This window comes from Stylophora pistillata, chromosome 6 (assembly GCF_964205215.1).
Source record: "Stylophora pistillata chromosome 6, jaStyPist1.2, whole genome shotgun sequence".
Lineage (NCBI taxonomy): Eukaryota > Metazoa > Cnidaria > Anthozoa > Scleractinia > Pocilloporidae > Stylophora > Stylophora pistillata.
The window spans coordinates 25,326,979-25,471,157 of NC_142524.1; the positions used below are offsets into that span (position 1 = coordinate 25,326,979).

The 144,179-nt window shown below is 39.1% G+C and overlaps 9 protein-coding genes, 2 long non-coding RNA genes and 8 pseudogenes across 12 annotated transcripts; 12 read left to right on the forward strand and 7 right to left on the reverse strand.

Annotated features, from left to right (window-relative positions):
* Window positions 1–5,632: 5,632 nt before the first annotated feature.
* LOC148729047 (putative skeletal organic matrix protein 5) lies at window positions 5,633–6,902 on the forward strand (annotated as a pseudogene).
* A 2,143-nt stretch (window positions 6,903–9,045) lies between these two features.
* LOC148729048 (putative skeletal organic matrix protein 5) lies at window positions 9,046–10,206 on the reverse strand. The gene is made up of 2 exons (XM_088725425.1): window positions 10,129–10,206; window positions 9,046–9,661 (listed from the first exon to the last, which is right to left on the reverse strand). Exons 1-2 carry the CDS (start codon window positions 10,189–10,191, stop codon window positions 9,143–9,145), a joined length of 582 nt encoding a protein of 193 aa, XP_088581551.1. The 5' UTR covers window positions 10,192–10,206; the 3' UTR covers window positions 9,046–9,142.
* Window positions 10,207–23,590: 13,384 nt separating this feature from the next.
* On the reverse strand, window positions 23,591–26,891 carry LOC148729049 (uncharacterized; annotated as a pseudogene).
* A 2,908-nt stretch (window positions 26,892–29,799) lies between these two features.
* Window positions 29,800–38,859, forward strand: LOC148729050 (uncharacterized). The gene is made up of 9 exons (XM_088725515.1): window positions 29,800–29,891; window positions 31,034–31,311; window positions 31,583–31,697; window positions 35,373–35,495; window positions 35,770–35,892; window positions 36,272–36,397; window positions 37,146–37,179; window positions 37,474–37,600; window positions 37,809–38,859. Exons 1-9 carry the CDS (start codon window positions 29,819–29,821, stop codon window positions 38,325–38,327), a joined length of 1,518 nt encoding a protein of 505 aa, XP_088581641.1. The 5' UTR covers window positions 29,800–29,818; the 3' UTR covers window positions 38,328–38,859.
* A 314-nt stretch (window positions 38,860–39,173) lies between these two features.
* On the forward strand, window positions 39,174–39,955 carry LOC148729051 (uncharacterized; annotated as a pseudogene).
* Window positions 39,956–43,720: 3,765 nt separating this feature from the next.
* Window positions 43,721–46,166, forward strand: LOC148729052 (uncharacterized; annotated as a pseudogene).
* Window positions 46,167–52,761: 6,595 nt separating this feature from the next.
* Window positions 52,762–97,200, forward strand: LOC148729053 (uncharacterized; annotated as a pseudogene).
* On the forward strand, window positions 61,491–69,558 carry LOC148729054 (uncharacterized). Its single transcript, XR_015988854.1, has 2 exons — window positions 61,491–61,603; window positions 68,568–69,558. It is a non-coding gene; the product is annotated as an uncharacterized LOC148729054 (long non-coding RNA).
* LOC148729055 (uncharacterized) lies at window positions 71,223–73,505 on the reverse strand. Its single transcript, XM_088725334.1, has one exon. It carries the CDS (start codon window positions 73,124–73,126, stop codon window positions 72,056–72,058), a length of 1,071 nt encoding a protein of 356 aa, XP_088581460.1. The 5' UTR covers window positions 73,127–73,505; the 3' UTR covers window positions 71,223–72,055.
* Window positions 83,577–84,653, reverse strand: LOC148729056 (uncharacterized). The gene has a single exon (XM_088725408.1). The coding sequence runs from the start codon at window positions 84,404–84,406 to the stop codon at window positions 83,726–83,728; it is 681 nt and encodes a 226-aa protein (XP_088581534.1). The 5' UTR covers window positions 84,407–84,653; the 3' UTR covers window positions 83,577–83,725.
* Window positions 84,689–88,552, forward strand: LOC148729057 (uncharacterized). The gene is made up of 2 exons (XR_015988857.1): window positions 84,689–85,486; window positions 86,198–88,552. It is a non-coding gene; the product is annotated as an uncharacterized LOC148729057 (long non-coding RNA).
* On the forward strand, window positions 93,564–94,870 carry LOC148729058 (uncharacterized; annotated as a pseudogene).
* Window positions 97,201–104,094: 6,894 nt separating the features above from the next.
* Window positions 104,095–104,990, forward strand: LOC148729059 (uncharacterized). The gene has a single exon (XM_088725074.1). It carries the CDS (start codon window positions 104,095–104,097, stop codon window positions 104,974–104,976), a length of 882 nt encoding a protein of 293 aa, XP_088581200.1. The 3' UTR covers window positions 104,977–104,990.
* Window positions 104,991–112,116: 7,126 nt separating this feature from the next.
* LOC148729060 (putative skeletal organic matrix protein 5) lies at window positions 112,117–114,877 on the reverse strand. The gene is made up of 4 exons (XM_088725404.1): window positions 114,787–114,877; window positions 114,280–114,313; window positions 113,677–113,803; window positions 112,117–113,381 (listed from the first exon to the last, which is right to left on the reverse strand). The coding sequence occupies exons 1-4, from the start codon at window positions 114,788–114,790 to the stop codon at window positions 112,863–112,865; spliced, it is 684 nt and encodes a 227-aa protein (XP_088581530.1). The 5' UTR covers window positions 114,791–114,877; the 3' UTR covers window positions 112,117–112,862.
* A 1,175-nt stretch (window positions 114,878–116,052) lies between these two features.
* On the reverse strand, window positions 116,053–118,549 carry LOC148729061 (uncharacterized). The gene is made up of 2 exons (XM_088725491.1): window positions 118,432–118,549; window positions 116,053–116,433 (listed from the first exon to the last, which is right to left on the reverse strand). Exons 1-2 carry the CDS (start codon window positions 118,499–118,501, stop codon window positions 116,138–116,140), a joined length of 366 nt encoding a protein of 121 aa, XP_088581617.1. The 5' UTR covers window positions 118,502–118,549; the 3' UTR covers window positions 116,053–116,137.
* A 1,010-nt stretch (window positions 118,550–119,559) lies between these two features.
* Window positions 119,560–124,278, forward strand: LOC111345853 (tRNA-specific adenosine-34 deaminase regulatory subunit adat3-like). Its single transcript, XM_088725419.1, has 4 exons — window positions 119,560–119,691; window positions 120,428–121,874; window positions 122,885–123,285; window positions 123,920–124,278. The coding sequence occupies exons 2-4, from the start codon at window positions 121,836–121,838 to the stop codon at window positions 124,101–124,103; spliced, it is 624 nt and encodes a 207-aa protein (XP_088581545.1). The 5' UTR covers window positions 119,560–119,691; window positions 120,428–121,835; the 3' UTR covers window positions 124,104–124,278.
* Window positions 124,279–126,685: 2,407 nt separating this feature from the next.
* On the forward strand, window positions 126,686–131,732 carry LOC148729062 (uncharacterized; annotated as a pseudogene). Its single transcript, XR_015988717.1, has 4 exons — window positions 126,686–127,808; window positions 129,237–129,262; window positions 129,439–129,576; window positions 130,898–131,732. The product of XR_015988717.1 is annotated as an uncharacterized LOC148729062 (transcript).
* Window positions 131,733–134,996: 3,264 nt separating this feature from the next.
* LOC148729063 (uncharacterized) lies at window positions 134,997–140,636 on the reverse strand. Its single transcript, XM_088725498.1, has 5 exons — window positions 140,033–140,636; window positions 139,324–139,451; window positions 138,956–139,032; window positions 138,566–138,686; window positions 134,997–135,317 (listed from the first exon to the last, which is right to left on the reverse strand). Exons 2-5 carry the CDS (start codon window positions 139,423–139,425, stop codon window positions 135,267–135,269), a joined length of 351 nt encoding a protein of 116 aa, XP_088581624.1. The 5' UTR covers window positions 139,426–139,451; window positions 140,033–140,636; the 3' UTR covers window positions 134,997–135,266.
* A 1,776-nt stretch (window positions 140,637–142,412) lies between these two features.
* Window positions 142,413–144,179, forward strand: part of LOC111320088 (putative skeletal organic matrix protein 5) — a 4,474-nt pseudogene continuing 2,707 nt past the window's right edge.

A 144,179-nucleotide genomic window follows, 5' to 3' on the forward strand; every position in this document is an offset into this window, starting at 1 on the left:
TAATTATCATTTCATGTCTGCATCATATGACAGACTAGCATGACAAACAATTACGATAATATGAGGTTAGCGTGATCATCAAAACATTGAGCATCAATTTGTCGTTAAAGTATGTATCTATCCACTAAACGATCCGTTCTTTTTTTCTGTTCGTAAATGATTAACTATACATTCATTAAGATATTTAAGATATTGCAAATTCCGTTTGGCCAGTGAAGAATTGTGTCGTATGGTTAGTCATTCTAAGTGCAAATGTCGTTTTTTTATGTGCGTAAGATAATGAAGAGTTCGGAAACTAATGTAAAAAATTTGAAAAATCCCAAACAAACAAGACTATGTCAGAGTGGCCTCGGTGTGTAATTTCTAAGTACCGTTATCTTGCATATATTATATCCCACGGCTTTCATATTTTTGTTTTCATTATCATGGCGCGCCGTATGTGACTTCTTTGCCACGCTCCTTTAAATCGTGATGATGGCGGCTCACTACCTGATGCCTATTTACACCTTGTCAGAAAAAAGGCTGCTAATTAGCGAGCGTGTAAAAAGGACCTCTCGTTGCAACGATTAGATCACCCCTGATGAGGGCACTAGAAAGGAGTGTCGAAACGTTGGCTAGGAATTGTAAATTCTCAGTTACATTCATTCAATCTTTGAACCAGAGTAGTTTTAATTATAAACCTTGTCTGATTCTCCACCTGAATGCTTTATAAACTTTAATATATGTTAATGAAGTTACTTTAATTCGAGAGGGCCAGAGTTCATCTCAAAAAACTAAGCTTATCTAGAAAACAGATCAAGTGCTGAGCCTCTAAGACTGATATGTTTTAGCAAGAATGAAATACAACTACAAATAACAGACCTTGAAGATAGAACTGGTTAGAATTTACGTTTTCAATAAGCAATGGCCTAGATGTCTGGAGAATCCTTTAGGTAAAACTAGAATCACCATAATCATCATTAGGAGTGTGAGCCAACAAGTGATACAGGTGAATGGAGGGGGGGGGAGGGGAGGAGCAAAAATAGTCCTGACAAGAGAGCACAGGTGCTTGTTTCGTGTGAGACTCGAAAGATAGCGATCACGTTTAGCATCTAGGTATTCCAATGGCAAAGTTAACTCTGCTTGGACTGTTTAAAGGATTCCCGCGTGAGTTCATCCGAAAGGTCAGTGATCTGATGTTTTGGCAAGGCTGACTCACAATCTAAAATAGAACCCTGAGTTGTTGATTAACTGAAATTTATTTCCTATGTTCATCAAATTATAATATCACCAGTTCTGCAATCAAGTTCAAACGTTTTTTAGTAAAAAACAAAGGGGGTCAGTTTCTGGAGAAACTTCAGTGTTTCTTCGTTGGGGGATATTAGAAGATAATTCGTTTTTCTGTGGCTTACACAAAGTGTGAAGCCACATTATGGCACGATTTCATTGATTGATTTATTTATTTCTCCACGAGAATCAGCGCCTGTCACGTGGTCTAGTGTCGTACGGCGCACTAGTCTGAGTCAGCCATCTTGGTTGTAAGCGTGGTCTCCAGTAATTTTTTTTTCTGGTGATCGTATCACGAGTTAGTTCTCCTCACACAAATCGACACACCCAGACCCAGTTTGTGTTATAACTGCAGCTTGTGCAAGAGCTTTTACGTTCTTAAATGACAACATTTAAGAGCGAATGTTTGAATTGACCGAGTGAAAATCGAAAAATGTGGCACTCGTTCGAAAAATTGAAAACCTTCATATTTTGCCCAGAGATACCTTCTACTGAACTTAGAAACGTGGTGAGGTCTTTTTTTCCCCAGACTTGCTTCTTTATCCTAGAAAACTCACGAAAACCGAAACGAGCGTCGGTTGCCGTTAAACGACGGAAATCAGTGCCCCGAGCCGGTAGAGACAAATGAACTTTGTTCTTGAAAAGCCCAAAAGAAAGCAAGCTCGTATCAATTTAACAAGTTTGTATAGGAGGGACTGAGGTACGGCTTAAGTCTGAAACGGGACCATTTTATTACATTTTTAGTTCAGAGAACTCTTTTAAAAACCACCAGTATTTCAAAATCCAAATAGCGCAGTTTGTAGCAAGTTTTCAATTATCATTTTCCCCATGCGGTATAACTCAGAATCGGTTCAGGTTAAGCTTATGATAAATGGAATTAGTGTTGTTTTCGAGGAGATAAAAATTATTTTGGGCTTTTCATTTCCGCGCGGAAAAACCAGGCTGAACTTTGTAAAAATCGCAACATCTTCATTTACGTCACGAAATAATCTAATTGGGCACCCCGTGGTTAAATCCAGAATTCCAAGCGCATTTTAGAATTTAGCACCGTTTTCGAACAGGAAATCAATACAGAAAGCTAGCCTTGCAAAGCTAACCAAGGCAAATTGGTTTTTATCTTTGCTCTTGTTTCCTGAAATCCTCATCCACTTCCCGTGGCGAAATTCTTTACAATTCTTCATTCTCACGTGAAGTCACACTAATTGCGCAAACCGGTATTTGAAAGTTCTGGTGGATAAACAAAGTATCTTCTGGTAGACGAAGCAAAGCGCCGAGTCAGGGGTCTCCGATATTCTTTGTTCTTTTTGGTGCTTTTTCAACGGGTTATCTTTGTACGGTTAAGAACTGTGGTCACAATAGTATCAGGGACAAAGGAGTGTATCGACTTTTTAGATTTCCAGGCATCAAAACATCACAAGGAGAGGCCATTCGCAAACTTTGGTCAGAGTGAAGATGCTGTGGCTTGCTCGTATTTTCAGAAGCGATCTGGACGAAAAAGCCATTGAAAATACTCGCGTTTGTAGAGACTACTTTATAAAAGGTTAGTAATACAAAGGACATTAGGTTAGAATTATTTTTTTAATAACTATGATTATATTTTATTAAAAATTACGGCCGCGGAATGATCGCCATATTCCACGGCCTCCAAGTGTGTTCGCACCGTTTTTGCTTAACATGTCAAATTACATTCCTTGCCGAAGGGGGACCAGCTTTATACTTGAAATCTACCACAGATCCAGAGTGGGCACCATCGTCAAAGCTGGGACATAACAGTGTTACTGAAAAGGACATCTAAAAAGCAGTCGCACGTAATGATCGGGCAGAACATCGAGAGAAAAAGAAGAGGAAAATCCAAGAAGAAGCAGAGGCTTTGGCTGCTAGAAAAGAAGCGAAACGACTTGAAGCTGAGAGACTAGATGCTGAAAGACTTGAGGCTGAAAAGGTTCAATCAGAACAAAACATCGCCTCTGACATATTTAGTAAGTTAGGATTTTCTATTCAGCTGAGTTTGCCATGTTTTTCCGGGTCATCCTCGATGTAAAAACCTGACGAGGTTTTCTTTGTTTCATGAGGTATTTTTTCGATGTACGCTATCGTTTATAATGTTTTGTTGTCTTTGTTTTACGTCACTCGTAAACTTCACAGGTTTTTACACCGAGGATGAGCCGTTTTTCCTCTTATTTATTTACTATTAAGTTGTATTCTTAATTCAATATTTCTGATTTTTTGTCTCCGAATTATTTTTGAGTGTTGGAATTCGGAGTGCTTACACTATGCTCATGAAATAAAATCAAAATTACCAACAGCTTATATTATTATTAACTTAAACAAAAGGCAAAATAGGTGAGGGTATAATAACTTACTCTGTACTTGAGTATTTCTTGTTAAAGTCCTCATGGACATAGTGTGCGCACTCAATAGCAAGAAGTAAATAAGACATTGTAATAAATTAATTTTTATTGCTTACTAGTGGACAAGTCAGAACCTTATTTTGTGGACAAACAGTGCTAGGCAGATACAACTGGTGAATTATTGGACATGCAGAATAAGCATATGCAAGACTAACAACAACAACTTAGTAAAATGAAGGGTCAACTAATGTTTTCAAGTCAATTTAGCGAGGACAGTTTCAGGGAAGATCCTTGGTCAGTATACTATTTACTAATTCTGATATGAAGAAATCATAAGCATCCCTTGTCTTCTAAGCCTTCATTTCTTGCCCGGTTTTCCACGAGGCTTGGATGACTAGGTAGTTTTCAGATGCAAGCGGGAGAAAATCCTGCAAACATACGATCACTGCGTTAGAGTGCAAATATCATTGGGCGACTGCATGTCGAAACGTTAGCGGACAAAGATAGATTTCGGCCGAAGCGTCTAAATTTGAAGAATATATTGTCATAATACTGCAGCACTGTGTACAGAAGCCTGCTTGCAGGTGATAGTTTGTGTCTTCAAGTGCGAGATTCAGCATGGCGAATATCGATCGTCCGGCGAATGGAGGGATGGAAGATTTAGGACCAGTGACAAGGCGAATCTCGCGCCTGAAAAACAAACTACCGCCTGTAAGCAGGCTATGTGTACAGCCGCCCATTTTTAAACTCCTTTTAAACTTCGATGTCATTGCCTGTGAGACACAAACAGCGTAAGTCGGTCGTGATCGGTCAGTTTCAATCCGTCAATCCGCCGGCAGATTCTGTTCTGTAAACACCTGTTTCGGGAAAGGTTGTTGGAAGGAACTGAAAATATACACGCGACAGCCACGAAAGTTATTGTGGGCAGTTTTTATGTCGAGGTTCTTTGACCTCAGGATTTCAGGGAAATCTGAAAATGCCTCACAGTAAGCACGATCTATCGCCTGTTTGATGAATTCATTTATATGTTTGACCTATCCATTCACTTATTACCGGATACCCAAATAACCTTCGAAATTGTCGCCTGCACTTTAGACTTTCTCAAAGTCCGTTTTTGTGGGAGTCCAGTGGGGCGGAAAACGAATTCGAATCCATACAGGCGCGACAAGTCGTCTCCTCGCGATTTCGTCGCTCGTTTTTCTTAAAGACGAGCATAAAAAGACGACTTGGGGCAAGTCTATCTCCTGGAGTGTCCACCCAGTACAAGTTCTAACACATAAAGTAACTGTATTCCATATCTGCCGACGTTCTTTGTCAACAGAATGACTGATTTTATTATGCGTTGTCAGTGCAAGCAGTCAGGACAAACAAATCATCCCGCGCAAGTTTTTTTGAACACGAAAAGCTCCTGAAACTCTTATCGAGCAGTGAGAGTCATAGAGAACTGTTGAACGCTATAAAAGAGTGGCAGTTTATGTCACAGGGTCTCAATGTGGTAATGACTCGTAACAGTGGCCAATTTACATTATAACTCACAGCTGAGAAAAGAAATGAAATTGACAGTTCTTTATAAACTTATCGCAGTCCTTATTGTTTTGCTAATTTCATATCAGAATATTTGCACAAAAGACAAACCATTAAGGGTCTTGATTAGTTGTGTGGGCATGCATGCACGCATGAAAAAATGGTCAATTCGATGAAATGGAAAGATAACATTTTATTTGCTTAAATCGCAGTGTCGCGGTTCTCAAATGGCCTTTCGTTCTCTAGAAAATAGACAGCTATACTGTGAGCAGATTTTCAGACTCTATGATAATTTCTTTACATTGTACAATTCGATCGAATAAAGTTAAAAATAAACTTAACCTTGAAACTTGTCCATCTGATGTCGCTCAGTGCGAGCAAGAAAATACGAGTGTGTTTGACAATGATAACAAGGAAACAAAATCATCACAAACAGTTATTCACCGGTTAAGCAACACAGAAAACATTTTGAACATCGATCAATTATCAAGATGCGCTTGCAAATTGCAATTTATTTTATGGCAAATCTCATCGCGCTGTTCGCTGTTTTAATCCGCGCCAGACAGCAATCCTGTACCGCCAATCACTGCGGTGAGATCAGCAAAGACATTTAAGACGCTTCAAACCGAAGTGAAAAATCTTGTTGCGCTTGTTATGGACGCTTTGCCTCCAAAGCCTCCAGGTACTTTTTTTACGATGATGTATTGGGGAGCGGCATTTCATGATTTCACGCTCACATGTTAAAACCGCAGTATTTTCTTTCTCACAGCCCGTCCCTTCTCTTCTTGCATGGAGTAGTACAACAAAGGAAAGTAAGGAAACAGTAAGAAGTTTTCATTTCAATATTCCAAATCGCTCGCTTGATGTGTGCTGTCCTTTATGTAGGTATAAGGACTCTTGTCTTGCATACAGGCAGACTCAATCCGTTATAATGCTCTCCTTTTCCATAAGGTCGAGACGAAGCCAAGTGTATCCGCTGATGTTTGGTTCACAAAAGATTCCTGTTTACTGTCACATGGGAAACTTTGGATGAGGTGATGGAGGATGGACAATGGCAATGAAGATTAACGGTGCAAAAGTAAACTCCTTGTCTCCTTTAAAAAACTCTGGATATAATTATTGATTAAAAAAAAAGAGAACAAATGAGATTAAAAAACACAGACACAAAAACGAAAAAAGTTAAATATAAGTTCTTCGTTTCTCAGAGAACCTTCCATTACAACTCCCATTTCTGGAGCAACAGAAATTCCTATAACCTTGCCGGAGGCAGGACTGGGTTTGACTCACAAGAAACCAAGCTACCGACCTACTGGAACACACCCTTCTCCAAAATCTGCCTCGGTATGAAGATTGGGCACCAGCTCAGGTTCATTGTCATCAACAGGCACGCCAACTCACTGTACTCACTGATTGCTGATGGGAAATAGCGCGCTACCTCACTGGGTCGTGACAGGTGGAAGTGGTTAATTGGTTCACAGGCCTCCTTGCAGCACTACTGCAACAAGGAAGGGTTCAATGCTGTGAGAAGAAGCCTTCGTCAGTCCAAAGCAAGAACGGCATCATTTCTAACCAGGAGAATGAATGCTACTCTTGTGACTCCAGGATTGGTTTTGGTACACGAGGTCTTCATGACGACTCCAACACGTGTGGCAATGAAGCAACATACTCGCCAGACAATGGACACAAGCACATCAAAGTCATGGGCTACATCCTGTTACAGTGACAGGGAACGCCGCTAACGTTCCAAATTTCAAGCCAAGAAGCCATCATGAATTTAAAAAAAAAGTAGTATCTTCAGGCTTACCAGCTAATAAAACGACGGTTTCATAATTATTTTCTTCTCTGGTCAGATTTTTCTTAACTATAACTTTTTGAAAACCGGTTTAAGACGTATCAATTGTGCAAAGCCAATTGAAGTTTTGAGAACGAAGTAGAAATAGGCAGTGGAGATATATTCTATGTTCATAATAGGTCGACGTCACGAGCTGCACGCGAAGGGAGGTTGTGATCTGATCACGCACTAAGAGGGGTACACGAGAATAGTGACTTTTTTTTTCTTTTATCTCTTTTTTTCGCGCGATTTGCCGTTTGCGCTCGCCTTACGCATTTGTCTGCTTGGGTGAAAAACCCTAAAAGCCTCGCCTGTTCTGCAAGGTAACCAGGAGACCGGGAAATTAATTATTTGAATGGACAATAATTGACCCTGATACGATAATTAAAGGAACACAAAAAACAGTACCTTCAAAAGTATTGCCCATTTTCTCGCTCTCATTAGACCCGCCCATTTTTCTGAATCATTTGTTTGAGGCGTCTGTCACTACGCGATTTACGATTGAACATATTAACAAGATTTTTATTAGTTCTTCAACCGAACAGATTTCCTTCCGAAATATTTCCCGTAGTTTTAACAGACCTCTTCATCACTACTTCAGACAATCCCCTTTTAATTCGAAAATAAGCCTAAATGGATCAGTGAGATTTCATTTTCAAATTTTAGAGAAAAGAATTCTGTTGTTATCTCGTGTAGAACAAAAGATAGTACTGAAACCGCTTTTTACCTATCGACGAGGGCGGGGAGTTTAGGGGGATGATACAGTTCAGGAAGTTCTAGAGGACAGATCGGTCGTTACTTAGAGACCACGAAGAAAAAAAATAGAAATCTGACTGCCAATTGACTGCCAATAATGGGGGATGGGGGGATCATAAGAATATTAAAACCAAATTGACCAAACTTCCCCCTCAGCTATAACTGGTCCCTTACAACAGAAATCGGTTATTTTGCTGTACGTGATGTAGTCGGCTATTCTTTTCGAGTCGCGTAAGTCATTCCTGACTGTTTAGTTAAAATCCGTCGGTAGGGTTGAGTGGCTTTGTTAGGCTCGTTTGTTGTGAAATTGTGGCGAGGGAGTGGTTTATATAGCGCCAGCAGTTGTTGAAATCTGTTGAGAAGAGTCAGTTCTAAGATAGCGAACCAGCTATATATCATCGTTGAAAGTAGTTGCAGTAAGTGGAACTTTCTGCCAGCCCAATCTCAGGCCCGGTCAATAATGTGATTCGAGTTCATTATCGACCAGGCTTTTTCGCGGTACACCACGCACATTTGGTCCATTTGCGGCAAAACTGTTGAATCAGTTTACACTACCGAGACCTATGGCAATCGACCGACCAAATACTCTCATGAATGGTCGGTCACCCCCACCGACAACAGTCCCTCTTAAGTCAACTCTTTTCTGAACGATCAAAGTGAACCATCAAATGAACTGAAGATAGGTTGTTAATGAAGGTGTCTTTATTGTTTCTAGGAAGAATTGTTTTGCCGGTGAGGTCACAGGCTGTTCAGCTCTCTAAAACTTCAAGCAAACCGTAAGATATCAGTATAAAAAGGAAGAGATCAAATCAGGAAGTAACGGCCATTAAAAAAAAAAAGATGAGGAACAGAGCCTCTCACAAATATCTTTTCTATCGTTAATTACACGTTCGGCTGGGGGGTTTGGATTTTACGATTCTAGCAAACAAAGCCTCTCCTCTCTAATTGCTACACATTTCCTTGTAAATGATATACGCGAACTTGGTGCTATATCATGGTAATTATTAACAACTATTCACCGAAGTGAAAATGGCTGGTGGTGGATATTACTGAGCCACGAAGCGGTGAGTTAATTATCCATCACTAGCCACCGACACTTGAGGTGGATAGTTTTTTAAGCATATACTAAAACTGTGAGACATGTAACTTCCCTGCGCATACAGCTCGCGACATCGACGTTTAATGGATATCGAATATGTCTTCTTAGCAAATTCCTATAGAGTTTTAATACTTGAATTGGCTTTGTACGATTGAAGCACCTTAGACTGGATGTCAAAAAGTTATGTTTGAGACAAATCTGACCAGAGGAGAAGATAATGCTGAACCCACTGTTTTATTAGCTAGTAAGCTTCACATTTTTCTAATTAATGATGGCTTCTTGACTTGAAATTTGGGGAGTGAACTGTTTCCCCTGTCACTGCACCAGGATGTACCCTATGGCTTTGATGTGCTTGTCTCCGTTGTCTGACTTGCGTGTTGCTTCATTTCCACACGTGTTGGAGTCATCAAGATGACCTCCCGTACCAAAACCAATTCGGGAGTCACAATTGGCGCAATTATTACGCTCGTTAGCGATGATACCGATTCTTGCTTTGGAATGAAATAGGTTGTACCCCACAGCATTGAAACCTTCCCTGTTGCAGAGGGGCTGCAAAGAGGCCTCAGAACCAATCAACGCTTTCCACGTGTTACGACCCAATGAGGTGGAGCGGTGTTTTCCATCAGCGATCAGTGAGTGCACAGAGTTGGCGTGCTTGTTGATTACAATGAAGTTGGCTTGTTGGTAGATCTTTATACCGAGACAAATCTTGGAGAAGGATGTGTTCCAGTACGTCGGTAACTTGGTCTCTTGTAAGTCAAACCCAGTCTTTCCTCCAGAGGGGTTATAAGCTCTTCTGTCGCTCCAGAAATCAGAGTGGTAATGGAAGGTTCCCTGAAATTGATATTAAAATTTTTTTCTTATCTAGTATGGTATCTATTATAGACTGTTTTAGGCTCACGGTCATTAACTAATCATAAGTGACTCCTGGCGGTTGTAAGGAAGACCGTAAGCATTTCTTGCCCGTCTTGTAAAGATGAGTGAACGATGGAGCGAACGACTATTGGTAGCTTTAAAGGAAACAGCGTACACTTTCTCACAAACCCTATATCGCTTACTTGCACTGACCTGTATGGCTTGTTAGCTCAATTAGTAGAGCGCTGCACTAGTATCGCAGAGGTCAGTGGTTCGAATCCCGTACAGGCCTGATTTTTTTCAGGTCTCATTTTTTTCAGGTCTCATTTTCGCTGTTGCATAAATAGCGCTCTCTACTGCGAGGATCGTGCATCATACGTACTGACCTGTATCTCGAATGAATTTCAAATGATTTTATATTTTATTGATAGGAAATCAATTTATACCTTGTGGCCATCGATCTTCATGACAGGTGTCCACCCTCCATCTCCGCATCCAAAGTCTCCCATGTGACAGAAAACGGTAATTGGCTTTGAGTCCAAGAGCAGGACGACCTTACCACTCTTGTTCAATCTGTTGGTTAAAAATACTTTGTGAGAACTGGTAGTACATAGCGAGACGTTTGCGTATTCAGTAGGTCTTAGAACTTTTCAAGAGACAACGTACGTTTCAATTCTTTTCCAAAAAGACGTCAGCTCGGATGATTATCATAAAGGATCAAGAGCTGGATTGTTGTTGAAATAATTGCCGTTATTCCTTCTGATGGCTTATCTCGTTCTTACCTATTTCTGATATTGTCATTGAGCTATTTTACTTACATATTCCTTTCGTAAATTTCCTTGCACGTTGAGACTGAAAGAAGAGTTAGACATGAATATTATTCTTCTTGGTAGCACTGTGAGTATATTTGCATTCATGTGAGCATTAAAAGCACCAAGTTTCCTCCAAATTGTTGCAAAGTGATTAATGCAGGGAAGGTGATTAACATAAAACAAAATAACCCTCTCTGATAACACGGGACCCTTAAACAACAACAGAAAAAAGAACGTGTGGTATTTTTTAATCTGATTGAAACGAAAATTTACATTAAGAGAAAAAAATGCAAATGAATGGCGTTTACTTTGAAACAGAGCATCATAAGAAACCTCATAGAAACATCAAAAGAGATTCATTACGCATTGTGCAGATTTTTCCATCCCCAAAGTATCCAGGTTTGCATGAACACTTGTATGATCCGTCAGTATTGTTGCACACAGCATTAGCATTACAGCTATGTGCTTCTGTAGCACACTCGTCAATGTCTGAAAAGAAATTAATAATTTTTGATGGCTAGACAACTCTCCAAAGAATGATTTTCATATAAGTGTTAAAGGTAACCCATGGTTTGCTAGTTTTTTTTCCTACCCTGTGGTTCGTTCAGATACTCGAGCCATACCCTTAACGAAACGGATCAAAACCAACTGCAACGCAATTACTCGCTATTTTCCGGCCTGCAAAGCTGGTGTATATTTTGGCGCCTCACAGAAGTAAAGGAGGGCAGGGCCTCCAAAGGCAACAGCTTACCAAACGCCTCGTTTCTCTGCTACCCGTTTTTACCTTTCAAACCACACTTCATTCTCGTTAAGAAGTTTAATGTAAAAATGGAGCCCACACGAGCCTACGGCTGGTTTAACATGACAAGGTTTACCTTTTTTACAGTTCGGACCTTTGAATCCAATGGGACACAAACAGCGATGTCCTTTGTCGGTAAAACCGCTTTGACAAGTACCGTTCTTTTCGCAATTGTTATCAGTACAAGCGCTCTGAAGCCAAAAGGAGAAAAAGTATGAACAATTTTAAATCATACGTTGAAATATTAATGTTGCAGGATGGGTGATTAGTTTTTCCTAAGTCTAAGTCTCTAGCTTTTAATTTAGAGCATTTCATAAAAAAAAAGCAATTAGAAAACAAGGGGAACTTGAGGTTATCGTGCACCTTCAGGGGTGTCTCGCGTGCAAGCGATGTAGCGCGTCCGGTTTAAACTGTAGATATCTAAACCTCATATCAAAATAAAGCTTATAGGACTGGCTATCAGACTGTACCAAAAATTTTGAAAACAATTAATTGTCGAATTTTTCACGACTTCTAAATGCGAGCGCCCCGAATCACCTTTTAAACATTACATGTTAAAGCGAATTTTGTTTTTCGCTTATTTAATGTGTTCCTCCGTTTCCGGGGCCAAGGCGCTAAAAAAAAAAAGTGTCTACGATTTGCCATATTCAATTTCAGTGAAAAGTTACAGAAAATGTTTGAAATAGGATTAAAAAAGTCTGGAGTGATCGTTTAAAAATCGCTCTTGAAAAAAAAAAATTATTTAGAAATAAATTCGGAGACACTTTTTTGTTGTTTATATTTAAAACAAGCTACTGTCAAAATCTGAGAGCAATCGAAAAAATTCCCTTTGACTTGTACCTCTTAAAAGGTGATTCGAGCGCTCGCATTTAGAAGTCGGGAGAAATTGGACAATTAATTTTTTTCAAAAATTTTGGTATAGTCTGAAAGCCAGTCTTATAAGCTTTAATTTGATATAGGGGTTAGATATCTATAGTTTAAACCGGACGCGCTACATCGCTTGCACGCGAGACACCCCTGAAGGTGCACGGTAACCTTAAATACAAAAAAGTGCTGATGATAAAATAAATGTCAGTGACAGCAAAATTAAAGCAATCATCTCAACACTTAAGATTATGAAAGTGGTATTCCGCAGAAACTGACAATCAGCTAATAAAGTAACACCTACCTCAGATGCATGATAAAATTCCTTTTCATCCTCCCTCAGGTCGAGTTTCTGTCCTTCGTGAGTAACGTTACTAAATTCATAATTGTACCCACGGTGTAGAATAACTCGTTTATCGAGGTTAACACTGACACTGTCAGGTTCCATGTGACACATTGACACATTATTGTTATGAACTCAAGGATGCGAATTTGCACGTTTTTCAAGATTATTGCCACCGCGGTTGGCTCATATTTACTACAGTTTCAGAGTTGATGATAAAAATAGCTTCTAACCTCAAAGTAATAGTGATCCGAGTTCTTGTTTTCTTTGTATTCGTTGGGACTGCTGTACTTATCAGTTGATAGTAACTCACACCACAGTTGCCCTTCAGCGGCCAGGTTCACGGAGACACACAGAGGATGGTGAAGGCATTTAAAGGTGCATTCAAAGTCGTCGTATACCATAATCTCTTCAATTTTAGGTACATTGAGATGGTGGAACTTGTCTAGGGAGAGTAGACTTTGCCTGGATATCGGTGATGAAGTTTCTGGTATATCGTCGGGTTCTACAATGACTGCTTCTATTGGTTAAGATTGAGAGTGCTTTTGGAAAAAATAGGCTCCTAGCAAAATTTCACTTAGTAGGAACAAAGAATTGGAAATGCGTGGTGTTTTTAAACTTTCATGGAGAATTTTTTCTACTTGCAGTTATTGTGACCGACATATGGATATAGGCGGCCACTTATTTTGCCAAACAATGAGCTTTTAGAATAGAAACCAGTAGAAATGAAAAGGACCAAGCTAGAGTGGTAACAGAAACTTAAGAGCGTTTCAGAGGAGAGCTCCTTTTGGACTATTCGGATATTAAGGTGCCTTTTGGCATGACAACCGAATAGATTGCTCCAAAACTGAACATGAATCGTAAATTTGGACATTTTCTCGCGAACTCTTGAAATTCTTGACAATTTGTCACAAAGGCAAAAAAAATTGACAGCGACATGCACACAAATCTACAAAAGTACTCAATCTCGATAACTCAATAGAAATAAATTAAAGCGAAGAGAAAGAAAATCAAAAAACAACGCAGTTGCGCTACATTAAATGACACACAAACAAAGCATCTTTACAAAGTTGAAGTGGTGAAGTTGTTTAAAGTAGTTTAAAAAAGTGCTACACTAATTTAAAATGAATTCCTATGTAAAGAAAGAAAGAATGTTTTTCCAATTTCCTAAAAATTTAATGTCTAATTTAAAAAATAAATATTTATCATCTTCTGAAATAAATTTTGATATATTCTTTACTTCATGATCAAGAGATATAAAGCAAAAATTAATTTGAGAGTAGAACGAAAGGCGAGGTTGCCGACCAAGGCTGTAGCCAGACTTCAGGACAAGACGAGGCAATTTTCGAGCGCCGAAGGCGCGAGCCGGGAGGGGGGTCTGGGGGCTTTCCCCCCAGAAAATTTTGAAATCTAGATGTTCAGAAATACTCTTTTAAGGAGTTTCCGTGGCATTTTTCTTCATAAAAGTCAATCTTCAAGAAAAAAATTTCAAAAACGGCCAAAATCAAGTCGAGGCAATTGGCTCGTCTTGCCTTATGCTAGCTACGGCCCTGTTGCCGACACTTCATGTCAACTTGTTCTCGTTATCTAATTAACGATTTCACAACCAGTCGTGATTTTTACTGTACATTGTACAGTTTTGAACAGTTTTAAAATTACTCATTCGTTTTCAAATATACTTCTATTAGTTCTTTCCGAAAACTAGATATATAGAGAGATTGTCTTTGTAATTCAAGTGCTGTTTTCAAGGTGGCTCGTACCGGTTTTCATCTTTTTGATGTTTTGTAACTTTGAAATAAAACAACAGAAAGACTTACCAAGGCCAGTTGAACACTTTTACGGGGTTGAATTATATAATCATTGGTTATCCAAAAATAAGTGTCATTTCGTCAGTAGCAGTTTCCATGGCAACGCTTTCATAGGCCTATTCAGACGCATTTTTTAGCTTGTGGCTTAAATAATTCGAAAACTAACCCGGTGACCCCGTGATTTATTTTCAGTGATTGCTTTTGACACTTGAAAAGAAAAATGCACAAAGATTTTTAAAAAATTCTAAAGAGCGGAATTTCAGAAAATCTAGAAAAAGGCAACTTTCACACATCGGAAATTTCCTTCCGTAGAATTTTCTAGTTTTTTTTTCTGATGATTCCTTTCGACGTTATTATCATATTGGAACAATAAAAAGAAGGGGTCACCGAACTTTTTTTCATGCAATAGCTTTCGCGAATTTGGCAATTTCCACGCGCTTTCTCGCGCATTTAAAAATCTGGATTCTATAAGATCGACATTTGTTCATGATCTGTTATAGCTACCACTGATTATTGCGTGTGCTCGCGCGAGCGCCTACGGTCTGATGTTTACAGACGTTTACTGCTAAGAAAATCATTAAACAGCCGTCAAAGACAGCCTCCCGGGCTCATCTTAAAAATCCTACACACGACTTCTGGCTATATCATATTATTTTCCTTTAACTTTCAAAGTCTTCTTCCACCTCAGGTAGATTATCCTTCACTTGAGTTCTTCTTCTTTCGCCGTCGCAAGATTTCATATCGGTTATTATTTCTTTTAGATGTGAAGTAAAGCAACCTTTACTTCTCCGAAAATCGTCTTTTTATCTTAGTTTCTATCTCCTGCATTCACAATGGTCGCTCAACACATCAAATACACACTCTTAGGTAAACTTCTCACAAAAGTAGAAAAACATCCTCGCGCCGCCATCTTTGTTTTAAATTTTCGTCTTTTAATCTCGCTCTTCTTTCGCACGTTTCTGTCGCGCGTGACTAAGAGTTATCTGTTCCCCGCGCGAGGAAACTAGTACGAGCCACCTTAATTAAGAAAGATCTCAAAACTTCGCTATCGAACGAATGGTTTTGGAGGATTAAGATATTAATTAAATGAATGAGAGTCTCACTGATCAGTGAAGGTTTTCACTGCAAGGACCTTTCGTTTTATCTTTCTGAGTTACGTTTGGTGAAAGATTATAAAATTACAAATTTTTTTAGGCCGCTTATCAATCTTTTTGAAAACAAAATAATTTGGGTATATCGACAAACTTGAAATGGTAAATTGGCCACCGTAACGATTACAAAAGCTGACGTTTCGAACGTTAGCCCTTTGTCGGAGCGAGTAGAGGAATTGTGGGTTGTGTGTGCTTTTAAAGGCAGAAAATGGAGCTAACGTAGCCCAGTCAAACTTTTTAGTTTTAATGAGTGTAGTGGGCTGAATCGTTGAGGAAATCCATAAATGATCCACATCAAGAAAAAAATAACTTTTGCAAAGAGCTTGCATTACAGGAGAGCTTAATTGTATGACATTATGTTCTTCAGCCGATTAAATTATTACCCAAAAGCTACAGATCTATCACGACAGGTAAATTTGTTGATATTCTCTAATTATTTTTTTGAGAAAAATTTGACCGGCAGGCAACCAACAATAAACTCTTCCATTTAGAGGACAACATCCACAAATGTAAACTTTTCACACATAACAATCCAAAGGATAAAAATATGAATAGATAGATAAAGAGGGGAATAGATAAGTGGAAAATATTATAAAATAACTTCTGAATGACGAGCTCGATTATAACGAACCGGTCTACATAAAAAAAAAAAATCTTTCGCAATTCACTGCAAAAGAAATGCACGAAAACTTATACACATCATCCATTCACCGGGAGTTTCTTGGCTCAGCAGTTGAAAAAGGTGTTTAGCTATCTTTAAAAGAGTTGCTATTGGGCGGATAAATAACAAAACCCTCTTCAAACAGGTAGCAGGTGTTAAATGGTAACTACTATTTAGGAGTCATTTAAATATATCAACAAAGTTGAAATGGTAAATTGGTCACCGTTACGATTATAAAAGCTGACGTTTCGAGCGTTAGTCCTTCGTCGGTTCGACGAAGGGCTAACGCTCGAAACGTCAGCTTTTATAATCTTAACGGTGGCCAATTTACCATTTCAACTTTGTTGATATATTCAAATTATTTCGCTACCTCCACCGACGCAGCCCCAAACAGTTTCTTTAGAAACTATCAGCCTTTACTATTTAGAAGGACTACTTTCCCTTCACTATCCCCTATCAAAAATGTATAATGGTAGACCTAACCTTGTAATGAGACAGAAGCAGATATCATAAAATACCAAAGTAACAGAACAAACATAAAATGCGAATTCTTTATATCACAGACCGCTTTTTGAGACGGACTTCACGAAGTATGTGCAAATGAATGTAAAAAGTTATTATTTTCCTTATGGTAAAAACTTCCTGACTTTCTTTTGACCAATCAGAACTAGATATTACCTTATAGTTCTTTGTTTCAACATGATATCGTAAGTCACTTTGCCAGCCGGTATTTAATTCTTTGGGAGAAAATAGATAATTTATCTCACTTACTAAGTTTCTCGATGGTTAATCGTACAGACACAACAGCAGTTATAGTTTGAAAATCGATATCCGTACGCTAAACAAGAAACGAAACGGAAAAAATAAATGCTACCGCCGCTGCACCTGATTTTAATTTATTAAAATATGCTAAAACTATTTAGCGCTTTAGGCCCAAAATTGTCTTCCGCCTTGAAGCACTTTTACGACAGCTCGTAGAAAATTGGAAGGGCTGCAAGTGAGTTTATGTTCTAAACTGTGGTTAAGTTTTCTATTCATTGAATATTAATTAAAAAGAAGGCTAATAATACCATTTCAGAAAGGATATATATATCTTATTAGACGTTTTGTTATGTAGTATCGCTGAGTATTTTTACGAGTTGTGCCGTATTTTGACGAACCCGTAGGGATAATAATTTACCTGGTTAAGAAGTTTTAAGAATTTACGGTTAAGGTATTGTTTAACAGCTATATGTTGTGGAGAATAAAACAAGACCTTTAAACAAATAGCAGGTGCTAAAAAGTACCTATGATTCAGAAGAATTACTGTCCCTTCTCTATTTCCGCTCACAAAATTGTCATGATACAGCTTACCTTGCGGTGAGACAGAAACAAATATCACGAAGCACCAAACAAAGACAAAATTCGACTTCTTCATCGCGCAGATCGCCAGGCTTCTGCGACTGACTTTACGAAATGTGCAAATTGATGCGAGTAATCTTACTTAGAACTTCCCTCTTACGGTACAAACCTCCCTCATTTTCTCTAAACCACTGAGAGTTGGGTGTTACCTTATTGTTCTTTGTTTTAATTTAATATCTCTAACTCTCGTACCAGGACGAAAAAAATTCATTGGATGAAAACTAATTGATTACCTTTACTAAGCTTCTCGACGAGTGGATTAAAAATTAGTCGCGCTGACATAGCAGAAGTCAAACGGGATCTTAGAGAGAAACTACATAGAAAATTTAAGGGCTTCTTCTGCTCTACTTGGCTTTTATTACTAGAGTAAGGAGAGAGTGATTTTGCCCCTATTGGGCCCAAAATCGTCCTCTGCTCTAAAATAAATTGCTAAAAACTAGACTACCTGCCTCATTTACGATAACTAATTATGAATATTTTAGAAAATTTAATTATCATTTCATGTCTGCATCCTATGACAGACTAGCATGACAAACAATTACGATAATATGAGGTTAGCGTGATCATCAAAACATTGAGCATCAATTTGTCGTTAAAATATGTATCTATCCACTAAACGATGCGTTCTTTTTTTCTGTTTGTAAATGATTAACTATACATTCATTAACTAAAATTTAAGATATTGCAAATTCCGTTTGGCCAGTGAACAATTGCGTCGTATGGTTAGTCATTCTAAGTGCAAATGTCGTTTTTTTATGTGCGTAAGATAATGAAGAGTTCGGAAACTGTAATGTAAAAAAATTGAAAAATCTCAAACAAACAAGACTATGTCAGAGTGGCCTCGGTGCGTAATTTCTAAGTACCGTTATCTTGCATATATTATATCCCACGGCTTTCATATGTTTGTTTTCATTATCATGGCGCGCCGTTTGTGACTTCTTTGACGCTATTGTTTATAATGTTTTGTTGTCTTTGTTTTACGTCACTCGTAAACTTCACAGGTTTTTACACCGAGGATGAGCCGTTTTTCCTCTTATTTATTTACTATTAAGTTGTATTCTTAATTCAATATTTCTGAGTTTTTGTCTCCGAATTATTTTTGAGTGTTGGAATTCGGAGTGCTTACACTATGCTCATGAAATAAAATCAAAATTACCAACAGCTTATATTATTATTAACTTAAACAAAAGGCAAAATAGGTGAGAGTATAATAACTTACTCTGTACTTGAGTATTTCTTGTTAAAGTCCTCATGGACATAGTGTGCGCACTCAATAGCAAGAAATAAATAAGACATTGTAATAAATCAATTTTTATTGCTTACTAGTGGACAAGTCAGAACCTCATTTTGTGGACAAACAGTGCTAGGCAGATACAACTGGTGAATTATTGGACATGCAGAATAAGTATATGCAAGACTAACAACAACAACTTAGTAAAATGAAGGGTCAACTAATGTTTTCAAGTCAATTTAGCGAGGACAGTTTCAGGGAAGATCCTTGGTCAGTATACTATTTACTAATTCCGATATGAAGAAATCATAAGCATTCCTTGTCTTCTAAGCCTTCATTTCTTGCCCGGTTTTCCACGAGGCTTGGATGACTAGGTAGTTTTCAGATGCAAGCGGAAGAAAATCCTGCAAACATACGATCACTACGTTACAGTGCAAATAGAGAGCTTAAGCACCAGACGTTCTTGACAACACGAACGGCAGAGAAGCCGTGTAAGACTGGATCGAGGCCTTCGTTCTTGGCGCGAAATAGGAAGGTTAAGCAGTGGACGTTTTTCAGACACGGACTTCTACCCGTGTTAACATGTCTTTGCTAAAAGATGCTAGAGATGTGACCTTAATGAGCAAGGGAATAAGTTTCTTTACCCCACTCTCTTGACAGAATGAATAATTCGTCAATTTATTAAGCGACGCGAAATTTGCCACTTCATACTTCTGTAAACAATGCGAACAAACGAGCGAGCATGAAGTTCTGAGTGCATGATCTGGATGCCTAGAGGACCATTTCTCTTTTTCTAAATTCGTTAATCACAGCGAGATTTGTTATTCTTATGTTTGTAGTAGGTTGCTCAAAACCTAGCATAGATACATACGATATACAATGTGCAGTTACAAAATACAACCGACGCAGAAAGACAATCATCTATCTCATTTTGCACTTTGTTATTGTATCTAAATGTCGCTTAAGTGTCTTAATTCTAAATTATCGCTCAGAGTAATTTGTGATAAGCTTAAATCCGGTTTAAAAAAATCTTAGTTCTGCATTTGATGATTCAAATGGACATGAAATCAAATGACTTAACTCACCCAGACTTGGCGAGAAAATTGTCTGCCATTGTCGAATCCCGTTTAATCTATCGATTAAGCAAAAACCACTTTACGCGTTACGAAAACGTTTTTTAATCACTTAATGAAAATCAGAAGAGCTTTTTATGGTTTTGAGTCAATAATTTATCTCCTATAAACAAAATAACAGCATATTTTTATGGCGTCCTACCTTCAACCTGCAAAGTGGCGTTCTGGCGTTTGCGACGTGACCACGCGAACGTCAGGACATGCGTGGTATGTACATAGTTCCTCTAATGACTTCCGGTAGGCGTTCGTGACCTCAGGAACGTCTGGTGCTTAAGCTCTCTAATATCATTGGGTGACTGCGTGTCGAAACGTTAGCGGACAAAGAAAGATTTCAACCGAAGCGTCTAAATTTGAAGAATATATTGTCATAATACTGCAGCACTGTGTACAGAAGCCTGCTTGCAGGTTATAGTTTGTGTCTTCAAGTGCGAGATTCAGCATGGCGAATATCGATCGTCCGGCGAATGGAGGGATGGAAGATTTAGGACCAGTGACAAGGCGAATCTCGCGCCTGAAAAACAAACTACCGCCTGTAAGCAGGCTATGTGTACAGCCGCCCATTTTTAAACTCCTTTTAAACTTCGATGTCATTGCCTGTGAGACACAAACAGCGTAAGTCGGTCGTGATTGGTCAGTTTCAATCCGTCAATCCGCCGGCAGATTCTGTTCTGTAAACACCTGTTTCGGGAAAGGTTGTTGGAAGAGACTGAAAATATGCACGCGACAGCCCCGAAAGTTATTGTGAGCAGTTTTTATGTCGCGGTTCTTTGACCTCAGGATTTCAGGGAAATCTGAAAATGCCTCACAGTAAGCACGATCTATCGCCTGTTTGATGAATTCATTTATATGTTTGACCTATCAATTCACTTATTACCGGATACCCAAATAACCTTTGAAATTGTCGCCTGCACTTTAGACTTTCTCAAAGTCCGTTTTTGTGGGAGTCCAGTGGGGCGGAAAACGAATTCGAATCCATACAGGCGCGACAAGTCGTCTCCTCGCGATTTCGTCGCTCGTTTTTCTCAAAGAAGAGCATAAAAAGACGACTTGGGGCAAGTCTATCTCCTGGAGTGTCCACCCAGTACAAGTTCTAACTCATAAAATAACTGTATTCCATGTCTGCCGACGTTCTTTGTCAACAGAATTACTGATTTTATTATGCTTTGTCAGTGCAAGCAGTCACGACAAACAAATCATCCCGCGCAAGGTTTTTTTGAACACGAAAAGCTACTGAAACTCTTATCGAGCAGTGAGAGTCATAGAGAACTGTTGAACGCCATAAAAGAATGGTAGTTTATGTCACAGGGTCTCAATGTAGTAATGACTCGTAACAGTGGCCAATTTACATTATAACATACAGCTGAGAAAAAAAATGAAATTGACAGTTCTTTATAAACTGATCGCAGTCCTTATTGTTTTGCTAATTTCATATCAGAATATTTGCACAAAAGACAAACCATTAAGGGTTTTGATTAGTTGTGTGGGCATGCATGCACGCATGCAAAAATGGTCAATTCGATGAAATGGAAAGATAAAATTTGATTTGCTTAAATCGCAGTGTTGCCGTTCTCAAATGGCCTTTCGTTCTCTAGAAAATAGACAGCTATACTGTGAGCAGATTTTCAGACTCTATGATAATTTCTTTACATTGTACAATTCGATCGAATAAAGTTAAAAATAAACTTAACCTTGAAACTTGTCCATCTGATGTCGCTCAGTGCGAGCAAGAAAATACGAGTTGTGTTTAACAATGATAACAAGGAAGCAAAATCATCACAAACAGTTATTCACTGGTTAAGCAACACAGAAATCATTTCGAACATCGATCAATTATCAAGATGCGCTTGCAAAGTGCAATTTATTTTATGGCAAATCTCATCGCGCTGTTCGCTGTTTTAATCCGCGCCAGACAGCAATCCTGTACCGCCAATCACTGCGGTGAGATCAGCAAAGACATTAAGACGCTTCAAACCGAAGTAAAAAATTTGTTGCGCTTGTTATGGACGCTTTGCCTCCAAAGCCTCCAGGTACTTTTTTTTACAATAATGTATTGGGGAGGGGCATTTCATGATTTGACGCTCACATGTTAAACCTCAGTATTTTCTTTCTCACAGCCCGTCCCCTCTCTTCTTTCATGGAGCAGTACAACAAAGGAAAGTAAGGGAACAGTAAGAAGTTTTCATTTCAATATTCCAAATCGCTCGCTTGATGTGTGCTGTCCATTATGGTAGGTATAAGGACTCTTGTCTTGCATACAGGCTGACTCAATCCGTTTTAATGCTCTCCTTTTCCATGAGGTCGAGACGAAGCCAAGTGTATCCGCTGATGTTTGGTTCACAAAAGATTCCTTTTTACCTTTACTTTTTACCCCACCATCCCCCAATAATGGGGGATGGTGGGGTCATAAGAATATTAAAACCAAAATTGACCGGACTTCCCCCTCAGCTATAACTGGTCCCTTACAACAGAAATCGGTTATTTTGCTGTACGTGATGTAGTCGGTTATTCTTTTCGAGTCACGTAAGTCATTCCTGACTGTTTAGTTAAAATCCGTCGGTAGGGTTGAGTGGCTTTGTTTGGCTCGTTTGTTGAGAATTTGTGGTGAGGGAGTGGTTTATATAGCGCCAGCAATTGTAGAAATCTGTGTAGAAGAGTCAGTTCTAAGATAGCGAACCAGCTATATATCATCGTTGAAAGTAGTTGTTGCAGTAAGTGGAACTTTCTGTCTGCCCAATCTCAGGCCCGGTCAACAATGTGATTCGAATTCATTATCGACCAGGCTTTTTCGCAGTGCACCATGCACATTTGCGGCAAAACTGTTGAATCAGTTTACACTACCGAGACCTATGGCAATCGACCGACCTAATGCTCTTATTTTGAGTGAGATGATGACGAGTGGTCAATCACCCCCACCGACAACACTCCCTCTAAAGTCAACTCTTTCCTGAACGATCAAAGTGAACCATCAACTGAACTGAGGATAGGTTGTTAATGACGGTGTCTTTATTGTCTCTAGGAAGAATTGTTTTGCTGAAGACGTCACAGGCTGTTCAGCTCTGTAAAACTTCAAGCAAACCGTAAGATATCAGTGTAAAAAGGAAGAGATCAAATCAGGAAGTAACGGCCATTAAAAAAAAAAGATGAGGAACAGAGCCTCTCACAAATATCTTTTCTATCGTCAATTACACGTTCAGCTGGGGGGTTTGGATTTTACGATTCTAGCAAACAATGCCTCTCCCCACTAATTGCTACACATTTCCTTGCAAATGATATACGCGAACTTGGTGTTATATCATGGTAATTATTAACAACTACTCACCGAAGTGAAAATGGCTGGTGGTGGATATTACTGAGCCACGAAGCGGCGAGTTAATTATCCATCACTAGCCACCGACACTTACGGTGAATAGATTTTTAAGCATATACTAAAACGGTGACACATGTAACTTCCCTGCGCATACAGCTCGCGACATCGACGTTTAATGGATATCGAACATGTCTTCTTAGCAAATTTCTATAGGGTTTTAATACTTGAATTGGCTTTGTACGATTGAAGCATCTTAGACTGGATGTCAAAAAGTTATGTTTGAGTCAAATCTGACCAGCGGAGAAGATAATGCTGAACCCACTGTTTTATTAGCTAGTAAGCTTTACATTTTTCTAATTCAGGATGGCTTCTTGACTTGAAATTTGGGGAGTGAACTGTCACTGTACAAGGATGTACCCCATGGCTTTGATGTGCTTGTCTCCGTTGTCTGACTTGTGTGTTGCTTCATTTCCACACGTGTTGGAGTCATCATGATGACCTCCCGTACCAAAACCAATTCGGGAGTCACAATAGGCGCAATCATTATACTCGTTAGCGATGATACCGATTCTTCCTTTGGAATGAGGTGAGTCGTCCCCCACAGCATTGAAACCTTCTCTGTTGCAGTGGGGCTGCAAAGAGGCCTCAGTACTAATCAACTCCTTCCACGTGTTACGACCCAATGAGGTGGAGTGGTATTTTCCATCAGCGATCAGTGAGTGCAGAGAATTGGCGTACTTGTTGATAACAGTGAAGTTGGCCTGTTGGCAGATCTTTAGACCGAGACAGATCTTGGAGAAGGATGTGTTCCAGTACGTCGGTAACTTGGTCTCTTGTAAGTCAAACCCAGAGTTCCCTCCAGAGGGGTTATAGGCTTTTCTGTCGCTCCAGAAATCAGAGTTGTAATGGAAGGTTTTCTGAAATTGATAATAAATGATTTTTTTCTTATTTAGTATGATGTCCATTATAGACTATTTTAATCTCACGGTCATTAACTAATCATAAGCGACTCCTGGTGGTTGTAAGGAAGACCGTAGCCATTTCTTGCCCTTCTTGTAAAGATGAGTAAACGATCGAGCGAACCACTTTTGGTAGCTGTAAAGGAAACAGCATACACTTTCTCACAAACCCTATTTCGCTTACTTACACTGACTTGTACCTCGAATGAATTTCACATGATTTTATACTTTATTGATAGCAAATCAATTTATACCTTGCTGCCATCAATTTTCATGACAGGTGTCCATCCTCCATCTCCGCATCCAAAGTCTCCCATGTGACAGAAAACGGAAATTGGCTATGAGTCCAAGAGCAGGACAACCTTACCACTCTTGTTCAATCTGTTGGATAAAATACTTTGTGAGAACTGGTAGTACATAGCGAGACTTTGGCATATTTAGTAGGTCTTATAACTTTTCAAGAGACACAACGTACGTCTCAATTCTTTTCCAAAAAGAAGTCGGCTCGGATGATTATCATAAAGGATCAGGAGCTGGATTGTTGTTAAAATAATTGCTTTTATCATATAAGGAGCAAAATTACTGAATTGTGATTGGTCAAGGAAGAGGGCATTTTTTTCTTAATTTTTGTAATTGTCCCGGGCAAAATTACTTGAAAATGATTGGCTGAAAATCGCTTAGCAACGGCTGCCAAGGTAAAGAAATTTCTGTTTGTTTTGGCGTCCCGTTTTACGCGAGATCAGTAAGAAAACATTTTGCCCCTTATATTATAAACAAGTAATCACATGGTTCCTCGTAAAATTAAGAGGCAGCTTACCAAACGCCTCGCTTCTCTGCTACACATTTTTACCTCTTAAACCGCACTCAAAACTGCAAGCTACGCAGAATCGCGTTTTCTCACCCTCAGGCTTGCTGGCTTGTTTTTTCTTTGACTTCTCATTAATTTCTGCTGGAGTTTTTCTTTTTTTTCTGATTGGCTGCCAGGATTACTAAGCGTCTCGCTATTCGACATTCGGTTAAAAGGAATAATAAGTTTTTGCGATGATCCAAATACAGCCTAGTGTAAAAAGTAATTCAGATAAAGAACGAGATCGGTTCGTTCTTGGCAAATGGACTTTGAAATAATTTTTTCTCTGGTAATGAACATGCGGGTGGCTCTGAATGATGCCCCGAAACCACGGTGGATGAGTAATTAAAGCATCAATTTCGAAGTAAGCCTTGTTCGATCTCCTCTTTTTCATGAAGAAGAATTGACAGGTAAAGAAGAAGATCTAAATTCCTTTGATAATCACCGCAGGTATATCTCCTTTAACAGCTTTTCTCGTCACGCTTGCTAAATAGTTTTGGACGTACTCACTTATTTAAAAAACTAGTTCTGTTTACTTTGGCCGCAGTCTTCTCCTTTGAATCTAGCAGAACACAAACAGCGATAGCCTTTGTCAGTAAAACCACTTTGACAAGTGCCTTCATTCTTACAGCGGTTTGTAACACATGCGCTCTAAAGCCAAAGAGATAAATTAATAATCAAGTACACTTCCCTTCAAACTGATGATAATTTGACTTAGTCATCACAATTGCATCTTGGGCCTTGTCATTCTCTTGAGACTGAGCCGATAAATGTAATTTGCGGCCAGGTTTCGTTCAATCTCAACCTCTTTACTAAAACTCAAAGAGGATCGTTAGATTAAAGAAGAATATGTAAAATTATTCGAAGGCTTACAACAAACTTAGTTGCATTATTGAAATATTTTTCGTTACTTTTTGGACCATTTAATAGGTAGATCAACACAGAATACTTGCATCAGCAGAATGATGAAAATAATCTTTGTTCTCCTCCAGCTCATGTTCGTGTCCTTCGTGAGTGACATTATTCAGTTCGCATAGATACTTTCCACGTTCCTCTGCTCTTTTATCGAGATTGATACTGAAACAGTCGGGTTCCATGTAGCACACGCTGTTACAAAACCCTGCGATCATAATTTCCACCACGCGAATCAAGTGGTTTACCAGGCGTTTGCCATCAAAGGCTTTTTCAGGTCCAAACTCCAAAGTGCGGCATTCGTCTGCGTCACTGAAGTCTGGAATTAAACAAAAACCTAGAATGAGCGTAGTAGTAGTAGTAGTAGTAGTAGTAGTAGTGGTAGTTCTTTATTTAATGTGGCACCACGCTTAGCTACTAGCTACTTACCAGGAAGCCCACAACAAAATATACAATAAAAATTACAACCTACATCAAGAAATTATGTACATTAAGTAAAATGTTTTTACAAAAAGGATATTTCAAAATTTAAATATATATTTGTATACACGTGTAGTAAAACAGAGATAAAAAACTGCAAAGTTAAAATTTTAGGCGACGGATATCGTGAAGAAACGTTCGTGTGCCAGCCTTTGCGCGTATAGCATCTGGTATCGCGTTCCAAGTCTTAGCAGCAAAATAACGAAATGACTTAAGACCATGCTTGGTACTGTTAACCTTAGGTAAGGAAAGCATGTTAGTGCCTCTTAAAATCTAATCAGTCCTCCTTGATTTAACTAAGTCAGTAATAGGTCTGGGAGCCTTATATACATAGCAGTTATTGACCGTCTTGAATCCTACGACTCTTCGATGTCGTATGCAAGCCGATACAATCGTGCAAGTCTTCTTATAAAATACCGTTATCTTCGTATACACGATCTAAGCGCACGTTGATTTACCCTTTCCATTTTCTTTGTATTCCTTTCCCCACAGTGGTGCCATATCTGGCTACAATAATCAAAGTGAGGTAAAATAAATAAGAGGCAGGATATTTTTAAGCCTATTTAAAGCATTAACCTGACCCGACACCTTTCGACAGATCGATGCAACATGAGTATCAAATTTGAGCTTGTCATCCAATGTTAGAGCTAATAATTTTATTTCACTGGAAGTAGGTATTGGCCTCCCTGCACATTCTAAATGGAAATCACAATCATTGTTTCCTAAAACCAAACCCTGATATTTGTCTGGATTTGCTAACATCCCATTCTGTCGAAACCATTGTGTTGAACTGGCTAAGTCTCGGTTTATACCTTCCTCCAATGCTCGGGGATCATGGTGTCATAAATAGAGTTTAGTGTCGTCTGCATAAAAAAATTAACTGTTGACTATTAAGCCCTTCAATATCAGTCGCGCCGAGTGGCGAGATTAATAATTTAACACTTCAATGATATTTTAAAAAAATAGATCACAAAAAAATACATTTCATAAGTCACAAAGGGTATTATAGAAATCTTCTAGATCTGCTTCTGAGAAGTTTGAAATATCATATGGTCAAAGCCTCCATCATAATTTTTTCAGACTACTTATCTCACCGCGCGAGTTATTACAAAATATAAAGCTCTGCACTAAGTTAAGTGGGCTGAATATTTTAAAGGAACCTCTTATTAATAAGTGGTCAGTTTCAGTTGTCACGGTGGTACAACTCCATTCAACCGCCGCGAGTTCTTATGTGATAAGCTTTTTAATTCCATCCTGTCTAATCCCTCGCACAAGCTCTATAGCTTACTACCTCCCAAGAATGAGTGCGAAGTCAATTTAAGGAGTCAGCACTCTTTTACTACACGGCGCCTCCACACCATTCGTACTCGAAATAGTTTTATCCATCACTATGTCCATAAAGCAATGATGTAATATTGTTTTTTCTCTTAATTATATATTTTTGTCTTTTTAATTAGTTCTTCTTAGCCATGTATTTTTTGTAGTATATATTTTATTGTAAATCAAACGTAATTCAGCCTGTGGCTGCAAGGTTTTTGATAATAATAAACTATCAATCAATCAATCAATCTATTTCCAAGTAGCTTTCATCTTTGATAATTTTAAGCCGAGATGAAAGAGAAAAGAGAATGAGATTTTCCTTGCTCCATTCGCTTTGCAACGAATTCTCAGTGCTCATGCAGATTTGTCAGTTTGCTCTGGAATGATCTTAGCACCACTGGCTTTCAAACATGCGCTGCCACGTGAGATACCTACATAATACTGCACATGACAAATGTCAGACAGGAATGGATTTCCTGAATTATTGAGAAAAATGACGGTGATTCTCCATTTAAAATTAAAGATCCTTTCGAACCATGTTCGCAAAAAACTTCAAAATAGCTATCAGTAATTGTCTGCTTTGTCTCTATTTTGTCCATAGAACAGATGCAAGCCATAACTTCTATAAGCCCATCAAGATCTACCAAAAAATAATTTATTTAGTCATGAAAAGCTTCAAAACTTTAATTTGTAAAAAGCTGATCTACCACAAAAACAAGAGGAAAAACGCCATCGTTGGTAACTAAACAAAGATGCTTTAAAACAATAGCAACTCGATCTTAAACAGTTTAAAAGTTTACTTTTACCATTTTTTTTTCCGCTAATGATAGCTTTAAGTAAAACTAACCTTGTGTTGCAGGCATCATATTGCACAATGGCAAAACAAGACAGATATAGATCAAATACATGTACATCATCGAGAAGAACTCATTCAGAAAGTTTTCCGAGAGAAGTGTAAATTCATGTCCAACCCTACATGCAGGTAAAGCGATCTAAAAACTATTTTTTCTTGGGCATAACCTTCTAATCTATTTTCAGCCAATAGAAACTCAGCTGTTGCGTGAAGTATAGTTATTCAAATACTTCATTTCGTGTCAGGACGATGGAATAATTAATAATTTACTTGTTTTTTTTGTTTTTTTGTTTTTTTTGTTTAAGAGATTCAGTCTTTGGCTATTGTTTAGTAAATTTTGCTGAACCGGCCTTAAATTCTTCTGTTCCTTTGATTATCTAAAGAGGTCTTCATGTTCCTGTTTTTGTCAGTATATTGATCAGGTTGTTGGGTAAACTGATTCGACAGAGAATCGCAGGTGGATTTAAACACTTTGAAAGCATTCCTATCTAACTGCTGGATCATAAACTCCCCTGAAGTGAAAAGTAGCTTTTATGGGTTTATTGTAATGTATATTAGTCAGCGTTCAAAAAAGAAAACAACTGCGTAGGTCTTACAATTGTGTGGCCTACTTTGCAGTATGACCCTTTGAGGAAAAGCAGTATTTACCGTTAGCCATCAGTGAGTAGAGAGAGAGAGAGAGAGAGTTGGCATGCTTTTCTAGAAAGATAAGCTATTTCTGATGGCCAACTTACTTACCGAGGCATATCTTACTCCCGACCAATAGGTCGGTAAATGAATAAAGGGAATAAGTTTATAAAGAAATTGTGGTGCTGCGTCAATGGGGGTAACAAGTTAATTTGGGTTTATTAGCTAAGTAGAAATTGTGAATTGGCCACCGCAAAGAGTTAAAAAGCTGACGTTTCGAGCGTTACCCCGTCGTCATTCGCTCTGACGAAGGGCCAACGCTCGAAATGTCAGCTTTTTAACTCTTTGCGGTAGCCAATTTCAAATTTCAATTCAATTTATAAAACCAAACAGTTGTTAATTAGGTCATTGGGAAGCTTGGTAAAGTAAAATGAATAATTTATTTTCTCACAATGAATTGAATACCTGCTGGAAGAATGAATAAAGATAACATGACATCCAGGTCTTATTGGTCAAAAAAAAAAAAAAAACGAGGAAGTTGTTACCACAAGGAAAACAAATTGAATGAGATATTTTGCAATCATTTGCATACTTTTTGTGAAGTCGGTTTCAGAAAGCGATCTGTGATATGAAGAATTCGATTTTTATCTTTGTTCTGTTAGTTTGGTATTTCATGATACCTGCTTCTGTCTCATCGAAAGGTCAGTTTTACCATTACTCATTTCTGAGTGGGGAAAGTGAAGAGAAAACAGTCCTTCTTTATAATATTTACCGGTTCACACCCGTACCTGTTATTTGTTTAAATGGGTTTTTGTTATTTATTTCCGAAAAAAAATGAAACGCTTAAAGATCACTAAACACTTTTAAATTCCTTTAAACTCCTCAAGGTTAGTTTTACTTAAATCTATCATTAGCGGAAAAAAAATTATGGTAAAAATTAACTTTTAAACTGTTTATTTGTTGGGGAAAAAGCTGACTAAAACTGAACAAATATCATACTTTATTAGCGCAATAACCACAGAAGCGGATACAAACAAGAAGTGTGGAGTCAAAAAAGTAAAGTAAAAAGACTCCTTCATTGCGACAATACAAGAAATAAACAGATATATATAGAGAGGTGGATACATAAGTATGGGGGAAAGTTTCTATAGAAACTGTTTTGCTGCGTCGGTGGGGGTAACAAGGTAATTTGGTTTAGTTTCTCAACTATGTTCAAATTTTAAATTGGCCATCGTTAAGGGTTTCAAAGCTGACGCTTCGAGCGTTAGCCGAAGGGTTAACGATCGAAACGTCAGCTTTTTTAAAACTCTTTACGGTGGCCAATTTACATTATAACATAACCAAAATAAAGCGCGCGCTCTGATTGGTTAATTTAGCGTCCCTCATTTGCCCATGGGTGTACGCTGCTGACGTGAGCAAAGACTAGTTTTCCGCGCGCGCTTGTTTTTTTCTGGTCGCGTTAGATTTGTTAAATAAAAGAGAACTCTTTAGCTACAATGTATCAATGTTATGTTCTAAAACAAATGGTAAACACCACAGCGTACACTATTGAGTTATGGATGCACTCTGGAGGTTTGCTAAGCACTCAAGAAGCTAGAGTCGCTCTCGGCTATCGTCTCGAGTGACTCTTACGCTTCTTTCGTGCTTAGCAACCTCCCGCGTGCATCCATAACTCAATAGTGTACGCTGTGGTGTTTACCTTTTGTTAAATTTCAACTTAGTTGATAAAACCAAATTGCCATACTATAATCATAATATTATTGTTCCCATAATTATCAATTCTTATATGTTTATGTCTACTAACATTGTTTTCCTTTTCTTATATTTCTTCTAAATTGTTAAGAATTTTGCGATGAAGACCAATGCCGGCATTTTGAGTTTACACCTACAAAAGCACTAGACGGCAAGCGTCTCGTAAACCACGTGATTCGCATCGTTGAAGTCATGACAATGAATTTTTGTGAGATCATGTGTTACATGGAGCCTGACTGTGTCAGCATTAATCTTGATAAACGAGTGGGTAGGCAACGAGGGTACAAATGTGAGTTGAATAATGTTACTCACGAAGGACACAAAAGCGAGCTGAAGAAAGAAGAAAATTATTTTTATCGTGCAGCCGAGGTAGGTGTTGGATCATCAGCAAATACTTATTTTCAGCGACGAAGATCTACTTTCTCAGCCATAGGTGTTCAAATGATAGCTATAATTCTAATATTACTTCAGATATTTTTAACTCTAGCACTATCATTACGCCCCTCGTTTTCTATCTTATTTTCTTTGCCTGCTCTAAATTTAAAATTTGAAGATGATTGATTACCCATGCAACCTGCGACATCAATATTTCAACGTATGATACTAAGGTTGTTAATACATTTTCTCCTTTTGGCTTCAGAGCGCTTGTGTTGATAACCCTTGCGATAACAATGCAACTTGTCAAAGCGGTTTTACCGACAAAGGATATCGCTGTTTGTGCACCACTGGATTCAAAGGTCCAAACTGTAAAAAAGGTAAATCTTGCCATGTCAACCCGCGGTCGTAGACTTGTTTGGGCTCAGAGTTTTATACACAACTTCTAAAAGTATCTGTAAAAGTTTAGGTCCGATTTTCGCAAATTATAACAATCTTTCAACTGGCTTGAGCAGAGCCAATTCTGTCCAATGTGAATGCGTGCCGAAATCTCGATAGTGACCTTCAAGTTAATTTCTTGGTCCTGTTTGGTAGCTACGCTCGCCTAGTTCTCCTACAGGGAGCTGCAAGCTGACATGTTCAGCTTTGACAGAGTTGGAATGGCTTTTCAAGGCGCCACAACTACTTATCTTGAATACGCTCCTGCATGTTTGCAATTCAAAAGACGCCATGTTAATTTCTTGAAGAGAAGCGGGTACAGTCGCGCTGTGGCAATATACTATGGCAATCACCGTTCGGCATTTAATATCGAACTCATTGCTCTGCATGGTGATATTTCTTCAAACCTCGGCCCACTAGCGAGAAATGACACCACAGTTGGAAATTTTACGATCTCGAACTCGAACATCCCACCTTCCCGATAAAATCAGATGTGAGATCTTTTTCTCGCCATCTTGAAGAGGTAAAGACTCCGATGAAACTTAATGATTTTGATGTATTTGCAATGAGTGAAACCTGGTTAAATTTCACTCGGAGCGACTGCATGATTGCTTCGAAGAATTATCAGATCCACCACTGTGATCGGAGCGACTCAAAGAGAGGTGGTGGGGTTACCGCTTATGTTAACAATTCTCTCCTTTGTCGTCGAGTTCGATTGTTGGATTCATCCATTGAGCTCGAACATCTCTGCCTGGAAATGAAACAACATCGATCAGGCCCAAAGATTTTATTCATTGTTATTTACCGCCCACCAAACCGGCTCAAATCCTGATTTCTACAAATTTCTTGACCAATTAATCGGCATTTCTATGAGCAGGTATAACGAAGTTATTGCGGTTGGTGACTTTAACATCGACTTGCTAGCAGTAAATGGGTCTTGTAGGTTATTTATAATGTTCCGGGACGCAAGAATGAAACAGATCGTCTCTTCTTCAACTCCTACAAGGGTTGCTCGATGTTCGGCCGCGTTGCTAGATCATATTTATGTTTCGCATCCAGAGCGGATCATCGAAACCGTAGTCCCAATATATGGACTGAGTGATCACTATCCAGTCTGCTTGTACACAAGTTTCGCGACCTTGAATCCCCCAAACTGCATCATGATACCATCAAATATCGAAGCTTTAATAATTCTGACAAAAACAGTTTTATTTACGATCTAGATACCGCTCCATGGTCAGTGTTTGATGTTAACGACAAGTTGGAAACCTGGAAGCTGATTTTTAATAGTGTAATCAACCAGCACGCACCCATTGTCGAGAAAAGTGTAAAGCGGAAAAAGCTGCCACCTTGGATAAATAGCTGTATCACTGATTGTATCCGAACCAGAAATAAGATCAAGAAACGTGCGAAAACTAATGTCCTAGCGAACACCATGTATAAGAAGCTAAGGAATCAAGTTGTCAAAATGATCGCTAACGCAAAATCGGCCTACATGAGAAATGAAATCACTGAAAATATGGGCAACCCCGAAAACTCTGGAAAACACTTAAACATGCACTACCAACACATCCGATTCCTTTAACACCCTCTTTCATTGAAATGGATGGCTAAGAAATAACAGACCCACTTTCCATGGCTGATGCTTTTAACTATCGATCATTTCCGGGACTAACATACAGCGGGCTGCAAACGTGGCTTAGGTCACAGTCAACGAACAGGTACTTGCTAACATAGAGGCTAGCATTTCACACTTTATTAATGCTCGCATAGATGTCTCTACGCAGTTTGATATCCCCATCATGACCACTCAAGAAGTTGAAGAATATACAAAGCGCATAGGAGGAACAAAGCCACAGGCCTGGATGGGATAGGAATTAAAATTCTAAAACTAGCACTACCGGCGATATCTAATTGTTTGACCAACATCTACAATTCTCGCATCAGTAAAGCCATTTTTCCGGATAAATTGAAAACAGCAAGCTAACTCCTGTCTACAAGAAAGACTCACCTCATGACAGAAACAACTATGGGCCTATCTCAATCCTGCCAGTTATCTCTAAACCTCTTGAAAGAGATATTGCTTCATGCTACTTAAAATACCTATACGACAATAACCTTCTATACGGCAAACAGTCTGCCTATCGCCCACATCATTCATGCGAAACTGCCCTGTTGAACCTCACAGACAACTGGCTGAAGGCTATCGATAAAATTTTTTGGGTCGATATTCTTGAGTCTGAGCAAAGCCTTGGACTTAGTGAGTCACGACATTCTATTATCTAAAATCGCTAAATACCACGCTAGTGAACCAACCGTGAGATGGTTCAAATCGTATTTATGCGATCGAACTTAAACATGCGCTATTTCTGGATCACTATCTAACCCTCTCACGTTGCCACAAGGCGTTCGAGGAGGATCAATTTTGGGTCCCGTCCTCTTTTCTCTTTATATTAACGACTTACCTCTTTGCCTATCAAGTTCTGACCCCGAAATATATGCTGCTGATACAATGCTATGGACCTCCGATCACTCCATTGATCATATCCAACAGAATTTGCAAGTCAGCCTAAACAATGCTAGCAATTGGTTTAAGTTAAAAAAATGGTACCTAACACAAAGAAGACGAAACACCTACTCATAGCTACACGACAGATATTGAAATACGCTAACAACCCAACCTTAGATCTTTACTTAAATGGCAACAGACGAAGCCAAAGATGAAAAACTCTCAGGCGATAAGATCGACAAGCACATTAGCTGGCACAACCACATCGAATAATTAATTTGGAAGCTGAACTCTATAATTTATCTGCTAAAAAGAGCGAATGGCTACCTTGACCTCCACTGCAGAAAATTGTTATTGTATGCGCTTATTAAGCCTGTCTTTGAAAATTGCTGCTCGGTTTGGGGTAACGCCTCTAACGATCAACTGCTGAGATTACTTAGAGTGCAGAAACGTTGTAGTAGGTTAATTTTAGATGCTAGTTTCCACGATAACTCAGTTCAAATGTTCAAGAAACTACGGTGGATGCCAAATGATGATGTATTGCGCATGAAGAAATTGTGCATGATATTGAAAATTGTAAGCGGAGAGTGTCCTCATTATCCGCATTATTACAAGCTATAGAACTTATGTAAAAAACACCCATTCTTATAATACGCGAGTTTCTTTTCATGATCATCTGGCCGCTCCGAAATGTCGCTCCAACGGAGGCCTTAGAACATTTCATGCGAGTGCCACTTATGAAACCGTCTGGACGACAAATTTAAAATTATTAGAGATGAAAGCAACTTTAAGAATCAGGTAGTGAACAGTTTTTCACAAAGTAATTCAGATGGTGAACATTTTACTATCTCTAGAACGTTTTGAATATATTTGTGTGCATGCTGTTCTTGATAATCTAGTTTTTATAATTCTTTTTACTACAGCCCACAATGTAAACTACTGGGTTACCAGTAATTGTGTTAGCTATTAAAGTTCATTTATTTATTTATCTCTTGGTTAGAGAAATGCTCCAATATTGTAAGACTATCATGTCAGATCCCACGCAAGTGTCAATTTGTTTCTTTCCACTTTATTTTTACATTCGCAATGATGACGATCTAATTTGCAGATGTCGATGAGTGTGCTGCAAGAACACAAGAATGCAGTAAACATTCTGTTTGCAACAACACCGAAGGTTCTTACAACTGTTCGTGTAAATCGGGATATTCTGGAGATGGAAGGACATGCAAAGGTGAACTAGACCAAAACCTAATTATCTTGACGAACAAAGGAATAAAAATTAATGAAAAAAACATGTTCAACCCTACAAATGATGAAATTAGTCACGTACTTAGGGGTTTTCCTTGTTAAGTCAGTTGCCTTGAATTTTACAGGTATAAACGAGTGTGCCGACGGAACAGCCAACTGAATTTCTGAAGAAACTAAAGAAAAAACATATTCAACCCTATAAAGTAGTAACGCGCCTAAGGGTTTTCCTCACTAAATCAGTTGCTTTGAGTTAACAGATATAAATGAGTGTGCCATGAGAAAATCCAACTGTAGTGTTGATGCTCTGTGCAGCAATACCAAGGGATCGTATCGCTGCAAATGCAAACCAGGATTTACTGGAGATGGAAGGACTTGCAAAGGTAATTAAAACGCAGCTTAGTTTCAGAGTCTAATCTTAATCAATTAAATAGGGTCTGGTGACTAATGTCTAATTCTCATCAAATAAATACATCAAGTCGTACAATAGTCAATCCCCGTAACTGGCTTGATGGCCCTATTGGTTAGAGAGCTGCTGAAAAATTTGCAAGATTACCTGTCGGATTCCTCTTTGGGTTCAATTCGTTTTACACACTTTATTTTCACATCTGCAATGATGACGTTTAATGAGAGGAGAGTATTTTCATATTTCAATAGCCAGCGTGGGTCTCCATTCGTTGTTCATACTCTGCTTTTAAATCTGCGTTCATTTCTAAAGTTAACTGCAGTGATGAGATTCTTGTTAATGAAGAGCTCTTTCAGATATGAACGAGTGTGCTTCAGGAACACAAAACTGCAGTGCTGATGCAGTGTGCAACAATACCAAGGGATCGTACAACTGTACATGCAAACCAGGATACTACGGAGATGGAAATATCTGCCGTTCGGGTAATATTTTTCCTGCGGTATTTCTTAGTTTCTTGAAATGCCTCTGTTTAGACATCAGTTTTGAGACGTTCTTTTGTGTAAACTGGTAAACAATAAACAAACAAACCAACAAAAACAAAACAAAACAATAACAAAAAAAGAAAAACAAAAAATATGGAAAAATTCGATAAAAGCCTTGCTAGGAACTATTGAGAAAATAAATGAAAAAGACACTCGAAGGGTTTATAAACGCTACCCTGCGTAAATAGCGGCCTTCTGGTGTACATTTGAAACTTCAAGTGGTGTGAGAACGAACGGCGAAGCTATCAGTGGTTTGGACGCATCTTAAATTCTCGGCTCCGTTGCTTCCAGTTTCATCGTGCGCATTAGACACCCACCGACAGCACGAAAACACGAGGAACCAAGTCGCAATAGCTTTGATCTGCTTTGCATGGTGAGTATCTGGAATATTCGCAAAGCTTACTTAAGTGAAACCAATACAACTGTGGGTTACTTCTGACCCTCAATTGGAATCGCTCCATGGATAATATCAAAGCTATCACAGATGAATGATCTTGATAACTTTCGTACTAAGGGACTATTCTTCCCTATAATCGGCAACCAGTCACACTTTTTAACTTGGATTTGAATGTTATATATTTCTCTTCCACATATAAACGTTTCCCTAAAAAAAAAATGCTTTTACATCACCCCGTTCTTTTTTCCTCTTAAAGACTATTTTGCCGTTGATATACCTTTTTTTTTCCAGCTTTGACATGTAAGGAAATTTTCGACCGCAATGTGTAAGTCAATAATTAATTAATTAATTTAAAGACAAAAACAAAGCCGAAGAGAACTATAGAGGAAAAACATGAAAATAATAGGACTAATAATTCGAAAAGGAAGAAGGACAAGGAAAGCTCTGAAAATGAGGATACTGAGAATGATAATCTTTACAATAGAATAATCTTCCACACTTGAATCTTGTTTGAGAGGAATTAAAAGTACTTTGTATCATTTACTGAATATGTAGAAGCCATGGCCTTCATCAAATTTCAGCTGTATCTCTCCTAATAAAGAGATACTTTATTCAATAGAACCAAAAAGAGTGGCGAGGTCACCCTGCTCCTAGACTCAAAGCCAATTTCTGTTTTCTGTCACCTGGGAGACTTTGGATGCGGAGATGGGGGATGGACGCCGGTCATGAAGATCAATGGTAATAAGGTATGAATTTATTTGCTAAGAAATTTATTGTGGATAAAGGTCAATGCAAAGATGCGAGAAAGGGGATGGGCAAAATGGCAGCTGTTTTCCTGAAAAAGGTCAAGCTTTGCTTGCTTGTCTTCACTGAATAGGAGCCTGAAACAGGCTATTACTGTTATTTCATTAATTAAGAATTAACAAAAAATTAATCATTTGCTATAAATTTCAGAGTACCTTCCATTACGATTCCCAATTTTGGAGGAACAGAAGTTCTTACAACCTTCTAGGAGGGAAGACTGGCTTTGACTTTCAAGAGACAAAGTTACCAACCTACTGGGACACATCCTTCTCCAACATCTGTCTCGGCATGAAGATCGGCAATCAGCTCAGATTCATTGTCATCAAGAAGCATGCGGACTCTCTCCACTCACTCATCGCTGATGGAGAATACCGCGCCACCTTACTTGGTCGTAAAAATTGGGAGATATTGATTGGCTCACAGGCATCGTTGCAGCCCCACTGCAACAAGGAAGGATTCAATGCAGTGGGAGACCAACTTCGTCAATCCAAAGCAAGAATCGGCATCACTGCTAACCAGCAGAATGACTGCTCTTCTTGTGACTCCAGGATTGGTTTTGGCACAGGAGGTCTGCATGATGACTCCAATACTTGTGGAAACGAGGCAACACACCAGCCTGATAATGGAGAAAAGCACATCAAAGCCATGGGGTACATCCTGGTTCAGTGACGGGGGACACAGCTAGATTCCTAACTCTTAAGTTCAAAAACACGAAGAAGGGCAATGTATTGTTAAGGCTTACCAGTTAATTAAACTATAGATTTCCATAATCAAATAGTTAATCTTCAGTTGAGTAATAGTAAATTTTTTGTATTGGTAATACTCCAAGAGAATAAAATCATAGTGCAACAGTAAACATCAGACAATATGAAATTTCAAAAGCACCGGGATAGGAATGACATTTTTAAGGAAAATTCTTGTCGAAAAGAGGTTTATGAAGGTTTTGCCTCATTGCAAGTTCCCTCCATACCACCTTTTCCAGATTGAAGGGTAAATACGTTAAGCTTAATCACTATACTGTTTTGAAACCGATTTTTTTTGTCAACGTAACTATTTCATTAACCTTTGTCAGTGGCATGGAGGCAGTCGCGAGAAACAAATGATCTTGCACAAGATGATTTGAACATGGAAAGCTACTGGTACGCTTATAACATAGCTCTGCAAAAGCGCGCGCTCTGATTGGCCTATATTCTCGATCCATTTGCCCGTGGGTTGTACGCTGACGTCAGTTTCTTTTGCTTGAGGTGAGTAATAAATAGCAGCAGTTTTAGAGAGCGTGTTTCAGCGATTTAGCGATAATAAAATTCTGTACAAGCGTTCATTGTAAAGTTTTTCCGGCGTGGGAAGCTGTTTAAATACTTCCGGCAAACTGTACTTGTGAGTTATACAAAATGTCTTTCCTATAATCCTCAGTCGTCTGTTCTTTTACTATACTAAATAACAGAGATCAATTCTTTTGAGCCATTCACGCGTTCAATCTCAGCCTGGTGCTCAGAGAAAACACCGCTCGAAGACATGACGATTGGTCAGCTGGACCACAACCTAAGGCGATTTTATGCCGAAGCACGAACTCAGAAAGGGGAGTTATATAGTAAATCCACCTTGCTTGAATTTAGACACGGAATTGAAAGGTATCTCAACTCGTCTCCCTACAACAAAGGGCTCCAACTAGCAAGTGAGCCGAGATTTTTGCGGTTAAACCAAATATTAGACGCGCAACTTGTCAATTTAAAACGAAGCGGAAAGGAAAACGTAACTCACAAACCTGCAATTGAAGAAGAGCATTTCAAACAGCTATAAACTAGTGGTGTTTTTTCGCTTTCCTCCTCGCTCTCGCCTTTGAGAAATGTCTGGTTTCATATAGTTCTTTTCTTTTTCCGGAGAGGCCGTGGGGGACAGAGAGATCTAACAACCAAAAGCTTCAATTTTGGCGTCGATGCAGCCGGGCGAAAATTCGCAGCCATTGCCCATGATAAAGCTTCGTAGAATCATCCCGGTAAAAGGGAGCTAGAATGTACGAAACTGTAGACCAATACGACAGCTACAAGGCTCTAAAGCTCTACCTTGAAAAGATAAACCCGAAATGCAATGCGTTTTTCCGGTAACCGAAGGCAAATTTCAGCCCTGAAGAAGACGTGTAGTTCGAGCAACGGCCATTAGGCGTCTAAACGTTGGCAAAAATGATGAAAAAAATCAGCAAAGCGGTTGGGCTGTTCAATAAAACACACCATCAGAGCGATGGCCATAACTCTGTTGTCCAATGTTGGAGTCCCAAATCGACATATCATGTCTACTGATTTCTGGCCATCGAAACGAGCAGTCTCTTGCTCACTACAACGGCTGAAAAATTGGTGTTCGACAAAACCTACAAAAAGATTGGCAGAGCCAGGTCCCTTTTTGGCACCCATGGTTACGCCATAGGTTTGTTTCCAAAAGGTTTCCCCGAATGAAAAAAAAATCGAGTGTGAGCACTGGTGCAGTTGAGTGAAGTAGTGTTTCAGATTTAGGTTCCTTAAAAGTGTGTAGATTAAAAAAAAAAAAAAAAAATTGAGGGCCAGAACACCTTTGCAACTAGGAATGACAGTATAGAGAGATGCAATGTCCATAGTGAAAAGAAGCTTGTCTTGTGCAAGGAAATTAACGTCGCGAAAAATTTGAGCCAACACGCTCGATAGTTTAGAGCATAAGCTCACTTGCAGCACTTCCTGTTTTCTAGTTTAACAATCTCGATCCTAACTCATGACGAAATATATTAAGAATCCGTTAACGGAAACGTGAGATAAATTTGTGAAACCGTTGTGGAAACACGATGGTTAACATGTGTTTCCGCTGCCGGTTTGGTAACGTTTACTCGTGTTTCCGTTGCTGCCGTAACAACGGATCTGAACCACGTTTTTTACATGTTTTCGGCAGGTTTCTGTTGAAGGAAACAAATGTTTCCGCATATGTAACTTCATGTTTACATGTGCGGAAACACGAGGTAACGCTCCGGAAACACGAATTATTTATATTTCCTTAAGACCGAAACGCTCACGGAAATACAAGGTTACGTTTCGGAAACACGTTTTCCTCTTCTTTCCGTTGACGTAACAAGGCAGAATGTCGACGGAAATACGAGGTTACTTGTAGGAAACATATTTTCGTTATGTTTCTGCTGATGTATTCAGACTTAGAGGGGACGGAAGTACGAGGTTTTGTTTCAGAAACACTTTATTTTTCTTGTTTCAGCATGCGCAGTAGTGGTTTTTTTCTCTCCCTTTTTCATACCAGACTCTTACCGTTCGTCTGCGAAATCTGTGCTTCACTATGTAAAATCACACAGATACAAGAGCTATATTTTCTTTACAGCCACTGTCAATTTTTATTTTTCATTTCTTTCATCGATCGACCGGTGACGCTCAATTGATTTTTGTTATTTAAAGACCCATTTTCAACCGAGATGCCTTGCGCGCCCAGATCATTTTTCATATATGAAAAGTACGCTATTTTCCTCGAAGTTGCGGAATCACTTTGATGTCTTCTTCCATCTTATTAATTAGGGCTTTCAAAGTTCCATCTTGAATCATGTGCGAACAACAAACTGTCGTAGTATCCATATCAGCAAATAGTTTTTAATTCTTACTTGTATGACGGTGAAAAACGTCATTTGAAAAGTTCATGCCGCCGAAGAAGCGGTCTAGAGGAAGGCCGGGTCTGCCCGGCTCGGCAAAGGTTATTCGACTTCGAGAGTCTGAGTATGATTTATGGAGGGCAACAATGCCCAGCGATGGGTTTCGGTTACACTACAGACAGTGCTTTTGCAGAAATGTTATTGCATTGTTCCTACGATGGAACTAGAGACTCTGGGGAGATTTTTTCGAGGTGAAAATAATTATTTGACTGATTTTTACTTGAGATCCTGAGATATGTATGTAAGCGATCTCATTTGTACAAGTCATTATTCTATAATTGAAATGCGTAAAGTAAATCAGTTTTGGCCAATATTGGTTATTTGTTTATATTTTATTTAGTGTTGAAGCCGAACAATTTCCTTGAACATCAAGTAAGCTTTGTGCAAGTGTTATACACAGACTCGATTTATGATTTTTCAGTCTCAAATATTTAGCTGCAAATTTGTTTACTGTGTTCTTCACCAAATATTTGTTTTTCTTTTTAATAGTGTATGTGAATGACTATCAGAGTTCGCCATTTAACAATAACGCGATTCCAAAATAAAAACAAAGGACTGCAAAGGATCTCGGATGAAAATGGGCCTTTAAGTGACAGCTTGTTCATCTGGCAAGTTAGCAAAGAAAATTTTAACTGCTGGCCTGACCGAAAAATCTACTTGCTTTGTTAAGTCCTGTAATTTTCAGCATCCTCTCGAAAGTGAAGATTGTCTTCACCATTATTTGACACTAATTTTCCTGCTTACTTGCCCTCGAGGCAACAATGTCTCCAGTTTTACTTGCTGAGTGTATTATTTGGCTGCCCAAAAAAAACCACCAGCTCACTTTGCGTGATGTTTCATTGAATTTTCAAAACTTGTACTTGTTTTTCATTCTCCTTCTATGTTCCCATAACTAAAATTTCAAAAAAGGGTTCAGGGGATTTTGCTGCAGCTGTTAGATTTTACTCTTGTCCCAGCAGCTCGAGTGTTATCCTTAACCACTTGCCCAAACGGGTAGCCTGTGCAGCTTACACACTTGCACAAGGTAAAATTTAACTTGCCCCAGGCAAGTGGGCAAGAGTTAGTGTTGAACACTGTTTCACTTTATTCATTTAGTTCCTATGTCAAACCAGTTTAAAATTATTTCATACTCACAGGATAAAAAAATACAATTGTTTTCAACTGCTTTTTCTTTACATTTTATTTTTGTTTTCTACACATTTCATTGGTGTTCTTTTGGGTTAGAAACTAACCTTTTTCTTACCTTTTTCCTTTCTCAACCTCACAGATGACTGCAGTCGATCTGACTCTCACAATGGTGGTCAATAGGTACGGTTTACTTGATTACGTGCACAGTGTATATGTGTCATTTCTGTATCTTAACCATGGAGTGAGCCAGTATATCATGGGAGGCTCAATCCCTTTTTGATTTACATGTATGGTACACAATTCCAGCGGATTGAACCCTTGTCAAACAAACAGGGCCTTGAAGTGAGGAAATTCAACCCACATTGGGCATGTAGAAAAATAATTTTTTCATATGTCTGCCTGTTTGGGGAGTTTTCCTGCAAAGTTGAGAATTTCGTAAAGAGTGCAGTTCTGTTTACACAGCACTGAGTATGTGCCCAACAAGAACATCAAATGAGAACCCCCCCAAGAGTTCTGTAATAAGTTAAACCTGCTGTACATTTAAAATGAATGTCCTTTTAAGTGTCATACAGTGTACTATTTCTGTTATGATGTATTCCTATTGTATATGTGTTTGTGAAAGGTTCCTGGGGAATCTTTTTGAGTTTATATTACTTTTATCTTCACCAAGTGGAAACCTCCCATCTTTTCTTAAAGGGGCAAGATGAGTCTGACAGCCTCTCTGATGAGCCAAGCAGCTGCCTTGACGATGGTGGAACAGATTACACGGACTCAGAACAAAGTGGTGATACTAAGGAATTTCTTCATTCTGAGGAGGTAGAACTACCACAGCCTTTACCACCAAGAACATGTTAGCAGCACACAGGGATCATTTTGACATGACTTGTTTATTTTCTATTAGTTTGGCAATACAAGAAATATGTGAGTGACAATGCCATCAAGCAAGTTCTGAAATTTTTACAACAATTATTTTTTTGCATTGGTCACTTGATCAAGGATCATAAAGACTTGTGTTTAGTTCTTGCAGCAAATCTGCCAACCACCCTCTACTCAGCACGAAAGATGTTGAGAGTTGATCGGAACAACTTTATACAGTATGCTATGCTGTGTGTCCAAAATGCACAAAGCTTTATCTCATGCATGACATTGTAGTGAATGATGGTCGCCAAATGTTTGCAAGGACGTGAGAACATGTTGCTTTTCCACGATCAAGACAACCGAGAATTTGTGTTTCCCAGCTTGCGCGGAAAGTTGTGGTGAGAAATGGTGGTGTCAAGTTTTATGCTCTAAAGACATATTGCTATAAGAGCATCACTGATTCTCTGGAGTCATTACTTAAACGCCCAGGAATGGAGGAGGATTGTGAAAAATGGCGTACAAGAAAAATCAGGGAAGACCTGTATGCAGATGTTTATGGTGGAAAAATTGGCAGCATTGTTGTGTTTTGCATCCCACACTCCAGCAGCACGGAAACTTTGTGGATTTCTTTGGACACAGTGCAGAGAGAGGCTGCTCTCATTGCTACAAGATCTTTCCAGTTGGTTTTGGAGAACAGAGGAACTACAGAGGCTTTGACGACCGAAATCAGTGGCCAAAAAGATCTTCTGAACAGCACAGGAGAGATGCAAACAGAGTTAAGAACTGTAAATCTCGGTATGCTTCTGATAAGTTAGCAAGTGAACTTGGATGCAGATACACTAATCTGTTAGAACTTCCTTATTATGCAAGTATAGAGATGTGTATAATTGACCCTAGGCACAACTTGTTTCTTGGAACAGCTAAAAGGGTCTCCAATAAATGGATTGAAGACACCATAATCACTAAAGAAGTACTTCAGACCACTGAAGCAAGGATAGAAGAAGTTTCATCTTTATCAGACATTGGTAGGCTACCTGGAAACATCAAATCTAATTATGGAGGCTACACTGCTGCCCAATGGAAAAACTTTGTTGTTCTATTTTCAATGTATGCTCTGAAAGATGTGCTTCCTGAACAACACCTTCATTATTGGCAATCCTTTGTATTAGCATGCCGCCTGCTCTGCAGACCCTGTATAAATAGGACACACTTGATGGTTGCAGATTGTAAACTGTTACATTTTCTCAAGGATTACGAGAAAATTAATGGAGAACTGTACATAACATCCAATATGCATCTCCACCTTCACCTCAGAGAATGTGGAAAATTATGGCAGTATTTATGGATTCTGGCTGTTTAGCTTCGAAAGATACAATGGCATTTTAGAATCTTACCACACAAACAACGAGACTGTAGAAATACAAATCATGCGGAAGTTTGTGACTTCTGGAACGCTGGCGAACATGCAATATAGTTTACCAACATAGTACAGTGATCTCTTCCTGCCCTACTGCAAAGCACAGCTTGAATCCAAAGAGAGACATGAAGAAACCAGTCTATTTCCACAACTAATGCTAGCATCTTCTGGTCCTTTACTTGGCGAGGAATCTGTGTGGGCAGATTTGACATCAATCTCTTTTGAGAGCACATACAAGCTGGCAAGTCTTGACTAATCAGAATTGAGTACATTGCTTAAAGTTTACCTCACCTTATATCTGAAAGAGACAGAAGCCTCACTGAAAGTGTCTGTGCTTTACAAGAAGTATAAGTCTTTAACAATCGGTGGTGAGAGGTATGTTTCAACAGCGGGTTCCAGGCTTTGCCCTTATGCTGGAATAATTTCATTATGGTGTGACAACAATGGAATTATTAGGAATGATAAGGCCTGGAATAACTCGCTGTTTCATTATTCACAGTTTGGAGATCAAGGGACAGCGAAACATTCATGCATTTGCTGTTGTGGACTGGTTGAAGTCACTTAAGCAAGACTTTGGTTATGGTAAGCCCCTGTCTGTTTGGTTTGGAAAAGAATCTGAGAATGCTGGATCAGCAGTTTACTTGCCTGTCCAGAGAATCCACTCAAAGTTTTTGTATGCCGATCAACTTTATTGTGGACAAAAGTACATTGTAATGTCTCCCATTTGCAGGAGAATCTTGCTTTAATGTCTTATTGAGAATGCTGGGAATACTTAGGAAAGTTAATATGGTCACACTTTGAGGCTGCTTTCTGTCAGTGCAAAAATTTCTCATTTCTTATTTGAAGTTGTTGGCTTTTCAACTTTTGTACATTCAAGTACAATGTACATGTTCAGTGGCATTTTACTTGTTTGATGTTGTAATGTTACAGGGTGTCTTGTACCTGTTCTCAATTTTTATTGTTATGACTTTAATTTCAAGATGGAAACTGTCATGGACATTACTTCTGAAGTTTAAGAGCCTAAAGGTTTGTTTAAACCAATGGAAAGTTATAGAATGGAATTCAGTTTTGTTAACATTTCTCTGCAAAAGTACTAAAGCCACTAGAGAATTCATATCATGATAACATCAGGAGCTTTTAAGATCTTATATTTAGAAAGTCAGGCACAGTTTTCCAATTTCTGTCCTAAGAGCTTGAACAGAGTAGCTAAAGTCTGATAAAGGTTCTCCCACTCCTGAAACATAAACTATTTACTTGATATCTCCCTTCTTGTTTTAGGCACTTTTTGCAAAAGTACTCCTATCCAAGTTCAATAAATATCCATGTGACAGCAAAAAAGTAAAAGATATGCTATAAAATTGTGATGTACAGAGTCAAATGAAATTACATTGGTAAAAAATGTAACAATCCTATTTTGTTGTGAGTATTTTTTGAAAAATCGGCAGCTGTGTAATACTCAGGTGGATGGGGTTACTGAAATGTAACATCGTCCCAGTGTATTCAAATTTCTTATAGCTGCTAACTTACCACAAAATGACCCACCCATACAAATGGCCTGACTGCCTCAAATAAACCAATCTGTTCCAATAATGACTCTGGCACCCAAATGACATGACTGTCTCAAAAGAACCAAATACAATTTGTTTCAATGACCTAATTATCTCTACTGACCCCATTATCTCTAATGACCCAATCCTCACAAATGACCCAACTGTCTCAAATGAATCAATCTGTTCCAATGATGCAATTATCTCTAGTGATCCCACCATCTCTAATGAACCAATCCAGGCAAAAGACCAGACTGTCTCAAATGAACCAATCTGTTCCAATGACCCAATTATCTCTAGTGACCCACCATCTCTTGTGAACTAATCCAGGCAAAAGACCAGAGTGTCTCAAATGAAGCAATGTGTTCCAATGATCTATTTATCTCTAGTGACCCCACCATCTCTAATGAACCAATCCAGGCAAAAGACCAGAGTGTCTCAAATGAAGCAATCTGTTCCAATGATCCATTTATCTCTAGTGACCCACCATCTCTAATGAACTAATCCAGGCAAAAGACCAGAGTTTCTCAAATGAAGCAATCTGTTGCAATGACCCAATTATCTCTAGTGACCCCACCATCTCTAATGAACCAATACAGGCAAAAGACCAGAGTGTCTCAAATGAAGCAATCTGTTCCAATGATCCATTTATCTCTAGTGACCCACCATCTCTAATGAACCAATCCAGGCAAAAGACCAGAGTGTCTCAAATGAACCAATCTGTTCCAATGATCCAATTATCTCTAGTGACCCACCATCTCTAATGAACCAATCCACAAAAATGACCCAACTGTCTCAAATGAACCAATCTGTTCCAATGGCCCAATTATCTCTAGTGACCCCACCATCTCTAATGAGCCAATCCAGGCAAAAGCCTTGACTTTCTCAAATGAACCAATCTGTTCTGATGACCCGATTATCTCTAGTGAACCCATCATCTATAATGAACCAATCCACACAAATTACCCAACTGTCTCAAATGAACCAATCTGTTCCAATGACCCAATTATCTCTAGTGACCCCACCATCTGTAATGAACCAATCCACGCAAATGACCGGACTGTCTCATATGAACCGGTCTGTTCCAATGACCCAATTATCTCTAGTGACCCACCATCTCTAATTAACCAATCCAAGTTAATTACTGGACTACCTTAAATGAACAAATCTGTTCCAATGACTCAATTATCTCTAGTGAACCCATCATCTATAATGAACCAATCCACACAAATGACCCAACTGTCTCAAATGGACCAATCTGTTCCAATGACCCAATTATCTCTAGTGACCCCACCATCTGTAATGAACCAATCCACGCAAATGACCGGACTGTCTCATATGAATCAGTCTGTTCCAATGACCCCATTATCTCTAGTGACCCACCATCTCTAATTAACCAATCCAAGTTAATTACTGGACTACCTCAAATGAACAAATCTGTTCCAATGACTCAATTATTTCTTGTGACCCCAACATTTCTAACGAATCAATCCGCACAAATGACCCAGTGCCACAAAGGAACCAATCTGACTCAATGACTCAATTTTCTCTAGTGACCCCACCATCTCTAATGACCCAATCCACGCAAATGACCGGACTGTCTTAAATGAAGCAGTCTGCTTCAATGACTCAATTATCTCTAGTGACCCCACCATCTCTAATGAAGCAATCCATGCAAATGACCCGACTGCCTCAAATGAACCAATCTGGTCCAGACTCAATTATCTGGCTAGTGACCCCACCATCAAATGACCCAATCAATGAAACCATAGTTCCCTAGAATTTTTGTTTATCTTTTGTTTTTGTGAAAACATGCTTAAAACTGGGAGCACTCAAGTTTGAGTTTTTGTTTTAAAAACAAGAAAATCTCTGCATTCTGGGTCGAGACTGATCTGTACAGCTTATTCTGTGTGTATGGGGAGAAGAAGACCACAAAGGAGAAACCCGCATGGAGATCTCCTCATAACTCATCAAAAAGGCAATTTCCACTTGATGAATTGTCAAGAGAAAAAGCCAAGCATTATATTGTGGTTTTCCTAAGTCTGAAAGCAATGAAAAGTGCTACAATTGTGGTCATCCATTCATGGCTGAATTGTCAAAGTCAGTTAAGGAGAGAAAGCCCACAAATGACTGCCTGAAATATTTGTCATGAGGTACATGGAGAAACCTTGGGTTACAATGTTCACAGTTTCAGATAATTGTTATATTTTCCTCAGCTCTATAGATGCTAAAGAGAAATGTAAAGCATAACATAAATATCAGTGATTTTACACATGCTCGTATTTATTTTGTCTCACAACTGGGCCAGTGTTCATTTCTGTTGCTCATAGCCATAGAGTTCAGTTTCAGTGCTTTCAATAGTGGTTTGCTTAGTTTTTTTCCAAAAACGGCGAACTTAACAATGCTGAGGCACAATATCCAGAGGCTATATGTAATATGAACGTTAAATCACTATGAATTGCTTGATGGAATAACAATATTTGATATCTATTTTACAAATGTGGTGTCTAAAACTTGGGTAAGACTGATGTGTCGAGCCATTTATTTACTTTGTGTTTGTAGAGGTAACATCATTTCCATCTAACAGTAACAATTTCAGGTTTGGCCAGGGGAGAGTGGGATTCTGTATTTTGATTAAAGTATATATATTGGTATCTCGGGATAAAAGTGGGAGATATTGATACCAAAATAAAAACAATTTAAATACATTCTGAATATAAAACAAAATCCTCCAATTACCTTTGTAAACAAGAAAAAAATGTAACAACAGAGCTCACCATCATCCAAATCCCCTGGGCCTGAATTTTTTTGTTTAAAATAAATTCAACAAGCATGCATGTCACTGAAGATGCATACTTTATTCCTTACATTATCAGCAGTTTTGTACATGTTGTAATTGTGATGATCATTTCAATTGCATAAACTAAAAACATCAGTTAAACAGTTTCAATAGTTACTGTCGAAATAAACAAGTGACTTTCTGTATTTAGTGCTGGCTAATTCCAAACGAATTCCAATAGCCATAGTTGTCAATTTCACTTGTAAACACTCTGCAGCTTTTTCATTGAAGGTCATCACTCCTTTTTTGTCTTCGCTAACAATTAGCTTTGCTTGTTCCTTTCCTTCACCAAGCTGCTTGATAAATCCATCACTCTTACAGCCTTCAAATCAGTCAAATAAAAGGTAGAACTTTATCAGACTCAAAAAGGTAATTCTCACAGAATGTGGTTTAATTTCTCTACTTCCAAACCATACCTTGTTCGTCCAAGAATCTCTTTGAGCAAAAGTTTAAAAACCTCTCGTGTCATAGGGAGATCGAAGACGACCATCCACGAGTGCAATTGCTCATTCAAGGAGAAAGCCAGTGATCAATTGCACATTTCGCTGGAATCATCCAACGCTGTACCATTGGATATAGTTAACCAATTTAATACTTCGGTCTCTATCGAATCCCTCCGACGTTTTCCTTCCTAACTGGCTCAGCAACATGGTTAAGTCCATTAAACGTGATACCTAGATCCCTAAATCTATTCCCATTCACAATTCTCTGTTGCAATGCCGATTTGTTATTCTTAAGTGCTTTTTTTTCCTGAGAATATTAGTTCTTCATCGGTGGGCTCAGAGAAATCCGCCATCTTGGAATTAGGTAAAGTTTTCCCCACGTTACGCGCGGCCAATGACTCAAAATAACCCAACCAGCGCAAACAACCCAACAAGTTCCTGTTATCCAGTCCCCTTAAGACACCCATGGCCAACCGCCTCAAATGACTCAGTTGGCCAAGTTCTCCAAGCTATCTCAAATTATTCTACCAGGTCATGCGTATCAGAAGCCGAAGTTACTTAACAATTGGTTCATGCTTTAGCGTGCACTATCGAGTTATGGAGCACGCGGGAAGTTTAGAGAGCACGAAAGAAGCGTAAGAGTTGCCCGAGGCAATAGCCGAGGGCAACTCTAGCTTCTTGAGTGCTCTACAAACTTCCCACGTGCTCCATAACTCGATAGTGCACAGCTGAAGGCATGAACCAATTGTTTTAGAACATAGCCGGTGGAATTGTGCATCAAATCCCACGCGAAAAATAGACAACAATATCAGTTGAAGCGAATCGTGACGGCGCTGATGCCGAGTCTCCTTTACCTTTGTTTTTCTCTTTTTCTGCCCCATTTAAGAACTCTAACCCAAGGGAAAAGGTCGAAACATTGTCTTCGTTTTCGGACTAGTAGGCCGAGTTTCTGTTTGTACCCATTATTGTTGCGAAGTATATTATTTTTCCCCGCGCTAACAATGGCCGCTCGCGCGAAAAGAAAATTTTCTGGCGAGGTCGGATTTGCTGACGCTATATATCAGCGTGCACTATCGGGATTTTGAGCACGCTCACGTATAATGAATTTTATTGCGCGACTCTGCTATGATCTAATAATTCATATGCAAACTTTCTCACAATAGTTGTCGCGAAAAACCCTTATTTATTCAATTTCATCGATATCTAAGTTGAGTTTCTTGCCTTCTAAACTTTGTCAAAATAGTAAAATCATGCCCAAAATCATGATCGGTTTGTTTTCCATCATTACAAAGATTCAACAAGGATATTAAGTATCCGTTAGCAGAAATATAACAGAAACAAACAGCAGCGGAAACGTCCTGGCTTAAATATGACGGAAACATGACGGAAACTTGATAGAATCGTCAAGCTTGGTACAACATGTCTCCGCAAGACGTAAATGTTGCGGAAATATGAAGCTCTATGTTTCCGTCACATTTACGAAATGCGGAAACGTGGGATTTCGTCCTGTGTACTTAACCTAAGATTACCGTAATTTTCACCATGCCAGTTTGTCATATGATGTAAACCTCTAGACTGACAATACAAGGTTTTGAAATATTCCTAGCGAGCCGTCGTAAAAGGTACTACAAGGCGGAGGAAAATTTTGGGCCCAATAAGCGGTAAAATAGGTATAGCATACTTCAATACATTAAAGTCAGGTGCAGTGGCAGTAACATTTATATTTTCCGTTTAGTTCCCTGCTAAGCATATGGGAATCGATTTTCAAACTTAAACTGTTGTTACCTCAATACGATTAACCATCGAGAAACTTAATAAGTAAGATAAATAATCCATTTTTTACCAAAGAATTGAATACCTGCTGGGAAAGTGACTTAAGATATTATGTTCAAACAAAGAACGACAAGGTAACCTCCAGGTCTCATTGGTCAAAAGAAAGTCAGGAGGTTTTTACCATAAGGAAAAAAAAATTACTTTTTGCATCCATTTGCACATATTTCGTGAAGTCGGTATCAGAAAGCGGTCTGAGATATGAAGAATTCGATTTCTATCATTGTTCTGTTTCTGTGGTATTTCATGATATCTGCTTCTGTCTCATCGCAAGGTCAGTTTTAGCACTACTCATTTCTGATGGGGGATGTTGAAGGGAAAGTAGTCCTTCTAAATAAGAGTTACTGTTTAACACCTGCTATCTGATTGAAAGAGATTTGTTATTCACCCACACAAAAAATATTCTTTTAAAGATACCTTAACACTTTTTAAACTTTTTAAAACTGCTTAACCAAGAAACTCTGGGTGAATGGATGATGAATGGGCACATGGTTGGGTAAGTGTTTGGGCATTTTTTTCGCAGTGAATCGCGAAATTTTTTTTTTTTTTTTTTTTTATTATTTTTTTTTTTTTTAGTCTGGTTCTTTATTACCGAGCTCGTCATTCAGGCGTTTCTTTTGCAATATTTTCTACCTATCTATCCAGCTCTTTATCCATCTCTTCATTTATGTATTTGGTCAGATATAAATTATATTACTATTACTACTACTACTATTCTTATGTGTGAAAAGTTTACATTTGTAAATATCGTCGTCTAAATGGAAGATTTAATTGTTGGCTGTCCGCTGGAGTGCTTATTGTGCTTAGTAAAGCCAGATATTTGCTCAGTTTTGATCAAAATTTTATCAAAAAAATAACTAGAGAATGTCAACAAAATTACGTCTCATGGCAGATGTGTACCTTTTGGGTAATAATTTAAATGGCTGAAGAACCGTAATATCCTACAAAAAAGCTCTCCTGTAATATAAATTATTTGCAAAAGTTACTTCTGTCTTGATCCGGATAATTCGTGGATTTCTTCAACAATTCAGCTTACTCCACTCATTAAAACTAAGAAGTTGCATTTTGATTGGGAAGTTTCATTTCTCTTAATTTTTTTGGGAATTTCGAAGTAAATATCTTACTTAAAAATTTGCATTTTCTGTGGAAATTCATTGCAACTTGCAAGTTTCTTGCAGATGGCAGAAGAACGGTTACTTGTTACCGAGAAATTAAAATGGAAGGTGAATGTTTATCTATATTACCATTGTTTTCCTTTTCTCATATTTACTCTCAATCTCTAAGACTTTCTGACGAATGTCGAAAGTTAGAGTTTATAATTGAAAAAGCATTGTGCTTTTACCAATTTGATGTCTCATGACAGATCAATAATCAGCGCAGGTGAAAGCTGCCGGTTGAAACTATTTAGAGAAGATGAATAATAGTATTGTTGATCGCATGATAGAGTTAAAAAGTCGAGAAAACTACCTTGATCTAAATTGTAGTCAATGGATAGCAAGAAAAACATGGAAACTTCGACTTTTATCTGTTTTTTGTTACTGGTAAGCGTTATCATGTCTATCTTTGTCACATCACAAGGTTTGTTTCAACATCACTCGTTCGCTCCATAATCACACCAAGCCTGTACCTATTGTAATTGTTTAGGGACACGTCTTAGTTTTTCATCCTCAGCATGATAAAAAAAATTATTTTTGGCTGTGGCTTAGCATATAAACCGTCATTTTGATAAGCCGGTTCTCTCAATCCCTTAACTAAGAAAATTGCATGGGGATGTATGGCTGGGTTTGCAGTTTACATTAGTAAATTTATAAGTAATGCCAGTTTATGTGGAGGAATTGAAAATGTTCTCGATAATGTCGAGTTCCCTTGATATATTCGACTTTTCCATCTACCCTTTATCCGTTCATAGGGTTGTGTTTTGTATAACAAGAGGGTTCATATCTGTTATATTTTTGTTTTCATAATTCGTCAGCAGGTGGTATTCTTTAAATCTTGCGATCTGATTGTTTCCGAGAGCGGGCAGTAATATCCCATCCGGACCGCTCTCAGTGGGCCATATCCGTTTAGTGTTGAGTCGCTTTGCACAGCATCTCTTGCTTGATCCAAATCTTTCATAAATATATATTGTTTTACCGGCTGGGCAGCTAAATTAAGAAAAGACTGCGGTCGAGACGTTTAGCCGATAAACAACATTAATCCTCTCTCTTCTCTCTCTCTCTCTCAAATCGCTTTGGTTTTTCCGCTACAATTGATTTCGAAATAAATTTTTTGCTACTAAATTTTGTTTTCAAAAAGAATGATACTCGGCCTAAAAACATTTGTAATTTTATAATCTTCCTCCAAACGTAACTCAGGAAGATAAAACGAGAGGTCCTTCCAGTTAACAATTTCATTGATAGGTGAGACTCTCATTCATTTGTGTAGGTAATCGCATGGGGCCGAGTAAAATTAAGGATTAAAATCACTTGTGTTTTCAGAAGTTGCTGAAATTGCCGGAGTCGCGCAGCGACGAGGGCAATTTCTGCAACTTCCGAAAACACAAGTGATATTAATCCTTCATTTTATGAGGAACCATGTGATTACTTGTTTATAATACAAGGGGAAAAATGTTTTCTTACTGATCTCGAGCAAAACGGGACGCCATTGTTACAAAATAAACAGAAATTTCTTTATCTTGGCAGCCGTTGCTAAGCGATTTTCAGCCAATAATTTTCAAGTAATTTTGCCCGGGGCAATTACAAAAATTAAGAAAAAAAATGCCCTCTGTCTTGACCAATCACAATTCAGTAATTTTGCCCCTTATATGATAAAATTAATATGCAAATCCTCCAAAACCATTCGTTCGTTGGCGAGGTTTTGAGATCTTCCTTAATCAAGGTATCACAGAAGGAAAATTAGCGTTTTCATCAAACTGAAAATCATTCGCGCTATACCTATAAAAGCATAGTTTTTCTTGAAGCTTAACAAACACTGATTAAATTAGAGGAGGAAAGAGGTCAGGCAGAGGAAGGGGAGCTACACTGTAAACGCAAACGCAAGTGCAATGCTACGCGAATGATGATTATGGACGGTCGGCAATATTATTCGCGAACTAACTCCCACGACAGCTTCGATAGATGTAGACCCTGGCCATTGAATCTCTCTGAGTCTAGTAGGAGCCCCTATCACTATCGGTCAACAATATTTCCAATTCGATGCAAACTGCGATAAAATTTTCCTTTTACCAGAGCAGCAAAAGGGACTCGTCGCTTTTGGAAGTCATAACAACTTTAAAAACAACACTTGAATTACAAAGACACTCTCTCTATACAGGCTCTCTATATACCTAGTTTTCGGAAGAACTAATGTAAGCGTATTTGAAAACGAATGAGCGATTTTAGAACTGTTCAAAACTGTACAATGTACATTGAAAATCAAGACTGGTTGTGAAATCGTTAACTAGATGATCGCGCGCCTTTCGTTTTACTCTCAAATTAATTTTTGCTTTATATCTTCTGAAGTAAAGAATACATCAAAATAAAATTTCAGAAGATGATAGATGGTTTTTTTTTTTTTTTTTTATATTAGGCATTAAATTTTCAAGAAGTTGAAACAAAAATTTTTTTCCCTCCGCTATACCTTAAATACAATTCTGCTTATTCATTGAAAATCCCTTGAATTAGGACATTTCTAATATAAATTTCACCGATGCATCAAATACCCTTTTGTCTAGCTAGAAAAAGCCTCTCAGATGACATCAAATTTTCGGCGAAAGAAAGATCAAGATTTACACTCGCCTCTGCAGAAAACAAACAAGCAGACTCTCATAACTCCAAACAAACATTTCAATTCACCAACCATTTCTAGCAATTTGTACCACAGGGTGCCCATACAATCTGTTTGTGTAGCCGACCGTTGTTTTATAGTAAATGTACCAGATTTACCGTTTGCCTCACCTAGAGTGATATATTGCTGACTATGTACATTAATGTCATGCATTAAAGAAAGACAAGGGTGGAAGCCTTGTTTTGAAAGGGTTCAAGCGCCCGAGCCATTTTCACCCCGAAAATCGCATTGCTCCGCTTTCAAACTTCGCAGCATTAAGGTCAAAAGATGCACGATTCTCCTTGTACTTTCCAATCGAAAATCCATCCAGACGGACCGGAGTTAGCCCTCGAAGAAAATCAAAATCCCACAGTATTTTAGCGTCTGGAATGCGTAGCAAGTTTCTTATGTGCCATCAAGAAACCGTCACGTTGATTGCCCTTTTCTGATTGGACGACGTTAAACGATGACCAATTCAAAATATCTAACGAGGGTGGGGAACCATTGGCGTTTAGTGACCCTCCAACTGTTTACCCACCAGACTCGGGTCGTGTGTCTTAACGCTCTCCGGAAGGAACTTACATTTTCGCGCATTGTCCGCATCTCCTTCATGAATTGTGTCAAAAGTAAACAGGTCACCCGGCAACATAAACAGCACCTGTGAATTAAAAGATTGTACTGGTAAGCGCCGGAAGAAAATATGAGTCGCTGTTTCTCTCATTTCATCTGAGAGAGGCCGAGCCACGCTTTTGATGAAAGCATAGGAAATATCGCTGCACTTTTCCATGCATACTTCTCGCAGACAGGCGACCACGAATAGGCAGGCCTTGTCACGGTTTACAGCGCCATCTTTACGGGTAGGCAAAGCGGTCAGAAATTGCAGTGTTTGTATGGGAATCCCATGGCAAATAACTTTTCCCAAAATCGAATTTTACGCAATTTATGAATCGCAACGTTAAAACAGTGAGCAGAAGATTGTATTCACCAAGTTTGAACAATGTAGGTTGGATGTAAGACGCTCAAATAATTTTTCTAATTTTCCATTCATTTGTCTGTAAATTTTATCCGTGCCGCCCCTTCTACCTTGCGAAAATTTCGGTCTGTGCATTCGAAGTCTTTTAACCGGGAATGGAATATTTGAATACTAAACAATCTGTTTCTCTGTTCATTCATTGGCGGATGCTAACAATAGGCGAAAATATAAGTTGCTTCCGATGAGCGTTAAGACACACGACCCGAGTCTGGTGGGTAAACATTTGAAGGGTCACTAAACGCCAATGGTTCCCCACCCTCGTTAGATATTTTGAATTGGTCATCGTTTAACTTCGTCCAATCAGAAAAGGGTAATCAACGCGACCGTTTCTGGCTAGCACATGAGAATCTTGCTACGCATTCCAGACGCTAAAATACTGTGGGATTTTGATTTTCTTCGAGGGCTAACTCCGGTCCGTCTGGATGGATTTTCGATTGGAAAGTACGAGGAGAATCGTGCATCTTTTGACCTTAATGCTGCGAAGTTTGAAAGCGGAACGATGCGATTTTTGGGGTCAAAATCGCTCGGGTGCTTGAACCCTTTCAAAACAAGGCTTCCACCCTTGTCTTTCCTTAATGCATTACATTAACGAAGAAATCAGACTTATTCAAAATCGCCAAAAAAAAAAACATTTTTGAGGCAAAAGGACGACTATGCACCACAGGTAAAGTAATTCAACGTTTATTTATCCAATGATTTATGTACATAGTCAGCAATATATCGCTCCACAGGTGGCCCAAGCTCTGTCACATGCTCTTTCACAGTAAATAATTAAAGAGTTTGTATAGTGGTTTAGTTGGACTTGCCTTTGAGCTCCGTAAATGTAAAGTTGTGTGAAATAATCAAAGAAATAAAGTCTTACCTTCATAGAGAGTAGTCTTTGTTGTTCTCCTCGCGATTTGAGGCCGCTTTGATGTGATTTAGCTCGACGCCCTAAATTACCGTACATAAAATACGGGAAGGTCGGAAACTTCTTTTGACGCATGCTCGCCAAAATTGCTCGAAAACAACACTTAAATACTTTCCCTCGAATCAAAACTCGGCAGCACGAAAGGCAAATAGTTGCCCTTTAAGTTCACCGAAAAAAATTCCACAAAAGATGGTTTGTCGAGCAACCAATCCAGCGAGAATTTCAAATTAACGGCCGTTCTGAATTCCTCTAATACGTGGAACATCTTGTGCAGCAGAGAGACCGTTAATACGCGGTCGACCTGGACTCTAGTCAAATCTCTCTCAACAGCGCATTAACGGTCTCTCAGCTGCGCAAGATGTTAATTCCACGAATTAGAAGAATTCAGAACCGCCGCTAATTTGAAATTCTCGCTGGATTGGTTGCTCGTCAAACCATCTTTTGTGGGATTCTTTTTCGGTGAACTTAAAGGGCAACTATTTGGCTTTCGTGCAGCCGAGTTTTGATTCGAGGAGAAGTATTTAAGTGTTGTTTTCGAGCGATTTAGGTGAGCATGTGTCAAAAGAGGTTTCCGACCTTCCCGTATTTTATGCACGGTAATTTAGGGCGTCAAGCTAAAACACATCAAAACGGCCTCAAATCGCGAGGAGAACAACAAAGACTACTCTCCATGAAGGTAAGACTTTATTTATTTGATTATGAGATACAATGAATATATGAGGTTCATATATTTTGAACTGCGGTATTAGATACGTATGATGCACGATCCTCGCAGTAGATAGCGCTATTTATGCAATAGCGAAAATCAGACCTGAAAAAAATCAGGCCTGTACGGGACTCGAACTACGGACCTCTGCGATACTAGTGCAGCGCTCTACCAATTGAGCTAACAAGCCAACTGGGAGCAGGCCGTTAAGTTGATTCGTAATAAACCCGTGAAAGTGATAAATGAGATAAAATGAATATATGAGGTTCATATATTTTGAACTGCGGTATTAGATACGTATGATGCACGATCCTCGCAGTAGATAGCGCTAGTTATGCAATAGCGAAAACTGAATCAGACCTGAAAAAAAAAAAAAAAAAAAAAAAAATCAGGCCTGTACGGGACTCGAACCACGGACCTCTGCGATACTAGTGCAGCGCTCTACCATTTGAGCTAACAAGCCAACTGGAAGCAGGCCGTTAAGTTGATTCGTAATAAACTCGTGAAAGAAAACTCGTGAGATACAATGAATATATGAGGTTCATATATTTTGAACTGCGTTGTTAGATACGTATGATGCACGATCCTCGCAGTAGATAGCGCTATTTATGGTTCGAGTCCCGTACAGGACTGATTTTTTTCAGGTCTGATTTTCGCTATTGCATAAATAGCGCTATCTACTGCGAGGATCGTGCATCATACGTTTCTTTGATTATTTCACACAACTTTACATTTACGGAGCTCAAAAGCAAGTCCAACTAAACCACTATACAAACTATTTAATTATTCACTGTGAAAGAGCCTGTGACACAGCTTGGGCTACCTGTGATCAATCTAGGTGAGGCAAACAGTAAATCTGGTACATTCACTATAAAACAACGGTCGGCTACACAAACAGATTGTATGGGCCCCCTATGTTTGCACATATTTCGAAAACTTGGTTTCAGAAAGCAATCTGCGCCATGATGAATTCGCAGGATGTCTGCGTCTGTCTTATCGCAAGGTTGACTTCATCATCACTCATTTCTGAGCGGGGACAGTGAGGGGAATGTAGTCATTCTTTCATAATCAAGGTTGCCTGTTTAACACCTGAACGTTTTTAAAAGATGTTTTCTTTTTATCTTTTGCATAGGAATTCGTTTTAAATTAGTGTAGCACTTTTTAAAACTACTTTAAACAGCTTCACCTCTTAAACTTTGTAAAGATGGCCGCCTTGAACTATATGTCGGTCACAATAACTGCAAGTAGAGACAGATCTCCATGAAAGTTTAGAAACACCACGCATTTCCAATTCTTTGTTCCTAATAAGTGAAATTTTGCTAGGAGCCTATTTTTTCCAAAAGTACCCTCAATCTTAACCAATAGAAGCAGTCATTATAGAACCCGACGATATACCAGAAACTTCATCACAGATATCCAGGCAAAGTCTACTCTCCCTCGACAAGTTCCACTATCTCAATGTACCTAAACTTGAAGAAATTATGGTTTAGGACGACTTTGAATGCACCTTTAAATGCACTCACCACCCTCTGTGTGTCTCCGTGAACCTGGCCACTGAAGGGCAACTGTGGTGTGAGTTACTGTCAACTGATAAATACAGCAATCCTAACGAATACAAAGACAATAAGAATTCGTATCACTATTACTTTGAGGTAAGAAGCTATTTTTCTCATCAACTCTGAGACTCTTTACTACATATGAGCCAACTGTGGGGGGCAATAATCTCGAAAAACGGCCAAATACGCTTCGTTGAGGTCATAACAATTATTTTTTGTGGAACAGTCGAGTTCCATACACATATGATATGTGTATGGAACTCGACTGTGTCAGCGTTAGCCTTGATAAACGATTTAATCAACACCGTGGGTACAATTGTGAATTCAGTAACGTTACTCACGAAGGACAGAAACTCGATCTGAAAGAGGATGAAAAGGAATCTTATCATGCATCTGTGGTAGGTGTTACTTCATTAGCAGACGACTAGCCTCGGTGAAATACCACTTTCATAATCTTCAGTGATGAGATGATTGCTTTAATTTTGTTATCACTGACATTTATTTTTTGATCACCATCACTTTTTTTGTTTAAGTGCCCCATGTTTTCTAATTCCTTTTTTTTTTATTTGAATTGCTCTGATTAAAAGTTAGAGACTTAAATTTAGAAAAAAAATGAACACCCATCCTGCAACATTGATATTTCAACGTATGATTTTAAGATTGTTAATATTTTTTCTCCTTTTGGCTTCAGAACGGTTGTGCTGCTAACCCTTGCAACAACAATGGTACTTGTCAAAGCGGTTTTACCGACAAAAGATATCGCTGTTTGTGTACCACTGGATTGGAAGGTCCGAATTGTGAAATAGGTAAACCTTGTCATGTGAAACCAGACGTAGGCTTTTGTGGGCTCCATTTTTACATACAACTTCTTAAAGTGATAATAAAAGTTTAGGTTCGGCATATTATAAAATCTCACCATAACCATCTCACAACTGGCTTGATGGCCCTCTTGCTTAGAGAGCTGCTCCAAAATTGCAAAATATTTTTCCACAGGCGTCCCAAGCTCACGTATCGAGGAAAAGTGAAGGATCATTTAATGAAAACGTCACGCGTCGTGTGACGCGGTGTTAAGTTACGCTAGCAACCGTTGAGTTGTGATTTGAGCACTCTCGCATGGCAACATGTCTGCACTTGGTCCCACAAGTGTAGCGCCCAGGCAATGGTTTATTCCAGAGCTTGGCCCAGTGTCTGCACTGCACTGATGAGACCCACATAGGTCGAAACAGTGTGCACTGTCTGCAGTTATATATATATATATATATATATATATATATATATATATATATATATATATTGCTATGCCTGAAGAGCCGCAGCAGCGGTGAAACGCATAGCGCAAAAGCAAAGAGAAAGAGAAAGAAAAAGAGGACTTTCGTTTTTCATTTATTTCAGTATATATATATAGTAGCAATATAGATATATATTCCCTGATGAGTGAGCAACCACGAAACAGGTCTGTAGGGATTCATATGCAGTTTTTTTTTTCCGACTACCACACATTATATATATATATATATATATATATATATATATATATATATATATAATGTGTGGTAGTCGGAATATATATATATATATATACATACATACATACATACATATATATATATATAACTTTTAAACAGCCTAATTCTTCATGGAGTTTCTGGAAAACTGGGGCCAAGAAAGAAATTCAACCAGAGATACAGTTTTAAACAGTTTGGGACGGATCACTTCACAAGTGGATGAATTAAATAGCCAAATTATAGACCTCCCAAATGTTACTCTGCTGAATGACACTAACACAATCTGGATTAAGAATGAGGCCTTTAGAATCCGGACGAGCATGAACAAGATATGGCGTAAGAATATAGGAGAAACGGGTGATGTCCTGAGAAATAGAGTGACAGTCCATAGACAACAAATTAGAGGACCCGCACACATGTATGCTGGGAGTCAGCAAACATATTGATGAATGTGCTGCGGGATTGACCGCTCAGTTCACTATCTTTCCGTTTTACTAGATTCTCGACCCTTGCTCGCGCGTGCTTCGAATTACAATAACCACTGTAATTATAATTAGATCTATGACGTAATAAGTCAGTAAACACATTTTGCTATGCCTGAAGAGCCGCAGCAGCGGTGAAACGCATAGCGCAAAAGCAAAGAGAAAGAGAAAGAAAAAGAGGACTTTCGTTTTTCATTTATTTCAGTATATATATATAGTAGCAAATGGACTACTCAAGTTATGCACATATGGATTTTAAATGCTGCCTGTTTCGTAGACCAACAAAAATTGATCCACTCATCAGTCAAACTCCATACACACTGAGGCATCGTAACGGTTAACTCTAACTCAGCAACGTGATCACATGACATTGTTTAAAAAATTCAAATCTTGAAAACCGTGCGCGCGCCGATAATAGCATTAAGAATACTTGAGAGTATATTTTCGCCGATGTCTACAATTGGATATTATTTCACTTCGCTTGTTTAAAGAGGCTTCATGTGGATAAGACAAGATAAAAAATTTCTCATTGAGGCATAAATTGCAACGTTTTGTGGTATTGGAATATGCTCTAGCCCTAGCAATAATTTTCCATGAAATCGAATAGTCTTCTCTCTTTTCCTTGAGTTTCCACAGGTACTTGCTCATCTCTGTGTCATTTCGCCGTCTCTCGTGGTTGAACGACATTCGGTGGTTGCGCCATCTAGTCTTAAAATCTGTCGCTGTGAGGCCAACGTACGTTTCAGTTTCTTCCCTGGTAGCGACTGTGGCTTGGTAGACAACCTCGCTTTGCAAACATTCGCCTCCTAAAGGGCACTCGTTTTCGTTTCTGCAGTTGCACAATCTTTGGGGGCGGCTTTCTTCGGACATTTTTGCGTTCCTGATTGTGGCTTTGTTATGCCCGTCTCTACACCCTATGCCTAACGAGAAGAGACTGGGAGCGATAAACGTGAAAACGAGGCTATTTGGGCCTTGTTAGCTCGTGTTAAAAATATGGCCGCTTATGACTCTGTAAGTAGCCGTCTTTCTCAGATTCTTACGAAGGAAGATATCCCAGGAGCATCGCTTCAAGATAGAAATCCGACTGCTCTAAAATCAGATGAACTTCGTTTTTGGTTAAAATGTCGTGGCGATCCAGCAAAGGGGTTAAAAACAAAGGCACAATTGGCGCAAAGGCAAGTACAGTATTTGTCAGTCGTGCGTGATACTTCTTAGAATTAAACAGATTTTAATATCGTACAAGAAGATCAAAGGGTTTTTAGGAATTACTTTTCTAAATGAAATCTTGATGAAATGATTAATAGTTTTTCAACTTTTCATTTTAAAGAGTTCTTGAAAATGTTGCGTCTGGTCGTGATAAAGATGTTGTGGATCCCGATAAAAATCTGATATACAAGCGTCGAAGGAGAGACAAGAACCAAGAACAACTCGCTCAAAGTGATGCGATGCCTGAGGAAAGAACTGTTAAATTACCATCAGCTGGATGGTCTACAAATTTGCAACGCATGCCATTATTCACAAGGGCAGAGATGGATTTACATATTTCTGAATCTGGAAAAAACTTGGACAAAAATAAACAGAACCATGCGGTTCCAACAAGCATGAAAAAGGCAAAAGCATTTCTTGTTGAAGAATATCTGAAGGACTTAACTTGCACAAGTGACGACCATTATTTCATTTTGAAATGCTTGTGTTACCATAGTTTCAAAAAAATTGAGCCACCCCATAAATTACAAGTTGCACTTTGTTTAGTAACTGGAACTGTTAAATATGCCTCATGTACATGTGTAGCAGGAACTGTTGGTTTTTGCAATCATGTGCTGGCTGTTATGATGAAACTCTGTAAGTTCAGCTTGTATTGTTGTCAAGATATCAAGGACTTGGAAAATGACTCTGATCCTGACACGAGCTGAGGCATGCACTTCAAGTTTACAACTATGGCACAGGCCTGTAAGAGGGGATAAAATCAAGCCCCAACTTGTCATGGAACTTTAGGTAAAAAAGGTGAATTTACACGCAGAATATAACCCTGATAGTGGAGTAAAGTGCTTGTTGTATGAAGCTAGGAAAAATTTGGGTACACAGGCATCTGATGAGGCTTTGTTAAAAGACAAACTTCAAAAGATCAACCCTAAGTTTTCCCTGTCTCAAATTATGTCTACTGGTTGTACCAACTTACAGGAAACAAAATTTGGAAAATGTCCAAGTGGCTCCTATGCAAGTTACCAGTTACAGTTCACAGAGTCTAATTAACAAGTTTTCTGTAATATTGACTCAATGCCAAGAGTGGACTGTAATAATGAACAAAATGCTATCTCTGTATATCCTCCATTTCCTTTACAACAATCTGAGCCATATGAAAAGCCAGATGATTTAAGAAGCAGCCTGGAAGCACTCCTGGAACATTTAATTGTTGATGAGGTAAAGCTTAATACCATCGAGAAGAAAACAATTGAACAAGTAGCATCAGAAGAATGGCAGGCAGAAAGAAAATTTCGGTATACAGCATCTAATTTCCACACAATTGTAAAAAGGCAAAAAAAAATCATAACACTTTAGTAAACAATTTGCTTCATCCCAAACCATTTACTGCCAAACAAACTGCACATGGGAAAACCTACGAGCATGTAGCCTTAAAGGAGTATAAAAAAATATATGTTTTCCACAAGGATTCCAGTTTCAGGGTTCAAAAGTGGTCTTGTTGTCAGTATGGCCTCTCTCTTTTTAGCAGCGTCACCAGATGGCAAGGTCATTGACCAAGGCTGTAGCAAGTCTATTGGGTTGGTAGAGGTTAAATATCTTACACAAAGTTTCATGTTAGTCCCTTAGAAGCATGTGCAGATGAAAGTTTCTGCGCAGAAAATGTAAATGGAAAGCCAAGGCTGGAAAGGGGGCATCAGTACTACCAGATACAGAGTCAACTAGGTATTACAGGAGCAAGTTGGTGTGACTTTGTTATCTATACTAACAAAAGCATAAGTATAGAGAGGATCATAATTGATCCTCAATTCTGGGAAGTATTGAATGAAGACCTAAAGAACAGCTATTTTGAACATTTCATAGCACCAGCCTCTGTAGAGTTCAGTAACCATTAGAAGGGTTAACTACCACAATCTAATCTTGTCATGAGTAAAGAGAATTGTGTCTCATACCTAACTGGATATGTTTAAACCAACATGGTCTGCATAATAAGATAGCTTTGAGGATAAAGCTTTTGTAAGTTTAGTACCTCTTTATTATTTGATTTTAAGATCTTTGGAACTACATATAAACCTTACATCTTAAAGTGTTTGGGACTAAAAGCAAGCGACTCACATCCTTAGTTTTAGTTGGCTTAGAAAATAGTTAACCTGAGAGATATCATAAAATTCTCGAAAATATTAACCAGAAACTTGTATATGCAACAGGGGTTAATCAATGGAAGAACACATCCTCTGTGTTGCAGTGGTTCAAAAACCTACCTAATAAATGCGAATCTGCTTTCATCAGCTTCGATGTTGTAGAATTCTACCCCTCAATAAGGAAAGATCTACTCGGACGTGCCCTCGACTTCGAGTCTAACTACACGAACATCTCCCTAGATGATCGCCTACTTGCTAAGGAATCACTACTATTTAGCAATGAGACCTCTTGGCAGAAGACCACTTAATATTAAACTTAGTGTCCTTATCATTAAGACTCCATATATATTTGCTAAGTTCAGTAGCATGCCTGTAACGTTCGTTTCGTAATGAACACAAGTGGTTCCTGTAAGGCATTTTAAAAGCGGTGTCACAGTGACCAATGTACGTTTCCTTTGCGGTTTCTGTGGTGACCTCTGCCTGGTAAATTATGCTTTCCATGTTACAGCTAAGTTTGATATTAAGTGGCGCAAGGTGAAACAAGCTAGTTCGTATTCCAATGTAGCTAAAAGATGAAATTTATGTTTGTGGGAAAAATATTTTATTATTTGTAAACCGCAAATGGCAAGTTTAAACAAAAGAAATGAGCTGACATCAGGTTGCAGACATGTCAGGTTGCAGACATGTCAGGAAATTCCTGTTAAAGAACGTAACGTTGCGTTAGCGCGTGCAGTATGTTGCGCGCGCATGTACACATTGTTCTGTCTTTTAAATTTCGGTGGATTGTAACCGTTATTTCTGGCAGTTGCTTGACGATTGCTTCGCAAGAGGCATGAAACTCAGAGTTGCAGTAAAAGTTCAAGTAACCTAAATCTTGAAGTATAATTATATATATATATAGTAGCAAATGGACTACTGAAGTGACGCACATATGGATTTTAATACAGCATGTTTCGTAGACCAACAAAAGTTGATCCACTCATCAGTTAAACTCCATACACACTGAGGCATCGTGGCGGTTAACTCTAACTCAGCAACGTGATCACATGACATTGTTTAAAAATTCAAATCTTGAAAACCGTGCGCGCGCCGATAATAGCGTTAAGAATACCTGAGAATATATTTTCGCCGATGTCTACAATTGGATATTATTTCACTTCGCTTGTTTAAAGAGGCTTCATGTGGATAAGACAAGATAAAAAATTTCTCATTGAGGCATAAATTGCAACGTTTTGTGGCATTGGAATATGATCTAGCCCTAGCAATAATTTTCCATGAAATCGAATAGTCTTCCCTCTTCTCCTTTAGTTTCCACAGGTACTTGCTCAGCTCTGTGTCATTTCGCCGTCTCTCGTGGTTGAACGACATTTGGTGGTTGCGCCATCTAGTCTTAAAATCTGTCGCTGTGAGGCCAACGTAAGTTTCAGTTTCTTCCCTGGTAGCGACTGTGGCTTGGTATACGACCTCGCTTTGCAAACATTCCCCTCCTAAAGGGCATTCGTGTTCGTTCCTGCAGTTGCACAATCTTTGGGGGGCGGCTATCTTCGGACATTTTTGCGTTCCTGATTGTGGCTTTGTTATGCCCGTCTATGATCTGTTTCATATTTGGTGTGCATGAGTAGCTCAGTTTAATGGTGTTTCTATTGAAAATTTTCCTCAGTTTGTGGGTGACTGGAAAGCACTTGTCAATAAGGTTAATGAACGCTCTGCCAATGTTGGTCTGTACGTTTCTGTTAAATGGTGGGTTAAACCAAATTATGTTTCTTCGCCTTTTGGTTTGGTATTGCGGTCGGTGCGGTTCCGGCTCTGTGAAGTGCAGCTTGTATGTGTAGCCACTCTTGTGTAACGCGTCCTGGTAGGGAGGTGCGGCTTTGTTAAACATGTCTTCGTCAGAAGAGATTTCAGAAAGTCTTTTATTAACTGCTTCGGGGATGTTTCGTAGTATGCAAGGTGGGTGGTTAGACTTGCTGTGTACGTATAGATGGGTAGTTGCTGGTTTGGCATAGGGTCCGAATCTGCCGGTTATCAGGTCAAGCGTTACATCGAGAAAGTTGATGATTTTCTTGTTTGCCTCGATGGTAATTCTAAGGTTGTTTTGGGCAAATATCGTGCATATCTGTTTCTTAATTCTCTCCACTTTTTGGGGTGTTTGGTTTATAACTGCAAGGCCGTCGTCACGGTAAAGCCCGATGCTAATTTCTGGTATAGTCGCAAGCTGTGATAGGAGGTAGCAGCCGGATAACCGGCAACATGATAGCAACCTGATAACCGGCAGATTCGGACCCTATTCCAAACCAGCAACTACCCATCTATACGTACACAGCAAGTCTAACCACCCACCTTGCATACTACGAAACATCCCCGAAGCAGTTAATAAAAGACTTTCTGAAATCTCTTCTGACGAAGACATGTTTAACAAAGCCGCACCTCCCTACCAGGACGCGTTACACAAGAGTGGCTACACATACAAGCTGCACTTCACAGAGCCGGAACCGCACCGACCGCAATACCAAACCAAAAGGCGAAGAAACATAATTTGGTTTAACCCACCATTTAACAGAAACGTACAGACCAACATTGGCAGAGCGTTCATTAACCTTATTGACAAGTGCTTTCCAGTCACCCACAAACTGAGGAAAATTTTCAATAGAAACACCATTAAACTGAGCTACTCATGCACACCAAATATGAAACAGATCATAGACGGGCAAAACAAAGCCACAATCAGGAACGCAAAAATGTCCGAAGATAGCCGCCCCCAAAGATTGTGCAACTGCAGGAACGAACACGAATGCCCTTTAGGAGGGGAATGTTTGCAAAGCGAGGTCGTATACCAAGCCACAGTCGCTACCAGGGAAGAAACTGAAACTTACGTTGGCTTCACAGCGACAGATTTTAAGACTAGATGGCGCAACCACCAAATGTCGTTCAACCACGAGAGACGGCGAAATGACACAGAGCTGAGCAAGTACCTGTGGAAACTAAAGGAGAAGAGGGAAGACTATTCGATTTCATGGAAAATTATTGCTAGGGCTAGATCATATTCCAATGCCACAAAACGTTGCAATTTATGCCTCACTGAGAAATTTTTTTATCTTGTCTTATCCACATGAAGCCTCTTTAAACAAGCGAAGTGAAATAATATCCAATTGTAGACATCGGCGAAAATATATTCTCAGGTATTCTTAACGCTATTATCGGCACGCGCACGGTTTTCAAGATTTGAATTTTTAAACAATGTCATGTGATCACGTTGCTGAGTTAGAGTTAACCGCCACGATGCCTCAGTGTGTATGGAGTTTAACTGATGAGTGGATCAACTTTTGTTGGTCGACGAAACAGGCTGTATTAAAATCCATATGTGCGTCACTTCAGTAGTCCATTTGCTACTGTAATCGCTCCTTCATTGTCGAGCACTGTCATGGATCCTACGTTGCCTATTTCGCTTATATATATATATATATATATATAATGTCTGCACTTGGTCCCACAAGTGTAGCGCCCAGGCAATGGTTTATTCCAGAGCTTGGCCCAGTGTCTGCACTGCACTGATGAGACCCACATAGGTCGAAACAGTGTGCACTGTCTGCAGTTATATATATATATATATATATATATATATATATATATATAATAGTTATATATATATATATATATATAATAGTTATATATATATATATATATATATATATATATAACTATTGTGGGAGGAAAAAGACAAGTAAACTACAAGTTCATCCCTACAAGCCTGTTTCGTGGTCGCCCACTCATATATATATGTATATAAAGTGTGACTTGATTTTCGTAGAACAGTGCTCAATACATAGAAGTAGAGCGAAGTATATATTGTGGGAGGAAAAAGACAAGTAAACTACAAGTTCATCCCTACAAGCCTGTTTCGTGGTCGCCCACTCATCAGGGGATTTAATGAGAATAAACTTTACCATTGCTTATATACAATATAATTTGCATGATCTAATTAGTCTAATTTATGCAGCGCGAAATTGACAGTTTAGTTGTTGCGTAGGAGGGCTTTGCTTCTGTGGCGGCATGAAGACACGAGTTCATTACGTTTGTTTAGTGTTGATAGTTCGGGCCGGCAGATGATTAGGAATTTTTCTTTGAGGCAGAGGTTGCATCTTTTAGTTGAGCTGTTATACGGTGAGTGCGATGAGAGAATGCGCCAGGAAATAAAGTGATCGATGTTGTTGTCTTTGAGGGTCCAGATGTGCTTGCTGAGTTCGGTAGAGTTTCTGTGTTTAGCGTGGCGGAATGATGCGGTGTGGTTTCTGTATCTTGTTTTGAAGTCATTCTCTGTGAGTCCGATGTACGTTTCTGTCGTGTTGTTGTCTTTGCGTGTAACGGAGGCTTGGTAGATTACTGATGGTTGCAGGCAGTTTCCGTCGAGCGGGCATGTGTTCTTTTGTTGGCAGTTGCATGTCTTGTTGTTATCAATGGTAGTGGCGGTGGCGGTGGCGGCGGTGTCATCAGACTGTATACATGCTGTTAGGATGCGTTTGTTATGGTTGTCGATTATCTGTTTCGTGTTGTTCATGCAGCTGTAGCTGATTTTGATGGTGTTTCGGTTAAAGATTTTTCTAATCATCTGCCGGCCCGAACTATCAACACTAAACAAACGTAATGAACTCGTGTCTTCATGCCGCCACAGAAGCAAAGCCCTTCTACGCAACAACTAAACTGTCAATTTCGCGCTGCATAAATTAGACTAATTAGATCATGCAAATTATATTGTATATAAGCAATGGTAAAGTTTATTCTCATTAAATCCCCTGATGAGTGGGCGACCACGAAACAGGCTTGTAGGGATGAACTTGTAGTTTACTTGTCTTTTTCCTCCCACAATATATATATGTATATATATAACTAACTGCAGACAGTACTGTTTCGGCCCTCTGGGCCTCATCAGTGCAGTGCTGATGCTAGGATGGGTGACAATCGAGACGGTCACCCCAATATATATAACCAAAATAGCTGAATGAGATCATCATCTACTAAGAAAGTGCTCAATAGCAGGGCTAGAGCTATGGATAATTATACTTCAAGATTTAGGTGACTTGAACTTTTACTGCAACTCTGAGTTTCATGTCTCTTGCGAAGCAATCGACAGGCAACTGAAAATTTCAAAGTCCAACCGAAAATGTCAAAGTCCAACCGAACTTCCCACTCTGATAAACTGGATGAAATCCGCGAGCAACTAAAGATGACTTTCGTTTTTCATTTATTTCAGTATCTTTATTCGACACAGAAGTTTACAGTTTGTTTACATTCCATCTTAACCTTGTGTCAAGGAGAAATGTCAAAGTCTAACCGAACTTCCCAGTGTGATAAACTGGATGAAATCCGCGAGCGACTAAAGAGGACTTTCGTCTTTCATTTTTTTCAGCATATATATATATATATATATATATATATATATATATATAACAAGTTAAAAGGCATCGAGCCAACAGTGACGCCGCGCCAGAAGGATCCAAAAGGATTCAAAGTCCAAACCTCGATAAATAATAGGAATAATATTGTTTAATTGGGAATTTTAGTACAATTCTCGCCTTTCAAGTCAACGCTGGTTTTTTAACATTTTCAGTGGATTCGACAATTTTTCCATTTCTTTTTATTGTGATAATTGTTCGCGTAGTAATTACTGTGTTTGTTTATATATGTCATCACGCCCTATGTAAATCTATTTAAGGATTTTGTAAGTCATTGTATTACAACTGATGAAGGTCTCGAACCGAAACGTCTTTATTAAACTTTCTTAGACTTTTTATTTGAGTATATGTCTTTCTTGGCTCGAAGTTGTCCGTCCTCGTGTACTATATATATAACTAACTGCAGACAGTACTGTTTCGGCCTTCTGGGCCTCATCAGTGCAGTGCTAATGCTAGGATGGAGGAGAACCAATATGGTCACATATGGTCACCATATGGTCATATATATATATATATATAACTAACTGCAGACAGTACTGTTTCGGCCTTCTGGGCCTCATCAGTGCAGTGCTAATGCTAGGATGGAGGAGAACCAATATGGTCACCCCAAACGATCCAACCTTTGTGGTATCGTCTAAGCCATGCCAGAGTGCTCAAACTAGAGTACACTAGCGAGCATGCGCAATTGCAGAGCAATGACTCATCCTAGTTAGAGTGCTCAATTTGGACATGAAAGCAAAGCTTTGTATGCCAAAGAGCTATATCTAACTGCAGACAGTACTGTTTCGGCCTTCTGGGCCTCATCATTCCGCTATTTTGGTTATATATATATATATATATATATATATATATATATATATATATATATATATATATATATAACCAAAATAGCGGAATGAGATCATCATCTACTAAAAAGTGCTCAATAGCAGGGCTAGAGTTATGGATAATTATACCTCAAGAATTAGGTTACTTGAACTTTTACTGCAACTCTGAGTTTCATGCCTCTTGCGAAGTTATATATATATATATATATATATATATATATATATATATATATATATATATATAACTAACTGCAGACAGTACTGTTTCGGCCTTCTGGGCCTCATCAGTGCAGTGCTAATGCTAGGATGGGGGAGAACCGAGACGGTCACCCCAAACGACCCAACCTTTGTGGTATCGTCTAAGCCATGCCAGAGTGCTCAAACTAGAGTAAACCAGCGAGCATGCGCAATTGCAACGGCAATGACTCATCCTAGATAGAGTGCTCAATTTGGACATGAAAGCAAAGCTTTGTATGCCAAAGAGCTATATCTAACTGCAGACAGTACTGTTTCGGCCTTCTGGGCCTCATCAGTGCAGTTTTTTTTTAATTTATGTTTAAGGCGGACGGCCAGGCTCCCGTGAGGGCGGTGCAATGCCTGCCGACCTAAATGTCTAATCCAAACCCGCCGCCAGAGTGCAAGGGCTTGAGGGTTGGGACCGCCATAAACGGAGGGCCCACCAGGACGCCAAACTCGCTGGGGGATCGAACCCCACCTCCCAGGTTAATCACACACTTTCAAAGATTAAACTCCCATGCTCAGATTAGTGATAATGGTTAGTCAAAGCACCAAAATACCACACTCACGCATACCCGCTGACACACTTACCTACCACCGTAGGGACAAAAGCAAACAAAAACATGGACAAAACATGAATAGAACAGAACCACTGTGCAGTACACCAATGAAGGAGATCCAGCACAAGTGGCTACATGACAGACACAACAGGACTGAAACGGAACAAAACCCCTGTGCAGTACACCAATGAAGGAGACCCAGCACAAAAGGCAACATGACGGACACAGGAACACACGGGGGAGAAGGGGGAGAACTAAAGATTGAAGACCAGAGAGTTGCCTGAGACAGAAGCAATAACGCCACGAGCGCACCACTGTCTGTGGAAGAAGCGACGACGTCTGCTAGATTTGCACCGCCTGAAGGCTAGAGGTAGGTAAAACTTCAAGCGGGCTTTAATGGACGCAATCACCGCAACGGCACCAGGACGAACATTACGGAACCGGTAATCGTTCCTACACAACCAAATACAGTACTTAGAAACATTAAGAAGGTAGACGAAACCCCAAGGGACAGAAATCAATTCACTCGTCTTAAACCCGAAAAGAACATGACGTAAAAGAATGACAGGACTCATAGGGGAGAAAACGAACAACAAAGACTGGACCCAGGAGAGAACACTCTGAGCAAGCGGACAATAGTAAAACAGATGCTCAAGTGACTCAACCTGGGGACCGCAAAAACAGAACGGAGAAACCGACAAACCAAAAAGAGAGAGGCGCCGAGCGGTGTACAGAACGCCATGCGCAATCTTCCAGTTAAGGTCGGTGACACGACGATCCAGGTCGAACATAGACAGGGTACGCCACGTGGCAGGCCAATCAAGATTAGGGAATTGAAGTTCATACTTGTACACACAACGGGGCTGGACCATGTTCTCAGAAAGGAGATACAAATAGCATGACTTAGAAGACATGCTGACAACAGGGGAACAGACCAAAGGAGACGAAGAAGCATAAACAAGGCAATCCCTGGACGTGGCAAAAGACCCATCAAGTTTCCGCCACGCTAGGATCAGAGACTGGTAGAATGGTGGCAAGGCTCTAGAGTCAACAGAAAAAGGGCGGGAAAACGCAACGAGAGGAGAGACACCAAGGACAGACTGAAACCAAAACGACATCAGTGAGACCCAACTGGAGGGAGAGGAGGCAAACCTCCTCACCCATTGACCCAGAAGAGCCCACACCTTGAAGCGAACACTGACCACTGAGAAACCACCAAAAAGAGCTGGCTGCACTACTGCAGCGCGGGCGACGAGCTCCCGCTTGCCAGACCAAAAGAATGAAAACACAAGTCGAGTAAGCTCCGTCTCCACCCAAGCCGGCATGTGGATGAGTGACGCCACATACCAGACCCGGGAGAGGGCGAGAGCATTAATAACGAGAGCCTTGCCGCGAAAGGTCAGAACACGTGAACGCCAGGATTTGAGAACATGGTCCACCGCAGAAATGCGCGGGCGCCAATTATCCTCTTCTAGGTTACCAGGACCGATAAACACTCCAAGGACCTTGAGTTTCGAAGGTGTCCAATCGAAAGGGACGGGGGAGTCCGTACGGCCCCGCCAGTCGCCCAACCAAAGGCCCTTGGAATTTCCGAAATTGATCTTTGACCCGGACGCCCGCTCATACTGATGATAAACTTCCAGAGCAGCTTTGATCCCATCGTCGGATGTTAAAATTAACGACGTGTCGTCAGCATACTGAGATATGGGGGAAAGTGGGGGACACCCCGGGAGGGAAAGGCCAACGATACAGGGGTTGGAGCGAATACTACAGGCAAGGACCTCCGAAACCAAAACGTACAACAGAGGAGACATGGGACACCCCTGCCGGACACCTCGCGAGAGACCGAAAAACGGTGTCAGATGACCATTTACATTAATGGCACTTTGGACCTGCCTGTAGAACAAGTCTACCCAAGCAATGAATTGGGGGCCGAAACCCATGGTGACAAGGGTAGATCGCAGAAAGCCCCAATCCACCCGGTCGAAGGCCTTTTCTTGGTCGAGGGATAAGATTGCAACCGCGGTGCCCGTAGACTCCGCATAACTCACAACATCACGGAGAAAGGTGACATTCTCCCCTATGAACCGACCCGGCACTCCACACGTCTGGTCCCGGTGCACGACCAGGTGAATGACACGGAGGAGCCGGCCAGCAATGGTTCGTGATGCCAGTTTATAGTCGACATTCAACAGCGAAATGGGACGCCAGTTCTTTGGATCAAGACGATCCCCCTTTTTAAAAGACAACGAGATCACACCTCTACGCTGAGAGAGAGACAAAGAACCGGAGGAAAAACAGTCGTTAAGAACAGCTACGAGATCAGCACCGACTACGTCCCAGAAACGAAGATAGAACTCCGCTGGAAGGCCATCCAGTCCAGGAGCCTTGTTCCGCTTCATGCCCTTGAGAGCCTCATAGACCTCGAGGGGGGTGAGGAGGCCCTCACAATTATCAGCCCGATCTCGCGGAAGGACAGAAGACAGATTACCCAAAAGAGAAGATTGGATCAAAGTGTCAGTAGGAGAAGCCGTATATAAGTCGGAATAGAAAGAGCCGAGAGTGGCACACAAAGCAACAGAAGAAGAAACAATAGAGCCACCGGGCTCTCTCAGCGCAGAGATGCGGCGGTCGGCAGACCGCTTCTTTTCCAGGCGGAAGAAATAGGCCGAGGAGGACTCACCCTCCTCAACCCACTTAACTCTTGATCGCACTTGAGCACCCTTGGCAACGTAGGTGTCCATAGCTGGCAGATCCGCCAGCGCAGATCGGTAAGGGCCCGCGCAGGAGGTCATGCCAGCATCCAGCTTGGCCCGAAGATGATCGATCAAGGGAACGAGGGCAGCCCTCGATGCAGATGTTTGAGATGACTTTTTGCGACAGTACCTGATGGTAAGGCCTTTTATCCGTCCTTTCCCGCGGTCCCACCATTTGGCGAGAGAGGGGAAGCCAGGAAGGGTACGACGCCACGAAATCCACTCTTCCCTAACGAGCTGGCAATATTCCGGGTCATCTAACATGGATATGTTCAGTTTCCAGTAGCCTGGCCCAGGTGGGACGACGTCGGGAACAGAGACAGACAGCACTACGGCACTGTGGTCCGAAAAGGGGCAGCAGTACATAGCGCAAGAGGACACCGATGGGAGCCAGGCAAATGGCACCCCAAACAGATCAATGCGCGACGCCAAACTGCCATCCCACCTGGTCCAGGTGAAACCCGAGGAGGAGGGATGGTGGTAACGCCACACATCCATAACACAACATGCCTCGAAAAGCTGGGCCAGCGAATAGGAACTGTCTCTGTATGAACTTGCAGGTTCAGAACCACGCCGGTCAAGGGCTCGGTCAAAGACGGCGTTGAAATCCCCAGTAAGCACAGTAGGGACAGATGGATCGACTTTTGAATGGAGGTCATCAAGGAATTTATTCCGCGCAGGGTTGCAGTTAGGGGCATAGACACAGACCACACGGAAGACTTTGCCAAAGAGAGAGAATTCACATTGCAGATAACGACCATCGGCAGACCAGCAGTTTAGAAGAGATAAAGAAGAACGATAGAGAATAACACAACCACACGAGTGAACAGAGCCAGGAGCCAACACAGACGAAAAGCCGGACGATGAAAACCACAAAGAACACTCAGCAAGAGTGACACAATGAGTTTCTTGCAGGCAGACAACATCAACCTTCACGGGGAGGGAACGCAACCACTGCAGAAAGCCAAACCTTTTAGACTGGTCCCGCAGACCATTACAGTTTAAGGTAAGGATGGAAAGAGCCATCACTGCGCACAAAAGGGAAGCCATCATGCTTAGGTCTTCTTCTTACCGCCCGAGGACCTCTTGCCAGCCTTACCCAATGCTGCTGCAGATGGTTTTGCAAGCTTCTTACGCCGGGACAAAGCCGACGTAGCCGGAGGTTCTGGATCCGGGTCTTGGGGGGTTGACTCAGAACCAGCGTCCGATGCAGGCCTCTTACGAGTAGCCATGGCCGGAGCTGTATCCATTTCGGAAAGCTCGTCGGCCAGGGCCAAAGAGCTAACATTATTCTTACTGGTACCTTTACCACTAGTAGAGCCTTTTTTGGCATTCTTATCCTCTTTACTATTTACTTTAGCAGGGACCACACTTGCAGTTTCCCCTTTACTAGATAAATTATCAGTAGCGCTACCGTGATTAACGTTAACTACACTAATTGAATTAGGGGCACTGTCAGTACCACCATTTACTTCATTACTAGACACTAGTTCACTATCATTATTTTCAGTTGACCCAGAAGGGGTCTTACCCGAGGCGTCTGCCCCTCTAGTTTGCTCATCATTCGGAGCCTCACTATTTCCATTACAATTACTGACATTACTCTCTGACCCAGTCCGAGGAGAAAGATCAGTATTAGCGCTGGCATTGGTTAGATACTCAGCGAACTCAACCTCTTGTGGGGCACTATCAGCAAGTTGTCTAACAAAACTATTAGCTGCAACAGACAGCATTTGGACTGCCTGGGTAGCATAAGCCTCATCCTCAAAGAGAGGAGCACCCGACACCGAGGCCTGGGTACTAGCCGCTATCCCATCGGCCACAGGGTCACCACTGGCCGGGGGGACGACAGGAATCTGTGCCTGTACCAGTTGGCCGCTGGAGTCCAAAACAGGGGTGCCCAATTCCATGCCTGACACCTGGGAGGCCGCTTCACCCACCAAGGGTTCGGCTTCACTATCACCATCGACAGCGTCTTCGCACTCGATATCACCAGCCGCCTCAGCAGCATCGCCCTCATCAATGTCACCCCCATCATCGCCAGCCTCTTCCTCCCCACCAGCGCTACCAACTGGGGCCCCAGGGGCCACCGGGGGGGCCTGGGGAAGGATCCATGCAGATGTACACTCCCTAGCAAAATGCCCCGCCTTGTGGCAGCGGCGGCACTTACCCTTATCAGGGCACTGTTTTGCCGCGTGTCCAACTTGTCTACAAATATCGCATCGCAAAGGCTGGTCACGGTACCACACCTTGCAGCGAATACCCCCGATGGAAATGAAACGAGGAATTTCCTTTTTGACAACCATTTTGACAAGACGGCAGCCAGTAGAGACTGACGGCTTGCCAGGCCACATTTGATGGCGGACAGACTTGATCTCACCATAGCTTGAAAGCGCGTTCTTAACTGATTCCACTGGGCCCTCATAAGGAAACCAGTGGACGACGACCATACTAACTTGAGGGGGTGGTGGGGGGGGGAGAAATGACCTCACATTCGACCCCATTAAGAACCACCGACCCACATTCCTGATAGTGGAACATAGCTAACGCACCCTTTTCATCATCAAAAGTCACCCTGGCAATAAAACCGGGGCACTGCTGGATAGACACAACTTTAGCAACATGCCCAGTTTTCTCTTGGAAGTGGGCATCTATATAATTAATTATTTGTGTGGAACTTGTCCCATTAGGGAACAAATTACAACGTATGTCAATGGTTCTTTGGAAACCAACCATAATTAAGATTTTGTAGTGCCCAGAACTCAACAAGAAACGTGAGTTCGGCCCCACGCAACACAGCCCAAAACTGGATGGGCGACCGAAAAAATTTTTTTCGCCGAAAACACACCGGAAAAATCGGAAAACGCCGAACACCCGGAAACCACGGTCGAAAAAGGCCGAAGAAAGGACCGAAAAAACCCTCCGAAATCGGCACGAAGCCGGAAATCGGCAGGGTTGCCGAAGAAGTCCGAAAAACGCCGAAAGATAAAAGGCGAAAGAGGACTAAAATCGACCAAAAGACAAATACTCACAAGAGTCCGTGCCCCAAGAGTGATCGTGCGCAGAATCCCAAAGCAGAGTGAATACTGTGGAGGTGAAGGAGTAAATCCTGGGCCTCATCAGTGCAGTGCTAATGCTAGGATGGGGGAGAACCGAGACGGTCACCCCAAACGACCCAACCTTTGTGGTATCGTCTAAGCCATGCCAGAGTGCTCAAACTAGTTGCACCTGATGAGAGAGGAGTTTTAACCCTTTCGAAACAGATCTGTAGTGCGAAGTTTTAGTGCGAAGTTTTAATTTTTATTTTCCTATATAACTTTTTTACAAAGCTCCATGATTGTAGAGCACTCTCCGATTCAAGGATAAGGTTTTTTCCCATATAATTGCAGTATGTATATATATATATATATATATATATATATATATATATATATATATATAACTGCAGACAGTACGTTTTCGGCCTTCTGGGCCTCATCAGTGTAGTGCTGATTCTAGGATGGGGTTAACCCAAATAATTCCACATTTGTGATACCATTTAAGCCATGCCAGAGTGCTCAAACTAGAAACTAGTGAGCTACGCACAACTGCATGACATAACTCATCCTAGTAGAGTGCTCAATTTTGGACTTAAAAGCAAGCTTTGTAATGCTAAAGAGCTATATCTAACTGCAGACAGTTTTTAAGTTTTGAACAGCATTTATTTTCGACAAGGTCACTAATTACAAAATAAAAGTGAAGAAATCACATGGGCTTGGCCCTAACTAAATACTAGTAAGCAAAATAAAGTATTCAAAGTCCAAAAGAAGGTCCTGAGGAGATATTTTTTACATATCTAAAGGAAGTCGTAATTTAAACTAGGATAATTTTACGCTACAAGTAAAGTCTAAGTTGAATTTAAGCTAATCACAAAAAGAGTAAATAGTTAAGAACAATGATATAACTAAGGATAATCTTAATTTAACATTAATATAACAGCAAAGCTAATAGGTAATTTACAAGAATCATCTTAAATGACCTCCTAAGATAGTTTTAAGTTAAAATTGAAGATAATTATAATGAGCCGACATTGGTGTAACCTTTAACTAAGGAAAGACATAAAGTATAATTTAGAGAAAAGAACCTAAAATAAACTAACCTACTGTGAAAAATTTAAACTATTTATTAAATTAGTTAGTAAATCAACTAGTTACGGGAAAATTTTGATAGTAGTGTTATTCAATTGACACAGTGCTGGAGCATCCCATAAATTATTAAAGTCAGATAAACAGATCAAATGAAAGTAGTCACAGAGAATTCTCCTCTCGATATCATTGAGGATATAACGGATGATACCTTCATGACTTTCATTTCCATTGCGAAAAGTAGTATGGTTATTGCAAAACTTCCAAATACCATACAAGATCGTTTTGATCAGAAAACGGGCCAGTCGTGCATTTTTGGGCTGACTAGAGCCCACTGAAAAAAGAAAACATAAATGCAAGACGAGAAGAAATTACCAAGAAGGGAGAAGATCACAGGAGAAAAATAAGACAACACTTTTTTAGCACGGGAACAATTAAGAAAACAATGATCATTTGCTTTTTTTCGAGAGCAGTAGGCACATTTATCAGAATCAATATAGCCCCAATGTTTTAGGAAATCGCGGACTTTAACGGCCCGAAGGACAATTTACCATAACACATCATTCTTATAGTTTTTGGAAAAGTCATCTCGAACCAATTTCCAAAGATTGTCAAGTTTGTAATCAATAGGGAGAAAGGGGGACCAAAAATGGTGAAGAATCTGGGAAGCAGAATTATCTCTTAGCAGGGCCTGATAGCATTTCTTAGAGGTGAAATCAAATTCTTGCCACTCTTTGCCGGATCGATAAATTCCTGAGAAGAGTGGTAAGCGCCGAAAAACATTTCTCGTAATATGGTCTGATTTTCAATAGTGTAATCAACCAGCACGCATCCATTGTCGAGAAAAGAGTAAAGCGGAAAAAGCTACCTTCTTGGATGAATACAGTCAACTCTCTCTAAGACGGACACCATCGAGACCGGCCTCAGCTGTCCGGCTTATAGAGATTTGACGTAACATGACCCCAGGAATTTGCAGATAATACCACTCTGAACCCGTGCACAGCGAATACGCGTCTGTTTAAACTTTGTTTTAAGTTACTTACTTGAACGAAACCCACAAAGTGGAACAAAAATATATTTGTAAAATTGAATCTCTTGTCGTATTACAATCAATAGTTAATGGGTTAACTAGAGTGCAAACAGTGAAAAGTACATTCTGCACTGTCTTTCGTAGCCTGTTCCAGGCTCCGAGATGTATTGGTGAAAGCCATGGCTTCGGTCGGGGCATGGACTTAGAAGAAAAGAAATCTGTGGTCGTGGATTGTTTCAGGTGCAAGAGTTGAAAATCATCAAAGCGCTGACCAAAGCTGCTTAATTTTGATACGAGGATTTAATCTTGCAGCGTTGTTGAAGCGAATTCCTTTGTCATCTCCAAGTTATTTTTTCGATGAGACAATGACTGATTTAATTTTAACTTGTACTGTATGTATTCCGCCAACAAGATAAGAGCTGTCAATTAAACGTCTGGTGTTAAAAGGAATCTCGGGTACTTGGTAACTTAAGAAGTTTTCTTCCCTACATCGTAATTTGTGGTCTCAATCAGCACCTCACAAGTGTCCGTTGAAGATTTCAAAGCGTCCATTGTCCGACTTATAGAGGTGTCCGTCTTACAGAGAGTTTGTTTATAGTAAAATGACTAAGAAACGGCCGGGACCAACACCAGCTGTCCGTCTTATAGAGGTTTCCGTTAAGAGAGAGTTCACTGTAGCTCTATCATTGATTGTATCCTAACCAGAGCTAAGTTCAAGAAACGTGCAAAAACTAATGTCCTAGCGAACACCATGTATAAGAAGCTAAGCAATCAAGTTGTCAAAATGATCGCTAACACAAAATCGGCCCATATGAGAAATGAAATCACTGAAAATATGGGCAACCCCAAAAAACTCTGGAAAGCTCTTAAACATGCAGTACCAACACATCCGATTCCATCAACACCCTCTTTCATTGAAATGGGTGGCTAAGAAATAACAGACCCACTTTCCACGGCTGATGCTTTTAATGATAATTTCACTAACATAGAGCGGGCTGTAACCTCGGCTCAGGTCACAGTCAACGAACAGGTACTTGCTAACATAGAGGCTAGCATTTTACACTTTATTAATGCTCGCATAGATGTTTCCACGTAGTTTGATATCCCCCTCATGACCACTGGACAAGTTGAAGAATATACAAAGCGCATAGGAGGAAACAAAACCACAGGCCTGGATGGGATTGGAATAAAAATTCTAAAACTAGCACTACCGGCGATGTCTAATAGTTTGACTAATATCTACAATTCTAGCGTCAGTAAAACCGTTTTTCCGGATAAATTAAAAAAAGCAAGGCTAACTCCTGTCTATAAGACTCACCTCATAACAGAAACAACTATAGGCCTATCTCAATCCTGCCAGCTCTCTCCAAACCTCTTGAAAGATAGATTGCGTCATGCTACTTAAAGTACCTGTGCGACAATAACCTTCTATACAGAAAACAGTCTGTCTATCCCCCAAATCATTCCGGCGAAACTTCCCTGTTGAACCTCACAGACAACTGGCTGAAGGCTATGGATAAAGGCAAGTTTGTTGGGTCGATATTCTTGTATCTTAGCAAAGCCTTCGACTTAGTGAGTCACGACATTCTACTATCTAAAATCGCTAAATACCACGCTAGCGAACCAACCTTGAGATATTTGAAATCGTATTTATGCGATCGAACTCAAACATGCACTATTTCTGGATCACTATCTAACCCTCTCACGTTGCCAAAAGGCGTTCCACAACGACCAATTTCGGGTCCCGTCCTCTTTTCACTTTACATCAACGACTTACCTCTTTGCCTACCAACTTCTGACGCCGAAATATATGCTGATGATACAACGCTATGGAGCTCCGATCACTCCATTGATCATATCCAACAGAATTTGCAAGTCAGCCTAAACAATGCTAGCAATTGGTTTAAGTTAAACAAAATGGTACGTAACACAAAGAAGACGAAACCCCTACTCATAGCTACACGACAAAAATTGAAATACGCTAACAACCCAACCTTAGGATCTTTACTTAAATGGCAAGCGCATAGGAGAAGCCAAGGATGAAAAAATCTCAGGCGTCAAGATCGACAAACACCTTAGCTAGCACAACCACATCGAATATTTAATTGGGAAGCTGAATCGAACTCTAGAATTAATCTGCTAAAAAGAGCGAATGGCTACCTTGACCTCCACTGAAGAAAATTGTTATTTAATGCGCTTATTAAGCCTGTCTTTGAAAATTGCTGTTCGGTTTGGGGTAACACCCCTAACGATCAACTGCTGAGAATACTTAGAGTGCAGAAACGTTGTATTAGGTTAATATTAGATGCTAGTTTCCACGATAACTCGATTCAAATGTTCAAGAAACTACAGTGAATGCCAATTGATGACGTAATACGCATGGAGAAATTATGCATGATGTTCAAAATTGTGAACGGAGAGTGTCCGCATTACGCATTATTTTACAAGCTATTGAGCTTATTTAAAAAACACCCATTCTTATAATACGCGAGTTTCTTTTCATGATCATCTGGCCGTGCCGAAATGTCGCTCCAACGCAGGCCTTCGAACATTTCATGCGAGTGCCACTTATGGAACCGTCTGGACGACAAATTTAAAACTATTACAGATGAAAGCAGCTTTAAGAATCGATTAGTGTACAATTTTTCACAAAGTAATTCGGATCGTGAACATTTTACTATCTCTAGAACGTTTTGAATATATCTGCGTGCACGCTGTTCTTGATAATCCAGTTTTTATAATTTTTTTTAATACAGACCACAATGTAAATTACTGGGTTACCAGTAATTGTGTTAGCTATTAAAGCTTATTTATTTATTTATTTATTTATTTATTTATCTCTTGGTTAGAGAGCTGCTCCAATATTGTAAGACTATCATGTCGGATCCCACGCAAGTGTCAATTTGTTTTCTGCACTTTATTTTTACATTCGCAATGATAACGATCTAATTTGCAGATGTCGATGAGTGTGCTGCAGGAACACAAGAATGCAGTAAACATGCTGTTTACAACAATACTGAAGGTTCCTACAACTGTTCGTGTAAATCGGGATATTCTGGAGATGGAAGGACATGCATAGGTGAACTAGACCAAAACCCTTATTATCTTGACGAACAAAGGAATAAAAATTAAAGAAAAAAACATGTCAGTCAACCCTATATTAGTCACGTGCCTAGAGGTTTTCTTTGCTAAGTCAGTTGCCTTGAATTTTACAGATATCAACTAGTTTGCCGACGGAACAGCCAACTAAAGTGCTGAAGAAACTAAAGGAAAAACATATTCAACCCTATAATGTAGTAATGTGCCTAGGAAGTTCTCCTTACTAAATCGGTTGCTTTGAGTTTACAGATATAATTGAGTGTGCCATTAGAAAATCCAACTATAGTATTGATGCTCTGTGCAACAATACCAAGGAATCGTAACGCTGCAAATGCAAACCAGGATTTACTGGAGATGAAAGGACTTGCAAAGGTAATTAAAACGCAGCTTAGTTTCAGAGTCTAATCTTAATCAATTAAATAGGGTCTGGTGACTAATGTCTACATCTCATCAACTAAATACATCAAATCGTACAATAGTCAATCCCCATAACTGGCTTGATGGCCCTATTGGTTAGAGAGCTGCTGAAAATTTTGCAAGATTACCTGTCGGATTCCTCTTTGGACTCAACTCGTTTTACACACTTTATTTTCACATCTGCAATGATGACGTTTTAAAAAAAGAAGAGTATTTTCATATCTCAATAGCCAACGTGGGTCTTTATTCGTTGTTCATACTCTGCTTTTAAATCTGCGTTAATTTCTAAAGTTAACTGCAGTGATGAGATTCTTGTTAACGAAGAGCTCTTTCAGATATGAACGAGTGATGATGATGACAATCTTTAATGAGGAAACTTTTTCACTAAAAAGTGGTTTACAAAAAGGACCTCGAAAATTAAAAATTAAAAATTTACAATGAATAAAAATGCTAAAAGATGCTACTAAAAACTAATGTATCTTATGTGTAATACAAAACTTAAATCAATGAATTAAAAATCTTACGCTTCAAAATATTTACATTATCAGCGGCTCGTATAGTTTTGTCCAGCGAGTTAAAATCACTTACAGCATGATAGCCAGTTCTTTGTTTGCCCCAGTTTCTTTTAACGGATGGAATTTTGAGGTTTGCTTTATTTCTTGTGTTGTAACTATGCTGTTCTTGCTGAGTGACTAATGTTAGTTCGTGATGCGTGAGACTATTAAGACATTTATATACATGTACGCATCGGCGCTGGAAGCGCCTTTTTTCTAGTGTTAACCACTTCAGTGTAGTTAACGCATCAGACGCAGAGGAATACAGTGGTCGATCTAATATTATTTTAGCCGCCTTATTTTGAAGCACTTGCAAACTAGACATTAAAGTTACATTATGTTTGTCTCCCCAAACTAAATCAGCATACTCGAATAAGGGCATAACAAGGCTTTTATAAAAAAGGATGCGCGCCTTAAACGGTAACAAATGCTTAATGCGTCTAAGTAGGCCAAGCCTTTGATTAACTTTCCCTGCCATGTATTCGACATGATTTGTCCACGAAAAATCAGACGATATTAAGATTCCAAGATATTTAAAACAAGTAACATTGTTTATACAATGATCAAAAATTGAAACAGTTAGAGCTATTTTCCTCTGTAACTTCTTGTTACTGCCTATGAGCATGCATTTGGTTTTGTCCAGATTCAGTGTTAACTTATGTTCATTCAGCCATTTCGCCACAGCCAGGAGGTCTTGGTTGAGCTTTTCAGTCAGCTCCTGAGAGGAAGACCCATAGCAGTAGATCACCGTGTCATCTGCATAAAGTGATGCTTGACAGGCATCTAGAACGCTTGGCAAATCGTTAATGTAGATGACAAATAGCAGAGGACCCAGAATACTTCCCTGAGGGACCCCATGGGTAACTGGCAATTCATCCATGACGAGGTTTGCTCAAGAAAAAAATTCTCAGCAGGCATCGTAAACTGATGCCGAGGTTTGGGGAAGAAGGCGTTGGGTGGATGTCATCACATTAATTACACCACAATGTAATTATACAGATTAGCGCCCACGAATCCACGAGAGATACGCGATTGCGTGCGAGTTAACGCGGGGTCATCTGTTGGCGATGAAAATCAAAATCATGAAATGAAATTAAGTTTGTTGTGCGCGTAATGGTCATAAAATACTGCGTTTTCTCTGTTTCTGCCTGTTTCCTTATAACGACATTTTTAATCACGTAGTCTTTCAAAGATCCTTCCTTTTCACAGAAGAGGCAATACCGGCGAGGCGCCGTATTCGAAAAGCCTCTCTTTCGATTATTTAGGTATGATTCTTTCGCTTGGTTTGCCATAAAACAGTAACAAAAGATATCGCAATTTTCATGTGCAGTACGACCTGAATAACAACCGTATCGAATTTCCAGTATTGCGTCACTTGGTGGATCGATCAGTGTTCACGCTTTGCGATCGTAGTACACGATGTTATTGTTTTGGTACAAAACCTGTGGTGGTCGCACGACTTGGCCTCGTATCCTGGTTAAATTCTTACCAATATTATAATATTAAACCTCGACGAGATTTTTCATGTCGAAATGTCGAAAAGCATCATGTTTTCGATTTCGAAACCATTCGAAATGAAGTCATAGAGGCAGTCGGATTTTCGACGTTCGGCTTTCCACCGGCTAACTTAACCACGCAGAGTCTTTGCAGGATTACAAGTGCCACACTTGACCCTTGCAAGCATTGGTATCTACTTTTGAAAGAGGTATGTGACGTTCCTTTGCGTAAATATTTCATATGCGATGTATTTAAGATATTTCCCGACGAAATCCAAAGTGTGGCGACACGGGAACTTCAGCCGGCCAACTCATCGTTCGGACTATTGGGGTTAGCCAGGATTCCCGACCTCGTTCACGTTGTGTTCACGTTCTGTCTAATAGCTGGTCTATCTTCTTCGTAATAAACAATCCCCGACGAACTTATTAAATCTGCGGGATTTATGACTATCGTAAATCTGGTGAACTCCGCCACGCTAGACTTTGAGCCCGAAGGCGCGAAAAATTTATCTTTTGGCGCCAAACTCAGTCACGACTCCGAAGAGCTCGCTTCCTAACTTACCGAAAGATCAGCTGGAGTAAATTCCCTTGGAGTGGAACTGAAGAAGCTTCGAACACAGATTTCTCATCTCGAATCAGCATGGAGTCAATTTTACAGACCCTTTTTTCCACCTCAATGTTCGTACCTTGTCGTGGTGAGGTGGCTTGAGTGCCTCAATGACCAATTGCAATACAATGCCTTTAAAGAATTCAACTTCAGTTGGTGGGCTGTATTTTCTGCAAGGTAGAGGCCAGACTAACACGGACTTTGTCATTGTAGTTATTGTTATGATTATTATAATTATCATTATTATTAATGATTTTGTTATTGTTATCATTATCTTTATGATTGTGATTGAATCATTTTCAAAATGAAATAGGCTGCTCAATGAGGATGGCATGCTGAGGCAAGTAGATTTTCATTTATTTACCCCCCTCCCCCCAAGTAGAAATTCAAGTGTTTCTGATAGTTTTTCTCTTCAATAGATTGTAAGAATGCAGAAGATTTTCTAAGACACACTGTTCAGAGGGCTTGTCTTAAGTAGTTGTTTTCTGATTCAAAACCACCTGCCTAGTTCTGTTTCTCTTGGGTAGTTAGTCCATGGACTGTTGTTATCTGATGGCAGAACTAACAGGTGGATCTGTTTCTCTTGGGTAGTCAGTCCATTATGGTCTGTTGTTATCTGATGGCAGAACCACCAATCTGTTCTGTTTCTCTTGGGTAGTCAGTCTATGGACTGTTGTTATCTGATGGCAGAACCAGTCCCTATTTTTTTTTCAGCTCTATGCTGTCAGTCTTTTATGGACAGTTATTTTTATCTGATGGCAGTTTTAGCTTGCTCTTTTTGTTTTGAAAAATGTGTTGCTTATGCTGTTTGTCACGTATCATCTGTTATTAGTCGGAGGCACTTTGGTCAATCAATGCTATGATTGTCTTCATTATTATTATAATTGTTAATTCAGCTGCTACTCTTCTCTCTTTGCCACAGGGCCCACTACAGACAGCACTAGCTTAATGAAGTCCCAAAACCTTTCACAATGAGCCAACTCAAGAATTGCAGTCCTGAACAGTTTTTGGGGTTTTCCTGGCTTTTCTTGAGATTATTTTGTCTCAGTTTCAATTACTTGGATACTCATTCAGCTAGACTAACAATAACACCATTTTGTTCATAGATAAACATTGAAATAATCATAATAGTAATATAAATGATAATAATAATGATTGGTTATTGTTATCATTATCATTATCTTTATGATTGTGATCATCATTTTCAAATTGAAATAGGCTGCTCAGTGATGATGGCATGCTGAGGCAAGTAGATTTTCATTTAATTCCTCCCCCCTCCCCCCAAATAGAAATTCAAGTGTTTCTGATAGTTTGTCTCTTCAATAGATTGTTAGAATGCCGAAGATTTTCAAAGACACATTGTACAGAGGTCTTAAATAGTTGTTTTCTGATTCAAAACCACCTGCCTAGTTCTGTTTCTCTTGGGTAGTTAGTCCATGGACTGTTGTTATCTGATGGCAGAACTAACAGGTGGATCTGTTTCTCTTGGGTAGTCAGTCCATTATGGGCTGTTGTTATCTGATGGCGGAACCACCGATCTGTTCTGTTTCTCTTGGGTGGTCAGTCTATGGATTGTTGTTATCTGATGGCAGAACCAGTCCCTATTTTTTTTCAGCTCTATGCTGTCAGTCTTTTATGGACAGTTATTTTTATCTGATGGCAGTTTTAGCTTGCTCTTTTTGTTTTGAAAAGTGTGTTGCTTATGCTGTTTGTCACGTATCATCTGTTATTAGTCATAGGGTGACTTTGGTCAATCAATGCTATCATTGTCCTTAGTATTATTATTATTAATTCAGCTGCTACTCTTCTCTCTTTGACACAGGGCCCACTACAGACAGCACTAGCTTAATGAAGTCCCAAAACCTTTCACAATGAGCCAACTCAAGAATTGCAGTCCTGAACAGTTTTTGGGGTTATTCTGTCTTTTCTTAATTTGTTTTTGCCCCAGTTTCAATCACTTGGATACTCATTCAGCTAGACTAACAATAACACTATTTTGTTCATAGATAAACATTGAAATAATCATCATAGTAATATGAATGATAATAATATTGATTAGATTAATGGAAATAATCATAGGAATTATAACCATCAGGATAATGAACATTATTTCTCTAACTATTGTAAATATTTTTATCATTATTATTATTATTATCATTATTGTTATCATTGTTATTATTATTATTATCATTATTATCATTATTATCATTATTATTGTTATCAATGCTATTATTATTTCCATCATGAATTATTAGAGATGCTTGGAAAAAAATGATCTATAGATCCCTCCAACTCATTATTCTTTCAGTTAAGTGAATTAAGACTTTGTGAACAGTTACTGCTTTATTCTGTCATTCCTGATGACCATAGAAATGGTGAAAGTCCACAGATATTATCCCTTTAAGAGTTTCTCCAGGTGTTTTTTTTTCCTCTGAATTTGGTTACAACAGAATGAAGGGCATCAGAGTATAGTGCGCCCAGCTAGACATGAATTGCATTAATATTACAGGGTCATTTTGCTGTATTCAGGGTTTAATCTTAGCCTTCTACAGACAAGTTTGTTCCTCTAAATGCAAAACACATTTTATCGTTTTTTAAAACAAACTTACAAAAACTGCCAAGAAACAGCTACTAAATTTATGGAAACATGACGAACAAGTCAACTAGACTGTGTACTACACATCATTGAAATCAAAGTATCACTTTAGGAACATAAAATCGCAAGATCAGTTTCCCATTTTTAGTGCCTGAGAAAAGATCAGGCCACCAGATTACTTCAAATTCTCTGGTTGCTCGTCCATCTCAATTTCCAACAACCATTTTAGTTTACTAGGTGAGAATCGTGCTTGATTTCTTGCCCCATGCTCTTTAATTGGCCGCCTGTAAAGCTTGTTGAGAGTTTAACAGCTACTACTTGCAGCAACCTTCATATTCCCCCGATAGCTTTTCTTAACTCTAATGGTACAGAACTTTGATGACTCAGACCAGAAATAACATCATTCACTCTACCAACCCTGTAATAAAAAACTTTGGATTTTTCTCTCCATACAGGGGGCCGCAAATGTATTTTTACCCTCGCACGTTTATAAAAGCATTCGGCATGCCTGCTAACAAAGCTTGGATGTGTGTTTCAGGAACTTAGTATCTTTCAACTCGACACCATTTGCCTGAAACCAAAATAATAATTACGAAAGTTAAGAGATTATTTACTTCTGGAGTGAAATGTACTTAACTGATTTGCCCTTTCAAACATAAACCTGAGTTATCAGGTTTTGTCAATCACAAAATTACACGCCGGGTTATTAGTGTTCCTTGGGGACCTTCTATATTATCATAAATATCTGAGACAAGCAGGTCATTTAGCTAGGTAATCTATGTTAAAAACCGCGCTGTACAGCACTTAGAATTATTTTCCTCACTCATTTTTCTCACACTGCAACTTTGCGTACTACGCAATTATTACTACGCAGTCATATCTGGTGTCCAATTGGGAGAAGAGCTTATTATTTTTGTTTTAGAGGTGAATTGCGATTTCTTGTATGTCCCCTATTTCGTCGAAGAAAAGCTCGAACAAATACTGAAAGTAATAAGTAAGTCACTATGAACAACTGGTGCAAAGTGACAGCACTATCGAGCCAAACTGAGAACTGTTCTTTAATGATTTTTAACATGAACCACCAATTCTTACTATTTTTAATTTCTGCGTTTTAATAGACTTTGACATGTTCTTGAGAAGATATTAAATCGGTTAGCGCTGTTGTTCCCTTCTAAATTATTTTGGTGGAAGCGCCTCAGAAGACACTGGTTTAACTAAAACCATGTTGGGCGACGTTACATTTTGACTGCACAACCCGCAATTAAATTTAATTTTAACAGCTATTCGAGGGTGTGAAGAACGGAAAAGAGCAAAATTACATACCATCGGCCTTTCGATGCACGGACGAATTAAAACTTTTTACAATTCCACTTATCCACTGCTTGTAACTGATAGACCTTGTCCTTATTCTTGCGGGAGGCCGTACGATTTGTTGTCCATTGTAGAACTTGGCAAACTTAGCGCACTCTGCCTAGAGCGCAACAATGTGATCTCTCGATTCTCTATCTCACTAGCGGAGTTGTTGTGTTGAACATGGACGAATAATACATCGCAGCGTGTCTTGTAGATAGCTAGAGATGCCATGCATGTTTAGGATAAGCGCTGAATATGGACGAGCGTTAAGGCCGCCACTGAAAAAGCACAATCGACCGTTTTTCATTGTAAGGATCAGGTCTTTCACACAGCTGTCAGAATTAAAGAGAGGAAGAACGTCGATCTCGCTCACCTAAGTAGCGAAGTGCACCACGAGCGGCGACGATGATCAAACACCTGGAAGATCACCGTGGTGTCCCTCTACTCTTTGGTATCATAACCAAGAGCGAGCCCTTTCGACTTGTCACTAAGTTTTACGGTTTATAAAACAAAGGCCCCGCTCTACACAAAGCCTTAAAGAATGAAACACTAGCAAAGCTTACTTAGCTTGGAATTATAAAAATTTCCTTTCTTAAAAATCGAAGATTTTCATGGTTTCCGTAACTTCGTATTTTTCCAAATTTCCTCTTTTACATGTTATGCTGTTTTGCATTTTCTTCAACGTATAATTTAGTTCAGCGTCGATCATTTATCATCCTTAGAAGAAAATATTCTGATCTTTACGTTTAACTATAAAATTGCTTTGGCTTACATTGTGCGCATAAAAGGAGCGTTAAATTAAACATGAGTTGATTCCACGCGAGGGTTTTACCTGGAAAAATGCCTGCACACGAGAGACACCGACATTACCGCGTGTCCCTTTCTGGAAAACATTCGTGTTATGACAAGAAAGGTCAGCTTAAGGGTTTTGAGTTACCCAAACTATGCAATTTTGACGCCGAAAAGTGCCAAAAAGTAATTACAGAAACTTCATCCGCAACACCTTGAACGTGCTGTGGGCGCGAACTGAGATCTTCTCTTACAGTTAATAATTGCCAGGCGGAACTCAGATCCGGCTTAGCCTAATTTGCATAAATTTTTTTGGTGGGCAAAGCTCGTCATGGACAACTCATTCCCACAACATGTACGCTGTTTCCTGTCAGTAATGTAAGAGCGGAACCACTGAAGCGAGTTCTCACATAAACCAATTTTGGAGAGCTTGCGTAACAAAATCCGATGGTCCACAGTGTCGAAAGCCTTGGTTAAATCCAAAAACACGGCCCCACACAGTTTACCTTGTTCCATGTTCAATAAGACTTCATCAGCAAATGATGTCAAAGCAGATTCAGTAGAGAGCCCCTTCCTGAATCCAAACTGTTTCCTTGTGAGAAGGTTGTTAATTACCAAGTGCTGGTACAGCTGGGAATGCACGGCTTTCTCGAGAATTTTACTGAGTGTCGGTAAAATAGAGATAGGTCGATAGTTCGATGCATTTGACCGGTCGCCTGATTTAAACAAGGCTGTAATTTTTGAGCATTTCCACAATTTAGGAAATTTACCAGTAAGAATCGATCGATTCAACAGCTTAGTGATGGAGGGAGTGATTGTATTAGCAGAGCTCTTGAGTAGTCTAGCACTAATTTTGTCCAAACCAATTGCTTTATTTGTCTTCAAAGAGGTAAGCTGCTGAAACACAAACGATTCCTCTAGTTCAGTTAACTGGAACTGAGACAACGGTTGTTCTAAAACCAAGTTGCAATTCGACCAGGTAGTCGTTATTTTGTCAGCTAGGCGCTTGCCTATGGATGCAAAGAAGCGAGTGTGCTTCAGGAACACAAAACTGCAGTGCTGATGCAGTGTGCAACAATACCAAGGGATCGTACAACTGTACATACAAACCAGGACCCTACGAAGATGGAAATATCTGCCGTTCGGGTAATATTTTTCATGCGGTATTTGTTAGTTTCTTGAAATGCTTCTGTTTATACATCAGTTATGATACGTTCTTTTCTGTAAACTGGTAAAAAATAAACAAACAAACCAACAAAAACAAAACAAAACAATAACAAAAAAAGAAAAATAAAAAATATGGAGAAATTCGATGAAAGCCTTGTTAGGAACTATTGAGAAAAAAAATTAAAAAGACGCTCGACGGGTTTATAAACGCTACCCTGCGTAAATAGCGGCCTTTTGGTGTACATGTGAAACTTCAAGTGGTGTGAGAACGAACGGCGAAGCTGTGAGTGGTTTGGACGCATCTTAAATTCTCGGCTCCGTTGCTTGCAGTTTCATCGTGCGCATTAGACACCCACCGACACCACGAAAACACGAGGAACCAAGTCGCAATAGCTTTTATCTGCTTTGCATGGTGAGTATCTGGAACATTCACAAAGCTTGCTTAAGTGAAACCAATACAACTGTGGGTTACTTCTGACCCTCAATTGGAATCGCTCCATGGATAATTTCAAAGCTATCACAGATGAATGAAGTCGATAACTTTCGTACTAAAGAACTATTCTTCCCTCTAATCGGCGACCAGTCACACTTTTTAACTTGGATTTGAATGTTATATATTTCTCTTCTACATATAAACGTTCCCCTTAAAAAAATGATTTTTCATCACCCCGTTCTTTTTTCCTCCTAAAGGCTTTTTTGTTGTTGATATACCTTTTTTTTTTCCAGCTTTGGCATGTAAGGAAATGTTCGATCGCAATGTGTAAGTCAATAATTAGTTAATTTAAAGACAAAAACAAAGCCGAAGAGAACTATAGAGGGAAAACATGAAAATAATAGGACTAATAATTCGAAAATGAAGAAGGACAAGGAAAGCTCTGAATATGAGGATACTGAGAATAATAATCTTCATAATAGAATAATCTTCCACACTTGAATCTCGTTTGAGAGGAATTAAAAGTACTTTGTATCATTTACTGAATATGTAGAAGCCATGGCCTTCATCAAATTTTAGCTGTATCTCTCCTAATAAAGAAATACTTTATTCAATAGATCCAAAATGAGTGGCGAGGTCACCCTGCTCCTAGACTCAAAGCCAATTTCTGTTTTCTGTCACTAGGGAGACTTTGGATGCGGAGATGGGGGATGGACGCCAGTCATGAAGATCAATGGTAATAAGGTATGAATTTATCTGGAAAGAAAAGTATTGTGGATACAGGTCAATGCAAAGATGCGAGAAAGGGGATGGGCAAAATGGCAGCTGTTTTCCTGAAAAAGGTCAGGCTTCGCTCGCTTATCTTCACTGAATAGGAGCCTGAAACAGGCTATTACTGTTATTTCATTAATTAAAAATTAAGAAAACATTAATTATTTGTTTTAAATTTCAGAGTACCTTCCATTACGATTCCCAAACTATTAATTAAACTATGGATTAAACTATGGATTCAGCAAAATTTCCACAATCAAATAGTTTAATCTTCAGTTGAGTAATAGTAAATTAGTTGTATTAGTGCAGTCGCAAGTAATATTCGAAGAAACAAAGAAATTCAACGGTAATAATAAAATTACAATACAACAATAAACATCAGAGAATATGAAACTTTAAAAGCACCGGGACAGGAATGACATTTTTAGTGGTTATGAAGGTTTCGCCCCATACACCCTTCTCACGCAGCGTCATCTTGGATTCCATGCCGTAACAAATCGAGGCTGAACGGACATAAACTTAAGGGGTGTGTTACACTAGTGTTACAGTAGGGATATATGACAAGTAAGCATGGCCCACGATCATTGCTCTCTTAACCTCTGTACGAACGACAAGAGAAATCAGAGTGGCAAGAATTTATATTTTCTTAACTTTCCTTCAAATTCTTTATTGAGATCGAAATGGATTGTCGCTATAAAGTGAGATGAAGGGCTAGATTTTGGGGTAAGAATCAAGCCGTGACCGGCGAGTTGTCAGACGCACGTGCTACTAACGAACGAATTTTTGCTTTCGATTGAAAACACAGACTCTACACGTTTTGTAAAATGCCTAATTTTGTCTTATCCAGAACACTAGCGTCCTTTAAGGAATTTACTCGTCGTTTACTTTTTTATTTTTCATTTTACTTTTAGCTCAAGCAGTCAAACGCACATGGCAATGTTTTGTTTGTTTTTATTAACTCGGATTTTGTACAATGTATTAAATGAGATTCTCCGGCCCTCGTTTATTCCCGTTGTAATTTGCGGTCTTAAACTAATTTCCCAGATCAAGAAAGGTTATACTCTTGTGTGCTCGGCTCACTTCAAGCCAGACGATATGTATAGGACTATAACTGGGCTTACACGCCTAAAACGTGAAGCTGTGCCAACGCAGTTTGCATGGACCAAGGAGGGTAAGGAGCGCCGACCAAACAAATTGCAAGAGTCCAAAATTATTGTCGAACAGCAAGCACAGGAGCAGCGACGTCAACTCTTTGTCGATTCAATCCAGCAAGATGTCGAGATGGAGGAAGAGGATACTGCGTCAGCAGGACTGGAAACCAACGCAAGTGCTGAGCCAATGCAAGTGACATCTGTGGACCGACCGGAAAACGAAAACAGTCAGCCTGACGAACTGAGCCCTGAGGAACAAATTGAAATATTTAAACCCAGAATCAAAGATCTAGAGCAAAAAGTCAAAGATCTTCAAGAGTCCAAGTTTGGAGGGGAAAAAAGTTCGAAGGGTCCTGATTTGCTGACATTTTACACAGGCTTTACATCGAAAGAACGATTTGATAGCTTTTACAAATGGGTTGAGCCGTATGCAAAAACCATGATAAAATGGTCCCAGACTCAACGAGGCAGAGGTAAAGAAAACTGCCAGCGAAGGCGCAGCAGTGGCAATTTTGCATTGTCACTCTACGAAAAGCTGTTTTTATTTTTGATCAGAATGAGATTAGGTTTGCTCGAGACAAACCTAGGAGTGAGATTCAATATTAGCAAAAGTACTGTCGGTAGAGTTATTATAACTTGGGCAAAGTTTCTGTACACAATGCTTGGCCAAGTGCCAATTTGGCCCACAAGTGCTCAGATCGAAAGCAGTATGCCTCAATGCTTTAAAACTACATACCCTAAAATAAGGATAGTCCTTGACTGCACTGAAATTAAAGTCAAAAGGCCTAGCTCCAAGGTCTTAAACTCAGAAACTTATTCTACCTACAAGTCATTCACAACATTTAAATGCTTAGTTGGTACAGCTCCACATGGTGCAGTACCATTTGTAAGTTCCCTATATCAAGGAAGTATATCCGACAAAGAAATAACAAGGCGCAGTGGATTTCTGCCGCTTGTTGAAAAAGGAGACCAGGTAATGGCAGACAAGGGCTTCCTAATACAGGATTTTTTGGAAACTAAAAAAGCTAAGTTGACAATCCCACCATTCTTGTCAAGAACAAAGTCCTTACAATTCACTGCTAAAGAAGTGACAGATACCCAGCAGATTGCCCGCCTCCGTATCCATGTTGAGAGGGCAATCAGACGAATAAGAGAGTACCAAATTTTTGTAAGAGTTTTACCTATCTCAGTAAACCAAATTTTTACCTATCTCAGTAAACCAAATTTGGAATATATGCTGCCTTCTGACAAATTTTAGAGGGCCACTATATCGAAACTTCGATTTCCCCCTGGTTTTGTTTATCAAGCTGATGGATCGTACACTCTTCGATCTGAAGAGGAAGCCATTGTCAGTGTCTTGCATATCCTCAAATTGTTCAAATATGTATTTCATGGAATTTATAATTTGGAGGTCTCCAAATTTATCTGGTATGGGGTTATAAAGAGTAGACCGTACTCCATCTACCCTCCGATTTTTTTTTCTTCTCTGTTCTATCTTCCCTGGTGGTTTCACCTGCTGTACCAGCACCTCCTGCACCTCTCGAGGATTTATTCCTGCTGTTCTTTGTGGCACATGCCATGTCTGTGGAAAACTTGTCTTGGACATCGCAGGAGGTACACTTGTCAGGCCCAATTTTTGATAGTGCTCAAGGAGGTACACTAGCCCAATTGCATGGTTGCACAGCCCTGCTCCCACCTCACAGTTGCAAGAGGTACTTGATATTCTGACTTTAGGAGTCCTTGAGATCTCAACCTACTGAAAAATTTTAAAAAAGAGCTAAAGCTCTGCTTCACAATGTGCATTTTCAACATCAAACACTATTTATTAAGCTTTGGTCAGCATTTCAATAAAATACAAGAGCTTGATTGAAACTCCGAAAATAAAACTTGACACCAATCCTGTACCGCCAATCACTGCGGTGAGATCAGTAAAGACGTTAAGACGCTTCAAACAGAAGTGAAAAATCTTGTTTCGCTTGTGAAGGACGCTCTGACTCCAAAACCTCCAGGTACTTTTTTTACGATGATGTATTGGGGAGCGGCATCTCATGATTTCACGCTCACATGTTAAAACTGCAGTATTTTCTTTCTCACAGCCCGTCCCTTCTCTTCTTGCAAGGAGCAGTACGACAAAGGAAAGTAAGGAAACAGTAAGAAGTTTTCATTTCAATATTCCAAATCACTCGCTTGATGTGTGCTGTCCATTATGGTAGGTATAAGGACTCTTGTCTTGCATACAGGCTGACTCAATCCGTTTTAATGCTCTCCTTTTCCATAAGGTCGAGACGAAGCCAAGTGTATCTGCTGATGTTTGGTTCACAAAAGATTCCTGTTTACTGTCACATGGGAAACTTTGGATGTGGTGATGGAGGATGGACAATGGCCATGAAGATTAACGGTGCAAAGGTAAACTCCCTGTCTCCTTTAAAAAACTCTGGATATAATTATTGATTAAAAAAAATAAAAAGAGAAGAAATGAAATTAAAAAAACACACACAAAAACGAAAAAAAATAAATAATAGTTCTTCGTTTCTCAGAGAACCTTCCATTACAGCTCCCATTTCTGGAGCAACAGAAATTCCTATAACCTTGCTGGAGGCAGGACTGGGTTTGACTCACAAGAAACCAAGCTACAGACCTACTGGAACACACCCTCCTCCAAAATCTGCCTCGGTATAAAGATTGGGCATCAGCTCAGGTTCATTGTCATCAACAGGCACGCCAACTCACTGTACTCACTGATTGCTGATGGAAAATAGCGCGCTACCTCACTGGGTCGTGACAGGTGGAAGTGTTTAATTGGTTCACAGGCCTCCTTGCAGCACTACTGCAACAAGGAAGGGTTCAATACTGTGGGAAGAAGCCTTCGTCAGTCCAAAGCAAGAATCGGCATCATTTCTAACCAGGAGAATGAATGCTACTCTTGTGACTCCAGGATTGGTTTTGGTACAGGAGGCCTTCACGACGACTCCAACACGTGTGGCAATGAAGCAACATACTCGCCAGACAATGGACACAAGCACATCAAAGTCATGGGCTACATCCTGTTACAGTGACAGGGAACACCGCGAACGTTCCAAATTTCAAGCCAAGAAGCCATCATGAATTTAAAAAAAGGTAGTATACTCTGGCTTACCAGCTAATAAGACAATGGTTTCAAAATTATTTTCTTCTCTGGTCAGATTTGTCTTACCTATAACTTTTTGAAAACCGGTCTAAGACGTATCAATTGTGCAAAGCCAATTCAAGTCTTGAGAACGAAGTAGAAATAGTCAATGGAGATATATTCTATGTTCATAATAGGTCGACGTCACGAGCTGCACGCGAAGGGAGGTTGTGATCTGATCACGCACTAAGAGGGGTACACGAGAATAGTGCCTTTTTTTCGCGCGATTTCCCGTTTGCGCTCACCTTACCCATTTGTCTGCTTGGGTGAAAAACCCGAAAAGCCTCGCCTGTTCTGCAAGGTAACCAGGAGACCAGGAAATTCATTATTTGAATGGACAATAATTGGCCCTGATACGATAACTAAAGGAACACAAAAAACAGTACCTTCAAAAGTATTGCCCATTTTCTCGCTCTCATTTGACCCGCCCACTTTTCTGAATCATTTGTTTGAGGCGTCAGTCTCTACGCGAAATACGAATGAACACATTAACAAGACTTTTATTAGTTCTTCAACCGAACAGATTTCCTTCCGAAATATTTCCCGTAGTTTTAACAGACCTCTTCAACACTTCTTCAGATAATCCCCTTATAATTCAAAAATAAGCCTAAATGGATCAGTGAGATTTCATTTTGAAATTTAGAGAAAAGAATTCTGTTGTTATCTCGTGTAGAACAAAAGATAGTACTGAAACCGCTTTTTACCTATCGACGAGGGCGGGGAGTTTAGGGGGATGATATAGTTCAGGACGTTCTAGAGGACAGATCGGTCGTTGCTTAGAGACCACGAAGAAAAAACATAGAAATCTGACTGCCAATTGACTGCCAATAATGGGGGATGGGGGGGGGGGGGGTCAAAAGAATATTAAAACCAAAATTGACCGGACTTCCCCCTCAGCTATAACTGATTCCTTACAACAGAAATCGGTTATTTTGCTGTAGGTAAAGTAGTCGGCTATTCTTTTCGAGTCGCGTAAGTCATCCGGACTGTTTAGTTAAAATCCGTCGGTAGGGTTGAGTGGCTTTGTTAGGCTCGTTTGTTGTGAAATTGTGGCGAGGGAGTGGTTTATATAGCGCCAGCACTTCTTGAAATCTGTTGAGAAGAGTCTGTTCGAAGAAAGCGAACGAGCTATATATCATAGTTGAAAGTAGTTGTTGCAGTAAGTGTAACTTTCTGCCATCCCAATCTCAGGCCCGGTCAATAATGTAATTCGAATTCATTATCGACCAGGCTTTTTTGCGGTGTACCATGCACATTTGGTCCATTTGCGGCAAAACTGTTGAATCAGTTTACACTACCGAGACCAATGGCAATCGACCGACCAAATACTCTTATTTTGAGTGAGATGATGACGAGTGGTCAATCACCCCCACCGACAACAGTCCCTCTTAAGTCAACTCTTTCCTGAACGATCAAAGTGAACCATCAACTGAACTAAGGATAGGTTGTTAATGACGGTGTCTTTATTGTTTCTAGGAAGAATTGTTTTGCCGGTGAGGTCACAGGCTGTTCAGCTCTGTAAAACTTCAAGCAAACCGTAAGATATCAGTATAAAAAGGAAGAGATCAAATCAGGAAGTAACGGCCATTAAATAAAAAAAGATGAGGAACAGAGCCTCTCACAAATATCTTTTCTATCGTTAATTACACGTTCAGCTGGGGGGTTTGGATTTTACGATTCTAGCAAACAAAGCCTCTCCCACTAATTGCTACACATTTCCTTGTAAATGATATACGCGAACTTGGTGTTATATCATGGTAATTATTAACAACTATTCACCGAAGTTAAAATGGCTGGTGGTGGATATTACTGAGCCACGAAGCGGCGAGTTAATTATCCATTACTAGCCACCTACACTTACGGTGAATAGTTTTTTAAGCATATACTAAAACGGTGACACATGTAACTTCCCTGCGCATAAAGCTCGCGACATCGACGTTTAATGGATATCGACTATGTCTTCTTAGCAAATTTCTATAGAGTTTTAATACTTGAATTCGCTTTGTACGATTGAAGCATCTTAAACTGGATGTCAAAAAGTTATGTTTGAGACAAATCTGACCAGAGGAGAAGATAATGCTGAACCTACTCTTTTATTAGCTAGTAAGCTTTACATTTTTCTATTTCATGATGGCTTCTTGACTTGAAATTTGGGGAGTGAACTGTCACTGCACCAGGATGTACCATATGGCTTTGATGTGCTTGTCTCCGTTGTCTGACTTGTGTGTTGCTTCATTTCCACACGTGTTGGAGTCATCATGATGACCTCCCGTACCAAAACCAATTCGAGAGTCACGATAGGCGCAATCATTATACTCGTTAGCGATGATACCGATTCTTGCTTTGGAATGAGGTGAGTCGTCCCCCACAGCATTGAAACCTTCCCTGTGGCAGTGGGGCTGCAAATAGGCCTTAGTACCAATCAACTCCTTCCACGTGTTACGACCCAATGAGGTGGAGTGGTATTTTCCATCAGCGATCAGTGAGTGCAGAGAATTGGCGTACTTGTTGATAACAGTGAAGTTGGCCTGTTGGTAGATCTTTAGACCGAGACAGATCTTTGAGAAGGATGTGTTCCAGTACGTCGGTAACTTGGTCTCTTGTAAGTCAAACCCAGTCTTCCCTCCAGAGGGGTTATAAGCTTTTCTGTCGCTCCAGAAATCAGAGTGGTAATGGTAGGTTCTCTGAAACTGATAATAAATGATTTTTTTCTTATTTAGTGTGATAGCCATTATAGACTGTTTTAGGCTCACGGTCATTAACTAATCATAAGCCACTCCTGGTGGTTGTAAGGAAGACCGTAGCCATAACTTGCCCGTCTTGTAAAGATGAGTGAACGGTCGAGCGAACGACTTTTGGTAGCTGTAAAGGAAACAGCATACACTTTCTCACAAACACTATTTCGCTAACTTACACTGACCTGTATCTCGAATGAATTTCAAATGATTTTATACTTTATTGATAGCAAATCAATTTATACCTTGTTGCCATCAATTTTCATGACAGGTGTCCATCCTCCATCTCCGCATCCAAAGTCTCCCATGTGACAGAAAACGAAAATTGGCTTTGAGTCCAAGAGCAGGACAACCTTACCACTCTTGTCCAATCTGTTGGATAAAATAGTTTGTGAGAATTGGTAGTACGTAGCGAGACTTTGGCATATTTAGTAGGTCTTATAACTTTTCAAGAGACACAACGTACGTCTCAATTCTTTTCCAAAAAGAAGTCGGCTCGGATGATTATCATAAAGGATCAGGAGCTGGATTGTTGTTAAAATAATTGCTTTTATCATATAAGGGGCAAAATTACTGAATTGTGATTGGCTGAAAATCGCTTAGCAACGGCTGCCAAGGTAAATAAAATTATCTTTGTTTTGGCGTCCCGTCTTATGCGAGATCAGTAAGAAAACATTTTGCCCCTTATATTATAAACAAGTAATCACATGGTTCCTCGTAAAATTAAGGATTAATTTCACTTGTGTTTTCGGAAGTTGCAGAAATTTCCCTAGTCGCTGCGCGACTCGGACAATTTCAGCAACTTCCTAAAACACGCGTGATATTAATCCATGATTTTTACTCGGCCCCATGCGATTACCTACACTTATTCCTTCTCATGGCATATCTTGTTCTTAACTATTTCTGATATTGTCATTGAGCTATTTTACTTAAATATTCCTTTCGTAAATTTCCTTGCATGTTGAGACTGAAAGAAGAGTAACATATGAATATTAATCTTCTCGGTAGAATTGTGAGTAGTTTTGCATTCATGTGATCATTAAAAGCATCAAGTTTCCTCCAAATTTTTGTAACCTGATCAATACAAGGCAGGTGATTAACATAAACAAAATCACCCTCTCTGATAACTTAACAACGAACCCTTAAACAACAACAGAAAAAAGAACGTGTGGTATTTTATAAAGTCTGATTGAAACGAATATTTACATTTAAAGAGAAAAAACGCAAATGAAAGGCGTTTACTTTGAAACGGAGCATCACAAGAAACCTCATGGAAACATCAAAAGAGATTCATTACTCATTGTGCAGATTTTTCCATCCCCAAAGTATCCAGGTTTGCATGAACACTTGTATGATCCTTCAGTATTGTTGCACACAGCATTGGCATTACAGCTATGTGTTTCTGTAGCACACTCTTCAGTGTCTGAGAAGAAATTAATAACTTTTGATGGCGGGACAATTCTCCAAAGAATGATTTTCATTTGAGCGTTAAAGGTAACCAATGGTCTGCTGGTTTTTGTCCTGCCCTGTGATTGGTTCAAATACTCGAGCCATACCCTTAATAAAACGTATCAAAACCAACTGCAACTCAATCACTCGTCATTTCCCGGCCTGCAAAGCTGGCGTATTTTAGCCCCTTACAGAGGTAAAGAGGGGCAGAGCCGCCAAAAGGAGCAGCTTACCAAACGCCTCGCTTCTCTGCTACTCATTTTTACCTCTCAAACCGCACTCAAAACTGCAAGTTACGCAGAATCGTGTTTTCTCACCCTCAGGCTTGCTGGCTTGTTTTTTCTTTGACTTCTCATTAATTTCTGCTGGATTTTTTCCTTTTTTTCTGATTGGCTGCCATGATTACTAAGGGTCTCGCTTTTCGACATTCGGTTAAAAGGAGTAATAAGTTTTTGCGATGATCCAAATACAGCCTAGTGTAAAAAGTAATTCAGATAAAGAACGAGATCGGTTCGTTCTTGGCAAATGGACTTTGAAATATTTTTTTTCTGGTAATGAACAGGCGGGTGGCTCTTAATGATGCCCCGACACCACGGTGGATGAGTAGTTAAAGCATAAATTTCGAAGTAAGCCTTGTTCGATCTCCTCTTTTTCATGAAGAAGAATTGACAGGTAAAGAAGAAGATCTACATTCCTTTGATAATCACCGCAGGTATATCTCCTTTAACAGTTTTTCTCGTCCAGCTTGCTAGATAGTTTTGGACGTCCTCACTTTTTAAAAAAACAAGTTCTGTTTACCTTGGCAGCAGTCTTCTCCTTTGAATCCAGCAGAACACAAACAGCGATAGCCTTTGTCAGTAAAACCACTTTGACAAGTGCCTTCATTCTTACAGCGGTTTGTAACACATGCGCTCTAAAGCCAAAGAGATAAATTAGTAATCAAGTACACTTCCCTTCAAACTGATGATAATTAGACTTAGTCATCACAATTGCATCTTAAGCCTTGTCATTGTCTTGAGACTGAGCCGATAAATGTTCATCGCGTTCGCTTTAGCCGCCTTTCAGTTTTATATTTCTGCATTTTGTAAACTTGTATTTTTGTTGGTTCTTTATTAGTTCAAACCTCTTCCTCTATCGAGCGTTTGAAATCATTGCTGTAGGTGGCCACGAAAGAACACGCCTTTTGGCATTTACACCTACAACAAACTTAGTTGCATTATTGAAATATTTTTCGTTACTTTTTGGACCAATTAATAGATAGATTAACAAAGAATACTTGCATCAGCAGAATGATGAAAATAATCTATGTTCTCCTCCAGCTCATGTTCGTGTCCTTCGTGAGTGACATCATTCAGTTCGCATAGATACTTTCCACGTTCCTCTGCTCTTTTATCGAGATTAATACTGACACAGTCGGGTTCCATGTAGCACACGTTCTTACAAAACCCTGCGATCATGATTTCCACCACGCGAATCAAGTGGTTCACCAGGCGTTTGCCATCAAAGGCTTTTTCAGGTCCAAACTCCAAAGTACGGCATTCATCTGTGTCACTGAAGTCTGGAATTAAACAAAAACCTAGAATGAGCGTAGTAGTAGTAGTAGTAGTAGTAGTAGTAGTAGTAGTAGTAGTAGTAGTGGTAGTAGTAGTTGTAGTAGTAGTAGTAGTAGTAGTAGTAGTAGTTCTTTATTTAATGTGGCACCACACTTAGCTACAAGCTACCTACCAGGAATCCCACAACAAAATATACAATAAAAATTATAACCTACATCAAGAAATTATGTACATTTTTTTTTTTTTTTTTTTTAATACAGCATTGTTTATTACACTTACACATGTACTTACACTATAATTACTTTTTACACCATGTTTAAATTACTTTAACTTACACTACTTACAATACATCTATAACAATACAGTTACACTAGTCAAATTTAATTACAGTTGATCTATTTACCACATTATTGTTTGCATGTTAATTGTCGAGTAACTACAGAAAAAATTTCCATTTGTTCCTGAACTCCTTCTCGTTATTACAAGTGACAGCAATATATTTTTCTAGATAAATTTTGTCGCGCACAAGTGAGACGAAATCATCGAAACGGCAATTTATGGTATTTAAAGCGTTAACATATAAAAAAATATTTGCCTAGAATAATGAGATGGTTGAGGGCTAAACAGTAGGTGTGACAGCGAATAATTCCGAACATAATCTCCAGTTCTGACAGTGACAGTTTCATATTACTAGAGGTTGAGTACCACTCCTGGAATCTATTCCAAAAAGAACTTGCTTGCTTACAGTTTATAAACAAATGCCAGACGGTCTGGTGCTCAGATGGACAAAAGGGACAGGAGGGCGATGCAACTTTTTTCATTTTATGTAACAAGCTATTCGTTGGTAAAATTCGATGATTAATTTTGTATTGAAACATTGTCAATTTAATTTCTCTCGTGGCTTTGAATGGTAGGAGGTAGATGAAAGAATGGCGGTCATGGTAGGAGGTAGACGAAAGATGGCGGTCACGCCGAAAATGTGCTCGTAGTATCTTTACAGTTTCGCAGCCCTAGTGGTGGTTAAAATATATTTAATAACCATTCGCAATGCCTGACGAATCATCGAACAAGAAAGGAGCCGTGGATAAAGGCAGAAAACGAACATGGGAGGGCAGCTCTCAAACAGACGAGGAAGACGAGTTCGATCAACATCACAAACATGAATGCAAAAAGTGCCTCAAAACAACAAACTCGAGGCTCTCCGGTATTGAAGAGAAACTCAACATGCTATTAACTGTACTTCCCGAGTTGGAAACTTATAAAAAGAGGATTACTCTTCTTGAAGAAGAAAACAAAACCCTGCAAACGAGCTTAGAGAACTCGCAAGCAGAGATAGAAGACCTAAAAGCCATTGTTCATGATGTTAATTTAAAGCAAGGAGCAGCAGACACCGCCAGTGAACGCATCAAGAGCGATCTCAAAGAGCTACATCGCCGACATGTTAAACTCGAATGTCACAGCCGTAGAGGAAATATGAAATTCTTTGGAATAACGGAACGTGAAAACGAAACAAACAATGACACCGAACTCGCCCTAAGAGAATTCATGCGTACGAAGCTAAAGATCCTTCCAGTCGACGAAGAAAACATTCATTTTGACAGAGTCCACAGAATTACTTCACGCCGTTCACAATCAAATCGAAGTCTTCAACCGCGACCTATTATAGTTAGGCTGACGGATTTTCAAGATAAATTTTTCATCAAATCCTATATCAAAAATCTTCCAAGGGGTACCGGATTTGGAGTATCCGACGATTTTCCCAAAGAAGTTGACGAGGTAAGGAAGGTGTTATATCCGATCCTAAAGGCGGCCAAGCGCGATAAGAAGATTGCATACTTCAATGTCGAAAAGCTGATCATCAATGGTGCTCTTTACCGTGACGAAGAAACATCCCAATTTCCTTTCTATGGGCGTTTAATGGACAACTAAGCTGAAATGAACGCTAAAACCGTAGTTAAGTTGAGTTTGTTTTTCTTTTTTTTTTTTTGTACGGAACCACCTACTTGAGAGCTGCGGCTTTTCACTTCGATATCCAGTCAAAATGCCGCACAAAGGTTTAGGTAAGTCTTTAATAGTTATGTGTTCCTGTATATGTTTCCGTAAGTGTTTTCCTTTTAGCTTTATCTTCTGTTATGTTGATCAATTTTGTTTCGATGTCAGCGAAGTAATCAGAATCAAGCCTTTTCATAAATATCAACCGTACTGTGAGCCGCATAGTTCTAAGACAGCTACTTTCCTTATTTCTTGGATGCCTTGTCTATCTTTTCATCAGAAGCTAAATGTATAAGCTGCTATCACTAAACGTTAGAGGGCTAAACAGTTCGAGAAAGCGAAGACAAGTTTTTCGTTGGTTGCATCAACAACAATCGGATATAATTTTCTTGCAAGAAACTTATTCCTCGCCGGAATCTATCAAAAGATGGGAAACAGAATGGGGAGGTAAAATCGCGTCCAGCCACGGCTCCTCCCATAGTAGAGGAGTTATGATTTTATTCAAACCCCATCTTGACGTTGACTTGGAAAAAATCACTACAGATAATATTGGCAGATGTATTTTAGCCGAGACTATTATTGATGGTACCAGAATAGTTCTGGTCAATATTTACGCACCGAATGATGCAACCCAACAAGTTGTTTTCCTCAGGGACGTGTCAAAAGAATTTCTAATTCCTTACGCCAACGACAACCTGGTGCTGGGAGGTGATTTTAACTGCACAATTAGCACTTTAGACAAAAAAGGCGGTAGACCGGTTGATAGTAAAAAAGCTTCCATCAACGAGCTTCAGTCGTTAATCAAAACACACAGTTTACTTGATTCCTGGCGTTTCAAGAATCCAGATCAACCAGGCTTTACATGGGCTAACCCGTCAATGAAAATACAGTGTAGACTTGACTACTTCTTTATTTCAAAACAGTTAAAAGATCGCGTAAAAGAGTGCAAAATAGTTCCAAACATTTATTCAGATCACTCCGCCGTCGATCTTTCCGTGTCTTTTAGTGAAAGTGAGCTCCCTCGAGGACCAGGGTTCTGGAAGTTTAACAACTCTTTGCTGTCAGATACTAATTACGTGGAACTGTTGACATTTAAAATTCCCATGTTTGCAAAAAAGCATGAACAAGTCAACGACAAAGGGTTGTATTGGGATGTGATTAAAATGGAAATTCGTGCCTTTACAATAGCTTTTTCAAAGAAGAAAGCTAAACGAAAACGTGACGAAAAATCAATTCTTTTGTCGGAAATGATAAAATTGCAGACCAAACTCCAGACGTCATACAGTGATTCCCTTAAGGCCGAGCTGGAGAGAATAAAATTCAAGGTGTCTAAAATTGTGGGTATCAAGACACGAGGAACAATCGTGCGCAGTAGAGCGCGTTGGTATGAGTATGGTGAGAGAAATAGTAAATATTTCTATAACTTAGCTAAAAGGAACCAAAAAAAGAAGCATATAACGTCCTTAGTTAACAACGCTGGTGACAAAATCACAAACCCGAAGGACATCCTGGAGGAAGAAGAACGTTTCTTTAAGGAGGTTTATACATCAAGAAATATGGACCCCAACTGTCCAACTTTTAATGAGTTCTTTGAAACAGAAAATGCATTATCAGAAGAAATCGCGAAAACGTGCGAAGGTGTCATGTCTATCAATGAGTGTGAAATTGCGTTCAAAACTATGGAAAACAACAAAACTCCCGGCACGGATGGGCTAACGCCTGAATTCTACCGCTATTTTTGGAACTTGCTCGGTTCATTTATGGTAAATAGTTTTAATTACGCTTTTCGAAACGGTACTCTCTCCATCTCTCAGCGCCAAGGAATTATTTCCTTAATTCCGAAGAAGAAAAAGAATACCGAATACTTAAAAAATTGGCGACCTGTATCTTTATTGAATGTAGACTATAAAATCGCAACGAAGACCATCGCTCTGCGTTTGGAGAAAATCTTGCCGATTTTAATTCATCCTTGCCAATCTGGGTACGTTAAAGGAAGGTTCATTGGGGAAAGTATCAGGTTAATAGCAGATACAATGCATTTCACAAAAGAGAAGAATATTCCAGGGGTAGCCGTATTTTTAGATTTCGAGAAAGCGTTTGATTCGATTGAGTGGAATTTTATTCATAAATGTCTCGAAACGTTTAATTTCGGTCTTGATCTCCCACAGTGGATAAAAGTGTTCTATACAGATATCTCTAGTTGTGTTTTGAATAACGGGTACGCCTCAAAAAATTTTCATCTAGAACGCGGAGTGCGTCAAGGTTGCCCACTTTCCGGCACATTATTCATTATTGCTATTGAGCTACTCGCGCAAAGTATTAGATGCTCAAAAGAAATAAAAGGTATCACAATAGATGAACATAAAGAGGTCAAACTTTCGCAATATGCAGACGACACAACTGTACTTCTGTCTGATGTTCAATCAGTGTCAAAGTTATTTGATTTATTATCACTTTTCGAAAGGTGCTCTGGTCTAAAACTAAATCAAACAAAATCTGAAATGCTATGGCTTGGCTCTGTAAGCCACAGAAAAGATTCTATACTTGATCTTCAAATGAGCGGTGAGCCAGTTTACGCGCTTGGAGTGCATTTTACATATGACCTAGAAATGTCTGAAAAGAAAAATTTTTTGGACAAATTAGATTCTTTAAAGAAAACATTGAACATGTGGTCCCAAAGAGACCTCTCCATCGTTGGTAGGATAAATATAATTAAAACATTGGCACTTTCAAAACTTGTCTTTATCTGCAGCGTCATGTGTACCCCTAAAGACTTCAGTAAAGAAGTAAACAGGATCGTGTTCGACTTTATTTGGAATCACAAACCCGCCAAAATAAAAAAGACTACCCTTTTCAAGCAAAAAACAGCTGGTGGCTTGGACATGAGGGATTTTTCTCTCTTTGATAAAGCACTAAAGTTAAACTGGGTAAAACGGTTATGCTCTAACTCGGATGCTCCATGGCAGTACATACCAAAATCCCTCCTAGCCGATGTTGGCGGTACAGAACTGTTTAAATGCAACTATGATTATAATCTCCTTGACCTAGACAACCATCTTCCTCCTTTCTACAGAGAAATCATTTTTTACTGGCAGGACATTGCAATGACCACACCCAAAAATAAAACAGAGGTTCTCTCACAGCCAATCTGAAATAATCGATTTTTAACTGTGAATAAGAAAACGGTATTCTTTCCTCATTGGCATCAACATGGAATAAAACAAATCTCGGACCTTTTTGACTCCTGTGAGGGTCAATTCCTTTCATTTAATTCTTTTCGCAATAAATTCAATGTAAAATGTAACTTTTTGCAATATTATAGCATTCTTTCTTCTATTCCACAAAATTGGAAAAAACTATTGCAAGAAATTATGTACATTAAGTAAAATGTTTTTACAAAAAGGATATTACAAAATTTAAATATATATTTGTATAAACGTGTAGTAAAACAGAGATCAAAAACTAAAATATTAAAATTTTAGGCGACGGATATCGTGAAGAAACGTTCTTGTGCCAGCCTTTGCGCGTATAGCATCTGCTATTGCGTTCCAAGTCTTAGCAGCAAAATAACGAAATGACTTAAGACCATGCTTGGTACTGTTAACCTTAGGTAAGGAAAGCATGTTAGTGCCTCTTAAATTATAAACAGTCCTCCTTAGTTTAACTAAGTCAGTAATAGGTCTGGGAGCCTTATATAGATAGCAGTTATAGACCGTTAGCAACATGCCTTGAATCCTACGACTCTTCCATGTCGTATGCAAGCCTATACAATCGAGCAAGTCTTCTTATAAAATACCGTTATCTTCGTATACATGATCTAAGCGTACGTTGATTTACCCTTTCCATTTTCTTTGTATTCCTTTCCCCACAGTGGTGCCATATCTGGCTACAATAATCAAAGTGAGGTAAAATAAATAAGAGACAGGATATTTTTAAGCCTATTCAAAACATTAACCTGACCCGACACCTTTTGACAGATCGATGCAACATGGGTATCATATTTGAGCTTGTCATCCAATGTTACAGCTAATAATTTTATTTCACTGGAAGTAGGTATTGGCCTCCCTGCACATTCTAACTGGAAATCACAATCAGTGTTTCCTAAAACCAAACCCTGATATTTGTCTGGATTTGCTAACATCCCATTATGTCGAAACCATTGTGTTGAACTGGCTAAGTCTCGGTTTATACCTTCCTCCAATGCTCGGGAATCATGGTGTGATAAAAAGAGTTTAGTGTCGTCTGCATAAAAAAAATTACTGCTGACTATAAAGCCCTCCAATATCAGTCGCGCCGAGTGGCGAGATTAATAATTTAACACTTCAATGGTATTTTAAAAAAATTGATCACAAAAAAATACATTTCATAAGTCACAAAGGGTATTATAGAAATCTTCTAAATCTGCTTCTGAGATGTTTGAAATATCATATGATCAAAGCCTCCATCATAATTTTTTCAGACTACTTATCTTACCGCGCGAGTTTTTACAAAATATAAAGCTCTGCGCTAAGTTAGGTGGGCTGAATATTTTAAAGGAACCTCTTATTAATAAGTAGTCAGTTTCAGTTGTTACGGTGGTACAACTCCATGGCAACAAACATTATATTTCCAAGTAGCTTTCATCTTCGATAATTTTAAGCCGAGATGAAAGAGAAAAGAGAATGAGATTTTCCTTGCTCCATTCGCTTTGCAACGAATTCTCGGTGCTCATGCAGATTTGTCAACTTGCTCTAGAATGATCTTAGCACCACTGGCTTTCAAACTTGCGCTGCCACCTGAGATACCTACATAATACTGCACATGACAAATGTCAGAAGGGAATGGATTTCCTGAATTATAGAGAAAAATGACGGTGATTCTCCATTTAGAATTAAAGATCCTTTCGAACCATGTTCACAAAAAACTTCAAAATAACTATAAGTAATTGTCTCTGCTTTGTCTCTATTTCGTCCATAGAACAGATGCAAGCCATAACTTCTATAACCCCATCAAGACCTACCAAAAAATAATTTATTTAGTCATGAAAAGCTTCAAAAATTTAATTTATGAAAAACTGATCTACCACAAAAACAAGAGGAAAAACGCAATCGTTGGAAACTATACAAAGATGCTTTAAAACAATGGCATTTTTTAAACAGTTTAAAAGTTTATTTTTACTATAATTTTTTTCCGCTAATGATAGGTTTAAGTAAAACTAACCTTGTGTTGCAGACATCATACTACACAATGCCAAAAAAAGACAGATATAGATCAAATACATGTACATCATCGAGAAGAACTCATTCAGAATGTTTTCCGAGAGAAGTGTAATATCATGTCCAACCCTACATGCAGGTGAAGCGATCTAAAAACTGTTTTTTCTTGGGCATAACCTTCTAATCTATTTTCAGCCAATAGAAACTCAGCTGTTGCGTGAAGTATAGTTATTCAAATACTTCATTTCGTGTCAGGACGATGGAATAATTAATAATTTACTTGTTTTTGCTTTTTTTTGTCTAAGAGATTCAGTCTTTGGCTATTGTTTCGTAAATTTTACTGAACCGGCCTTAAATCCTTCTGTTACTTAGTTATCTAAAGAGGTCTTCATGTTCTTGTTTTTGTCAGTATATTGATCAGGTTGTTGGGTAAACTGATTCGACAAACAATCGCATGTGGATTTAAACACTTTGAAAGCATTCCTATCTTATTGCTGGATCATAAACTCCCTTAAAGGGAAAAGAAGCTTTTATGGGTTTATTGTAATGTATATTAGTCAGCTTTAATAAAAAAAACAACTGCGTAGGTCTTATAATTATGTGGCCTGCTTTGCAGTATGACCCTTTGAGCAAAAGCAGTATTTACCGTTAGCCATCAGTGAGTAGAGAGAGAGTTGGCATGCTTTTCTATAAAGATAAGCTATTTTTGATGGCCAATTCACATACCGAGGGATATCTTACTCCCGACCAATAGGTCGGTAAATGAATAAAGGGAATAAGTTTATAAAGAAATTGTGGTGCTGCGTCAATGGGGGTAAAAAGTTAATTTGGGTTTATTCGCTAAGTTGAAATCGTAAATTGGCCACCGCAAAGAGTTAAAAAGCTGACGTTTTGAATATAGTTTATATCTGACCACTTGCAGCCCAGAGGCTGCATTACGGGTGCAGTGTAAGGTTGAGAACAGACGTCAGCATATCAGGCGCCTCTGGCAGCCGCTTCAGTCTATCGATCTCACCTTCCCACCCATCCCACCCCAGGGGAGGACATCCATCACACAGTAGTCTCGTGTGTGGGAAATTAACGTCCCCTACCCCAACCTTGCAGGAGACGGGACCTCCATTTATTCGTCCCTATCCGAGAAGACATGAATATCTAACCATTTCTTGATGTTATAGAAAGGTAGCAAATTCTTCTCAATTGATTTAAGACCTTGAGTGTTGGTCCGGCCGGGGCTCGAACCCTCGACCTCCCGCACAACAGTTCAGCGCTTTATCCATTGAGCTAACCGGGAGGCGGTTTCGAGCGTTAGCCCGTCGTCATTCGCTCTGACGAAGGGCCAACGCTCGAATTGCCAGCTTTTTAACTCTTTACGGCGGCCAATTTCCAATTTCAATTCATTTTATAAAATCAAATAGTTGGTAATTAGGTCATTGGGAAGCTTGGTAAAGTAAAATGATTAATTTATTTTCTCCCAATGAATTGAATACCTGCTGGAAGAATGAATAAAGATAACGTGACCTCCAGGTCTTATTGGTCAAAAGAAAATCAGGAAGTTGTTATCACAAGGAAAGCAAATTGAAGGAGATATTTTGCATTAATTTGCATACTTTTCGTAAAGTGGGTTTCAGAAAGCGATCTGTGATATGAAGAATTCGATTTTTATCTTTGTTCTGTCACTTTGGTATTTCATGGTACCTGCTTCTGTCTCATCGAAAGGTCAGTTTTACCATTACTCATTTCTGAGTGGGGATAGTGAAGGGAAAGTAGTCCTTCTTAATAATATTTACCGTTTCACACCCTTACCTGCTATTTTTTTAAAAGGGTTTTTGTTATTTATTTCCGAAAAAAAAAAAAAAAAAAACCTTTAAAGATTGCTAAACACTTTTAAATTCCTTTAAACTCCCCAACGAAGAACCTCTGGGGTGAATGGATGATGAGTGGGCCGATGGTTTGTTTGAGTAAGTTTTTGTGCATTTCTTACGCAGCGAATTGCGAAAGATCTTCTGTCTTTTTTTTATGTTGTTGTAATATTTTCTACTTATGTATCCACTTCTTTATTTATTTGTTCATTTTTTGTATTGTCGCAATGAAGGAGTTTACTCTTTTTTGATTCCACACTTCTTGTTTGTATCCGCTGCTGTGGTTATTGTGCTGATAAAGTAAGATATTACTTCAGTTTTAGTCAACTTTTTCCCCAACAAACAACTGCCTCAGTCTGGGTGTATCGACAAATTTACCTTTCATGGCAATTACGTAGCTTTTGAGTAAATATAATCGGTTAAAAAAAATATGTCACACAGCAACGCTTTTCTGCAATACAAGTTCTTTGCAGAAGTGACTTGTTACTTGATCTGCATCATTCTAGGATTTATCCAACGATTCAGTTCGCTTTACTAATTCAGACTAAGAACTTGCGTATTGACTGTGAAACTTTACTTCTCTTCTCTTTATTTTTGGGAATTTTCGAATTTAAACTTCTTGCATATGGCAGATGCAATACGGATAATTGCTACCGAGAAATTAAAATGGAAGGCAAATGCCTAAGGGAGTTTAAACAGTCCGAATAGGCATTTTCTACTTGATGATGGCTTCTTGGCTTAGAATTTGGGAAGCTAACTGTGTCCCCAGTCACTGCACCAGAATGTACCCCATTGCTTTGATATGCTTGTTTCCATTGTCTGGCGAGTGTGTTGCTTGATTGCCACATGTGTTAGAGTCATCATGTAGACCTCCTGTACCAAAACCAATTCGGGAGTCACAAGAAGAGCAGTCATTCTGCTGGTTGGCGGTGATGCCGACTCTTGCTTTGGATTGCCGAGGGTTGTCTCCCACCGCATTGAAACCTTCTTTGTTGCAGTGGGGCTGCAAGGAGGCCTGTGAGCCAATCAGCCACTTCCACGTGTTACGACCCAATGAGGTGGCGCGGTATTTCCCGTCAGCGATCAATGAATAGAGTGAGTTGGCGTGCCTGTTGATCACAATGAACCTGAGCTGATGACCAATCTTTATACCGAGGCAGATCTTGGAGAAGGGTGTGTTCCAGTAGGTCGGTAACTTTTTCTGTTGTAAGTCAAACTCAGTCTCTCCTCCAGAAAGGTTATAAGCTTTTCTGTCGCTCCAGAAATGAGAGTCGTAATGGAAGGTTCTCTGAAATCGATGATAAAGGAGTTTTTCTTATTTAGTTTGATACCCGTTATAGACTGTTTTAGGCTCACGGTCATTAACTAATCGTAAGCGACCCTTGGTGTTTGTTGGAAAGACAGTTGCAATTTTTTTCCCGCCTCGTAAAGATGAGTGAACGGTCGAGCGAACGACTTTTGGTAGTTGTAAAGGAAACGGCATACATTTTCTCATAGACCCTATTTCGCTTACTTACACTGACCTGTATCTGCAATGAATTTTAAATTATTTTATACTTTATTGATAGCAAATCAATTTAGACCTTGCTGCCATCAATTTTCATGACTGGTGTCCATCCTCCATCTCCGCATCCAAAGTCTCCCATGTGACAGAAAACGGAAATTGGCTTTGAGTCCAAGAGCAGGACAACCTTACCACTCTTGTTTAATCTGTTGGATAAAATACTTTGTGAGAACTGGTAGTACATAGCGAGACTTTTGCATATTCAGTAGGTCTTATACCTTTTCAAGAGACACAACGTACGTTTCAATTCTTTTCCGAAAAGAAGCTAGTCGGCTCGGATGATTATCATAAAGGATCAGGGGCTGGATGGATTGTTGTTAAAATAACTACTTTTATTCCTTCTGGGCCCAGTTGTTCAAAGGCCGATTAGCTCTAACCCAGGGTTAAATTTTAATCCAGGTTTCTAAATTTCTCTAATCAAAAGCCATTTTGGGATAATTTTCCTAGTTCTTTTTAGGACATTCAATCATCAAATTGTGAATTTTCTTTCAGAGCTTTCAGATCTAAAATCAAATCTCACACTAACCCTGGGTTATCTTAACACAGCTTTGAACAACCCGGCTCTGATGGGTTATCTCGTTCTTGCCTATTTCTGATATTGTCACTGAGCTATTTTACTTACATATTCCTTTCGTAAATTTCTTTGCATGTTGAGACTGAAAGAAGAGTAACATATGAATATTAATCTTCTCGGTAGCATTGTGAGTAGTTTTGCATTCATGTGATCATTAAAAGCATCAAGTTTCCTCCAAATTTTTGCAAACTGATCAATACAAGGCAGGTGATTAACATAAACAAAATCACCCTCTTCTCTGATGACATAACAACGGGCCCTTAAACAACAACAGAAAAAAGAACGTGTGGTATTTTAAAATCTGATTGAAATGAAAATTTACATTTAAAGAGAAAAAAACGCAAATGAGAGGCGTTTACTTTGAAACAGAGCATCACAAGAAACCTCATGGTTCTGTCCTCGTGTACCGGTTCACAAGAGCCAATACAAAGACCAAAAAATACACAATAGCTAACCGATGACTCCTAAACAAAGAAAGAACAATGATAATTCCCTTGTGAACCGGTACACCAGGACAGAACCAACGTCATGGAAACATCAAAAGAGATTCATTACTCATTGTGCAGATTTTTCCATCCCCAAAGTATCCAGGTTTGCATGAACACTTGTATGATCCTTCAGTATTGTTGCACACAGCATTGGCATTACAGCTATGTGTTTCTGTAGCACACTCGTCAATGTCTGAGAAGAAATTGATAATTTTTGATTGCGCGACAATTCTCCAAAGAATGATTTTCATTTGAGCGTTAAAGGTAACCCATAATCTGCTGGTTTTTGTCCTGCCATGTGATTGGTTCAAATACTCGAGCCATACCCTTAATGAAACGTATCAAAGCCAACTGCAACTTAATCACTCGCCATTTCCCGGCCTGCAAAGCTGGCGTATGTTAGGCCCTTACAGAGGTAAAGAGGGGCAGAGCCGCCAATAGGAGTAGCTTACCAAACGCCTCGCTTCTCTGCTACTCATTTTTACCTCTCAAACCGCACTCAAAACTGCAAGCTACGCAGAATCGCGTTTTCTCGCCCTTAGACTTGCTGGCTTGTTTTTTCTTTGATTTCTCATTAATTTCTGCTGGATTTTTTTCTTTTTCTCTGATTAGCTGTCATGATTACTAAGGGTTTCGCTTTTCGACATTCGGTTAAAAGGAATGATAAGTTTTTGCGTTAACCCGAATAAAGCCTAGTGTAAAAAGTAATTCAGATAAAGAACGAGATCGGTTCGTTCTTGGCAAATGGACTTTGAATTAATTTTTTTTTCTAGTAATGAACAGGCGGGTGGGTCCGAATGATGCCTCAAAACCACGGTGGATGAGTAATTAAAGCATAAATTTCGAAGTAATCCTTGTTCGATCTCCTCTTTTTCATGAAGAAGAATGGACAGGTAAAGAAGAAGATCTAAATTCCTTTGATAATAACCGCAGGTAATTCTCCTTTAACAGCTTTTCTCGTTCCGCTTGCTAAATAGTTTTGGACGTCCTCACTTATTTAAAAAACAATTTCTGTTTACCTTGGCCGCAGTCTTCTCCGTTGAATCCAGCAGAACACAAACAGCGATAGCCTTTGTCAGAAAAACCACTTTGACAAGTGCCTTTATTCTTACAGTGGTTTGTGACACATGCGCTCTAAAGCCAAAGAGATAAATTTGTAATCAAGTATACGTCTCTTCAAACTGATGATAATTTGACTTAGTCATCGCAATTGTATCTTAGGCCTTGTCATTCTCTTGAGACTGAGCCGATAAATGCAATTTGCGGCCCAGGTTTCGTTTAATCTCAACCTCTTTACTAAAACTCAAAGAGGATCGTTAGGTTAAAGAAGAAAAGTAAAATTATTCGAAGGCTTTCAACAAACTTAGTTGCATTATTGAAATATTTTTCGTTACTTTTTGGACCAATTAATAGGTAGATCAACACAGAATACTTGCATCAGCAGAATGATGAAAATAATCTTTGTTCTCCTCCAGCTCATGTTCGTGTCCTTCTTGAGTGACATTATTCAGTTCGCATAGATACTTTCCACGTTCCTGTGCTGTTTTATCGAGATTAATACTGAGACAGTCGGGTTCCATGTAGCACACGTTCTTACAAAACCCTGCGATCATGATTTCCACCACGCGAATCATGTGGTTTGCCAGGCGTTTGCCATCAAAGGCTTTTTCAGGTCGAAACTCCAAAGTGCGGCATTCGTCTGCGTCACTGAAGTCTGGAATTAAACAAAAACCTAGAATGAGCGTAATAGTAGTAGTAGTAGTAGTAGTAGTAGTAGTAGTAGTAGTAGTAGTAGTAGTTCTTTATTTAATGTGGCACCACACTTAGCTACTAGCTACTTACCAGGAAGCCCACAACAAAATATACAATAAAAATTACAACCTACATCAAGAAATTATGTACATTAAGTAAAATATTATTACAAAAAAGGGATATTTCAAAATTAAAATATATATTTGTATACATGTGTAGTAAACAGAGATCAAAAACTAAAAACTTAAAATTTTAGGCGACGGATATCGTGAAGAAACGTTCTTGCGCCAGCCTTTGCGCGTATAGCATCTGGTATCGCGTTCCAAGTCTTAGCAGCAAAATAACAAAATGACTTGAGACCATGCTTGGTACTGTTAACCTTAGGTAAGGAAAGCATGTTAGTGCCTCTTAAATTGTAATCAGTCCTCCTTGGTTTAACTAAGTCAGCAATAGGTCGGGGACCTTATATAGATAGCAGTTATTGACTGTTAGCAACATGTATTGAATCCTACGACTCTTTCATGTTGTATGCAATCCGATACAATCGAGCAAGTCTTCATATAAAATACCCTTATCTTTGTATACATGATCTAGGCGCACGTTGATTTACCCTTTCCATTTTATTTGTATTCCTTTCCCCACAGTGGTGCCATATCTGGCTACAATTTTCAAAGTGAGGTAAAATAAATAAGAGGCAGGATATTTTTAAGCCTATTTAAAGCATTAACCTCACCCGCCACCTTTCGACAGATCGATGCAACATGAGTATCGAATTTCAGCTTGTCATCTAATTTTACACCTAATAATTTTATTTCACTGGAGGTAGGTATTGGCCTCCCTGCACATTCTAACTGGAAATCACAATCAGTGTTTCCTAAAACCAAACCCTGATATTTGTCTGGATTTGCTAACATCCCATTCTGTCGAAACCATTGTGTTGAACTGGCTAAGTCTCAGTTTATACCTCCCTCCAATGCTCGGGGATCATGGTGTGATAAATAGAGTTTAGTGTCGTCTGCATAACAAATTTACTGTTGACTACTAAGCCCTTCAATATCAGTCGCACCGATTGGCGATATTAATAATTTAATACTTCAATGATATTTTAAAAAAATAGATCGCAAAAAAATATATTTCATAAGTCCCAAAGGGTATTATAGAAATCTTCTAGATCTGCTTCTGAGAAGTTAGAAATTTCGTATGGTCAAAGCCTCCATCATAATTTTTTCAGACTACTTATCTCACCGCGCGAGTTTTTACAAAATATAATGCTCTGCGCTAAGTTAAGTGGACTGAATATTTTAAAGGAACCTCTTATTAATAAGTAGTCCGTTTCAATTGTCACGGTGGTACAAATCCATGGAAACAACCATTGTATTTCCAAGTGGCTTTCATGTTTGATAATTTTAAGCCGAGATGAAAGAGAAAAGAGAATGATATTATCTTTGCTCCATTCGCTTTCCAACGAATTCTCGGTGCTCATGCAGATTTGTCAACTTGCTCTAGAATGATCTTAGCACCACTGGCTTTCAAACTTGCACTGCCACCTGAGATACCTACATAATACTGCACATGACAAATGTCAGACAGAAATGGATTTCCTGAATTATTGAGAAAATGACGGTGATTCTCCATCTAAAATTAAAGATCCTTTCGAACCATGTTCGCAAAAAACTTCAAAATAACTGTCAGTAATTGTCTGCTTTGTCTCCATTTCGTCCATAGAACAGATGCAAGCCATAACTTCTATAAGCCCATCAAGATCTACTAAAAAATAATTTATTTATTCATGAAAAGCTTCAAAAGTTTAATTTGTAAATAGCTGATCTACCACAAAAACAAGAGGAAAAACGCCATCGCTGGTAACTAAACAAAGATGCTTTAAAACAATAGCAACTCGATCTTAAACAGTTTAAAAGTTTATTTTTACCATATTTTTTCCGCTAATGATTTAACTAACCTTGTGTTGCAGACATCATACTACACAATGGCAAAACAAGACAGACATATATCAAATACAAGTACATCATCGAGAAGAACTCTCGAAAAACTTTCGAGAGAAGTGTAAATTCATGTCCAACCCTACATGCAGGTGAAGCGATCTAAAAACTATTTTTTCTTGGGCATAACCTTCAAATCTATTTTCAGCCAATAGAAACTCAGCTGTTGCGTGGAGTATAGTTATTCAAATATTTCATTTCGTGTCAGGACGATGGAATAATTAATAATCTACTTGTTTTTGCTTTTTTTGTCTAAGATATTCAGTGTTTGGCTATTGTTTAGTAAATTTTACTGAACCGGCTTTAAATCCTTCTGTTACTTTGTTATATAAAGAGGTCTTCATGTTATCTAAAGAGTATGGCATGTGGATTTAAACACTTTGAAAGCATTCCTATCTTATTGCTGGATCATAAACTCCCCTGAAGCGAAAAGGAGCTTTTATGGGTTTATTGTAATGTATATTAGTCAGCTTTAAAAGAAAAACAACTGCGTAGGTCTTATAATTGTGTGGCCTACTTTGCAGTATAACCCTTTGAGGAAAAGCAGTATTTACCGTTAGCCATCAGTGAGTAGAGAGAGAGAGTTGGCATGCTTTCTATAAAGATAAGCTATTTTTGATGGCCAATTTACATACCGAGGCATATCTTACTACCGACCAATAGGTCGGTAAATGAATAAAGGGAATAAGTTTATAAAGAAATTGTGGTGCTGCGTCAATGGGGGTAACAAGTTAATTTGGGTTTATTAGCTAAGTAGAAATTGTAAATTGGCCACCGCAAAGAGTTAAAAAGATGACGTTTCGAGCGTTACCCCGTCGTCATTCGCTCTGACGAAAGGCCAACGCTTGAAATGTCAGCTTTTTAATTCTTTACCGTAGCCAATTTCAAATTTCAATTCAGTTTATAAAACCAAACAGTTGTTAATTAGGTCATTGGGAAGCTTGGTAAAGTAAAATGAATAATTCATTTTACTCCCAATGAATTGAATACCTGCTGGACGAATGAATAAAGATAACGTGACATCCAGGTCTTATTGGTCGAAAAAAAAATTAGGAAGTTGTTACCACAAGGAAAACAAATTGAATGAGATATTTTGCAACCATTTGCATACTTTTTGTGAAGTCGGTTTCAGAAAGCGATCTGTGATATGAAGAATTCCTTTTTTATCTTAGTTCTGTTACTTTGGTATTTCATGATACCTGCTTCTGTCTCATCGAAAGGTCAGTTTTACCATTACTCATTTCTGAGTGGGGATAGTGAAGGGAAAGTAGTCCTTCTTAATAATATTTACCGTTTCACACCCGTACCTGTTATTTGTTTAAATGGGTTTTTGTTACTTATTTCCGAAAAAGAAAAAACGTGTAAAGATCACTAAACACTCTTAAATCCCTTTAAACTACCAACTAAGAACCTATGGGTGAATGGATGATGAGTGGGTGGATGGTTTGTTCAGTGAGTACGTTTTTGTGCATTTCTTACGCAGCGAATTTCGAAAGATCTTCTGTCTTTTTTGTTGTTGTTTTGGTAATATTTTCTACTTATGTATCCACCTCTTTATGTATCTGTTCATTTTTTGGTTTGTCGCAATGAAGGAGTTTACTCTTTTTTGATTCCACACTTCTTGTTTGTATCGGCTGCTGTGGTTATTGGGCTAATAAAGTAATAAATATTTGTTCAGTTTTAGTCAGCTTTTTCCCCAACAAACAACTGCCTCAGTCTGGGTATATGGACAAATTTACTTTTCATGGCAATGACGTAGCTTTTGAGTAAATATAATGGGTTGAAGATCAGGATGTCACACAGCAACGCTTTTCCGCAATACAGGTTCTTTGCAGAAGTGACTTGTTAGTTGATCTGGATCATTCTCGGATTTCTTCAACGATTCAGTTCACTTTACTAATTTAAACTAAGAACTTGCGTATTGACTGAGAAACTTTCCTTCTCTTTATTTTTTAGGAATTTTCGAATTTAAACCTCTTGCATATGGCAGTTGGCAGTACGGATAATTGCTACCGAGAAATTAAAATCATGATGGAAGGCAAATGCCTAAGGGAGTTGAAACAGTCCGAATAGGAACGCGAATGGATGGACAAATGGATAAAACCATTTAGGATGATTAAAGATTTATGCGAATAATCTGCCGATAATTATTCAAACTTAGTAATAAACCCAACTATCGTCATAGTTACATGTATTATTAATTGCTATCTGCAAGTTTCCTGCAGATGGCAGTACAAAATATTACTGCCGAGAAATTGAATGGAACACAAATCCCTGAGGAAGTTTAAGCAGTGCGAATAGGATCGCAAGTGAATGGACGAATTGAAAAATTTAGGATACTTAAGGTAGCTGAACACAGTTTTTGATACCTTTGTTTCTTTCACCATTTTCTCTAAACCCTTGCATGATCTCTTGGTCACCAAAACTAGCAGCAAGCAAGTTGACAACACAAATTTTTTCTTTTTTTGATAGTTAAGCTGACGTATCTGCCGTTGCCGTGGCGACTTGAATAGATATAAACAGGCAATTCAAATCGGTTTTGTTAATTTGTAGAAAATCTAGTCATTAGATGTTGTTTATAACTTGCATGCAACAAGGTTGTAACGATACTCACAAGTTAACACCATTTTGCTAACAATTTAACAGAGAGATCTTCAATTCATAGACAGGTAAAAACAAGCGATATAATATACCGAGGTTTCGGCGACTTCATGACACTATTATCAAGGGTACAATTATCCCTTGTTGAAGGTTCACTCGATTTTCTAGAATTTCCTTTGTTTAAAATCAATTTTTTTTCAATACTCCAGTTACTTATTTCCTAAAGTATTTTTGTGCCAAATTTCGTGAAATTCTAAAGAGTGGTTCTCAAGAAATAGGCATATTTCCGAGAAAGCAATTTTCCATTCAGTCGCAATTTTTGGACTTACTACGCATGCGCTGCATTTAACTGGGTTCTTTCAGTAACAACGAAAAAGCTGAGAATTGCTGGGTTCTTTGCACCGTTAACTTTTCTAACATATCTTTGTAATAAAAGAATAAAGCCCTCAATACACTGCGCCAACTATAGAGAAAAATCGCACAGATAGTGCGGGTACTTGTCGAATAATTAAGATGACCACTCTTTTGACAGCATGTTTGTGTTTTTTTAAAATCCTTGTGGACGCGCTGAGTTGCATCAGCAAAAGCGCGCGTGAAAACTCTTAGTGTATAGCTTTGGGTTAGGAAAATACCTCCATATAAACTGCATGGAGCACTGTAATCTCTTCATGCAACTAGAAAATTTTTTTGTAGTGTTTCAAGGGTATTAAGAGGGGAGCTATTTGACAAAGATGAAGTGTCGTTGATTGAAAAGTTCATTAGAATGGCAATAGCAGAAGCAAAGAATATGAGATCTAGAAAGGTAAGATGATGAAAGTAAAGATTCACTTACATTACATTTAATCCCGTCATGGAAACTGCGCAATTAAATTCAAAATTTTATTTTTTTTAATTTCTATAGGTAAGCATAGAGTCGATGGATTTAATAATAATAATGATAATAATAATAATAATAACAATAATAATAATAATAATAATAATAATAATAATAATAATATAGTTTATTTCGGACGACTTGCAGCCTAAGGCTGAATTACTGGTACAGTTTTAAAAATATACACACTGGAAACCTAAATAAATAAATACACACAATACTTTATGTTGATTGGCTATCTCATATGGTTGTCAGAATTAGCATAAATTATCTTATGTAACGAGAGACCACGAGGTGAAACAAACATGGCAGTTGTGTTCTAGAATCCTAGTGCTCTTTGCTCGCCGCTTACTACTCTTTCTCTTTAGTGAACTCTACAAATCAACACTTTACACAGGTTGATACTTAACGGTAACGAAATTTTTAAAACGCTCAGTTCTGACAAGTGTGCCGTGAGAAGATCTGCCTGATCGCAAACACATTTCAGTTGTGCTGTGAAGTACCCGCTCATGAATATTGGGGTATAAGGGATGGCCCGGGCGAATTTTACAAATAAACCGCTCGCATGCAACTGCGCGACTTGTTCACCTACCACAGGGGTGTAGCCAGCTTATAGTCCTGTTGGCACAGGAGTACAATTTTTTCCTGCCTACTCAACTTTTATAATATAACTTACAAATTCTGAAACAAAAATTGAACTGTCTTAGGGTACTGTGAGGCCTATAACAATCAAAAGGCTGGCTTCTCCCCAGCCTTCCCATCTTACATTCAGTTTCCTGTTCACATACTCACTCATTCTACAAATTATATTTTTTGTGCTCATGGGGTTTGTGAATTTCAGAGAAACTCAGATACATTGACTAGTATTAGAGTGGAAATGTGTAAGCTTTCCATTTTATTTTCTCCTAAAAAAAAACTGTGCATCTTTTTATTTGCAGTTTCCCATTGGAGCTGTGATTGTTGATCCCCAAAAGAACCACCCCATAGCTGCGTGTCATGACTTAAGATGTGCAGGACACCCACTCCAACATGCTGTCATGGTGTGCCTGGATCTAGTAGCACATAGTCAATCATCAGGTGCTTGGAAGCTTGACTGCCAAGAGGTGAATGGAGCATGGGCATTGAAAGACAAAGGTTCACAGTCACAGCAAAGAGCTTGTTGTTGTGGCAGAATTTATTCCAAAGACTGCAGCTCAGTGGAGAAAGAGTCATTCGATGAAAGATTTACTCATTGTAGGGAGCCATGCAATTTGCTAAAAGATACTGACAACAAATGCAAGTCAATGCCTTATCTTTGCACTGGATATGATCTCTATGTCACAAGGGAACCTTGTTCTATGTAAGTATCTTTAACACTTTTAAGTAATATTTATTTCGTAGAAAGTCAAATACAAATCATAGTAGAGGACTCGAAGTTTATCTTTGTATCTCTCCTTTGTAAAGTACATTACCGTAGAATGAATATCATACACCTTATTCCAAAATGGCTGCCACCTGGTAAAAAATGGGGTGAGCTGCGAGTTGATGGTGAATTTTTTTTTAATGAAAAGCCAAAAAAAATACATTGTTTAATATTATATTGTATAAAACAACCTCTCTCGGGTATACTTGTACTTAAATCACACCTTGTTGCATGAACGTCTTGGGAATTTCGTGAAAATTTAGTGGCATAGAATTGCAAGTTATTTGACTCTGACTGTCATGAGTGATCAACAGAGAATTTCTCCTTACAATATCAATACAATATCAAGCAGACAAGTGATGAGATTAAAGAAAAATATCAATTAGGGAATTATTAGTTGATCCAATACTAAATTCTCTGACCAAAATTTAAAAGAATTGTATGGCAGAGACTATGGAAAATTTCCAGTGGGATCGTGGGAGTTAGTCGGTTAAGCTTATATTGTTTCTGTTTCTATTTTGTTATTCAAGCCACAATTTCTTAGAATTATTATTTTTTATTTCCCTCTAAGGTGTGCAATGGCTTTGGTGCACTCAAGAATCAGACGAGTTTTCTATGGCTGTAGTGACAATATAACTGGTGCTTTAGGCAGTAGATATAAGATTCATACTCAAACTGGACTTAACCATCATTATGAGGTGTTCTGTGGTGTGCTGGAAGATGACTGTAGAACTTTGTTTGAGAGAACTCCTTAGGAGGAAATTAGTCACGTGCAAGTGACAGAAGCTCTAATCCTGCAACTCCTAAAGAAATAAAGGTAAAAATTGCCTTAACATTTTCTGCTCTATGAATAAAGGGGGTAAGTTTCTAAAGAAACTGTAGTGCTGTGTCGGTGGGGGTAGCAAGGTAATTTAGTTCCATCAACAAAGTTGAAATTGTAAATTGGCCACCGTAAAGAGTTAAAAAGCTGATGTTTAGAGCATTAGCTCCTCATCACGGTGATTTTTTAATTATAAATTTTTTGAAATTATAACATATCATTCGCTCTAATGAAGGGCTAACGCTCAAATCGTCACCTTCTTAACTCTTTACAGTGGTAAATTGACAATTTTAACTTTGTTGATATAACCAAATTCTCTGCACTGTGTTGAGTTTGAAGAAAGTTATCACTACCATGATGTTATCTGCCCTCAGCCCATTAACAAATAGTCTTGCAGTGAGATTAACATTTTAAATTTTACAGTACACGTCGCCTACACAAGAGACTGCTCTTTTCTTTATATTTCATTTTTAATCTATTTCCAAGAAATGAGTTTCTTTTTTAATTATAACATATCAAATAAACAATTCCTTGAGCACGAAAGCAGTGTAAAATTATCAAGGTGATGTTGTACAAATAAGGGAAAGTTAAGAAAAATATGTTAATTATGTTGTATTAAACTGTCAAAATTGAACTAAGAATTTATTATGTCTAGTAGAGATACTATTGAAAAGTGTCCTATTCTCTGTTTACGATAATTTTTTAAAAAGAAATAGGATGAAATAGAAAAAATCCATGCTCCTAGGACATCTTGCTGCTAAACAAATAGAGTACCTGACCTATATTCGCAGCTTTAAATACTTTCGAGTATGAATTATTGATTATGTCAATATCGGACAAAGGCCATTGAAGGGAATTGGAAATAATGTGACGTCATGCATTCCGTGTCTCCACTGCGTTACGCAGCAGTTTATCGGGCAGTATAAGATAATTTGCCCAGTTCAAAGCTCTTAATCGTCTTGTAAACGATTCAAGAGATATTGTAAAGAATCTCAGTCACCCGGGAAAATTGTGGGGTATTATCAGGCGCCTTTTTGGGGTGAAAGTTTTTATATATTCAACGAAATATGTACAAGAACTACGCGTTGGCCATCTACGTCTACATCTACATCTACTTTATTACTCTTCAACGCTATTACACATCAAGAAGAGATAAAAGAATAAAAATATAAACATAGCTAATAAAAATAATAAATAAATAAATAAATAAAATATGTAATTAACAATATAGCTATGCTTAAAAATACTTAGAAAATTTTTTTACTGCAAATAGCTGAATAATTAAGTGATCTAGTTCCAGGTGATAAACAGTTCCAGTCCCTTATAGTTCTCGGAAATAAAATATTCTTGTAGTAATCATAATGTACAGGTGGTTGAATATATGAATTCGTCGAGTAATTTCTAGTTTTCCTAATAGATATTTGATAGTAAGACGGGATAGGCAAAGCAATACTATTGTTCACAGATTTATGGAAAATTTGTAAACGATGGGATTTTCTTCTCTCGCTTAGTAAATCCAAAGATAGAGATTTATTCAAATTGGACACGCTGGTGTTATAACTATAATCATGTTTAATAAATCTCGCTGCGCGATTTTGGATAGCTTCTATTTTCCCCACTTGATTCTGTCTATAAGGATCCCATACTGCAGACGCATACTCTGAATGTAGCCTGACAAGTGATACATAAGCTGCACGTTTAGTTTCTTCAGAGCAGGCATACAAGGTCCTTTTCACAAACGAAAGTGAAAAGTTCCCCTTTTTAGCAATCTTGTCCACATGAGAGTTCCACCGCAGATCACTAGACAGCAAAACACCTAAATAATGATGTGTTCGAAGAGATACCAGGGTTTGGTTGTGAAGAGTGTAGTCTTTAACAACCGGGGATCTACTACGGAAAACAGACATTTTGTAGCATTTAGAAGGATTGAACAGCATCTGCCACCTAATAGCGCATTGGCCTAGCTTGTCTAGGTCTCGCTGTAAAGCCAAGGTGTCATCATGATGATTGATTACATAATACAATAAAGCATCATCAGCAAACAATCTTAGTGTACATCCTAGCCCATTTTGCATATCATAATTGAATAATAAAAACATTAATGGACCAAGTACCGTGCCTTGAGGTACCCCTGAAGTCACATCAACAGATTTTGAACTCACGCCATCAATTATGACACTCTGAGATCTACTAGTGAGCCAAGATTTAATTCAAGTAAAGGTGCTTCCCTGAATGCCATAAAACTGCAATTTGCTGATGAGGCGTTGATGGGGAACTTTGTCAAAGGCTTTACTGAAATCCAGAATGATCATATACATTTGATCTCATTGATCTAAGTTCTTGGCCAGGTGTTCGATAGTCAGAACCAATTGAGATTCACATGAATGATTTTTTGGAAATCCATGTTGGTTCGCAAACAAGATGTCATTGTCCTCAAGATGGTGCAGAATGTGCCTATAAATAATATGTTCCATGATTTTACATAATACAGCAGTAAGGGAAACAGGTCTACAATTACATGCGTCATGTTTTTCACCTTTCTTTAAAACTGGTACTACATAAGCATTTTTTAAGAAAGGCGAAAAACATTTTAGGGGCAATGACCGTTGTGATATCTCTGTGGATGTCCCACACGAGCGCTGTTCCTTTGAACGGAGCCGACATTGCAGATAATTTTTTATCTTTGAACACGACGTCTAGAAACAGTAACTCTTCACTGCAGAATTCAACAGCTGCCAACTCGACGGCTTCGTGTAATGCCACAATCGCTAAGAGTATGACGCAGAATTCTACCGTGCAGGGCGACGGAACTGTGGTTCATGTCCAAGTTAATCTGACAAATATCTGCGAGTCAAATAGAAGAAAAAGTCTCTCTGTATGCAACGGCACCGCGTTAAATCTCACAAAACACTGCGAGGTTGCTAAAACTGGTAACTTACCGCTTGCCTGCAGAGATGGAAGTGTCATAAATAGTTCCTCTATCGCTACATCAAACAACATAATTCTGGAAATCGCACAATTGAAAGTGCAATTTCTTCGGTTAACGCTACAACAGCGACGCCATCAATTCATTCTCTAAATGCGACTGTAACAAATGCATCGCTGGTTAATGGCACCTCATCGCAAAATGCTACAGAAGGGAGTGCAATCACAAATTCAAGCTCGATCTCTGTTAATGCTTCCACAAATGCTACCGTTGCTACACCGTCAACAACAAACGCAACAGAATCTCCGACAACCAAGGTACAAGAAGGCAACGAAATATCGAGTACAGCGACTCAGCAATCGACAACGAAATCAACAACTACCACAACTACAGTGCAGTCCACCACTCCGAGTACTACAGCGAAAGAGACAACTACCGAAAAATCCACTACTCCAAGTACCACAGCGAAAGAGGCAACTACCGTCAAATCAACCACTCCAAGTACTACAGCTAAAGAGACAACGACGGAGAAATCGCCAGAATCTGTCACCACTCAGGAAGCCTCATCCTCAAGCGCGCAGAAAACTACAACAAAAGAGAAGACGACTGAGGCCACCACAACGAAGGAAACAGTGAAGACAGTCCAGACCACCACAACAACACAAGAATTCTTGCAGAATAAAACTTCTACGAAAGATGATCAACCACATTCTCGTGAGTTTTTAATTTTCTTTTTAATTGTGGGGTTGTTAATAGAGAAACGTTTCAAGAACCAGATCTTTCAAAATTTCCGTTAAAAAAAAAATAATTCCCAAAATAACTGCTGTCAAATATAGTTGATGGTTTAAATCTAGGTTTGGAATATTGAAGTTTGTTTGACAGTTTGTTAGACACCTGCAACTCATTTTGCATTTACAAGCAAGGTTTCTGCATGACTTTTTACAATGGTAATCTACTGCCAAAGCAAACAATTTTCCTTGTGCTGTTGAGTTGCACGGCATTTGCTATAGAATACAGATATCCATGAATATCAGTAAAAGGTAGTCACAAGTGGATGTGTAGGAATGTAGAAAATGTGGTTTTGGAGACATTTTAAACCATTGGTTTCTCTGAAGTTCAGTTTCACAATAACCAGACAAACACTCGTAAGATATAACAGTCGAATTCACTGCAAATAGATTTACATGTATGCAATGAATGCAGGAATTTAGTGTCCAACTGTACTTTGTAGAATTGAAATAAAGTGTGAGATGAATACAGATATCGCCTGATATTTGTACTCCAGAAACATCCATGAAATTTGGTTATACTGAAATAACAGTTTCGCCTGTTGGATAATAAATCTCTTATGAGATGTTTTGTTGTGTAGTATCACTGAGTATTTTTACACATTGTTTGTATTTTGACTTGCCTTGGAGGCTTGTCAAAATACAGCACAACTCATAAAAATACTCAGCGCTACTACACAGGAAAACATCTAATAAGATCCACATACACACTACATTTCCACCTTTGAGTGAAAAACAGTGCATGTTGGTACTGAAATGCTAGCCCTAACAGACAAGTCGAAAGTAATTCACAAGGAGTCTGATACACATACATTTGGTTGCTACCATCACAAGTCCATGAAATTGGTATGAATGAATTTTCTTGACACTGTCAGCTGTCCAAACTTATGTACCAAACAGATGATGATTAAAATGGTGATGATAATAATTACTGCAAATGACAACAATTATTCAAAAGTAATTATGTTTCCTGTGATATTATTCACAATAATTGATGGAAGAAATAAAAATAATGAATTTGGTTGTTTTGTAAATAGCTCATTAAAGTGCACTACTGTCAATTGCTGTGATAAAATATTGATAGAAAGTTCGATAGTTCATTTTCTATTTCAGCCAGTCCTATATAGAACTAATTTGGTCACTCTAACAATTGAACATGAGTCGGTTGCATACAAGAATGCTTCTAATGAGTTTCTGCACAGACACATTGGTGACTTTTTAATATAGTTATACTCTTTTTTTTTTGTTTTGTTTTTTTTTTTAATGTTAACTGTAACTACAGTATTTTCTTGAATTATTTTTTTTCATATCTCAGAATCACTAATAAAATTGTCTTACTTTTTCTTTCTTTCAGTGCCATCTCCTTTGGATGACGAAAAGGTATTTTCAATGATAATTTCCTGTGTAATATTCAGTATTTTACGTAGTTAAATATTCAATCACCCTAGGCAATAGTAATAGAAGTTGTTGCATTCTTTTTCCTCATACTTTAGTTTAACACAGTATTTTAAGCAGCTTCTAAAACTCACTAATCATTTTGAGTAATTTTTCCACAGAGTGTTCAATTTTTCTACGTAAAAGTGCTCACCCCAATTGGTTGAGGAGCTTGCGCAGCACTTGTCATTGCATTCCTGGTTGTGCTGTGCAGATGCTGCCGCAGAAGAAAATTAAAGAAAGTGCGCTACTTTGGAAAGGTAATTTAACTCTTTATTAAGTTTTTAATGGGTCTCAACATGTTAGTTATGCCCTAAGCTCCTCTCAAAGCATAGGCGATCAATGATCTCCCTTCTCTGCCTTGTCCTGTCCTGGGTTAGCCATTCAAGTGAGGTCCAGGTGTGTCCAAAATTCTTCATCTCAGCCCAAACATCTCACAGCCAGGTGTTTTTAGGGCATTTCAAGGTGGAATCCTTTGTTATTTATCACTTGTTTTCACAGGATGCTGTTTTAAATTACTGTTGTCTTAAAGTAATAAAGCACTGGGAATCTGTGATTGACCATCATCCCATTTAGAGAAGGGAGTAAGCTGGGAGATATTTAAGCATTTGGAGCTCGCATATATAACAATTGGAGAACAACTTGGTCCCAGAGATTGGGGCCCAGTTGTTGAAAGGCTAATTAGTGCTAACACTTGATTAAAATCAAATCCAGGTTTCTTTATGCCTTTTTGAGATAGTTTTTTATCTTCTTTTTAGAGCATCCAGTAATCAAACTGTAAACAGAAAGAGTTGTACTGAATTTTCTTTTTAAAGTTTTCGGAGTGAAAAGCGGATCTAACACTAATCGTGGGTTATCTTAACTCAGCTTTGAACAAGCCAGCCCAGTCATGCAAGAATAGCAATATATCAACGTGATTGTCTTGCTGGCTTTAGTTTAGTTTTATCATTCCCAGGTTTCTTTCTCTCAAAATGACAAATAGGTATACATCGGCGAAACAGGAAGACGACTAGGTAACCGATTCCGAGAACACTTTTGTGACGAAGAAAGGAATGAAAAGGACGCATCAAAACTAGTCGCTAGACACTTAAATCTGCCAAATCATTCTAAACAGCATATGACAGTCTGCGGTCTTTCCTTACATTTAGATAGCTCGGAAAGCCGCAAAACTCTGGAACAAAAGTTTATCTTTCAAATCGGCACTCTCAATCCTTTAGGTATCAATGAACCCATTTCATTTTACTAATTCATTCGTTTTTCTCGTCACCATGTTCCCACCAATAGCGTAGCTCCACTTTCTGCATATAAACACACACATAACCCCCAACTCCTCCATTCGCTCTGACGAAGGGTTAAAGCACGAAACGTCTGCTTTTTAACTCTTTACGGTGGCCAATTTACAATTTCTGCCTAGTCGATAAAATCAAATTACCTTGTTACCCCCACCGACGCAGCACCACAGTTTCTTAAGAAACTTACCCCCTTTATTCATTAATCATCTGATAATAATTCTTGTGTGCTGGGAGAAATGAGATTCTGCCAGAATTACCTAAATTGGCTTTTTTGTTTATATCTTTGCAGGCCCCAGGACACGTAAACATGGATGAGTTAAATTTGCTTTCACATTCCAGCGACGAAGAGTGATTAAGTTCTCTTTGGTCCCTCTCCATAGTTCTCTTCAATTTTGGAAAATCCACTTTTACTGATTGAAATGTAGAACAAACCAAGGTTCAGCTCGACCATACAATTTGTATAATGAACACGCAACGGATGTAAATGGTTTTTTCACTACAATGTTTTCAAAAAGGAGTTAAAATGATGCGGAGTTTATGATGAACTGTAAGCCTGGAAACCCTTTCAGACCATCAAAGCCTACCCAGAATTGTTAAAGTTATGAGTTAAATGATACATTGTACGGGTGGAAATCTCAGGAGGTTGATAAAGTGGAAGTCAGTGATTCTTGCCAGCCTTTCTGGACAGGGACAGTTTGGATTAGACTAAAGAATCTTAAGTTAACTTATTGCTCGTCAACAGATTCACAGTAGCGTGTACCAATAATGCGGGCTCATATTGCATGATGTCAGGGGTGCACGAACACTCATAATTGAGCCAGTATGTTTTTATACTGAAGTAGCTGGACATTAATTGTCAATCAACCACCACCTATTTAAATAAGTTTTGTAAATGATTATGAAATAATCTAACCGTTAAATCTCTCTTTTGGAACGTTTATTTATTTTGCCAGCAGTTCAAACCGAAATGATAGTGATGATGACGTGAAAGGTTTCAATGTAGGTGATCGAGTTCATCAAAAGGTATGCATGTTTGATAATTTTATTCTTACTGGTTGAATTGTATCTGACTGTAAAATGACCATATTTGAAATAATTGATATTAATATAATGATTGATCTCGATTTAAGGGTCGATTTACCTGAGAATTCTTAGGCGTGTTAATTTACGCACAACTACTGCACCTTTTCCTGAACCGAGCGAAATAGCTAACAGCGCGCTAGTAGCGGCGGAGTGGAAAAGCGGAGGTCTAAGTCGGCTCGGGTTTGTTGCGCAACTTGAACCAAACCTCTCTCGGTTTCTTACTCGTCCGCCGCTTTTCACCGTCACACCATTAACAAAACCCTTCAACAATTAAAGTCAAGAATGAAAAAGATAAAAGAATATGAAAATTCAAACAGTCTCGCAAAGATTCAGGTCTGTGCGATGTTTCATGCGGGAGATATTCGAAGGAATGTTTTACCCAAATTTTTAAGACTTTGTATTGACACGCCATATGGCGGCCGAAGCTAAAAAAGAGATAGGTAATCAAGTTTTTCCTTAAAAAAGCCTGTATTCGTCTTCTGAGAGCTTATAAACTTCTACAGAAGTACTCATTTTCATACAAGGACTGTTATCATGAAATACATTGCGAAATCTCAGCGGATAAGTCGCTGTTTAAGCCCCGTCTACTCGAGCAATTTTTATGTGTGCAAATTTTATTTGCCACTGTAGATGGCTCGACAAATACTTGTTGTTAATTTGCGTCAGTAATAATTTTGCACAGCGTAGATGCTCATGGAAAGGAAAAAAAGCAAGATGGCGAAAGTCATGAGACGTGCCAGACGAGTTGCAGCTTTAGGCGCGTTTGTCACATTTTATGTGGCGTCTCGTCTATACGGACAATTTTTCATGTGGCAATCTTTATTTGCCACATAAAAACTAACACGCCAGCTTTTCAGCAAATGCAGTTGTCACATAAAAATTGGTCATTTTTCATCATCTACACGGGCAAATAAAAATTGCTATTTAAACATTGCCACTTAAAAATTGCCACATAGAAATTGCCATATAAAAATTTCTTGCGTAGACGAGACTTTAACTTACCTAACGACATTCTCGGCCGCTATTTCAATATCGTGTTCCGTAAAAGCCTAGAAAATCAAACTTTATCACAAGACAAAAAACCCTATCACACCGATTATTAGTAAAAAGATAAGTCTTCAGCTGTTCTAACAACTAACTCAACTAAAATCTCAAAGAGATTTTTAATTCCCTTTTTTTTTTAATTTTGGTGACGTCACGTCAAAACCAACAATATCGCGCTTCGTTCTGCAGACAGAACGCCAGGAACAAGCAAGTAATACTTGGCCGCTTCATTACTTGAATATTTATCTGGTTTGACTCTATTTTATACTGTTTACAGGAAATTCCAAGAAATGTACGCACTCGCAAAGTTAGTATGAGGCGAACAGAATTCACTCTGAAACGCTTTCAATCGGTTTTAGTTAAGAAACGCGTGTCTGATAACGAGCCTCACGCCGTTAGCAACCAAAAAAAATCTAGGTATCCAGCAGAGAATCCGTACTTTTAGTACGCATTCTCTGCTGGATACAAGTGGCTTGCTTGGGTAAAATTTTTGATCGTATTTCGCTCCTAATCTGATAGAGGCGTCAACTTTTAAACAATCATGTCATCATCCTATGGCGTGAAAAGGTAATTAAAGAAGCCGTATCCGAAAAAAGTGTACATGGCCGGCGCTTAAAAATAGTGACAAGACAAAGCGCTCGCCCGGAGTGTATTGCGGCAGTTACAGTCACGTCGAAGAAACATTTCTTAGTCAATGCTTGCGGATTTAGTTAACTTCATTAATACTAACATAGGCTGCGACGCTTATTTACTACGACATTTAACTGGCGGCCTGAGTGTTTTGTTTTCTAATCAATTTTACCAGATTTTTGTTTTCGGATCGGAGACAAAGTAAATTCCAGAACCGACGACTTTTTTTCAGCTGTGTTCGGAATCTTTGACAGCGGACGCTTGGTGGTGTAATTTTTGAGCATCCGTGTACCAGTTATTGGGAATAAACTCGGCGTATTACAACCTATAATTTCTTTTGCTGTTTAACGCAGAGTCCACAATGCATGGCGGCTTTTTCTCACTGATATTTTATGTCGCATTTATAGTTTACACACTGTTCCAGTTTTTTTAAACTATATTCATGCAGTACTCATAAGATTCTTTGCCACTGGCCTTCAGATTACCTATATTGGTGCCGGAATCCTCTAGATAGTTGCGAGAGATTACAGACATTATAGGTACGATGTGATTAACGCACTGGTGTTGAAAATCTCTTTGCGCTACCTCCTCCGCAACGATGATTAAAATCGTGAATAAACAGAGACCGGGGGTAGTAATAATTGTTTTCAAATCAAGATAGATGTTGAACAAGCTGACAAAGCTTTTAAACAGACAAAGACCAACTTTCGTTTAATGACACGTTACGAACAAGTTTAAACTCCTTTGAACTTTAACAGGGTTCGTACTGTCTTGCAAGTCCGTTAATTTCAGGGCAAGTCCCCCCAATGAATTTAACCAATCCTTGGAAAGTCCTTGAATTTTTATATTCTAAAAGCTTCTTGAGAGGGGTGGGACGTTGACTTTTTCCGAAAAACCAACTTTAAATACTGAGTCAAGCGCTGTGCGCTAGAGTGGTTTGGAAATTAACATAGAGCGCGGTAGATCCAGTAATGCGTTATTGACCAAGTAGGAAGACTCAAACCTGAGCCAAGCGTTAAGAGCCAAGCGAGAGCTTGCCTGCGGGTTACACAAAGACAAAATGGCTGCAACGCTGGCCACCGCAGAAAACGAAAAATAAGCAAGGGTTAATAGCCAATCAGCTCACAGAATTCGCTGCATCTTGCACCGCTTGCGAAGCCAGCCATATAAAAAGGAAAGATAATACATCGGCGTAATATAACTCTTAAAGCAAGAATCTCTCCCAACATATTCATCTAAGGTAGTAAAAGTTTAAAATGTTATGAAAGCTGAAAAAGAAAGGGTTCCGGTGTCGCGCTTATTCAGAGTTACAAGTTTGAATGGCCGAGGGGTGGGCACTTATTCAAGGAAATACGGTATATCGATCACTTGAGGCTGTGCGCGTTACTTCGTGTTGTTTCATACTTTATATTATCTCATATTACCCAGTTAGTCAGGAAATCAATCGTCGTCGTGTGTTTACGCCCTACAAAAACGTCGCATCAGAGATTTCACGATCTAGCTTCGCAAAGAAATGTACCAGCAGTGTTTTGCCTTGTGTTATTTATTGAGTTTTTTTGGCAGCATATTTTGTTTTGATGTTCTCTTCCCGTCGCGGTTTGCAGGGCGACTTTTAACAGTAAATGAAGCTGTTTTTCAAATTTTTGTCTCAAACGACTATTTATTCCTGTCGCTCTGCTGTAGATATAGGTGAAGAGCTCAAATAACAGAAAAGTTTGCGTCACAAGAATTTCTTCACATTATATATGCCAGAAAACCTCAGGCATTACTCTAAATGCCAGAACTTCAGCCTGGGTGAACCAGAAAGGATAGACAATACTTCCCTATATTAACCATGAACGAAAAGCTAAGTAAGTCAAATATCTCAGAAGCGCTCAGGCATTAAACTGAATGCCAGGACTTCAGCCTGGGTGAACCAGTAAGGCCGATAGACAACACTTCCCTAGATTAACCTGTGAATGTCAAGGAAAATAAGAATGTTAGGTATCCCAGAAGCACTAAGGGATTACTGTGAATAGCAGAACTTCTGTTCAGCCTGGGTGAACCAGAAAAGATAAACAACACTTCCCCGTACTGACCATGAATGAAAAAACCTAAAGTATGTTGTATATCCCAGAAGCGCTCAGGCATTACACTGAATGCCAGGACTTCAGCCTGGGTGAACCAGAAAGGATACACAACACTTCCCTATATTGACAATGAATGAAAAGCTAAGTAAGTTGTATATCCCAGAAGCGCTCAGGCATTACACTGAATGCCAGGACTTCAATATGGGTGGACCAGAAAGGATAGACAACACTTCCCTATACTGACAATGAATGAAAACCTAAGTATGTTATATATCCCAGAAGCGCTCTGGCATTACTCTGAATGCCAGGACTTCACCCTGGGTCAACCAGAAAGGATAGACAACACTTCCCTATATTGACCATGAATAAAAAGCTCAGTATGTTGTATATCCCGGAAGTGCTCAGGCATTACACTGAATGCCAGGACTTCAGCCTGGGTGAACCAGAAAAGATAGACAACACTTCCCTATATTGACCATGAATGAAAAGCTAAGTATGTTGTATATCCCAGAAGCGCTCTGGCATTACTCTGAATGCCAGGACTTCAGCCTGGGTGAACCAGAAAGGATAGACAACACTTCCCTATATTGACCATGAATAAAAAGCTCAGTATGTTGTATATCACAGAAGTGCTCAGGCATTACACTGAATGCCAGGACTTCAGCCTGGGTGAACCAGAAAGGATAGACAACACTTCCCTATATTGACCATGAATGAAAAGCTATGTGAAACTTTGTTATATATCCCAGAAGTGCTCAGGCATTACAGTCAATGCCAGGACTTCAGCCTGGGTGAACCAGAAAGGATAGACAACACTTCCCTATATTGACCATGAATAAAAAGCTCAGTATGTTGTATATCCCAGAAGTGCTCAGGCATTACACTGAACGCCAGGACTTCAGCCTGTGTGAACCAGAAAGTATAGACAACACTTCTCTATATTGACCATGAATGAAAAGCTAAGTATGTTATATATCCTAGAAGCGCTCAGGCATTACACTGAATGCCGGGACTTCAGCCTGGGTGAACCAGAAAGGATAGACAACACTTCCCTATATTGACCATGAATGAAAAGCTATGTAAAACTTTGTTATATATCCCAGAAGCGCTCAGGCATTACAGTCAATGCCAGGACTTTAGCCTGGGTGAACCAGAAAGGATAGACAACACTTCCCTATATTGACCATGGATGAAAAGCTATGTAAGTTATATCGCAGAAGCGCTCAGGCATTACACTGAATGCCAGCACTTCAGCCTGGGTGGACCAGAAAGGATAGACAACACTTCCCTATATTGACCATGAATGAAAAGCTAAGTATGTCGTATATCCCAGAAGCACTCAGGCATTTTTCTGAAAGCCAGGACTTCAGCCTGGGTAAACAAGAAAGGATAGACAACACTTCCCTATATTGACCATGAATAAAAAGTTCAGTATGTTATATATCCCAGAAGTGCTCAGGCATTACTCTGAATGCCAGGACTTCAGCCTGGGTGAACCAGAAAGGATAGACAACACTTCCCTATATTGACCATGAATGAAAAGCTATGTGAAACTTTGTTATATATCCCAGAAGTGCTCAGGCATTACAGTCAATGCCAGGACTTCAGCCTGGGTGAACCAGAAAGGATAGACAACACTTCCCTATATTGACCATGAATAAAAAGCTCAGTATGTTGTATATCCCAGAAGTGCTCAGGCATTACACTGAACGCCAGGACTTCAGCCTGTGTGAACCAGAAAGGATAGACAACACTTCCCAATATTGACCATGAATGAAAAGCTAAGTATGTTATATATCCTAGAAGCGCTCAGGCATTACACTGAATGCCGGGACTTCAGCCTGGGTGAACCAGAAAGGATAGACGACACTTCCCTATATTGACCATGAATGAAAAGCTATGTAAAACTTTGTTATATATCCCAGAAGCGCTCAGGCATTACAGTCAATGCCAGGACTTTAGCCTGGGTGAACCAGAAAGGATAGACAACACTTCCCTATATTGACCATGAATGAAAAGCTAAGTATGTCGTATATCCCAGAAGCACTCAGGCATTTTTCTGAAAGCCAGGACTTCAGCCTGGGTAAACAAGAAAGGATAGACAACACTTCCCTATATTGACCATGAACAAAAAGTTCAGTATGTTATATATCCCAGAAGTGCTCAGGCATTACTCTGAATGCCAGGACTTCAGCCTGGGTGAACCAGAAAGGATAAACAACACTTCCCTATATTGACAATGAATGAAAAGCTAAGTATGTTGTATATCCCAGGAGTGCTCAGGCATTACACTGAATGCCAGGACTTCAGCCTGGGTGAACCAGAAAGGATAGACAACACTTCCCTATATTGACCATGAATGAAAAGCTAAGTATGTTGTATATCCCAGAAGCGCTCAGGCATTACACTGAATGCCAGGACTTCACCCTGGGTCAACCAGAAAGGATAGACAACACTTCCCTATATTGACCATGAATGAAAAGCTAAGTATGTTATATATCCCAGAAGCGCTCAGGCATTACAGTCAATGCCAGGACTTCAGCCTGGGTGAACCAGAAAGGATAGACAACACTTCCCTATATTGACCATGAATGAAAAGCTATGTATGTGATATATCCCAGAAGCGCTCTGGCATTACACTGAATGCGAGGACTTCAGCCTGGGTGAACCAGAAAGGATAGACAACACTTCCCAATATTGACCATGAATGAAAAGCTAAGTATGTTATAAATCCCAGAAGTGCTCTGGTATTACTCTGAATGCCTGGACTTCAGCCTGTGTGAACCAGAAAGGATAGACAACACTTCCCTATATTGACCATGAATGAAAAGCTAGGTATGTTATATATCCCAGATGTGCTCAGGCATTACTCTGAATGAAGGACTTCAGCTTGGGTGAACCAGAAAGGAAAGACATAATTTCCCTCTATTAACAGTAAATGAAAAACTAAGTTTGCTATATCCCAGAAGCTCTCAGGCATTACGCCGAATGTCATATAAATCTTAGAAATATGACAAATAAATATATATCTCAGAAGTGACCAGGCAACACTAAGCAAAATAATATTGTTACAGGATAAGACTTCAAGAAAATAGATTTTTTTAAATGATACAATGTTGACTATGCCTTACTTTAATGGGTGCACAGAATTTAAAAATTAAAATGTTATACACTGCAGGCAGAGCACATAAATTAACATCACATGGCTCCTCTTCAAGGAGAAAGAGGAAGTCATCTCTTAACCCCTTCCATCTGAAACAGACAGAAAAAAAAACAGTGAATTTAGTTTCCACCTTTATAATCCAAGCTTACCATATTTTTGCTGGTAACTGGGTAAAAGTGAAGAACAGCTCCCCTAAAAGTCTGTTGGCCAACTGTCGGCCGGCAGTATGCCAACTGTCCATCAAACTAAGTATCCCAAGTGAGATTTAAAGACATGTATTCCAATAGAAAGTGAAATACCATACTGCAAGCTGGAACTTTTTATGCATGTCAATGCAGAAATGCAGAGTTGTACCTACCCCCCAATATTTGCTTTGCTCTTTAGGAAACACTCAGCAAAGGCTTCCCCAAAAGGAACATCAGGAGAGGTACATTCCTACAAATAAATTGCATGTATCACTCAATAATGAATTAACTGAGCTAAAGTCATATAATTAATGTTCACTACTAATGGTAGATATATAATCACTGTTCACCACAGATAAAATATGTTCACTTTTATGGACACCTTTCGTCTGCCTTTCTGTAAAGTCAAGAAAGCCAAGAAAGCTCTCACTAATTGATTATAAATAAATTGCATAACAAATACCGGTAGGCTGAATATGTTTTGTGTTATTGTATAATTCCGCTATGATGCATGTCATTTAGCATTGAAGGTATAACCTACCTTAATAACTTTGCAGAATACACAGCACTCTGTGTCCAATCCTTGCTTGCATAGTTCATTGATATATTTTTTGGCATCACCAGCTCTTTGCTTGAGCAGCATTATCAGTGTTTTGTAATCAAGAGTAACTGTCATGATTAAAAGACAAGAAGATAACAAGAAGTTGAAGTTAAAATAGCTACACCAAAGATCTCAAATGTTATACTTTCCCAGATATTTTCTAACACTGCCAAGCATAAAATGGATTCAATGATTCCTATCACGTAGCTAGACATGTAACATAAAACCATTGCAAAAATAAAAAATAATAAGATAAAAAAAATATAAAGAGTCAAGATTGGCACACACAAATAACCTGGAAATTTAACTTTAAAGCGTCTTCCATTAACTACTATTCTAGTTTTCTCAATGGCATCCCTCTGGCGATTTAAATCTTTTATCGTTGAAAAATAGAAATGAAATAAATTATAATACTGTCAAGACCCTATCAAGGAAACAAACCCGAAATTTCTCCTAAAGTAGCCATAAAAAGTGATCATAGCTAGAAGACTCAGAGGCTCAGCGTAAAATCAAACTCAGCCAACTATGTGATTTTCCTGCCAAGCAGAGATGAGTTCTGATACACCGTAAAACCAGCATTCACAACAAAACGTAAGACAGCAAACTCACTTTTTCCAATCTTAATAAAAATATAAACGTTATGACCTACCCCGGTTCGTCTTAGCTTGGAAATGCTAAGTAACTTTTGCCAAGCTTTTCTTGATCCAGGATCAAGAATTTATTTTATCGATCAACCACAGATATCTCACCACTTCTCCTTCTTCGAATTTCTGTCGGAAGATGGTAGAAACAACTCCAAATAGAGAGGCGATGGCCACTTTGTTGTTCTGAACATATCGGCCATCTAAGCTTCCGCCATTTTTTAAAGCTGGACCGTACAGAACGCTCGGAAAATGTGCCACCAACAGGCTACTTCAAAAAACTTGCTGACTCTTATGCCACATTTCTAGAAATTTAAGATAAACCATTCCCTTGACTCATCTGGAGGAGAATGAAGCAATTCAACCCTTCGAAGTTTGAAGGGATCCATAACTGCACTCGACCGCGGGAAACTAAACATTCCCGCTTTTGCTTACGCATATTAATATGAAATCCAATCTCCAAATGTCAATAGGCCGATCCAGCCCCTATTAAACAAAAGGCTTCATTGTACCCAGCAGGAACAGAGATTGTACAAATTCAAGCAACTACTCAGATTACTGCGAGCAATTATCGAAAAAGGCTGTCAAGGCGATGATGAAAACTTATCCGGTTTACGACGTCACTCCATAGCAACCAGCCTTTTCGAATAATTGAACTTCCGTTTACCTGTGGCTCGTGATACTTAATAAATTCAGAGAAACAGTCTACGTGTCCTTGAATCTTAAAGAGGTTTAATTTTCAGAGAGGAAGAATTTGTTATTTATGACAAGAAAGACAGAAAAGTAGCTAATCTTTTGAGTTTGGGATAACAACTTTGTTGAAGGGTAAATTACAATCCTGTCATAAAACCAACCTTCTTCGCCAACGGGATTATTTTAATGCTATGTCAGTGCAGGGAGTCGTGACAATCAAATGATCGCGCGTTTGTTGTTTCTAAAATGTGAAGCTACTGGAACGCTTATCGAGCAGCGAGAATCACAAACGAACTGTTGGAAGCTCTAAAGACTAAATGAAGAGAAGTTGAAGTCAGTCTCGGTCACTGTTTTGAGATGGTACTTAAGTTTGTATTATTATCACTTGTAAATTATATTTGATACGAGTCTCAGAATTAAAGCTGGTCCTTAAGTTAGACGGAATAGAGGTTGCAGTTTCCCGTTTTAAATCTGTCTTAGCCCAAGAATGAAATGAACAAAGGCAGAATTTTAACTTAGCGTGATCTGATATCTTGTTGATTTTAAGAGTAAAGTATTAATTTATACAAGATAATTTGGTTTTTTCCAACTGGGTGATTTAAGTGCGAACAAGAAACAACCGATCATGAATAAAACACCACACGAGTGCAAACGGGTGACATACGAGTAACATACGAGTAACATACGGATACATACGAATACATACGACTAACATAGAAGTAACATACGGGTACATACGAATACGTACGGCTAAAAAAATACGAAAAAATACGAGTAAAATTCAGGCGAGTAAATTTTTATGCAAAGTAACGACAACTTAGTAAAATATAACATGAGAGAGCAAAAGATATGTGATATTTTCTCGTCACGCATTACTTCCCCGACTAAGGAAAGATTGCGTTACAAGAGCACAGCTCTTTGATATTATACCGGTGGCCTGGGGTCATGCCAGCTAATCCGATGTGCGCAAAAATTGGCCTGTCGCGCAGTGGATGGTCTTCACGCGTTCAATCTTTGCTGTGCACTGAACAGATTGAAGAGCGTCATACTGATTTACAGATGACACAGTTGAGAAACGAACCGTGATGTAGATGTAACAAACAGTGGCAGGACCCCAGTCCACCAGTTTAATATCAAGGATCTTTGATCTTGTAACGCAGTCTTTCCTTAGTCGGGGAAGTAATGCATGACGAGTAAATATCAATTATATTTTGCTCTCTCATGTTACATTTTACTAAAGTTGTGGTTACTTTGCATACAAATTTACTCGTATGAATTTTACTTGTTTTCGTATTTTTTTACTCGTATCTATTCGTATGTACCCGTATGTTACCCGTATGTTACTCGTATGTTAGTCGTATGTATTCGTATGTGTCCGTATGTTCCGTATGTTACTCGTATGTTACTCTTATGTTACCCGTATGTTCTCGCGTGGTGTTTTAGTCATGATTGAAATAACCGGCAGGAGTTTTGTCAACAATCACTTCTGATAGAGGTGTTAAGAAGGTATATTATATTGACAGTCATTGGTAATAACGTTCCCGACTAAAACTCGTGATAAGTTGCTCACTCCTTGCAAAGATGCCAATACCAGTGCAATTTTTCTTTACGGTCTTTCTCAGCGTAATCTTAGCATTAGTGGACACCGCTAATGTGTCCCGCAATGTCAAACGAGTAACATCCACTGCCTCTAAATTCTACACCGACAACTTGATGGTTTGTAACCTTATTAAGGATTCGCATGTAAACGAAGCCACAAAAACGCTGGAAGCAAAGCTGGATAATCTTATTTAGCTGGTCAACAAGACTTTTCCTTCACAGCCACCAGGTAAACTGAGTAATCATATTTTTGAGTGTTGGGAACTTTTTTAAATTATAAAGAGTTCGCCGCGAAGGCTTTGTTCAGACTAACCGTGGAATGGTATACTATATTTCATCATAGTTAGTAGAGGAGACTGGTTAGGAAACGCGGCAAACTTCAGTCGGATAGGTTATTGTTCGATTTTATCGAGATCACGTGACAATGATCCTGCACACATAAATCCAAAATGGCGCCGTAGGCTTGTTTCGACAGTCACGTAGCGTTTAATTTTTTGGATTTTCTCCGTGATCGAGCGACATCGTACCTTCAAAATATAGCCAAAAGCATTAATCAAGTCAGTGTACATAATGCCAGGTGAAAATTGTTCAGTATTTGGCTGTGGAACGTGTAGGAGAAGTAAAGGAATTGGAATCTGGAAGCTACCGGCGCCGCGAAACGCAGAGTACAAGAAGTGGCGAGAAGACTGGCTCAACGAGCTCACTAAAACTAGAGTTGTTGATGCTAACTTCCGCCAACTGATAGAAAAAGACAGGGTGTTTACCTGTGAGAAGCACTTTAAGCCCGAAGACATAGAGAAATGTAAGTAAACACACTGTATGGTTCAGTAGTGGGACTTAGCTTAGTAGGCTAAGCGAAGGCTCGCGACTGTTTGTTGATAAAGTGTGCGTCTCTAACTCTTTATATACAGCATTTCTCCTTAATGATAACTTATGTTTTTGTATTTTTCAGTTGAAACCGAGAAGATGCTCAAGACTAAGCCTAGATTTGGCGCTATACCTACTTTAAATATGCCTAAGAAGTCGCATCAAACTGAACCAGTGAAGACACGAGCTGCAAGATCGGTAGTCAAAGATGTCGCTCCTGAACAAAATGCCAAGTATTATAAAAGCTTCAAAGACTTGGTATCAAGACTAAAGGCCTTGAAATCCATTAAAGATTGGACTCTAGAAGAACTGAGCGATAGGATTGTGCTAAAGAAAGTCACGACTGCTCTACTACCTGAACTTCAGATAATGATCGATGACAGCTTGGGCTTCACTATCTCTGTGTCTGGATGGCTACTGCCTGACGATCATGAACTTTATATGAAAACGTTGAGATCTGTAAGGAATATTACAGTATCTGAACTTATTAAGAGTACAGAAGTGTTGTTTGTTTGCCCTGGTGTTAAGCCAACTGCTTCTTTTAGTGAATTAAGACACCATGTTATTTCAAAGCCAAGAGATCCCTTGTTTGATTCTGATGATGGCGAAGATTCATTCCCATGCAAAGAGTTTTGGAGAACTTGTAATTGTTCTGTTTTGTGCGAAACAGATGATCAGTGCCCAAGCTGTTGTAGTTTTCAACATAAGCAAACACTTTCTGACAATGCAAAATGCCGAAAACTAGCTGAACCAGCACATCTGTTTGCACCTGTTTCAAAAACATCTCCTCAAAGAATTATGGCGACATTACAACTTCAAAGACTTAAATGTGCTGAACTTGAAAAGCAGCTTTACAACATGAGATGTGAAATCCAGAAATCCAGTCTTAAAGTTGATGATGAACTGAGTAGGGACATAACTTCGATACTCAGCAATTCAAGTGAGAATATCACTCCATTTATGAATCTCTTTTGGCAGGAACAAAAAAAGATCTTA

Coding starts and splice junctions, on each gene's coding strand:
- LOC148729061 (XM_088725491.1), bottom strand. CDS start 118,501: ATGATGTACTTGTATTTGATATATGTCTGTCTTGTTTTGCCATTGTGT. Junction 116,434..118,431: donor TATGATGTCTGCAACACAAG/GTTAGTTAAATC, acceptor GTTTAATTCCAG/ACTTCAGTGACGCAGACGAA.
- LOC148729059 (XM_088725074.1), top strand. CDS start 104,095: ATGCCTGACGAATCATCGAACAAGAAAGGAGCCGTGGATAAAGGCAGA.
- LOC111345853 (XM_088725419.1), top strand. CDS start 121,836: ATGGCAATAGCAGAAGCAAAGAATATGAGATCTAGAAAG. Junction 121,875..122,884: donor AGAATATGAGATCTAGAAAG/GTAAGATGATGA, acceptor TTTTATTTGCAG/TTTCCCATTGGAGCTGTGAT. Junction 123,286..123,919: donor ACAAGGGAACCTTGTTCTAT/GTAAGTATCTTT, acceptor TTTCCCTCTAAG/GTGTGCAATGGCTTTGGTGC.
- LOC148729055 (XM_088725334.1), bottom strand. CDS start 73,126: ATGCCGGCTTGGGTGGAGACGGAGCTTACTCGACTTGTGTTTTCATTC.
- LOC148729063 (XM_088725498.1), bottom strand. CDS start 139,425: ATGCTGCTCAAGCAAAGAGCTGGTGATGCCAAAAAATATATCAATGAA. Junction 139,033..139,323: donor TATTCTGCAAAGTTATTAAG/GTAGGTTATACC, acceptor ATTTATTTGTAG/GAATGTACCTCTCCTGATGT. Junction 135,318..138,565: donor AATTCTGTGCACCCATTAAA/GTAAGGCATAGT, acceptor TGACATTCACAG/GTTAATCTAGGGAAGTGTTG.
- LOC148729050 (XM_088725515.1), top strand. CDS start 29,819: ATGAAGAATTCGATTTTTATCTTTGTTCTGTTAGTTTGGTATTTCATG. Junction 35,893..36,271: donor AGATGGAAGGACTTGCAAAG/GTAATTAAAACG, acceptor GAGCTCTTTCAG/ATATGAACGAGTGTGCTTCA. Junction 37,180..37,473: donor GAAATTTTCGACCGCAATGT/GTAAGTCAATAA, acceptor TTTATTCAATAG/AACCAAAAAGAGTGGCGAGG.
- LOC148729056 (XM_088725408.1), bottom strand. CDS start 84,406: ATGCTCATAGGCAGTAACAAGAAGTTACAGAGGAAAATAGCTCTAACT.
- LOC148729048 (XM_088725425.1), bottom strand. CDS start 10,191: ATGGGAGACTTTGGATGCGGAGATGGAGGGTGGACACCTGTCATGAAG. Junction 9,662..10,128: donor TGAAGATCGATGGCCACAAG/GTATAAATTGAT, acceptor TATCAATTTCAG/GGAACCTTCCATTACCACTC.
- LOC148729060 (XM_088725404.1), bottom strand. Junction 113,804..114,279: donor GAAATTTACGAAAGGAATAT/GTAAGTAAAATA, acceptor TTTATCCAACAG/ATTAAACAAGAGTGGTAAGG. Junction 113,382..113,676: donor TGAAAATTGATGGCAGCAAG/GTCTAAATTGAT, acceptor CATCGATTTCAG/AGAACCTTCCATTACGACTC.